Source organism: Cajanus cajan, chromosome 8, assembly GCF_000230855.2.
Source record: "Cajanus cajan strain Asha chromosome 8, NIPB_CcT2T_4, whole genome shotgun sequence".
NCBI classification, from domain to species: Eukaryota; Viridiplantae; Streptophyta; class Magnoliopsida; order Fabales; family Fabaceae; genus Cajanus; species Cajanus cajan.
In genome coordinates this window covers 2,418,970-2,538,892 of record NC_138524.1, presented here as the reverse complement: position 1 = coordinate 2,538,892, position 119,923 = coordinate 2,418,970, and the positions used below count along the sequence as shown (strand labels likewise).

General features: G+C 33.2%; 12 protein-coding genes, 1 non-coding gene and 1 pseudogene across 19 annotated transcripts; 8 read left to right on the top strand and 6 right to left on the bottom strand.

Moving 5' to 3' along the window:
- Positions 1-1,121: 1,121 nt before the first annotated feature.
- Positions 1,122-13,263, bottom strand: LOC109788528 (Urb2/Npa2 family protein). 2 transcript variants are annotated; one of them, XM_020347271.3, is made up of 11 exons: positions 13,001-13,263; positions 11,372-12,914; positions 9,708-11,060; positions 9,105-9,484; positions 6,382-8,078; positions 5,181-5,622; positions 4,801-4,960; positions 4,023-4,126; positions 3,641-3,732; positions 3,470-3,565; positions 1,122-1,262 (listed from the first exon to the last, which is right to left on the bottom strand). In XM_020347271.3, exons 1-10 carry the CDS (start codon positions 13,192-13,194, stop codon positions 3,489-3,491), a joined length of 6,042 nt encoding a protein of 2,013 aa, XP_020202860.2. In that variant the 5' UTR covers positions 13,195-13,263; the 3' UTR covers positions 1,122-1,262; positions 3,470-3,488. The 2 variants fall into 2 exon arrangements, with proteins under 2 accessions (XP_020202860.2, XP_020202862.2); XM_020347273.3 differs by having other exon boundaries at positions 11,372-12,883; positions 13,001-13,139.
- Positions 13,264-24,531: 11,268 nt separating this feature from the next.
- LOC109798766 (putative alkaline/neutral invertase F) lies at positions 24,532-28,373 on the top strand. 5 transcript variants are annotated; one of them, XM_020359156.3, is made up of 5 exons: positions 24,532-24,689; positions 25,378-25,844; positions 26,369-26,800; positions 27,028-27,586; positions 27,838-28,373. In XM_020359156.3, exons 2-5 carry the CDS (start codon positions 25,446-25,448, stop codon positions 28,125-28,127), a joined length of 1,680 nt encoding a protein of 559 aa, XP_020214745.1. In that variant the 5' UTR covers positions 24,532-24,689; positions 25,378-25,445; the 3' UTR covers positions 28,128-28,373. The 5 variants fall into 5 exon arrangements, with proteins under 5 accessions (XP_020214745.1, XP_029127097.1, XP_020214744.1 ...); XM_029271264.2 differs by having other exon boundaries at positions 24,532-24,705; XM_020359155.3 differs by lacking the exon at positions 24,532-24,689 and adding an exon at positions 24,696-24,818.
- Positions 28,374-29,236: 863 nt separating this feature from the next.
- Positions 29,237-32,343, top strand: LOC109798679 (uncharacterized). The gene is made up of 6 exons (XM_020359030.3): positions 29,237-29,683; positions 30,164-30,363; positions 31,078-31,218; positions 31,305-31,385; positions 31,809-31,933; positions 32,070-32,343. Exons 1-6 carry the CDS (start codon positions 29,461-29,463, stop codon positions 32,116-32,118), a joined length of 819 nt encoding a protein of 272 aa, XP_020214619.1. The 5' UTR covers positions 29,237-29,460; the 3' UTR covers positions 32,119-32,343.
- Positions 32,344-33,641: 1,298 nt separating this feature from the next.
- LAP5 (Chalcone and stilbene synthase family protein) lies at positions 33,642-36,194 on the bottom strand. Its single transcript, XM_020358862.3, has 2 exons — positions 35,901-36,194; positions 33,642-34,833 (listed from the first exon to the last, which is right to left on the bottom strand). The coding sequence occupies exons 1-2, from the start codon at positions 36,085-36,087 to the stop codon at positions 33,839-33,841; spliced, it is 1,182 nt and encodes a 393-aa protein (XP_020214451.2). The 5' UTR covers positions 36,088-36,194; the 3' UTR covers positions 33,642-33,838.
- A 754-nt stretch (positions 36,195-36,948) lies between these two features.
- Positions 36,949-37,722, top strand: LOC109798534 (uncharacterized protein At4g19900). Its single transcript, XR_014428609.1, has one exon. It is a non-coding gene; the product is annotated as an uncharacterized protein At4g19900 (transcript).
- Positions 37,723-41,829: 4,107 nt separating this feature from the next.
- On the top strand, positions 41,830-42,773 carry LOC109798532 (aquaporin TIP1-2-like). Its single transcript, XM_083062087.1, has one exon. It carries the CDS (start codon positions 41,830-41,832, stop codon positions 42,670-42,672), a length of 843 nt encoding a protein of 280 aa, XP_082918213.1. The 3' UTR covers positions 42,673-42,773.
- On the top strand, positions 42,743-43,526 carry LOC145949205 (aquaporin PIP-type-like; annotated as a pseudogene).
- A 2,094-nt stretch (positions 43,527-45,620) lies between these two features.
- On the bottom strand, positions 45,621-49,357 carry LOC109798356 (uncharacterized). Of its 2 annotated transcripts, none has more exons than XM_020358586.3 (5): positions 48,836-49,357; positions 47,047-47,343; positions 46,557-46,775; positions 46,311-46,439; positions 45,621-46,038 (listed from the first exon to the last, which is right to left on the bottom strand). In XM_020358586.3, the coding sequence occupies exons 1-5, from the start codon at positions 49,076-49,078 to the stop codon at positions 45,817-45,819; spliced, it is 1,110 nt and encodes a 369-aa protein (XP_020214175.1). In that variant the 5' UTR covers positions 49,079-49,357; the 3' UTR covers positions 45,621-45,816. The 2 variants fall into 2 exon arrangements, with proteins under 2 accessions (XP_020214175.1, XP_029127096.1); XM_029271263.2 differs by having other exon boundaries at positions 47,047-47,387; positions 48,836-48,976.
- A 7,108-nt stretch (positions 49,358-56,465) lies between these two features.
- Positions 56,466-60,380, bottom strand: ROPGEF1 (rho guanyl-nucleotide exchange factor 1). Its single transcript, XM_020359416.3, has 5 exons — positions 59,022-60,380; positions 58,836-58,952; positions 58,054-58,574; positions 57,425-57,781; positions 56,466-57,131 (listed from the first exon to the last, which is right to left on the bottom strand). Exons 1-5 carry the CDS (start codon positions 59,275-59,277, stop codon positions 56,694-56,696), a joined length of 1,689 nt encoding a protein of 562 aa, XP_020215005.1. The 5' UTR covers positions 59,278-60,380; the 3' UTR covers positions 56,466-56,693.
- Positions 60,381-60,516: 136 nt separating this feature from the next.
- On the bottom strand, positions 60,517-65,287 carry LOC109798962 (L-ascorbate oxidase homolog). The gene is made up of 8 exons (XM_020359417.3): positions 64,975-65,287; positions 64,765-64,874; positions 62,656-62,926; positions 62,311-62,410; positions 61,850-62,195; positions 61,292-61,657; positions 61,097-61,175; positions 60,517-60,996 (listed from the first exon to the last, which is right to left on the bottom strand). The coding sequence occupies exons 1-8, from the start codon at positions 65,104-65,106 to the stop codon at positions 60,784-60,786; spliced, it is 1,617 nt and encodes a 538-aa protein (XP_020215006.1). The 5' UTR covers positions 65,107-65,287; the 3' UTR covers positions 60,517-60,783.
- Positions 65,288-70,348: 5,061 nt separating this feature from the next.
- On the top strand, positions 70,349-71,751 carry CAO (chloroplast signal recognition particle component (CAO)). The gene has a single exon (XM_020359199.3). It carries the CDS (start codon positions 70,439-70,441, stop codon positions 71,639-71,641), a length of 1,203 nt encoding a protein of 400 aa, XP_020214788.1. The 5' UTR covers positions 70,349-70,438; the 3' UTR covers positions 71,642-71,751.
- A 10,433-nt stretch (positions 71,752-82,184) lies between these two features.
- On the top strand, positions 82,185-84,918 carry LOC109798739 (uncharacterized). Its single transcript, XM_020359118.3, has 3 exons — positions 82,185-82,835; positions 82,966-83,151; positions 83,841-84,918. Exons 1-3 carry the CDS (start codon positions 82,371-82,373, stop codon positions 84,126-84,128), a joined length of 939 nt encoding a protein of 312 aa, XP_020214707.1. The 5' UTR covers positions 82,185-82,370; the 3' UTR covers positions 84,129-84,918.
- Positions 84,919-87,614: 2,696 nt separating this feature from the next.
- LOC109798354 (lysine histidine transporter-like 8) lies at positions 87,615-90,952 on the bottom strand. The gene is made up of 5 exons (XM_020358585.3): positions 90,489-90,952; positions 89,564-89,697; positions 88,734-89,179; positions 88,421-88,552; positions 87,615-88,328 (listed from the first exon to the last, which is right to left on the bottom strand). Exons 1-5 carry the CDS (start codon positions 90,779-90,781, stop codon positions 87,840-87,842), a joined length of 1,494 nt encoding a protein of 497 aa, XP_020214174.1. The 5' UTR covers positions 90,782-90,952; the 3' UTR covers positions 87,615-87,839.
- Positions 90,953-96,585: 5,633 nt separating this feature from the next.
- Positions 96,586-107,195, top strand: LOC145950747 (uncharacterized). The gene is made up of 5 exons (XM_083062440.1): positions 96,586-99,029; positions 104,429-104,490; positions 104,542-104,927; positions 105,578-106,408; positions 106,476-107,195. The coding sequence occupies exons 1-5, from the start codon at positions 96,586-96,588 to the stop codon at positions 107,193-107,195; spliced, it is 4,443 nt and encodes a 1,480-aa protein (XP_082918566.1).
- Positions 107,196-119,923: the final 12,728 nt, after the last annotated feature.

Sequence of the window (119,923 nt, the reverse complement as noted above, 5' to 3'; positions counted from 1 at the left end):
TCAAATTCCACCAATTCCCACTTAAGTGATTGCGTCTACCATTTTCAACAAAAAATGATTACCTCAAACCACACTATTTCCATTTTTAACGCATTTTAGATGTCTCTGTCCAACTCTTCCAACGCGTCTCATTTCTGCTAGAATTTAACTTTGCCAATTAGGCAAATTTGTATGCTCCATTTAAATATTCATACTTATAACGCGTTAGACTGAATAGGATAGCTATCACAAAATAAATAAATAATGGAGCTAGCTAGTGTGGGACACAAGAGCCACTCTTAGTTAATGGGTGATGTATGGCCCATTACCTACTATAAAATAAAGTCACACTTTTCCTCTTCTTCCAACTCCTCTTGACATTTTTCTCTTTCTCAAATTTTCTAACATGTTCATTGATAGCAGTCTCCAGGAATCAGTGCATACCCAAAACAATATTCATACTTAGTTGAAAAATAAACTTTTATCGTACAAGCTCTCTCTAAAAGATACATAACAACGAATTTTTATTCTCTTTAAATAAGAAACCACAACAAATTATAAACAACCCTTCAATATTCTAAATCAGATGGTACATCATTTCTCCTCACATGGATCGTGCACAAACTTGGTGTTCATCTTGCATTGCAGTTGTGATTCAGCAAATTGCAATCAAAAAGAATTCTTTCCTTCCAAGTTCCAACCCTAATCTATCTACCTAGCTAAGAGCATAACAATTTACATGATTCCCTTTTTCACTTAACTGAACAAAATCATCGCTAGAAAATTCAATCATACAATATAACGTGTAAATTATAATGTGACTTGACCAATCGATAAGAAATAAGGATATAAGAAATAGGACATTATAATTATTGTGATAATACATTAGTAACATAAAATTGTGGTGCACCGACATAAAGAATAAATTGCATGGTCATCATTATATTATAAGGACAACTGTAAATATAAACACAGAACAGAATACCATTATTCATACACATCAGTAACAGTAGCAGGCATAGTTACAGCGACAATAAGGTGGTTTGACACAAACCCTTTTCCTTGAACTTCCCAGGAAGAACAACAAAAGCAGGATGAGCACTACGAGTATTGGTGCCACAAAAGGTGAGAAGTTAGTCGTTTCTTCTAATTCTTCTTCTGGTTCACGTGAGAAGAGCTTTGGTACACACAGAAGAATCAGGGCCACGGCCAAGATCAGAACAACATTGGGAGTTCGAGCGTCATAAGGCCTAGGTTTACAATAATAATAACCCATTGAAGGCCTGAGAAAATAAAAAGAAAGATTTATAAATGAAGAGACTCAGAATGAGTAAGTAAAAGCATAGCAAGGAAGGAAGGGAATTTTATTTTATAAAACAAATAAACAAGAAGGAACGAAGGAACATAATATTTGTTCTCCACACGATATTTGGTAGGCAGTTATTGCGCTTTTTATATTATCTGTTTGGCTATCACATTCCTTGAGAATGACGACATTATCATCACACTCACATACCAAATTGTGGGCTCAACTAGCACGTATTTGGACCTAAGGAAGCCGCCTTAATTTGGAGCTTAATATTGGTATTTTCAATTTGCTACAAAATTATAAACAAACAAATCTTATTCTCCACTTCTTGTCAGAATCCTTTAAGCAGTTTTGGAACTAAAGTAGTTTTTTTTTTCTAAAAAAATTTGTACCGACAAATTGAATTGAACCAAATAGATGAAATCCAATTTTTGTTGGTTCTCTTATCAAGTTCAAAATGATATTCAAAATACATATAAATATTTATTATTAGATAACATCCAAAAGAGTCCAAATCATTCAAAATTTGACATGTTTGATCCTGAGTATATATCATCTAATACAATGATTAGATTAGTTGAATTTGCATTTTATAAAAGCGTTTTTTTAATAAATAAATATTTTTTTTTATGTGTTTGCCTAAACTTTTTTAAAATAAGCATATTTCAATCATAGTAGTCAATAGCGGCTGGAGCGGCCGCTATCGCGGCGCTCCGGAGCGGAGCGGCCGCTATCGCGGCGCTCCGGAGCGGAGCGGCCTCACCCCGCAATCTGGCTGCTGGAGCGGAGCGGATTTGTGTAGCGGCTGGAGCGGCCGCGTCGGAGGCGGAGCGGAGCGGCCCAAATCGTGGAATCGCGGCGCGATTTCAGACTTACCCTTCATTAAGGGTAAGTCAGTCTTTTCAATGGGGTTTTTTTGCCCTAATCTTCCCTTTCCCTCTCGCGATTTCAGACTCATCCAAACCAAACCCCTCCTTTCGTCTCTCCCTTTCTTCTTCTCTGGCTATCGTGCGTGCAGCGTGCAGCTCCGACGCACCTCCATCGTCGACGCGCCTCCAGCTCCGACGCACCTCGGACTCCGACGCGCCTCCAGCTCCGACGCAGCTCCGACTTGGCCGAAAGCTCCGACGCGCGTTTGTCTTCTATTCTCCTTCTATTCTCCTTCGAGGATGCCTTCAACATATTTTTTTTAATTATTTATTAAATTATTTCAACTGATTTTTTTTTAATTTCTGATTTAATTTAATTGAACAAAATTTATTTTTAAATTCTGATTAAATTTAATTCAACAAATTTTATTTTTAAATTCTGATTAAATTTAATTCAGCAAATTTAATTTTTAATTTCTAATTAAATTTATTTCAGAAAAAATTATTTTTAATTTCTGATTAAATTTAATTCAGAAAATTTTATTTTTAATTTCTGATTAAATTTAATTCAGAAAATTTTATTTTTAATTTCAGAAAATTCTATTTCTATTTCAGCAGCATATTTTTTTTAATTTCTGATTCTATATATATATATATTATTAATTATTTTTGTTTTTTTAGCTTTTATATATATATTATTAATTATTTAATATATATAAATTAATATTTAAATAGCGGTTATCCCGCTCCGCGTCATCCCGCTATCCCAGTTTTAGGGTCGGCCGCTCCGCGCCGCTATCCGAGATTGACTACTATGATTTCAATTTTTTTAAAGTGACTCTTTCTTAAAGAATTGCATTTTTTTTTAAAAGCACCAGTTTAGAAATACTTTTTTTTAAGGTTAAACTAAAGGACCCATTGAGAAAATCTTGTATAAAAACATAGATACACAAATGTCATAGGATCTAGAGCTAGGAAATCAGATCCACAACCGGAAAATTGAATCAATAAGCAGGGGAAAAAAAAAAGATACGGAATAAAGAAATGAACCTGAATGAAAAATTCACACTTTGCAAGGATGAAGATGAAGCTATAGACACACAGTAAGGTCAGGGTTATTAAGTGAACGGAGCAAATGAGGAATTTTCAAAGACTAGGTGTAATTTTAAATCCCACGTTTTCAGTTAAACAGAAAGAGCAACCAAACAAGATATTTTAGTATGTATTATTTTAAATCCCTTAAAACGATGATCTCAGTGGAAAGAGTTATATGGGCTATAAGGAGAAATAGAATGAGTGCACAAAAAGTTACCACAAACAGAATTTCAGGATCAAACTTTTCCTTCATATTTGAAATTGAGTTTGTAATCATGCTGAAGACTTGCCAGGGTACTTCTGCAAGGTCCCTCTACATAAAATAAATTGAAATTAGATTCTTGATTTAATTCCTTACATAAAATCAGATTGAGTCAATATTACTTACCTCCAAAAACAGTATGAAGATATTGAAGATCATCAACTGTGCAAGCATCTATTAAAGCATAGACACCTGGTCTTAGAGCTTCATCTACTTCTCTGCAAATAATGATGCAATAATTAATATTTGCTAATGGTAAATATCACCGGCAACACTTTTCTAAACCAGTCTGCTCAGCCTACCAAATTTCATCTATATTAACACTTTCTAATTGTTATTCAGTTCAAAATATGAGCAAGAGAGACTTTATATAGATGACCTGGTCTAGGTATTTTGACATGGACAAAGCTTAATGAAAGTGAAAAACAGAAAAGGGGACTGTTATGTGATGGAAATGTAATCTTTGACAAAAATGAAATGAGTAAATAATGAAACAGACGTATAAAACCTTCTGATGCCACTTTTCTTGGGACCATATCCTGAATAAACCCATATGTAATCGGATAAAAACAGAGAACACTGTCGACCAAAGATATCTTTTTTCTCTTTTATCTGCACCATGATTAAAAAAAAACAAAAAAGGTAAGCAAAAGGATAACCTTTCAAATGTAAGAAATATGAGTGCGTGTGATTTGTTAAATTAAGGCCATGATTTATTTCTTTTCGTTTTTTCTTAAACCAAAAAAAATGTTTAATTTCAATGAAATGATAATGGGATCTTTCATGCAATGTGAAGCTAGGCACTGGCATCCATATCTAAATCCAATTTTATCACAATTAGTCTACTCACTACACCTTTTGCAAAAGGCAGCAAAAGACCTTATCAATAACAGAATCAAATTCAAAATTAGGAAATATCATGTTAAGATCCAATTGCAAGGTATGGCACTTGAGTCCCACATTGGAAGTATGGGATTCTAGTGTGGAGCTTATTTGAGTTCTGCAAATACAATGGCTAACTATTGCAGTGTAGTTCTCTCGAGATTCTTATCATATACTTGGACAAAATGATTTAAAATTTGACCCCCCCTGATATCCTGCTAACTCTATCCTTCGTTAATATTAACAGAAAGCAATTTACACATAAAATAAACTTTGGCTTTGAAAAAGCAGGGCAAATGAAATAATTTAGAGGAAGAAAATTACTAACATGCTGATGCTGTGCAATAGATGCTAATGTCTTTATGTTTAGAATTGGCATACACACTAATATGGATGTCACAAACCTCTTCATAAATCCTTCGAAGAAAACAAGCACATTTCACCCCTTCTTCGGAAGAAAAGCAACCTTTATTCATTAATGATTCATTGTCTAAAACTGTCTCCAAGCAATTAAGAAGAACGGCAACAGAAGCTCCAAGATGGGCAACACACTGTTTGCACTCACTGAAAAGAATATAAAAGAAGCAAAATGCACAAGATGTGATTAAAGATCGGGCATAGTAACTTCCAAATGTCAGGATTACAAAACAACTTAGCAGATTGCACACAGATGCTATCAAAATACATCAAATATATATTCCATAGCAAATTTGCCATTTGTAGCCGTTCAATATGTGAACTTGTACTTTATTCAGTGATATAAAAGATAAAAAATGAAACATACCTTGGACGATTCCTAATAATGGTACACAATAGTTGACAACACACAACAAATAGGTTAACTGAGTAATGATGATCTAGATGACAGAAATTCACTCTCTCTACTGGATCACAAATACACTCTTTTGAAATCTCCAATGCTTCTGATGGACCAGAGGCTTTAGTAACTCTAAGCTGATGGAAATTCTGAAAGAGTGATGCAGGGATATGTAACAAGTGACCCACATGCCAAACATCCGTTTGGAATATAGCCTGTTTTCTTGAAACTGTCACCAGTACTTTAACACACATGAGAATGGCTGCCCCAGGATCAGGTGTACTGGCAACTGTTCCAGATGCCAAGTTATCATAAAAAATAAGCGGGCTTTGTAAATGTAATATAATGTTGAAAACTGCAGCTACTAAACTCTGACAGTGTCTTTTAATCATCTTCAAGCCTTTCCGACCTTAAAAAGGGAAAAAGTTGTCAAAGAATAATGATAATATGTATGCATTTTTTCATTCAACATTTTCCATTGATTTTATCAAAAACATGCAATGTATTAGTAGAATATACTGTAGTAGCTTTCAATCAAATGTAATCAGTGTCGATTTGATATTCCATCTATTTGTGGATTTAGGTTTACTCAAGGATTATCCCATAGGAAATGTGGCCATCATTATAAAGAGGTAACAGGAAATGCTATGATTCCCAAAAAGTAATGCCAAGATAATATATCAGTGAACATGTATGAAGGAACTGACTCACATCAGCTTTCTTTTAGAAAACAACAGGACATGACATAGAACAAACTTACTGATGATAATAATTGTGCATGAGTTTGTATAAATTCACTGCACAGCATACCCTAATGTAAGCAAGCCACATTTCCCAAATCTACATCTCCATCAGATTGAGACCCATAATAATAATTATTCAAAAATATATCACCCAGAATCCACAAATGACTTTCATAAGCAGAAGTGTGAAGAGATGTTTTCTGAATAAAAACTATAATAAAACTGTAACAACTTTTTCAGTTAATATTAATTGCATTTTACAAAATTTCTGAAGTGAATCAAAATATAGTATTGATGTACTAACTTTAAGCATGAATAAAAAAGGATACAATCAAAAGGATATAATTTGCATATTTTTTAATTAAACAATGAAATGAAAACTTTGTACAAAATAGCAATGGTATGTGCTTTCAACAGCTTATTACCTGAAACAAAATCAAGAATCATGTCGAAGCAATCAATGCCAGCTGCTACAAGTGATGATATATCCCCCCCATCTTTACTTGTTTTTACATTATAGATCATAGTACATCCTTCTTGAACACCAACAAGAGATCTTTCAATGGCCTGTATAATTGACAAAAGATGCAGCTCTGATTGCCCCTCTATATATGCCTTGAACAACATCTGCAGTCTAGTTTTAAATACATCCAAGGAAAAGCAGTGCAATTCAGAAGGAGAATAAGCTTCAACTGATCCTTTATAATGAAGTGATTCGGTAGTTGACTGTCTTTCATGATAGGTTAGTGTTGCCCTTTTTCCTTGCAACAAAATGGTCTTGCCTATAGCCCTCATCTGAATCTGTATCAATTTTGTGTAAATTTTTATAGAGGAGGAAGGATCAGTGAAAGGAAAATAACCTGCCAATTCTCTTAGATAGCTGAGAGCACCATTTAACAAAAGAAAAGCAGACTGTTGTGGGACCACAACCATCTCTATATATTCTAATAACAGGACTTGTGAAACTTCAATTAGAGTAGGTACAGAACTTGAAGGATAGAAACAATCACCCTTCTTCAAATTTAGCCTCAAAAGAGATGAGGAAGCAATTAACAGTTGTCTTAGTGAAAAAGCTATTTCAGGATGATCACCTTTTACCAAGCTTTGCAACAACGGTTTATTAAGACCCTGTGGCTCAGTGGAATCCAAGCTAGCCAAAACCCTGGCAACAGAAGTTTCACTTTCTGGATTTAACATTCTTTCGAGATCACTGGCACTTTTGGAGACATTATCAATTGCTGATGAAGTGAAGCAAGTAGCTGCAGCTTTAGATTCTTGTTGTGTGACAGCTGATGCATTAGCCTGAGAAACAAAGCATTTATTGTGTGAACTTTTGGAGAGTTGATTACTCTCAAAAAGCAATTTGTTTACCAACAAATCAGTAAGTTCCACAAGAGAAGAAATACAACTATCTAGTTCAAAGGCATGTTCACTTTTCCACATCAACACTTTTTCTTTCTTATCACATTCTTTTGAATCTATTTGGCCCATGTAAGATGTGAGACCCCACAAAACTCCACCAAAGCAAGAAACGGAAGAGGACAATCTGTCAATGTTTTCATAAGACAGACCAAATCCCACACTGACATCACGAGGGGTATTGTGAACAGAAACAAGCAAGCTTTGTACCTGCTCTTTCAAATTCTCAGAAATAAAGGTTAAACATTTCAATGCCTCAAGCTTGGGGGAGTCCTCAGAAGATGGAAGCAAATGATTCTCTTTATGGCTAGTCTCATGATTAGAGATCTCTTCGTGAGGCATCTCAGCTTCTTGACCAATGTAAAAAACATGAACAATATGATATTTTCCTATGTCAAACAAGACATATGATGTGTGATCCATTAAGGATAACATCAGAGATTTACATAGAATAATACTTTTTGCTGAGAATGCCTCTTTAATACCAACCACCACAGATAATGACTTTGAAATCCACAAAACAGGGAATGAATTTCCAGAAATAATTGAGTTTGGTGAGGATTGGGTAGTGTCAGCCTTCTCACAAAATCCCTTTACTATAAACCTTAATGCCTTCCGGCAAGATACAAACAATCTTAAATACTCACAATAATAATCCTGGTACACTGAACTCTGAAAATATAGCAGGGCACTGACAAGAAGCCTGCAAAATTTAAGCAGACAGAAACTGAGAATTAATTTTTCGTTTCACAAATTATACTTCAGACAAATCCTTGGAGTGGAAAGCTAAAGAATGTTTCTAAGACATCTTTATCACTGGTTCACAGCAATTTGAATTTCTTTCTCTTCAGCAAGGGTCTAGGAGTGTATCATAAACAAATTTGAAAAATTCTGAGTAAAGAGAGATGGTTTTGCATAGGGTGTGCAAAAAACCCAACCCAATCCAAAACCAACCTGGTCCAGCTTATAAAAACCTATTCATGTTTTGTAATTTCATTCGATCACATTCTTGTTTTAAAATATATAGCACAACTATAGCAGCACTGATTTCATGTCCTCTAGGCTCTAATTTCCTAGTAAAATTATTTGAAAACAGTAATAAGTTTAGTTTTGTTGTTTTATTTAAATAGAATCAACTGCTCAAAACGAAAAGACTTATCTCCAAACCTACACATGTATGTTAATAATTAAGGCATGGGATTGTGTTGGGAGTTGGAACAGGAAGGTAAAATTAGTTAGGAATAGTCACAGTAGTTAGTCAGGTAGCTAGTTATAGAGGGTTATTTAGATGATAAAATAGGAGGATGTAAGGAAGAAAAAACACTCTAAATTGTTAGCATTTGCAAATTGAACAAGTACTTAGTTATGAAAGGGGAAAACCTTTTGCAGATATATTTTTTCCCTGCTTCTATCCATTTTCAATCAAGAAATTAAATCTTTCTTTTCTTTTCTCTATTTTCTATTCCATGTTCCTAAAAAATTGGTAACAGATTGTGTTAATGGCCTGGGAGTTTCCATATATAATATTATTAAGAAACAGAAGACATTTCTTTGGCATTTTTACATTTTTGAGCTCTTTGGCACTCTCTTTTACTTTAGCTTCTCTTTCAAAGGATATCTTATCTCAGCATTAGTTGAACATTTTCTCTTCTCTATAATAGAAGTTCTTTTTTTATCCGCATACACAGAGAAGACCATAAGGTAATATCCAACAGAGAGATGAGTGTACCGTTCAAGGTTGAAAATACAAGTTACAAGATGCGAAAATGATCTTGCATTTATATCTGGCATCCAACATAAGTGATCAAGCAAATGGTGGCAATCCCTAAAACTTTGGTTGGTGAGAGGGAAAGTCTTTTCTTTTCTGTCAATATCCACAGGAAATTTGTCACACGAATGAGTGGTTGAACTTTCCACTGTAGAACAATCAACCAGAATCTCTTTATTTTCATCAACAAGCACTGCTGACTTGTCAAGAACACTTAAAAACTCGAGCCAATTAGGCGATGACTTAAGATTGACGTCAGTACACGGAATATTACTAAATAACGGCAGCACAGATTTCTCTAAAGCATGGCAAAACATTGAGGCCAAATTCCTGCGGGCAAACTAAAACGAAAATATGAAATGAATACCTATATATGAAGCTTTTTCTCACCCAAAATATCACACTAGAGCATTAGTTAAGAAACAAATAAAAGATGTTTATAGGAAGCTGAACTAATCTGAAGATAACACAGTCAAATATTAATATGCTATTCTTTATTAGTTTGCTCATGAGCATATTTGTGTGGGGGGTAATAACAAATTGTGTATAATCAAAGGATCTTACTTCTTGTTCATACAAAAGTGAATCATGTAGAAGTTCTGATGATATTTGTGACAAAGTGACCCTCTTGAGCAGCTTACAGTCGTCAATTTCTAGCACACCTGGCTCTTGAAAACTACTTGTTACAGAGTGAAGGGAAGTATGGAGTAACTGTGAGAAGAACTTTTTCAATTGCTTCTTTGAAGCATGGTGTCCCCAAATATCAACATTTTTGCAAAGATTGGACCAAATGACTGTTGGCAATGATTTTTTGTTAGCAATATAAACTCCTAGATCCCGTTGGTCGCTTTGAGAAGCCACAGAAGCTACATCTTCACATGTTACGTAACCAGAAACAAAGATTGGGGATTGATACACACATGATAAATTTTCCATCATAAAATTAGTAAGTCCAGCTGCCTCTTCCTCAAGTGCATCGATTTTTGATCTATAACGCTTCTTTTGCAAATACTTGAACAGTATAACCTGTTTATTCAAGTCAATGAGCCTTTGAATAGCCATAGATTGAAATATATAGATCAAAGGGGAAGAATCATCTGAGCCATGTTTAAGATATATGTCAGAAATAAGTTGCATAACAACAAGGAGGGAAGCAGAAGGTTGAACAATCCAAGAAAAATAACCAATGTCCATCTCATCGATCCTCTCCATTAACTTAAAGGCAGAATACGTTGTGTAATCCTCCACCTCCACAGACATCTTCTTTGACAAACCAGGTGGCATAAGGCTGATTGCTTTCCTATAAAAGCTTCGGCAGGACACAAACAACTGAAAAAAGAACACAAGGACCCATTGGCTGGACCTACCAAATTTCTTTAAAACTTTTCGCTTTCTAACCACCTGATCAACAGATTCTCCTATGACAGAAGAAAAGAACTTGCATATTGTATCTGACTGTTGTCCAACTAGAATACTCAAGTAGGGACGCATTAGTGCCATAAGTTCTTTTACAGCAATTCCAAGAAGACTGCTGTTGCCGCCAGTGATAGTGACTGAATCAAGAACTAAACAATACAGTCTAGACAACCCTCTACCCAAGAGTTCCACTTGCAGATTAAAAATTTGCAATTTATTGCCATCAACCAACAGACAGAAATCTTTCATCCACCTGAGAGATTCTGAAATATCATCTGTTATCTGTCTAACACACCCACGCACTTGCCCTTCTGGAATAGATCCAACACCTTTATAAATGGCATGGATGAACTTTTTTGAAGATAACAGTCTTTCAACTGCTTCAGTATAAAGTTCATTCGACAGAAATGTCAAGAACCTAGAAGAACTATCTTCAGTATCACGCTCGTGAGAAATAGTAAGCCTTATTGCTTTGCACAGTGCTAAAATAGCAATTTCCACCTACATCATTTCAAATACGTAAGAAAAAGCATGATATCCATCTAAGTTTGAAAAACAAAAGGGGATTAGAAGCAGACAAACACAACATAAGCTGAATCAAACCAAGAATATAACAATTTTTTGAAAGACTTCCCCTCACCCAAAGCATCATTCCCCTTCCCTTTGCCAAACAAACATACCTGGAATTACAACATGTAACTAAGACACAAACAGAAACCATGCAAAACTGCTAAAACATAATTTGCTCTATTGGGATCCGGGATAAAAAAATACAATATAAATGAGCAGTAATCAGAAATTTTCATAAGAACCTGGCGAAGTTGACAGTAGAGATTGATTATTTGGCACCCCAGGGCATGTATAGTGGAAGATAATGAGCATCGATCAAAATTGCAATTGATGGTAGAGCATGCCAATATAAGAAGCCATAAATTTACCAAATCTTCTCCAATAACCTCGTATTCAATTTCCAAAAGATATCCCATAGCAACTAGAATCTCATTAGCAGACAAACTCAATATCTCCATCTTGTTGGTTGTATCATAGTTGGACAAGTAGAATACACTAGTGGAACCAGTTATCAGTGTATTAAATATTTTCTTCAGGAAATTTAGACAAGCTCCTCCAGACGTGTCCTCTGTTCTCACATAAACTTTATCTTGCATAAAACTGGCAAGCAAATTACCAATAGACTTGAGTAAACCACGAAGATCCAACAACAGGGATTTGGCATCTACTTCAACTTGAATATAGGCATTAATCTTCAGCAAAAGGGGTTCCATAATCAGTACAAAAAAATTAAAAAGTGAATTTTGAATGTCAGCAGAAGTGTTATTTGAGCTACGTTGTTCTTCTGGCGCTGGTTGCCTTGAAACAACCATTTTCTCCATTGTCTTGCTCCCTTCAAGCACTGGAGCTTCCTTAAATTTTCTTGCTGAATTAACATACAAATGAAATAACAAACCTAAGCTACCCATTGCCATAGCATTCTTTCTAACTATAATTTTGTTCAGTGCATCAAATAAATGTCTAGGATAACTCTTAATAGTTTCTGAACCATGTAAGCTCAAAAACACATCAATATGGCCTAATTGAAAAAGCCCATGAGAAAGAACTGCTTCCACTTCCTTTATTAATCTCTGCGTCCAAATGGGGTTGCTTCCACTAACCCGAAGATGCAACTCACCTGACAATTGCAACAGCGGCTCAAGAAGTTTATCCACAAAATTTTGAAATCCTTTCCTAGCTGAATGGACCATCAAAAACTTAGAGAATGGCTGAAGCACCAAACACAAAAAGCGTAGTGCAAAAGCGCCCACCTTGCTGCCGTCAAGGTCACTGCTATACATGTTCAGCACAAGTTCAAGCACCACCTTGGTTGTTTCAACCCACAAGTCCAAGTTTTCACTTGACAACCCACCATGAGACGAGAATACCAACGAGACACAATCAAGAGCAGTATCATAAAGTTTATACCTTTCATCAGATATATAAAGTTCTCCCGAACTTACAGAGGATTCCTCCAGCAGTGACAGAGCATCCCTGGCAATAAACTGGATAGTTTGTAGGAGGTTCCGCGACATATTCATAGAGACGCGAAACTTCAAAGACTTCTCCAAGCAGAACTTGAATATCTCCCAACAACGAACATCCATATATGCCTCAACTCCCTCGAGTTGAGGTGTCTTCGCATTGCCCCAGTTTTCCTTCCCATTTGGAGGGAACAGCAATGTCAAAATCCAATCATTAAGGTAACATAACAGTCTTGCCAGTTTAACAGCTTCACGGTCCTGATCAGAGCCAACACCATCATCCATCCTTGACTGCACAAAATCGAATGCTTGATTGACCTTACTACTCATTGAAAAGAGAGAGAGAGAAAAATGTCTCAGCATCCATTAATACGAGATAAAAAAGAATGACTAAAAGCAGAAAGTAACCTGGGAATATCATGGTGTTTGTCTTGGATGCAGAGTATGAGTTGAAGGTTGTTCCAGCAAGAGGAAGGGGAAAGGCGTTGAGGTTTGAGAACAGAATCCAAACGGTGCAGTTTGGAAGGATTTTGAGGTCGGGCGTCGATTTCATGCTTACGCTTACGATTTTGCGTCTTTGCATTTGCTTTGGAATCCGCCATAGCCGAGGGTTCCTTGGATTGGAAGGTCTTATCCGGGATGCATAAACCCTATTCTATTGCACAGGGTTTAAGCTCTTGTCTATATAATTCCGAGTTCCTTTGTTTTAATCAAAGTTACTCTCTTAACTCTTATTCACTGTCAGTGTAAAGTTTTTTTATATTAATAATCAATCAGATTTATTAATAATACTTTTTTTTTATTTTAATTTAATTAAATAAACAAATGACATGATACTATTAACAAATCTGATTGGTTATTAGTGTTTTAATCAGAGTTACTCTCTTAACTCTTATTCACTGTCAGTGTAAAGTTTTTTTATATTAATAATCAATCAGATCTATTAATAATACTTTTTTTTATTTTAATTTAATTAAATAAGCAAATGACATGATACTATTAAAAAAATTTACACTAGCAGTGTATAGATAATTAACTCTTTTTAATTTTTAGCATAAGGAAACAAATTTTTTTGAGTTAATCACTTATACACTGCCAGTATAAAGTTTTTTACATTAACAATCAATCATATCTTTTAAATTATTTTATTTTATTAAATAAGCAGATGACATTATACTATTAATAAATATGATTGATTACCAATGTAAAAAAATTTTACACTGATAATATATAGGTGATTACCTCAATTTTTTAAATAGCTAGATTTTAAAATAGGATAAGTCATCTTTCACTTAAAATCTTATTTTTTATTTTTGAAAATTTAAAATCATATTTATAAAATACGATTTTTTTTATCATAAGGGATCCTTATGAAAAAGAAAATTTGTATGTAGTGTTCAATCCTCGATACACATATTTTTATAATTTATTTTTATTTCTATGATTTTAATTTTATATTAGAAAAAATAGGTTATTATACATTAGAACATCTTTAACGGTAGGTTTTTAGTTAGTTCTTAAGTTTAAGCTCTCATTGTTTATAAAAAAAGCTGCATTGGAGTATGCTGACATGGCAGTGTGAGTACTTGAAATTTAAGCATCGTTCATTATATAAGACACAGTTGCTTAGGAATAAAAAAATAATTTAATATCTGCTTCTTTCTAAATTCAGTCTACGCACAAGCTATATAACACACTTTTAAAGGAAAAGTATATGCTACAGGGTCTGTGGTATTTATTTAGTGCATATTTATTATATAATTTCTTTTTATTGTCACATTTCTTTTTATTATGTTATTTTTTCTTTTTAATATTTAATATTTCTTAATGCATTATAATGCTTGTGTATTTTTTTTAATTATTCATATTTATATGTTATCCATAATAATTAAATTTTTTTAATTTATCAAAAAATGAAGTATGAGTTGTCAAAATAGTTGAGGTGTTTATAAACAACTCCCATTAGAACAAAAATTGTAAAAATATAATATGAATTGCTTATGAGTGATGTGACATAGTGGAACCCATTTCATGTAGATGAGAGTTATTTATAAGCAACTCCCATTGTATTATTATTTTATCACAGTTATAAATATGTGATAACTTTATTAATTTTCTAGAAAAAAAATGTTATAATATGATTGCAATTAAATAACAATATATATTAAGAAAGTGATACAATTTTACATGAATAATAAATTCACGAATTATACCAAAAAAATATTATTTAGTCACAATCACATTAAAAAACAATTAACATTCATATAAAATGTTTTTCATAATTAAAATGAATCAAACACGTAATAATTTATTAAATTAATAAGTTTTAATAGTTAATCAAGGTTAATTAATAATTTGATATGTTTAGTGAAGTTATAAAAGGTTAATTAATAATTTAATATGTTTAGTGGAGTTATAAAATAGTTAAAATTAGTTAGTTTTTTTTTAATGTTTTTTTAGTGGTTTTTTAAATATTTTTTATTCATTAAAATTATTCATTTTGGAATATGAATGTTGTAATAGACCTCAAATTTGTTACCATATAATAAATTATACTTGTTTTGTTTTTAGAACATTAATAATAATTTATTATAAACTTTACTCAATAAGTCATTTCAATCACAATATAAATTGATCAAACTTCCATATTATTTCACATAAATCTTATAAGAAATGTCTTTAAAAAATTGATCATCTCATTTATTAAAGGTTTTAAACTTTGGTCTCTTTAAGCGTCACAATTTATATTCACATAATGGGAAATGAAAACTTTTAAAAATATTTTTTTTTTCTACTAGTCTTTTATGCATCTCAATAGAGACATGTATCACAAAATCTCCGTGTCTAGGAAACTTAATCAACACCAAATCAATTATCAACACAAATTTGACTAAAATCATGCATCATAATCTCACATGTTTAAACAACTTAATCAACTCAATTTATTCATCATCTCAACACCTCATTATGCATGGTCCTATATCAATGCATAATGAATCACAAATTGTACAGCATCATATGGTCAGTAAGACAACATCACACTTCATATGGCCTTTAAGATTAAGTCAAATATCACTAAGTTTCATCATATAACTCATGTCTGACACTATTTTTTACGCGTATGATGCTATTGAAATAAGAGACTTTTCTGTCTCACCCACACCTGACAACAATTTACATGTGCTCAACATGGATGAGGTAGGGAGCTTCTAAGTCTCTCATGTATGATGCACCAAAATCCACATCCAGTCCCATCTTAGATAGAGATGGTTCTCTCTCCAAACGCCTAGCGTCACTTTATTGGTGTCTAACATCACTCAGGCAAAGAGCTTTCTTTTGGTCACGTTGGGTGTCACACAACTCAAGAGCCAACATTACCAAGTTATAAACAACTATCTTAACTCACTCATGTCCCCATTTAAACCATGTATGACGTGGTCAAGTTAGAGACTTTTTTCTCTTCTCATGTTTGATATCATCAATCTTGCACCTGTCGTAAGTGAGATAGAGGATCACTGATTTGAGTCACGTCTAACATCGTGAAGACATGTTGGACACAATGATGATTTTTACACATAGCAAAATCACAATTTGACTCAAAACCTGCAATCAAACCAATTTGTACAGGATGCAATCCAACAAACAACATATATACATCATAAGTATCACCAAAACAACCTAAAACAATACATATAAAACAACGAAATACAAGATCATTCAAAGTCACTCAAGAACACCTTTCTGACAAGATTCTCAATTCATAATTTTTCACCAATTCAATCATGTAAATGACGAATTCAGACTACAAACACACAAACATTTCAAAACAATAATTCAATTCTACAAAGCTTCCTTTACCTCTAGTCGATCATTCGAAAAGATCGAAAAGCTCAAATCTCCAACAATAAGAAAGGAAGAATGTAGGTTTTCAATAAAAGAAGATAAAGAGAATTTTTTCGAGCTTTAGAAAACTTCTCTCTATTTTTTTTAACTTAAACCTGCGAAGTTCACATCTTAATAAATATCTTATATACTATTTTTTAAGCTGAATTAATTTAATACAATTATCTTAAAGACAACTCATTCATTTAGAATCTTTTGATCCCCAAAGTTCTAAAACAAGAATTATAACAAACAATTTAATAATTTAATCACATGTCATATATAATTAAATCAAACACATAATGACATACATGTTACATATGTAGATTATAAAAATAATAATTAAATTTATATAAATTTTATTTTGTACAAGCTCTCTTACCGTGTACTTTTTAATATTATGCTCTGCTGAGTTTTTCATAAATGTTATTGAGGTAAATTTTTTTTATTAACAAATATTAGTAATTAATAATTAATAACAAATGATGTTAGTTAAAAGTTTTCAGCTCACCCGTTCTTATTATCACTCTGCAGTCTACAGTTATTATTGAGTTATGTTGATTCATTTTACGGACGTTTGCATGTTATTGTATATTACATTATATTTTCCCTACATATTTGACAATAAAAAACAATTAAACTCCTCACAATCAATTCCACCTCCCTCTTAATTAGATCGTCCTACTTTTTTTCTAACAAATTCACATTCTTACAAATTTAAAAGTTTCAAGTTCGAGTATATTTGTGTGTGAAATATCTGAAAGAATTTTTTTATTATTTATAATAGTTCTATTTAACTATAACAACATACTTTTTGTGAAATATACGTACTAATATAACAATATATATATATATATATATATATATATATGTAATTAAAACAAATTGTTATTTAACTTTATAATACATATTTTAGGAAAAAAAATTAAAAGTAAATTAGTGACATTTCAATTGTTTTGTAAAAATGTGAAATGAATAAGATATTTTTTTCAAATCAAATAACCTAATTTTTTTTAATATGAAAATATTTAATATTAAAGAATTTACAATACTTACCTGAGTTGAACAACAATAAAAAATAAAAGAAAAGTTTATCATAAAATGGATATCTTGATTTACTATTTGTACCTTATAAAATAAATATTATTGTTATTTTCTATTCTACAAAACTAATCGAGTTAAACTTCTTGGGTAATCCATAAGTGCATCTATATTTAGTTTAAGTTGTGAGACCCCTTTCCCTCTTTTTCCTCCTTCACTTTCACTTACTCTTTCTCTTCTCTCTCTCATTCCCTACTCACTCTCCATGTTCTTATTCTTGCTGTCTCAAGGTGGTGGGGTGGAGTAGTTCGGATTTCTAGCTGAGTATTCGGAGCTCTTTTTCCTCCTTTGTTGTCCAAGCTTGTTCTTCTCCTCCGATCAAGCTTCTCTTCTTCTTCTCGTTCTTCTCTTCCCGGAGCTCGAAATCTTCACCCGAGGTAAGGGAAAGCTGGTTATTTCCGTTGCATTTGGCTGTGTATGAGTCCATAACTCATTTGTTGGTTAGTGATTTTTTTTAAAAATTTCAAGTTGGGACTGTTGAAAAATGGGGTTTTCGAGTTTTCGGGGTTTTTGATAAACTTGGGGTTTTTGATGAAGTTGTGGTTGCATGTTGAAAAATATGTTATTTTTGAACTTTTGGATGAAAATGTGTTACTTTGGCCGGATTGCATGTACTGGATAGTGATTTTTGCAGGTACTTTGGGAAAATTTTTGAACTTGGTAAGGTTTCAGATAGGGATGGCAACGGGGCGGGGCGGGTACGGGTTTCATGATACCCGTCCCCGTCCCCGCGACTGAAACCCATACCCGTCCCCGTCCCCATACCCGTCGGGTATGTAAATTTTGTCTCATCCTCGTCCCCGTCGGGTATCGGGTATACCCGTACCCGTACCCGTACCCGTAAAAATTACAGTATTTTTTTTCTTCTTTGAAATAAGGATTTTGTTTTGCAGATTCAACCAAATTGAAACACGCAGAAGTGAAGCAGAAAGAGTACCCGTGGTTAGTGCGGTGGCTCCGTGGCTGACTGGCTGGTGCGGTAGGCGGCGGCGTGGTGGGCCTTGGAGAGGGAGACAGCGACGGCCACGCGGGCGAGGTTAGCGTGACTGCGGTGCACCGCGGCGGCGAAGCGTTAGAGGCAAAGGTCCGGGTATAGCGTGGTGTTGCAGCTTGCTCGGATGAAGTCGATGTCGCCGGAAGCCTCGGGTGCGGCGGTGACGGCGGTGGCAGATGGGGTGAAATGGGAGAAGGTGAATGTGAATGGGAAGAGTAAGAGAGAGAAGCGGAAAGGGGTTGTTGTATCAGATTTGAAAAATTGAAACCCTAACCTAAGTGTTTGATTGCTCACGTTTAGATTTTACAATAATATTTAAAATGTTAATTTTTTTTAAAATAATTAAACGGGGATGGGTATTTAACCGGGGACGGGGATGGGGACGGGGACGGGGACGGGGACGGGGCGGGTAAGTATATACCCGACCCCGTACCCGTACCCGATTTTTTTTATCGGGTTTTACCCATACCCGTACCCGTACCCGTACCCGGTCAAAGCGGGTATTTCCCGTCAAAGTCGGGACGGGTTCGGGTATTACCCACGGGTACGGGTTTATTTGCCATCCCTAGTTTCAGATGAGCTTCGCGCTGAGCGCTGTTCATCGCGCTGGGCGCGTGGCCGCCATGGGACCTCATTTAGCCAAGCTCGCTGAGCGCCTTGAGGAGTGCGCTGGGCGTGCTTGAGAACGTAGGTCTCTGGTTGGCCCTCGCTGGGCGCGACTTGGACTGCGCTAAGCGCGATACCATTGTAACTTGCTGTTAGGCTCTAGAGGCTGCGCTAAGCGCGGCCCTTGTTGTGCTAAGCGCGACCCTTGTTGCGCTAAGCGCGGCCCTTGTTGCGCTGGGTGTGAGACTCTTTGGGAGTCTCTGCCTCGTGGGCGCTGGGCGCGAGACCAAGGGGTGGTCTCTGCCTTTCCCGCGCTGAGCGCTGGGTTAGGTGCGCTGGGCGCGTGAGACTCCTTGGAGTCTCTGTCTGGCCTGCGCTGGGCGCAGTTAGTATTGCGCCAAGCGCGGGAGAGCCTTGTGCTCTCTGGCTGAGTCCCGCTGAGCGCGAGCTTGCTTGCGCTGGGCGCGCTAGCCCCCTGGGGCTCTCTGGTTGTACTGCGCTGGGTGCAACTTCGAGGGCGCCGGGCGCGGGGATGAGACATTTCCTTTTTATGTATTGAATTATGTTGTTCTATGTTGATAAGTTGAGTTGTATGTTGATAAGTTGAGTTGTATGTTGGTAAGTTGAGTTGTATGTTGATAAGTTGAGTTGTATGTTGATAAGTTGAGTTGTATGTTGATAAGTTGAGTTGTATGTTGATAAGTTGTGTTGTATGTTGATAAGTTGAGTTGTGTTGTATGTTGAGTTGAAAAAGTTGAGGTGTGTTGAATATTGATATGAGTTGTTGTAGGCCGTAATGGCTGAGTTGTTGTAAGCCTCAAGGGCTGAGTTGTTGTAGGCCTTAACGGCTGAGTTGTTGTAGGCCTTCACGACTGAGTTGTTGTAGGAGAATCTCCGAGGTGATATGCGTGACGACGCATTTATATCAAATTGCAGGTTGGTTGCATAAATTGAATGGATAGTAGAATGTTGTTGTGTTGACGGTTGAAGTTGTACTGATTATTAGAATTTTTGCTGTATGATGTTCTTTTTATACTAGCTTACCCTTGCTGTTTCCTTGTGGTTGGACTGCTATGATCGTATGATTTACGGGAGCAGAACAAGATTAGGTGTTTGGTTCGTGGTGAGTCGGCAGCTGGTATGCGGAGCTGGCCATGTTTTGTTGATATTTTGTTGTAATAGCTACTAGGTGTAGCAGTTGGCTATGTATTTTGCCAGTAGGATGTTTTTATACACTCTAACTCTAGTCGGATCGAGGCTTTGTATATTTTTATATTCTAGACCCTATAATTATATACTTGCTCTTTTTGTCTGGTGTTTCCGGTGTTTTGAGGTTTGGTGTGTAGTGACCGGTCGAGTCGTTACATAAGTTATATTAATAATTTTTAAAATAAGTTAATTAAAAACATTTAATGTGGTTTATTAAACACTTTTAATTACTAATTATTATTTTTTATATTATAATTTTTTAGTATATACTTTCAGACATTGGCTGATTTTTCTTTAACATTTTTTTGTCACATTTTTTTTATTACCAGATGAATAATACATGTACCATTCATAAATAAATATGTGCCAAAGTTATCTAATGGAACTTATAATATAAAATAGTAACTTTAATCTATTCCAATATTAGTTTTTAAAAATGTAAACTAATACTCATATTAATTTAAAATTATAAAGTAAAATGTGTAATAAAACGATAATATATTAATACATATTCAAGAACTATAATAAAAGTTAGTAATTAAATTTAAGAATTTGTTTAATATTTTAGAAATTAATTTTGCAATCTCTTAATTTCAGACATTAATATAACGACACACCTTTTAAATTCAAGGATCTATCAAAGAAAATATTTACTCTAATATAAAATGACTAAGTAATGTATCCATAGACAACTTTCACTAATAGAGTTAGCAGAAATTAGGTTTAACTATTGAAGTAATATACACGATATTTTAAATTATAGCCTTGTTGTGACCAATGTAATGTATACCAAAATTGGTATATATTAACAATATTAATGTAAACATCGTTTAATCACAAATTATTATAAATACTATTTTTTTTACAACAACTACCGTGTCATTCTTATTAAGAAACACATATAAATTGTAGTCAACATATAAATAGTTCGTTAATAAAAATTACTTTTAATACTTTTTCTTTCAAACAAAGTTATTAAATCTACCCTATATTATTGGATAAACTTTTTTTTTTACAAGTCTACGTACTTTATTTATAATTCAATAAAAAGTATATTAAAATTATGTAAAAGAGTATATTTCCGTTTTTTGGTATTGAATTGATATATATAATAAAAGAAGGGTTGGTGGAACAATGCAAAACGAAAAACATGAGCCCCTTCGTACAAAGCGTACAGCAGCACAACGATGAGTCAATGATAAAAAATTGGAAACGTACAACGCAGTGTATTATTGAAGATGACTAACCTTGGTCCACTTTTGTTTGTGTTGTGTTGCAAATACATCCATCACCCTTTCTTTCTAGTTGCCAAATAGTAGGAAGAAAATATCATTGGGTATTTTTTTAAATATTATTGCTATTGATAAATTAAAATATTAAATCTCAAGATATTCTTTGAGGTTATTTGTTGATGAGAGTAATAATGAAAAAAAATATTTTTGGTTATAAAAACAAGGAAAATTCTAAGGTTGACATGTTACCCATTATCTCAATGTGTGAAGGAGAAAATAATATGTCCAAAGGAATTGTAAGAGTACATAAACGTTGGGTGTATGGATGGATTGTGTTCAACTTGGTGGCTCATGTCCAGTGTTTTTTTTTTTTTTTGGTAATGACTCATGTCCAATGGTTTAATTAAATAGGAATATTTTATATTTAATTCATATTATTTTAAATAAAAACTAGTGCCTTTGTTATTTTTATTTTTATTTATTATTTTTTAAAGTTTTTGTATGATGGCAAACACTCTTTATTATATTATTATCTTTGTAACCATGTTCCTATATTTTCTTAACTAATTCATAAAAAATTTTAAAAATTTGGTTAACTTAAATTTTTAATAATTTATATTATTTTTAAAATTATCTTCAAAATTATTAAGATTCATCTTTTCACTATTTTTACTTGATTGTTTTTCACTCAATTAATTAATATATCAATCATTTTTTTCAATTTTAATAGGAGAAAGATAATGTATCACATTGATTACAATAATTGTAAAATAACTAAATATATCAATATTTATATATTAAACAAGAACCTTTATCTTGTATGAGAATATTTTTTAGGACTTTTTCTCAATAAAAGAATTTGTAAATTTTTTTCAACTTCTTATCTAATTTGATTTTTATTTATCATAATTTTTTTATAAATTAAATATCAATATTTTAAAATAAATTATCAATAAATAAAAATATTTTTTTATTATGATGCAAATTATTTATCAAAAATTTAAAATGTAATTATGAATTTAAAAATATTTATGTGTCATAATTTTAAATATAATTTATATATTTAAATATAATATATATATATATATATAATTTATTATAGTTTTTAATAAAAGAATGTAAGAAATAATTTAAAAGAGTCTTATAAGTTATAATAGAAAGACAAGTAAAATTATCATAATCATAAGAAATAATAATTTACTTTAAAATATATTAATTATTAATTTTCTTTTATATCATTGCAAAAGTGAATATATTTATTGATCTATTAATAATATAAGTTAAATTTGTCGATGAAAAAAAGCTATTAGAGATAGTATTATTTAATGTGATAAATATTTAAATTAATTAGCTTAAAATATATTTTTAAATAAAATTTAGTTATATAACATTATGAATGAAAATGAACTATTTATTTTTTTTTAATAATTTTTTTATTATAAAAAGGATCAGATATAGTAATATAATCAATAAATGATTAGTTTGAATAATACTGAACTTAATTTTTTTAAGTAAGATTTTAAATTTAAGTCTTGTGCATAAAAAAAAACATGGTTAGAAAGATAAATTTTATTAAAAAAGCTTAGTTAAGTTCTTAAATAGTGATTAATTTTCAACAAAGTCAATACTCAATAGATATTTTATATTAATAATATAATTAAAAAAATAGAGTAATATATTGGTAAAAGAATTTCTTCCATGTCATAATAAATGTTGTCTTAAGTTATTTTATACAAACTAATAAAAACTATTAAATAGATAAAAAATAACAATGATTTTATAAAAGTAACCTTATCATTAATATCTTTTGTTTTAATGATGCAACACAATAATTATTTTTTAAAGAATATTATTAAGGGATACAAATGTGAAATTTATTATGGATGATGGAAGTAATTACTATCCCTCTAAACCTATATATAATTTAAAAATATTTAAATTTCTTTGACCGAAATATAAACAAATTTTAATTAAGTCAATTTTATTTAAAGTTCTTAATCTAAAAATACCCATATAATAATAAATGAGAGTACTATCTATCATGAATTTGGTTAAATATATTTTAAAAAATGTAGTATATTTTTTTATATAAAATTATGAAATTAAATATATTTAATAATTTTTTAATATATATAAAATTAGTTATTTTTACTTTTATATAGTTGAACCGAAGTTCCTTTTGAAAGTCACATGTTAAATTGCATTTAAAGCACTTTGTTAATTATCTATGATTACATGTAAATATAAATATATTTTTAAAATTTCAATACAACATTTATATTTTAATAAATACCCATTTAAATCCCCTAAAAAAAAAAAAACCCTTTTAAACAAGTGGATAGCAGTTTTTACAGTTCTTCATTCTTGGATGAATAATATGCGTGTCTCATTACCTAAACCATTGGCCAAAGTTACTATTTAACAATATCTATATAAATTTGATTCAACAATAAAAAATATATTAATAAAGAAGATATTCACAATATTTCTCAAATCTCAAACAATGTTAGTAATTTTTTTTCCCAATTATTTGATAAATTTTACGCGAATTGTATATATATTTTTTTTATCAATAAGATTTAGGTGATTTTTATGTAACAATAAAATTCGTACTAAAAAATAGATTTAAACAACTCTTTACTTGGTAGAGAATGATTTTCGTTGTGATTTTATTATTTGTTTATTTTGGTCTCCTTAACAATTTTTTTTGACAAGGAAAATTACAAATTCACAAGAAACATGAAAAAAATAGAAAAAAAAGCAAAAAGAACTAAAATAAAAATAATTAAATATGATTATAAGAATTAAAATGTTATTTAATGCATTTTCAAATTTTGTACTGATAATTTAAAAAAAAAATATCAATGAAGAAAAGCAGGAGCAAATGCGTAGAAATCATTCATCGTGACTTAACTTTGGCAACAGTACAAAAAATTTGTAACGTACAAAGCATTGCATTATTGAAGCAAGAAGCCACCATGCTCTGCTCTTACATGTGCTTTTCTTTTAAGCCAGCACTCAGCACTCACCACCATACATACATCACACACACACACACTCTCTCTCAATTCGGGTTAGTCCTTTTCCACGTAATTAAAATCATCTTCATTTTCATTTTCAGTTTTTCTTGCCTGCATGAACTGTCTCCAAACTATTTTCTTTCTTGCTTGCTTCAACTTCATCTTTCTAAAGCTAGCTCTGCGTAAATCTTTATCATTATTGTCTCTTTCTTTGTCTTTTTCTTGTATATCAATTCTTTAGCTTGTCAAAATGCCGTTGTCACATTGTATTCTTTTCTTACATGTACATGTACATGTACGTATTTTTATGTATGTATATGCAGAGAGATAGTGTTGTCCCTCTTCTTTTATTATCAAAAGATTATGGAATTTGAATTTCATGATTTTTAACTGCAAGACATCTGTAACGCTGGATGAGTGAATGGGCCATTATGTTGATAACTAAGAACACTTGTTGGTAGGAGGTTTTCAAAATTCATCATTTGTCACCACTAGTTGGTGTTCATTTATCACAATACTTAATTATAGGTATGCGCGAGTGCGTATAACGGTCACTTGGATAAAATGGATGCATGAGTTTCTAAATATCTGCTTTTGGGAATTCATGAAAAGATGCATGTTTAATTGAAATCATACGGCAGGTTTTACTTGGGTTTTAGAGTTTAGAACTATGCAGTTCGTGAGCATGGTTTAAATTTGTGTTAATTTTCTCTCATTTATTGTATTACAACTCAACTGCAGGATTTTAGATAATCACCACTGCAATTACAGTACTCTTTGTCGCCATTAAGGAGATATCTTCCTTTCCCATGGATTGGTGTCATAATGAAAGTTTTAGAAGTGCAGATGCACTTAGTACTGCGGCAGAAACTGACGAGGAAGAACTTGATTTCTCAAAGGTAGATAAGCCAAGGGGTTTAGAAAGATGCAAATCATGTGAAGTACGATCACTAAGTGAACTAGCCAAAGTTTCTGAGAACTCTTCTCACCCGGTAGAGCATCTTGAAAATGCAGTTTCTCTTCTGCCAAAATCAATTACAAATACCCCAGGAGCACTGGTATTGGATCCACATCCACACTTACATTCACATCCAATAGTATCTGAAGGTTGGGAAGCTCTGAGACGTTCCTTGGTATATTTTCGTGGTCAGCCAGTTGGTACAATTGCTGCTTTGGATAGTTCTGATGAGAAAGTTAACTATGATCAGGTGCCAACATGTTGTCATCTCCTTATAGCATCCATTTATTGTTTTTTTGGAGTGTTTGGTTTTGCAAAATTAATTCCACTTTTGTGCAATGTACTAGGCAATGAATAATGATAGTGAAATTCTGAAAATGGGTTGGTTAGATTTAATCTTTTCTTCCTTCTTTAAGTTGTTTCTTACAGTGACCAAGTGTACCTGGTCTTCATAAGTGGCATAACTCAAGGACACTAGGATTTGATTTCCCTATAACAATCAATCCATGGTTTCATGGATTAATAATTCTTCTAGTTTAATTCATTTCAAATCCAGACACACAAGCTAGAATATAGCTAAACAAAAGATTTTTTCCCCCTCTCTATCCCTATCCATCATTTTTGCTTGTATTATCATGCTAGATCTTCAATCAATGGTTTTGATCATTATATATATATATATATATATATATATATATATACATATATTATGCCATTTCTACCCCTTTTGAGATGCTATGGAGAATTAACCCATGATGTTATATTTGTGTGTAGGTGTTTGTAAGAGACTTTGTTCCTAGTGCTTTGGCTTTTCTGATGAACGGGGAACCTGACATAGTAAGAAATTTTATCTTAAAGACCCTTCGCCTTCAATCATGGGAGAAAAAGATTGATAGATTCCACCTAGCAGAAGGAGTGATGCCAGCAAGTTTTAAAGTATTCCATGATCCAGTCAGAAACCGTGAGACCCTGATAGCAGACTTTGGTGAAAGTGCAATAGGCAGGGTTGCTCCTATTGATTCTGGATTTTGGTGGATTATATTACTTCGTGCTTACACAAAGTCTACAGGAGACACTTCCTTGGCTGAACTTCCTGAATGTCAGAAGGGCATGCATTTGATTTTGAATTTATGCCTTTCAGAGGGATTTGACACATTTCCAACTCTACTATGTGCTGATGGATGCTGTATGATTGATCGCAGAATGGTGAGTTTGTTGAAATCTATGAGAACTGCACCATCATATTTTATATTGCCTGAGACTAAAATAAGACATTACCTGCAAGAAAGGATGATTGTTCTAGTTCTAGGTTTCTCCAATTCTGTAGATTAATATTGTGAAGAGTTCATTCCAATTATTTTGTGCCTCCATCAATAAAAATACATCCACGGTTTCAATGTTTCTTACTTTCATTGTTTTGACGTATGATTCAGGGTGTTTATGGTTATCCAATTGAGATTCAAGCACTTTTCTTCATGGCTTTAAGGTGTGCCTTGCAATTGCTGAAGCAAGACACCGAGGGAAAAGAGTTCATGGAACGAATTGCCAGACGCTTGCATGCCTTAAGCTATCATCTGAGAAGCTATTTTTGGTTGGACTCGAAGCAACTTAACGATGTGTATCGCTTCAAAACAGAAGAGTACTCACATACAGCAGTGAACAAGTTTAATGTCATTCCTGATTCTCTACCAGATTGGATATTTGATTTCATGCCTCTTAATGGTGGTTACTTTGTTGGGAATGTGAGTCCTGCTAGGATGGATTTCCGTTGGTTTTGCCTTGGTAATTGCATAGCAATTTTGTCCAGCTTGGCTACTCCTGAGCAATCCATTGCAATCATGGATCTCATTGAATCTCGCTGGCTGGCATTAATTGGGGAGATGCCTCTAAAAGTTTGTTATCCTGCCCTTGAAAAACATGAGTGGCAGATCATAACAGGTTGTGACCCCAAAAACACTAGATGGAGCTACCACAATGGAGGATCTTGGCCAGGTATTCATTATTCTTCTGCATGTACTAATCAACACTAGACTTTTATTTGAAAAGAAAAGATTAATGATTCTACTATATAGATTAGAACAGTGAATGCTACTATAAGCTGCACAACATGTTATTTAATTAGGTGCTGAATTGAGAAACTTAAAAAGAGTCTTTAAAACTATCCTATGAGGTCCTGAGACAAGTTGGCATACAACTTGCTGAAAGAATTCTTAGATACATTTTGGATACTGTGGTGGTTGCAGTTCTTTTATGGCTTCTTGCTGCTGCCTCTATCAAGACCGGACGACCCCACATTGCAAAACGTGCCCTTGAAATTGCTGAAACTAGATTGGTGAAGGACAACTGGCCCGAATATTATGATGGAAAGCTTGGTCGTTACATTGGGAAGCAGGCACGTAAATCCCAAACTTGGTCCATTGCTGGTTACTTGGTGGCTAAGATGATGTTGGAGGATCCTTCACATTTGGGTATGGTGGCAATAGAGGATGACAAACACCAAAAGCCTGTGCTCAGAAGATCAAATTCATTGTAAGTAATCCATAAAAGGAAGAAGGGCAAGGTGCATTATGCCAGGCATCGCTAATTCCTTTGTTCTAGAGCTGAAGTTCTTAGAGAAACACAATATTGTTTTTAGGAATTGCATGAATTTCTTACTTCTTAGTGGATGATATGTACAACTAGATTTCGAGCGCCAAATGCCTTGTTTCAACAATTTAGATTGCGATTATTAAGACACAAAATCACACACAAATTGTGTGAGATACAGTTATATCATTCATTCTGCCATCTAATGCTTATCAATTCTGCATCATCCTTTTATGTTAAGTAGAATAGACTACATACTGCTGAAGTTTTCTGGTGGCTGTGGGGACCAATCAATATAAGTATAAGAGCACAGCTTTATCTACGAATCTATTCATGAGTAAAGTGTTATCAACTACAGCACATCGATTTTTCAAATAAAAAAAAATAAAATTCAAAGGCGGGGAAAACTCTTTTTTACGAAAACTGTTTCGGATTAATGATCATTTGATTCATTTCCCTAACTATGGAAAGTAGACAATTTATCTTCGATCTTGATTTCTGGTTGAGACTTCAATCTTTTGTTCCAAACATTTTCCTTTGAAAAAATAGTTGAAAGTAGAAAAATTAATCTTTCTTAAACATGCTTTTAATATTTTCTTTTGCTTTATAACAAATTGAAAGAAATAAGTAAATTAGAAAAAATTCAGATAAAGATAGTGATTTAATATGATTTAGAAAGACTTTATTCGAAATAACTAATCAATCTAATTGAATTTGAAATCAATTTTTTTTGTACAGTATATGAAATTAAATTTAAGAAATGTATTGAAAAATAAAATTTAAATAGAATAAAATACTCGATACATAAAATCATAAAAAAAATGCAACTCAATGAGAATATTTTGTCTTAAGAATAGTTACTAAAAAAATACTCATATTCATGGATAATGAGTCGTATTTATAATGTAGGATATATTCATGATAAAATAAAAAAATATAATAGATATTTTTTTAAAAAAATGGAGTAAAGAAACACTAACAAACTGTTTATTTATTTATATATAATAGATGTTTTAAAATGTGTTTCTAAAATAATAAGCTTAGCGTTTAGGGCGTTGTTTGTCATAAGATAAAATAGTACTATCCTTCGATGAATCTGTTTGAGTTTGGAGAGAGAAAACAAAAATAAAAAACAATCACATTGTGTTTCCGTTTTGGAGTTCGTCAATCTCTCTCTCTCTCTCTCGCTGAAGTTCCAATCCAACGTTGCTTTGAGTTTAACCGAGTAGCGTGTGTGCGTGTGTTGGAGCATTGGTTTGGGGTGTCGAAAAGTTCTATCAATGAGGCCTCAGAGAGCTTCGATCCACCACCTCACCACATGGGTCAGGCGACAACCCCCAAAGGTCAAGGCTTTTCTCGCCGTCGTTTCCGGCATGGCGGCTCTCGTGCTCCTCCGCTTCATCGTTCACGATCACGACAACCTCTTCGTCGCCGCCGAGGCTGTCCACTCCCTCGGAATTTCCGTCCTCATCTATAAGCTCATGAAGGAGAAGACCTGTGCTGGTATGCTTACACTCTTCACCTTTTCTTTTTCTTTTTATATTATTCATTGATCTTCCAATATTTCTCTTTGTCAAGGGTATGTCAAGGTGGATTAAGAGTTTCTCCCTTTCAACACTAAATTAAATTTCATTAAATACAATGCTCCCGACATGAAATTAGAAAATTCATTTTTTTTTTCCTGATTAGTTTCTTCAGATTTTAATTCAATCCATCTAGGTTTCCTCAACCAAATTTTGATTTTTTTTTAAGATTAATATATTCCTGTGTACACCCCAATTTATTTATTTATTTATTGGCAATCCGGTGGGTATTGTTTGGCTGATGTGGTTTGTGTGTGTGTGTTTGCTCAATCAATTCAATGTCTTGACTTTTGTAATTGGACATAAAAGTGATGTAATATATATATATATATATATATATATATATATATATCAGTTTCCATTTTGCTGGATTTTTCTAATGGTTTTGAATGATGTACAGGGTTATCACTCAAATCCCAGGAATTAACAGCTATCTTTTTAGCTGTTAGGCTGTACTGCAGTTTTGTCATGGAATATGATATCCACACCGTACTTGATTTGTCTACTTTCATAACAACGCTGTGGGTTATATATATGATTCGTTTTAAACTGAAGGCCAGTTACATGGAGGAGAAGGATAACTTTGCAATATACTATGTGGTAAGCTCCACTGCTCCTCCTATTCTTTCATCCTAGGATTATATTTTTTAAGCCTGGCCCCATGTATATTGTTCTTTCATAGGATTGTGACATTTCATTAGTTCTTTTAGCCTTGTCCAATTAGGCGTCTCTCAATTTCAATAAGTCATGAGTTGGGAGATGGGAGTATACATTAACATTGCTGACACCAAAAATTATACTTTCACATACTTTAAATTGTTTTCTAGTTTTCTGTTATATCGATATGTTACCATTGCAAACATCCTTCTGCGTGAATAAGATTAGAAAGCTGGATCTGTATGGTGACATGAGAGCACTTTTTTCTGTGACATGATATCAAGATGTCATGTGAAGTGGATTCCTATTACTAATTTCTAATGGCGGTAACAATTCTGAGAACAAAAACTTGAAACAAATCCTATTTCACAATGCTAGAGTGGGGTTTAGGGTGTTCTATACATATGGTTTGCTATGAAACTCTTATTTTGATAGAGCCAAGTGCCATCATGTCAAATAAAACTGCTAAAGACCATATTTGAATGTGGGTTTCCTTTCACTCCCTCTTTTTGCCTTTCCTTTGCTTGTCTGTTTACTTTGAAGGATTTAACCTGTTCCATTTCATAAATTTGTGATTTTGTCACATATTGCTTGTAACTTGCATTTACCTTTAATCAGAGTCAGCTTGATGTACTTTACTTTTGAAATTGAATGCAGGTGGTACCCTGTGCTGTGTTAGCCTTGCTTATTCATCCATCAACTTCTCATCATATAATAAACAGGATTTTTTGGGCGTTCTGTGTATATCTGGAAGCTGTCTCAGTATTACCCCAATTGCGGGTCATGCAGAACACCAAGGTATAATTTCTTAACTCAAGAATCTCTGTGCAACATTTTGTATATGAGATCTGATTCCTTTTTTCCTTTTCATTTTATACTTTCAGATTGTTGAGCCATTCACAGCTCATTACGTATTTGCACTGGGTGTTGCAAGATTCTTGAGCTGTGCTCATTGGGTTCTTCAGGTCTGTTCATGAGAATTCAAAATTGCATTAGTCAATTCTTTGATTCATTTTCAAATTTGTTGCTCACTTGGTTTTCTGATACATGCTGGTTATCAGTGTCCCTAAGACCATATTTTTTTGGGAATGCCTATCTTGTTCAGTGAAATGTAAACATTATTTTTTAAATGTGTTTCTCTTTCATTTTAAGTAGTACAACCAACACATCTTCCCTCTAGCAGAACTTTTTACAAGGGCGTGTGTTCTGCCTGTATCTGATTTTCCTTTTGAATGTTGATGTGTTTTGAGTTTCTAATTAAGTTAAAACCAACTTGATAGTAAACCAGTTATGAGATTGCTGCTGTTATTAGTTTGTTTCTTTAATGGTGTAGCTTACTGGATTTTCTAACTGCTGGTCTTTTACCAACTTACTGTTTCTTTCAACAGGTGTTAGATAGCCGTGGACATTTGTTGGTAGCCTTGGGGTATGGTTTATGGCCATCGATGGTTCTTATCTCAGAAATTGTGCAGACCTTCATCTTAGCAGATTTCTGTTACTATTATGTCAAAAGGTTGGTTTAGTTTTTAATGTAGTTCTTTCTTTGCCAGGCATTCATTTTACAACTTTTGCTGAGAGTTTCTCAAGATTTTTCCAGCATGACACTTGTCCAGTTGTTCTCATGATATTTTCTTTTTATTTAATTTCAGTGTTTTTGGGGGACAGCTTGTTCTACGTCTTCCTTCTGGAGTGGTGTGATTGAAGATCCGCTTTGGTGTGTACTAGCACATTTGGTTTTAACTTAATCAGGCATAATGGTTGGTTACCCTTGTTAGAGTACTTTTTCTGTTGACACACTTGTTTGGTTCCTTGGTGGAGTGTAAAGTTGGGGATGAAAGTAAACTAAATATATTTATGTTTTTAAGGTACGGTTATTTGTAGTTGGAAGTGCTTTACAGATGAAGCCTCTATTTGCTTGGACCATTGGAATTTTGTTATTGTTATAACTATTCCACGTGCTCAAGTTCTACGGAAAGTCTTACATTGAACCCTCTGTACCCAGAAGTACGTGGAATGTGCGGTATAGATGCATTCCACAGAACCAATCTAAATTATTAAGAACCTAGAGTACAGATGTTACCTTAAATCTGAATGTTGACACACGCCACAATGTGAATTCTGCCCATGACGCCTGATGAATCCTAACTGATCTAAGAAAATGGTTGCATTCAGTTTTCGCATTCTCTCTTTCAGGGTCAATGAAAATATAGTAAAACAAAAAGCAGCCGTCACAATGCCAGATGCAGACATTACCCGTGATTATGCGTGTGTTTGATTTGATGTTAGAAACATCTAAATGTCTGTTTAACTTAAAACAATATTTTCGTTGCTTCTCAATTTTTGATTTGAAAAGTGAAAAATTACGGTTATGTTTAAAAAAAATGCATACCTAAACATGCTGTAAAATTGTATATACAGCGATTTATTTGTTGGATTTTATTAATGTTTACCCGCAAATAAACAAAAAAAGTATATCAGAAGTTCTCAACAGCTTTTCGGTCAAAAATTCATCCTGCAATATTTTAACCATAAGCTTTTCTAGAAAGTAAACTGGCAAACTAAACTAACTTGCAGATAATTGTTTGAAACCTCAAGAGAAAACCATCAATTTATTCCCTCAAGTACTATTCTCTCTGGTGTAAAAAAAAAGAAGTACTATTCTCTCTTAAATAATTTAAAAAATCTTCTAAGTAGTCATTAAAGAATTGAAAACTTATCAATTTAGTCTTTATGTAAGTATATTTTACTAATATTGAAGGATTAATTTGAAGGTTTTTTTTGTTGATATTTTTGAGAACATGTAATATGATTTCTAATACTTTAATGACTATTTTTATAGCTTTATTACTTTAAAGACAATTTAGATGAGAGGGTAATATTTTAAACACAAAATGAATGGTTTATTTATTTTTTCTAACGTTGCCTCGGAGGAAAGTGAAAATTTCATTCTTTTCTTCTGCATCAGTTTAAGTGTTGTCTCCTGCTTCAATCCAAGGGTTCACCGTAACAATAGTCGATTATATTTAGCTTTTTATCAAAAACTGACCCCTTCCATGTTTATTGTGTAGCATCTCATACCTTCATTGATTGAATGTGTCACATGCTTGACATCATATGAATGAAGGAATTTGAATCTTTTGGAGTTATATAGAGGAAAAGTGCTGATAAATTTGAGATTCATAGTATGAACACTGGAGAGAGTCATCATTTATGCAAATAAATAAATAAATAATAAAATGGACGTAGTTATCATTAATCTACTTTGAAAGGATTTTGCAGCTGAAGTTTTTATTAAAAAATTTCTTCCTTTGATTATTGAAATCTTGAATATGCTTTCGATAGAGTCATGTACCACATAAACATATCCTGTGATAATAATACCAACAAGCTCTCCACCGCTCCAGATTTGTGCGAGAGTTCAAGCACACAAGTTTCTTGCCAGTATTCCCTCAAATGTAATACCGGGTCCAAATGCAAGTATCAAGCCCCATTCAGCATCTCCTCTGCCATTCTTTCTAATCTTGAGTCCCTCCTCCATCATATACTCCAGCACATACACAATGGTATTACTGCTAGCATTGCCATAATCCATGAGAGCCCTTCTACTTGCACTCAGCTTCTCTGGCACCAAATCAAGCCTCTTCTCAATGCGGTTCAAGATGGCAGGCCCCCCTGGATGCACAGCCCAAAACATCTTGTTGTACTCCTTATTCTTAACCCCAGCAACACTCATTAGTTTGTCACAAAACCCTTCAACATTGTCCTCAATTATTTGAGGAAGCTCCCTTGCTAGCTGGAAGCTTATCCCCTCTTCTGTCAACCTCCCATCAATTTTCTTCGCAGTGTGTGGCAAAAACTCCTGAACTGCAGTGTGAAGCTCAAAGAGAGGCTTCTCAGACTCCAATACTGGGTCTGAACCAATTATCATGGCACCAGCACCATCCCCAAAGAGTGCCACCCCAACAAGATCATAAGGCCTATCTGCACTTGGTGGCTTGAACCCAATGATTGTAGTTTCTGAGGTAGCAAGAAGCACTCGGCTTCCAGGGTTGTTCTCAGCTATGTCTTTTGCAACACGTAGGCCAGCCACACCTCCAGAGCAGCCAGCGAAATAGAGCATGACTCGTTGAGTATCAGGGCTCATTCCAAGTCCTTTGGCAAGGTAAAGGTCACCACCTGGTAGTCTTGCTTCACTAGATGACACGTAAACCAAGTGTGTTATGTCTGATAAGGATCCACCCCAGTTTTTTATGCAAGCTTGGGAAGCTTCGATGGCCATTTCTGTCACTGCCTCGTTGCATATCTCCAGCCGTTGCTTCACTGTGGGGATGCCTTCAGCCGCAAGTTCTGGATACTTTTTCAGTATCTCCTCTGACATAACCACGTACCTTGTTTTCACCGTGGTTGTTTTGCCTGTTTATGCCACATTAAGTCAAAGTCAGTGGTTAGTGTTGTATCATTTTCATCCTAAGTACAAACATTCGGTTAGTGCTATGCAACTCAATTTCTACAAAGCTTGGGCCTTGGTGAGGGAACTCAATTTTTATGAAGCTTGGAGAACAGAGTTTCATCCACAGACAACGTTGGTTATGTTTTGTTTCCCGTTCAGCTGCTTGCAACCTACATTTGTCTTGTTAAACTCAGTTTGGTGATGTTTAGTTTTTGTTCTGTAATTCTGCGCACAGCTTCAAACCCAGTTTCAAATGAAAGCAAACTTCAACCAAACATGCACAACATATTTGACAAAGAAATCTATTACAATATATAAAGGGAATAAACTCTTTTTGTGTTCACTTTTAGAAAGTCAATTATACCTTTATTTAGAAAAAAATTATGTATAGAAGAAAAAAAAACTGTTAATCTATTTAAAAATAATTGTCCACCTTTTTTTTTCAGGAGGTATGGAGTGTCTTCTTTTTTACTAGTGATATATAATGCATGTACAACAATTTGTACATTGAATAAAGGGAAAGGCAAAAAAATTTGAAATGTAATAAAGGGAGATAGACACAAAAGATAAGGCTATTGCTCCGGTGCCCTCTTATTTGAAGGGGTTTTGGTGCCCCTCAGTACAAAAGTTGGGTTTTTAGGGGCAATAAGGTAAATTGATAAATTGACCGAAGGCTATCAATTTACCTTATTGCCCCTAAAAACCCAACTTTTGTACTGAGGGGCACCAAAACCCCTTCAAATAAGAGGGCCAGAGCAATCCCCAAAAGATAATGTTATACAGATTATTGTACATGCATCATTGCTCTTTGAAAAAAATGTCGTTCAATTGTATTTAAACATGATTTTAAGCCTTAAGTTTCAACGTGGTTTGCAAACTAGATATAATCTAAACATACGCCAAAACCAACAGCTTATTTAAGTGTAAAAGGTGGTATAAGTAAGGAGTGCACAAATGACTGGGCAATGAATCACAATTATCCCTATATATACATAGAAAAAGGGAAATGGGTGAAAGCTTATGTACTTACAAAGTCTAGCGAGCTTCTGCTTGAGTTCAGGGTTGTCACAGTTTGTGTCCCTGAAATATCCGTCAACTAAATACTCTTGCATGACAAGCTGGTGAGGGAAAGCCTTGCCAAGAGCTAATATGGTAGCCTTCCCGGGGTTCACTCGCTGCTTTCTTGTGGCATCTTTCAAAACACCTACGCTTCCCATATTTCTTTCCAATTTGGTAGTGATATCAGATGCACATAATCAATGTCTTCTACCAAGAGAAAGCAAGACCATTCGTATATATAATCCTCCAATCATGTCTATGACGTTCTGGCGTGACAAGTTTGTAATGGGTGAGACATGATGTGATGCACACAACTGTTATTATAGCTATAAAATGTGAGTTAGATAGGAGGCAAGTCGTTCATGGAGATCGTATTATATTAGTCATTGGGAAGAGGTTGGAATTTGACTTAGTTTAAGTTACATTAACCACACACAAATTGCAGCAATCATGATCCTTTTTAAGAGACTCCAACTATCACGATCAAGTTCGTGTACATATTCTTAATACTTTTGTTTGGAACGAATGTCATTTTGATTTTCCAAAATTGTATAAAGACTCCTTTTTATATTTACAATAATTTTTCTGAAAAATATTATACTAACATTATTACTACTCACTTATATATATTATTATAATTTCATCTCTAACACATAATATTTTTTGTACATTACATTAACCTTTCTTAATTATTTAAAAAATATTACATTGTGACATCTTATAAAATAGATTATCAGTGCAATTTCATGAAACTTCAAAGTTGATAGTGTAATTTACTCTATTTTTTTTTATAAGTTTCATATATAATAAAATTGTTGATTAAAATTGATTAATTAAAATATTTATCGAATTGCCCTTAAAATAGAAGGGCAAAACTATGTATGTATAATTTTGGTTAACCCAATGTTTGATGGGCCAAAAGCACATATTGGGCCTGTTCCATCGGGATCAAACAGAGCCCACTTGTGACATTCATTTGCATGCATAATTCCCGTTGAAAATTTTTTCAACGAAAGAAAATGCTGAGAAATCTGCGATCCCGGCGACGCCCCCGTTACGGCGTATTCGTGTGCGTCGTCGTTTCGTGTGTCGTTCTTCTGCTGTGGCTGTCCCTCCTCCACCGCCGCGGCGCCTCCGCCCACTCCTCCTCCCCCGTCAACTACGACTCCCTCGTCTCGGATTCCGGCACCGACGACTTCTTCGCCGGCGAGGACACGGTGGACACGATCGACGCGCTGGACGTGGTGGAGGACCAGCCGCAGGACTTGGTGGACGGCGACGACGAGGAGGATTCGCTGGACCAGGACGCGGCGTCGTCGGGGTACTTCTTCCACCACGCGGAGGGCGTGATCCGGAGGGCTTTCAGCAAGAGCTCCATCGACGACGAGGAGAGGCCGTTCGTGGTGTTCGGCGCGGCGGAGGATCGGAGCAGGACGGCGTTTGGGTCGGACGACGTGGCGGTGGAGGAGAAGGTGCGGTCGAAGGCGATCGAGGTGAAGGGCGTGGAGGACGCTCTTCTGCTTAAGACGGTGATGGGTCGGAGGGTTTCTCCCTTGAGGGAAGGTTGGGGCGATTGGTTCGATAAAAAAGCTGACTTTTTGAGGAAGGATAAGATGCTGAGGTCCAATTTGGAGGGTTTGAATCCTCTTCATAACCCCATTCTTCAAGACCCTGATGCTGTTGGTCTCACTGGCTTCACCAAAGCTGATAAAATTCTCCGGACTTCCCTCTTGCATGACCTCAGGAGGCTTCCCTTTCCCTCTCGGAAGATCACTCAACATCATTCTTTATAACCCTATCTTTCCAAATCCCTTTCAAACCTTGTAAAAACTACAGTCTACAGGATTCAACTTTTACATATACATGATACTACCATTAGTATAGGTTGCTTGCTGTTTTAGGTGCAACTCTCATCAATTTTGCATCACCTTTAGCTGGAATTAATTGTGTATGTTACCTAGCAATGATGATTGAAACTTTTATTAATTGTATGTACTGGAGTAATGCTCATTTGAGCTTTTTCATTTATTTCTGAGACAGTTTGAAACCAGGTTTATGTACCATGCAATGTGGATGGAGTTTTGGAGTGTTACCCTTGCATGTTTGAAAGCATTAACGTGTCAGATTCCAGTTATGATTCATAGCTTCATGTTGTATGTAAAATGTAAACATTATCAGTTTGTTAGACTCAATGAAACCAATTCAAAATGCATATGATTATTAATGTGAACGTTTTTTTAAATTTCAATTTGTTAGCCATTTGTTGGAGAGCATCAGATAGGTTTGAAACAAATGTCAGCTAGGTTCACAAGTAGTTTTAAAATCACCTAATACTTTAAATGTAAATAAAAAAAGCGTGTTTTATTTCCATAGCAGAAAAGTTAAAAAATTAAAATAAAAAGTCTTTGTTTAATCGTATTGTGCTTTAATTTCAAGGTTTGATAAATTAAAGATCAGATTCCTAATAAGAAACACCAAAAACGTAATGTTACTAATTAGCGGCTAAAATTTTGTCCAAGAGATGCCTAGTTGTGAACAAATCTATGCCACGAAAAAAGCTAAAATTATGGATACCGTAATTGCAGAGGATTCTTCAAATCGATCCAGATCCAGTCAAGACCATTTTTTTTCAGTATATACCTTAAATATGCCCTCTAAGTTCAATGCAGTGGGTATGAATATATATATATATTTTTTTATTTATTTATAAAAACATAAATCACAAAGCAGCAACACAACAACAATAATATTGCTAGTTTCTTCACAGGACGATGATGTACTTTTCACATAACGTACTAGTTTGCTTTTGAATACTTTAGTGTTGTTGGAAAAATGCAGGGATTGCATTGCATAGGTCCAAAAATTGCTTTGTTTTGTTCACAGCGAAAAAGTTGGAGAGAACTAGAAAAGTAGAAATAATATCTCCTTGTTACGTATGAGAGATGAATATTAAGTAAGCTAAAACCTATCCATGTCTTAGACATTCACGCATGCAGCTAGCAACACTATCCCATCACTTCATTATGCAGTCGTTGTTGTATACCTACATGACATGCTAACACCGTAAATTATTTTGGCACCTATATCTCATACTCTAGCTATCTTCAGATGCTATAAAAACCATTTTATTACGAGTTTCAATATCATCATCACCTGCATCCACCCTTAAGGGTGCTAAATAATATATATTCTTTGAAGATTATAGTTCTATACAAATAGAATCTAACCATCCCTTTTCTTAAAATCCCTGAACTCATGGATTCAGCTAAGTCTCATGTAGTTGTTAAACAACTTCCAATGTTAGTTGAGACTAGCAAGCCAATCTGTTTAAGGAGGAAGTGTCTTGCTTCCATTGGGGCACATGAGATTTCCACACCAGAGGTAATCACATACAAATTTTTATCATTGTGTTCTTTTCAGATCCTCGTATTGTTAGCTTCTAGCTGCCTATGATTTAGAATTTCCCCAACAATTTATAGTCCTTCCAAGGTTGATTACCAAAGTCCTTCATTAATCATTATACGTGCCTTGTTGACCTTTATGCTAAATAATAAAAGAATTTGCGAATGTGAAGACTGCACTGCTAATAATATATAAGCACTCATATATTAAACATTTCATTAATAACTATTTTTCATAGTATAAACTTTATACGATTAACTAATTAAAAATAGTCGTTGTATAATTTTTAAGATAATTATAGTGAAGTTCAATAAACTAATTATAGAGGACCGAATAATTTATTATATACTGCTCTTTTTTTTCTCGTGATATCAAACTATATTATTTATATACATATATATAATTACATTTTTCAAACTTTCTCTCTTTATACATTAAATTAACGTGTAAGGGTTTATGGATGATTTTCTATGAGGTTTGGCAGATCTATCAACTAGACGAAAGATTTTTCTTTTTCTTCTAAAGAAGGTACTAAATGTTTTTCAAAGATTTGAAAATTATGAACTTGAATCCCATCTCTTCGTGTCTCCAAAGAGGATATTTAAAGAATCAACTAGTTTTAGATAATTTTTTAGAAAAATAAATCAAACTTTTAGGTTGACCCATTCACATGCCACTTTTTCTTTTTATCATTGGAGAGTAATTTTTGTGAGATACAAAGAGAAGATTATTTTCTAGTATTTAATGGATCAAATTAATTTTATATATTAAAATATTAGTGTATACTTATTTGCAAAAATATATTCAATTTAAAATAATTTACATTTATTTATTATTTAAAAATTAAACTATATATATATTTTAATAACTTATCACTTTGTATTTTTCACATGTTTAAAAATATTATTGATTTAAGTTATTAGTACATAGTATTTTTTGTTTCACGCATTATAAAAGAATGTTTAATAATATCACATAAATTGGTGGAAGTCATGAAGTTTGAACAATCTTAACTACGAAAACTGTTAATTAAGTGATAGAAAACAAAATCATCTTTTTGGAGAATTACATAAAAGGTTGTCCCCGCCGTTAAGTGTTATAAGCACAATAGCATATACCTTAATGTGCCATGCATAGTCTAAGACTCTACGTTAAAATTATTAGTACAACCGGCAGAGCTAGATACCCATTATATGAGAAAACTCATAGAAGATAACAAAATATATAGAACGACAAAACTTGATATCATTTTATTCATTTATATATAATGACACATTTATCTGTATGCATGAAATACAATTTTGTTTATGATACACGTTTGTTATCAGTTGAACAAATGGTTATCTGCCAGGTTTTCTTTTAATGATTAATATTTAATTGTGATTAATATTTAATTGTGATTAATATTTAATTGTAGAGTCGCATTAGTCGATCCAAAGTTGCCTTTGTTCTGAGGGATAAATGTCTAGAACTAAAACCATATTACTTTATTTTTGCACAGTGAATATTCTTTCACGTAAAGCATATTACTGTCTTTTTTGTCATGAGCCTCAAACATTTAGCTAGTATGATAAGACAGTGAATTATTTAAAAAATAAAATTTTCCTTGTACCAATAGTCATTGCACTACCTTTTTTATATCACCTTTCCGAGTAATTAAGTATCAAGGTTACCTCATATAATCTACAAATATGTCGATCACCAGGACAGAAAAGTCGACCAATTATTTCTAAGCAAGAGTTAGAATGATATAAAATAATGTAGTTATTTTTTTTTATCAATTATTAAAATTTATTAATATTAGAGTACAGTTTTATTTTAAAATTTAACATCACCAAAAACGTAAATAATTAAATTGACATAGAATTATTTTTTGTCATCCCCAATAGTCTTATTCAACTCAAACGTAATTATTTTTGGTAAAACATACATGTCTTTATAAAAAAAATATTAAAACTCAAAATTATTATGTAAAATGTATAGTACTTTAAATATAAAATAAAAAACAGTAACAACTCGAATCATCGAATCGATACAAATATATACTGATGATACATTACTGATAAAAAAGAAGTAATTAATTAAGAATTTCTCATGCTCTAACTGGCAGGAAAACATGTACCCTTAGGCCTAAACCATAAAGAAAACAATCTATAAATAGAATCCACGCACCCACCCCATTTGTAATTGAGTCACATGGATTCGGGTAAATCCCAAATTGTTGATAATTCTGATGAACAATTTCAAACCCCTATTCAAAGTGATGAAGTAATGTGTTTGGTTCGTAAGAAATCTTTATGGCAAAATCCACTTGCCTCAATCGGTGCCCATGAAATTCTCACAGTAGAGGTAAATATTGAACATGATATCATAATTCACAAGTCTTACCATAATTTATATAGAATTATTATTAGTATATAGGTGACAGATGCAACTTAAATTAAGTTGTTGAATTTGTTGTGAGTTGTGACTAACATAATGATTTGTCCTTGTTTCAGATGTGGAAAGCAGCACTAACAGAATTAACAGCAACTGCTTCACTAATGTTCACCTTGACGACTTCAATTATTGCATGTTTGGACTCACATGAGGTGGATCCTAAGCTTCTTGTTCCCTTTGCAGTGTTCATCATAGCCTTTTTGTTCCTAGTTGTGATGGTTCCTCTCACGGGGGGGCACATGAGTCCCGTTTTCACATTCATTGCTGCCTTAAAAGGTGTTGTGACTCTTACACGTGCTCTCGTTTACGTGCTAGCACAATGCATTGGCTCAATAATCGGTTTCTTTATACTAAAGTGTGTCATAGAGCCAAGATTGGCTTACACATATTCGTTGGGAGGGTGTGCAATCAGTGGCACAGGTGTAAATTATGGTATAAAGTCACAAGATGCTTTGTTAGTGGAATTTACATGCACATTTCTGGTACTATTTGTGGGTGTTACATTGGCATTTGACAAGAAAAGGTCTACACATTTGGGCCTCCCCATGGTATGCTTGGTGGTGGCTGGGGCCATGGCATTGGCAGTTTTTGTGTCCATAACTGTAACTGGGCGGGCTGGTTATGCGGGTGTGGGCCTCAACCCAGCCAGATGTTTGGGCCCAGCGTTGCTTCATGGTGGCTCGCTTTGGGAAGGGCATTGGGTTTTCTGGGTTGGGCCTTTCTTGGCATGCCTAGTTTATTATGCTGTGTCCATCAACCTACCAAAGGAGGGTTTGGTTTGGGTAGATGGAGAATATGATGTGTTAAAGTTGGCTCTTGGTTCTTCTGCCTCTCTGTATAATCCTTCCGTTCCAAATAGTTTACCAGAAGAACGCAATGCAGAGTTTCAAGTACAAGTATGAAAGCAAAGAAGCAGTTTCATAAATTTTGATGAAAGTCAATATATGATTCGAATTGAATATAAAATAAAGTATGTTGAGAAGAGTTTTATGTGTGCATGTATATAAGCTTTATGAATGATAAATAGAAACTAGGAGTTGTTCAGTCTCTCATCAATAATCAAGAGTAAGAAACAATAAGCTTTGTTTTTGTTTTGAGACGTGGAAAGCAGCTTTGGTAGAGTTAATTGCAACATCCGCACTAATGTTCAACCTAACCACTTCCATCATTGCATGTTTGGAATCCCAAGCTTCTCATTCATCATAATCTTCTTGTTTCTAATTGCAAAAGTTCCTTAATCAGGGGCACGTATGAACCCAATTTTCATATTCATTGCGGCTCTAAAGGGTGTTGTGACCCTTTCTCGTGCCCTCCTTTACGTGCTAGCACAATGCATGGTATCAATACTCGGTTTCTTCGTACTCAAGAGTGTCATGGACCCAAAAATGGCACATAAATATTCCTTGCACTTTTTTAATACTCTTTTTGGGTCTAACGTTGGCGTTTGATAAGAGAACGTGCAAGGAATTGGGTGCTTGGTGGTGGCACTGGGCGGGCCGGTTATGCTGGTGTGGGCCTGAGCCCGGGAAGATGCTTCATGGAGGGTCGCTCTGGAATGGGCATTGGATTTTCTGGGTTGGGCCTTTCTTGGGCTGCATAGCCTATTATTAACCTGCCGAAGAAGGGTCTTGCGGGATTCTCTCTAACAATGCCGTTAGGAATGATCTTCCTTGATGAAACGTTAAGTGTCAACTTCATGAAATTAATACCACTCTATTTAGTTATCACTTATGACAAACAGACAAGTAAAGAATAAACCAATCCAAGTATTGCTTTTTTCACGTTAGTGGTTCTAAAGTTATATAATATCTATATTTAACTCATTTCTTAATATTGAACTTATCATTTTAGTTTCAAGTTGAGAAACTTTAGAAACTAATTTGAAGTTTTTTTTAATATATTTAAGAGACTACTTTTAATATTTCTTGGATAACTTAAGTAATTTCTATAAAAGACTGTTTGAGAAAAGGTAAATATATAAAAGATGGAATTCATGGTTTATTCGACAAATAAAAGTAGGTTTGAGAAAAGACAAACACTTTCCCATTAAGTATCATTGGAAAAAAAACAATATTAAGTATCATTGGAAAAAGAAACCTCACTAAAAGTGATCGATCAAATTTCTGAATAGAGATTAATCATTCACAAAGTTAATAAATATTTTATATAAATAACATAGTTTAAAAACAAAAATTAGAAACTACAGCTATGCAACTCAACAGTTTCATGGTTTTTTTTTTGGTTTTTCATTTTGTGTATCCATTAGGTGATATATGTGGGAATGTGTAATAAAAACATGATTAAGCTTCAATACTTCCTTCCATAGATCCTTCTTCCAGATGAATCTTAATTAAAAAATTTCTTTCTACCGTAGAATCTAACAAATTCATAAAAGTGCTACCTTATTGTAGGAAATGATAAACCAAAATTAAATTCAACTAAATAATAAATACATGAATTAGTTTTATGTTTATTCATTCAACTGTACTTATATCATGATTAAATTAGTAATAACTAAATATATATTTTTAATAGACACAATGCGTTAATAATAACTGGACAAAATATTGTAAAAAATAAGTTAAATTACATATTCAATTAATATAAATATAAAGATATCATAATAGCTCACAACAGTTTGATTTAGTTTTTTAAATCCCATAAATCAAAAGTCAAATTTTTTTTAAGTGTATGTGTGTAAAAAGAGATTAAATTATATAGTTATAATTTTTATCAACTATTACATTGTTTAATAATTTTATATAAAAAATGAATTTTATCAATCCAATTAATAAATTATAATTTTATATATCTTGAATGTGTATGTTAATTTTTTTATAAAAAAAGATAACAATAAAAAAGTGATCAAATTATTCATATTTTAAAAATATATATCACAACAATTTTGATTTAAACGAATAAGATATCAAATAAGTTGAAATTAATATAAAATTTTGTATATATAATTTAGGTAAAAAAAACTTTTAATTAAATAATTTGATGGAAAAAGTTCACTTTTATATATATGTTAAGACTATTCATAAATTAAAGGAGTTAAATCATACAAAACTTAAATTTTAACAATTTAATTATTGGATTAAGTTTCTAATTATTTTTTAGTTAGTTCACTCTTATATGTGTGGGTGAAGTCTTCAAATATATTGATAAACAAATTGATGTGGCGGGGTTCCATAGAATAACTTTTTTTTAGTGTTCTTCTTGAGCGGCTCTTCTATTGGGGATTTTATGAGCCTCATTTTCACATTCATTGCTGATTGTTCCCCCTCAGGCCATAATTACCACATATCATCCCATTCTATATATTCTACACCGTTGCCCACTTCATTGCTACCTAGCAGTCTATCACGGTCACTCATTTAACATATTCAAATCTAAAACTTTTATTCATATTACTATTTAGTTAAACTTTTCCACCACTAAACTCATTTTAGTGGGTTCAGATTCTCTTCACCCTCTAACCATAAATTTTTAGGCTAATAACAATATTAAAATATATAAAAACTTATAGATATTAATTGATCAAATCTTTTACCACTAGGCCTATCCTTAATAGAGATGTAATTTGTAATTAGTAATTAACCTATATAAAGACTCACAAATATATAAATTATAAACAGATTTATATTCTTAATACATTGATTTTCGGATTATTTTATTTTTGTCTCCTATGCACTTAATAAAAAGGGTTACCATGGATATCATCGCATAATATCTAAAAATGTCCATAATGGTTTGATAATGTATGCATTATAGTAAAATAATCTTACTCTTTTTTGGTTATATATGATCAAACAGCATGAACGATGAGTGAATGAAGTACAAGGGGAAATAAGCAACAAGCCCAAGTAAGGGAAACCGACGTACTATTGAATTTTCCTTCTCCATGGCATCCTATACTTTGAGATTCACAAATAGCCCCACAGGCCACATCTCAAAACAGAAATATGCTAGTAATAATAATTTACATAAATAAAAATTTTATTATATTTCTCGGTTTGTTTTACCCGTCATGTACTTAAACACAACTATGCTTCAGTTTCACTAGGTGATGGTTGCAGAAGTGTAGAGGACGAGTCTAGAGGCTCGTGCACCACCGAATTTGAAGAAACTGATATTGGATTTCCCTCCAATTGCAACATGATGCTCCCCAGTATTTCAGTTAAAATTTTCTTCAAATCCTCTTCTTTCACCGTCTTCCCATCATCTGCATTCACCATCTTAAACACTTCACCAATAACATTATCCATCTGTAAGATCAAACACGTCTATGGTCAATAAATGGCCAAGTAAGAAGCACAAACACTTGAAAACAATTTGTTACTTAACGGCCACTTCGCTCAGTTAGTCAGTTAAAGTTATAATTGAATCATATGCCACGCCACAGCCACATCATGCCAATGCTGAATTTTTAGTCATCATTGACCTTATTATAACTATAACTGCTACAATATATTTTCTGCAATGTATAGTACTTCACCTCTACCTAGCAACTTGTTGGCAGCATGTGTTCATAACATACCTCTTGAATTGCACCAACTGGAGGTAAACCTGCAGATGGAGCCACGGTGTCCAGCGCCACCCGTAGATACTCCTTTGACATCTTTCCATTACGATCTTTAGGCAAAGTCTCTAAAGCTGAGTTCAAAGTCTGCATCCCATCATCATGATATATTGGTGAATTCCATATATATAAGGAGGTTTAACAAGAGCAATATAAGTTAGAGAAGAAGAAAGATATTTCAAGCATTCCAAGATAAATTAAAACCTTGTCCAATTCAAACTTGTTGGATAATAGTCTCTTAACACCACTTCCATCAAAGGTGTTCTCACTGTGTGCAACTATGACAGGTTGTTCCTTTAGACGCTTAGCCACACCCAATGCCACCATCTTGAATTCCTCCAAAAATGTCTCTTGAGAAACGGGCTTATCCAAATCAGAGCCATCTAGAGATAGCAGTGCCGGTTCCACAATGTTGTTATAAACCTAATCAGAAAAAGAAAAGACAATAGAGAGGAAGGAAATGAAATAAGTTTGAGTTTGTTATTTTCTAGGATAAACTATAAAATGAGATTCTTAGCAACAAATGAAAATTTATTCTCATAAAAAGATTTGACTGAAAAACATTTCTGCTGTTGTAAACTCTCTTGGTATCGAATTTAACTCTCATAGATTAAAAAAAAAATTGTCATAACTTTTTTGAAAACATGTGTTACATCTCTAAAGAAAGTCAACGATGTTTGTATGAAATGGCTACCCAAGAATCTGAGGTAGGAGGAATCCCATGATCAACAGTGAGCTTGCCCAGAGCTTCAAGTATATGGTGATGAAGAGATCTGTGAGGAGATTCAATCTGAGAGAATATGGATGTTATTTCAGCTTCATAAGTTGAACCATTAAGAAATTCGAGAAGATCTTCCCCATCAATGCGAAGTATCACAATTGGGTCACGCTTGAGTCCAGCAGCCATACCCAATAGAATGTCAGAGAGAACCTCTTTGAACTCAGTCTTGCTCACTTTTTCCAGCTTCCCATGTGTGAATTCATTCAACACCTATGGAGTATAACTCATTAATTCTACATGTCAATTCTCGCTTCCTGATTGGTTCAAACATAAATTGCCCAATCAAGGTCTTGTTCACACAAATATAATTAATCTCATAGACAAAATGGAAAGAAAAAAAAAATAATCCATTTGATACTCATTATGTCACGTTATTTTAGAACCAATTGCTACATTTTTTTTTTTTGTGACTAAGGTAGTTTATACTTTATATATTTATTGCTTGCATATCTTTAGTAGTTGGGTGAGAAAGCTTTTCCACAAAGCATGCCGCTAAAGAAAACCTTTGCCTGTCCCCACAAGAACATTACCCTATGATTCTGAGTGCAGCTAGAAGCCAAAGCCTTGTAATTTCCTACCATTGACTATAATAATAGCGTTTGACTTTTTGGCACTTTAAAGTCTAACTGAAAACTTTCTACCAGCATTTACTGACTATTAATTATTTTTAATTTTAACTCCAAGAGCACAAATCATTATTAGTTGAATGTGTATATATTATTAAACCTCAGAGGTCAAAATGCCAGCTTATCTTTAGTTTCTGCCACATTTCTCACCAGATTCCTCCTTACACGGAGATAAGAAAATGGCCACAAAAAGTTAAGTAGCTAAGAGAAATCAATTTTAAGTTAGCAATCAAAAGCCAAGTCCCACAGGACCGACCATTTTATCATATTGAAGGATAAGTCCAAATTATCATAAACAGATTAGGATGCTTCTGGGACCAACTAGAAGTCAAAATTTTGACAAACACTTGCTCTATAATTGCCCGAAAAGGATATATATTCCGAGCAATATGTTAAAATAAAAAATTTATATAAAACCTTGTTGGAAAAATCAATTTAGCTCTCCCTCTCCATCAACATCAGAAACATTAATAAGCACATAAAATATGTTGCAAATGCGCCAAAGACATTGGATTAAAACAAAGCTTAAAGCCCTAAACCACTAACAAAAAATACTTTAATAGATAAAAACAACAGACATTAGAACTGAAACAAATCAGATGAAGATATAATGATATCACAGAGATGATATTATAATAATTTGATCAGAAGCATGAACTCCTAGGAAAATTCGGAATAATACCTAAACTAGAGCCACAGAAAAAGTTTTAAGCATATACGCCACATTATTTTCTTCCGGTCTTTCTAAGCAGTAAGAACGATATCTTCTTAGTTTTGTTTTTCTTTTCTCTATTGGATAATAACCGGATATCTAATATAATTGTGCGGTGAAAATTCTAGTAGAAGTGATAACAACTACTTATGTAAAGAAAATTTTCATTCTCTACCAGATGCAGTAGAATTCATGGAAAGGTGTTATTAGTATAAGGGGTTGGAAATTTATGATCATTAAGTAAAGATTAGATACAGATACAAAGTGATAATTGGAAGAATATTTTAGTCTTAAAAGAAAGCAACCTGGTGAGAGAAAATAAGAGAGATGAAGTGTTAGGATGTTGAAGGCATGAAGGTGAAACCTGGGAATAGATGTGATCAGAATGAGAAGTAGTGCCTTGAGAAGGCAAGCCAAGAGCAGCACCTATGTCAGCAACAGCAGGTTGAAGCTCTTTCACAGAGAGTTTACCATCTCTGTCTCTATCTAACTCGTGAAACTTATGGTCGACGAAGGTGGTGAAAACATGGTCGTTTCCAACCAACTCCATAATATTGGAACCGTCTAGAACCTGTCCGCTTCCACCACTTATCTTCCTCCCCTCCATTCTCTCCCTTCAACCTTTCTTGTGACTCTTGTGACTCCCTTGCCGCTCTCGTGAGTCCCACACCGCCAAAAGTCACCAACCTTAACCTTCGCCTCACTCTTTTCCTTTTCTATCTTCCTCTTACTTCTTACGTACTTATCAACCATTCGCCTCCTCTTCCAGATTCTTCATGCCTTCCACCTTTATACTTATCAACTATAAACTATAAAATCATTTCTCTTTTATTTAATTAACTGCCCTTTACTCCTTTTATTATTCTAATTTTACTTTATTCTAAACTTTCATTCCTAATATTTAATAAAAATACTCTTATCACAATTTTTTTTTTACATTTTCATGTTGGTACTTTGCTCACACATGAACATATATTTTAAATACTAGACGGATGGATAAAATACACGACTAGAATAATAAATAAATAAATAAATAAAATTTATTAAGCGATATTTTGGTGTTGTTATAAGTTTATTTAAAGAGAAAATCTTATAAGTGCATGTTGAAGTTAATTGTGAAAATCCTTTACAGCCACTCAATGAAAATAAAAAATGATTTACGTGTAACAATGGCCTGTTAGAAGGAACTATGCAAACCGATTACCGACTATCCACTAAACTTAAAGATAATACTATTAAATCTTAACTACTTTTAGATCTATTTCTTTTTTGTATTTTCAAAATTGATTTTAACAAAATTCATATTGATAAAATAAAATTTAAATCATCACTATGTACTAAAATTAATTTATATTTTTTATAGAAAAATAACTATTATTAAAACATGTATATGATGTGAAAATTTAATTTTGATGATCGTCATTTTAATTACACGTGGTTTTTACCAATTAGAACAAAATGTTGGTGGGAAGTGGGAAGAATGTAAATTAATTTAAATTGGTTTTAAGAGAAAGTACACTTTAAGAATATGTATATTTATATTAAAATAAAATTAGTTTTGCAAGATGATATTTGAAATGATATTGTTTTTATGAATATGAAAGTCCTTGAACTTGCTCCATTAGGGTATAGGACCACTACCATATACAATTTGTTTATGTTATGATGAAAGGGGAAAAAAAAGAAAAAGAAAAAAAAAAGTCGATAGGATCATAGGAAGAGAAAGAAAAAACATATATTTGTGGGGGGACACGTGGGGCGGTTGGTCCTTCCTTCAAGTGCCAACAGACCACTAAACTCCAAATTTTATCTAATTGGATTTGGGTTACTGCCCCCAATAATTAATGAATTCTTGACTTCCAGAAGATTCCCTTTCAATCTAGGTAATTCTTCTGTTTTTTCAACCTAAAACAATCTTAACTCTATAGCTTTTCCATTTTATTGCTTTCAAACGTGTTACTGTCAATTTATTTGGTTTTTTTTTTCCCACTTTTTTCATATTTTATAAATGGTACAAATTAGGACAGGAATATGAGATGAATTTGGTAACTTTTTCCTTCAATTTCACCTGATAAATACTTTTAAATTCTACTTAGAATCATTAATAATTATAATTGATTTGAAATGGTTAAAAAAACAGTTCTTATGTTTAGAATTCGCTGTATAGAATTTATTTAAACTAACTTGCGAACCAACTTTCATATTTAGAACACGTTAAAATAAATTAAATTGTTTCATATTAATAATTTATTTAATTAATTTTATTGTTAAGTGCATGAATAGAGTAGCTTAGCATTATTTCAACTTAAAATTAATAAATAGTTTTCGTCTCGAATTCTGAATATCTAATTATATTAAATATAATATTGTCATTATAATTAATAAATAATTTTATTTTCGAGTTATATTAAGATGTGTAGAATATAAAATTTAATTTTTAGTGTGGTGATTATAATTTTGATGGATAAAAATATATTAAATATTTAAAAAAAAATTTGTTGTTCACAATATTATATCTAATTAGAGTAAAATTGTCTTTCTTGATCCAACTGTTTCTAAAGGGTGTTCAGGAGAATGATTGTCGATATGTTTTCGTTCAAGTTTAATAATTTTTATTTTATTTGACTTTTATTGTGATGGTTATCATTACTGACTTGTGAATTAACATAAAGACGTCAACACGATTCTAAAATGTTTTGATTTTATTTTTTATTCATATTTTATTTATTATGTTGTCGACTCATTTATTTTTATTAGTAACCGCATCAGAGGAAAAATAATAATCAAACATTGATGCTCACATATTTAGAAATTTTCAAATAAATCCAAGTATTATGAGCCCAATAGATATGAATGGAAGAAAGAAGTTTAGCCCAGATTGTAACAACTTAACCCAAAGTGCCAACCAATTAAAAAGAAAAAAAAAATTGAAATGGGCTTGAGCCACTAAAAAATTCATTCAGAAAATACAGCTACCGTGGCGGCATTTACGAGGATAATTTAGGGGGGAATTAAAATAAATAAAAATTTATAATTTCTAAAATATTTTATCTTTTATTTATTATAGTAATTACGATTATTTTTTTTTAGTAAACGATAATTCAGTAATTTTATTTATTAATTTAAATAAAAATTATTTAAAAAAATAAATAAATTACATCATAATCGTTTTATAATTTTTTTCTCACAATAATAATAAGGTATAAAGTGTCTTTTTTTTCTTAATAATAATCTATATCTATATATAAAATTAATTTCCTATTTTGATGTACGCATTATTTGTGATAATTTTAATTTTTTATAAATATTACATAAATTGTATGATAAAAGATAGAAAAATATTTTTTCAAACAATTTTTATTTTTAAAACTGTCTGCAAACTATCCACTAACGTATATATATATTCATAAAAAATTATCACGGAATCACGAAATACCTTCTTCTCTACATGTATATATAAAAGATAGATAGCAATTCTCTTCCGAAAATATTATTCTCTCCGTTTTTTATTCATAGTCGTTTAAAGTTTTGCACGGAACTTAAGGAAATGATTAATATTTTAGTTTTCAAAAATATTTATTACTTACTTTTCTATTCTACTCTCTATTTTTTTTATAATTTCGTTGGAAACATATGATCCTTTTAAATGTAACATTAACTTTATATAAATAATTAGAGAAAAAATAGATAGACATTAGAAATAAATAGACACATTATTCAATAAACATATATTAATTATCAAGAATAAAAAAAAAAAAGAATAAATCATTAATCTTAATAAAATAACAATGAAAAAAAAATGATAAATTCTGACAAATCGATACTTGTGTTTCGATCAAACCAATTAAAATGAAGACAACAGAACATGAAATATGATTACACTGTAATAGTGCTGTTTTAGTGTGCGTGGGGTTCCTGATTTTTTGATGTTTTATTATTATGTTTTAAATACTATATTGCTATAGTTTGTGATGTTTTTATTAATTTTTTTTTCTTTTTTTGTATAATACTTTTATTTTAGTATTTTTGTTTATATTTCATTGTCTTTCTGATACTCACGTCTTCATAATAATTTTTTACTTCATTATTTTTATAATAATTTGAATTATTGTTTAAATTTTTTTAAATATTTACTTTTGATAATACTATTTCGAGTGTTACAGTACCATTTTACAATACTTTTTATAATCCATTATTTTAATTTTTAATTTTTAGTTTTGTATCACTATAATTAATTGTTTAGTTAGTTTTAATCATCATTTCATTATTACCTATAACTAGTAATAGCATTATTAACAAGTTTCCTGTGTATTGCACCAATGTTTTTAAATTTCAATAAAAATAGATTAAAAATAATAATATCTAGGATGATTTTTAATTAGCTTATTTTGATAATATATCAAATTAAATAAATATGTAGATATTTATAAAGTTTTAAAAATAAATCTAATATATAATTAATTCATAGAAAAGTTATAATTGAGTTGGTTTAATCTAATATATAAGATATGTAACTTTTAAATTAGAAAATAATATGTTTGTATAAACTTTTTCACGAATACTTATAAGAGAAGAAAATAAAAAAGAAAAAAAATTTCATAAATTATAATTAGTTTACACATAAGTTTATTTGTAGAAATTTTCTTATGTTAACTTTTTCAATTTTTTTAATTTGTACATGAACTAATTAATTTTAGTTTTCAAAGAAAATATTTTTTTATTTTATCTTTTATAAATATTTTTAGAGAAATTAAATCAATGTAGAAAGTATAATAGGACTTTATGAGAATTAAAAATAGAAGGCAGAAGATACATTGTATTATTTGGACGGCAAGGCTAGTCAAAGGAAGCACTAAAATTATGAGTAACGTAGTGTCTGAAAGTGTTTACTTATTAGCTGTTTCCTATATATCTATTACATTCAACTCTCTTTTTACCCCTTTTTACAATAACCAAAAGTGGTCCAAGATAGCTAGCTAAGGTTTGAAAGAAACAGAGATATTATATTACACATTCTTCCTACATTATTACTTCTCATAAACAGGACAAACCTATAATTAGTGGCCGTGGGTTCAGAGAGCTACTCAAATTGTCATACAACTTGCTTTCATTGCTTCTCATACAAGCAATAATTCATGTCCAAAACCAGAAACTCTTCAAAGCCTAGGGCTTTGCTCATTCACAGGTCCAATAGTCTTTATGAATCAAATTCATTAATAATATTCATGTGTTTGGACTTTGGTTATACACTTATAGAAAGTTTAGAAGAACTTAATTTTGTAGAATTGAGTTTCAATAAAAATGAATTTCATTTTTAAAGCAATGTGATTGATTTGGATTTGAATAACATCTATAAGAAAAATGTGATTAATGTTATTTAAATATATAGCAGCTACTGGATTCATTTTAAAGTTTTTTACTAAATTGGTGCCATTTTGAAATTATTTATCAATTTTGTGCAGCCAATGCTTAGAAAATACTAGTCAATGTCAGTGTTATTATTATTAAGTTAAAGTATTTTTTTAGTTTTTATAATTTTATTTACTTTAATTTTTAATATCTATAGTTTAAAGTAGATTTTTTTTAATATATTTATCTCTTTAAATCATTTTTAGTCTTTATAATTTATAAAAAAAAATTATTTCATACATTTACAGTTTTTTAATTCATCTTTGTCGTTAATTTTTTTTCTTTCTAGTTTTTTTTGCTTTTTTATTGATGTGGTAGAGGTCTTTAAATAAAAAAATACATATCTTACAATAAATGTTTTAAATAAAAATACAAAAGAGACATAAAATATCCAAACCTAATTACTTTATTTTTTTTTTCTCATGCCCTAATAGAAAGATAGTCTTTCATTTGTGTTCCCACATGATGTAGTCATCACATCATCCTTATTTCATCTCTTGTGTTGTTAAGTCCTTATAATTCAACATATGTCTTTTTAATTTTTATATTTATAATTTTTTATAATATTTATTTTGTATTGACATGATAAAAGTATTTAATTTTGTAAGAATTAAAAAAAAAAGAGCACCTTAATAATAAACGTTACATGTAAAAATATGAAAGAAACACGAAAATTGAAGACCTAATTGCTTTTTTGTTTTTGATGTCCTAGTTTTCATTAGTGTATTTCACATGATGTAGTGACCCATCATCCTCATTCCATCTTATAGTAGCAAGTTAGTCTATAAGTAACGTTTTCTACAAAACTAATATCTAACTAGCGTTTTCACACATAAAGCCAGCCATTGTATTTTTTCACTAGAAGACGGGAAAAAATACATGGCACCCACATCATGTAGAAATCACTGATGGAAAGCTGGTTGTCCATAAGGAAAAAAGAAGAAGAAAAAAAAAACAGCTGGCCTCCACGCAAACATACACGTTAAGACTAGCTGACCTTAACAGAAAAAGAAATTAAAAATGCTGACATAAACCAGACAATTCTAGTTAAACTAGTGTTTTTTAGAGTTGACTGGACCAGATTCATATTTGATAGATAGTTCAAAAACTATACTGTTTAATAAATAAGTTTTAAAGGAGACTTAATTTGGTCTAGTGGTATTTGAATAATATTAAAGTCTACTTTTATTTGGATAACTAAAAATGAAAATGTTATTTGAATACTTTTTTTAAAAATTGCTTTTTGGAGATGTGTAGTTATTAAAGTTGGCTGAAATTTTGGTGTATGAATAAATAAAAAAGCCTATGAATCAAAAAGGCTGTAAGTTTCGCGTGCATGTTAGGTATATGCATAATGTTTTAACTTTTGAAGGAGAATGTGCATGTAGCCCTGTTAAATTCTTAAAAATTAAATGAAATGGATAACAAAAACAAACAAAGGCAACTGCAAAAGTGACAGAAGTTCTTACCATTTCATCGTGGCAAGAAATCTCTGAAATCCAATAATGTAGTGGTAAGATTGAGCGACAGGAAGAAACATCTACCAATATACTTCGAACCAAATTCCGAATCAACGTATGAATGATTAAAATATTAATATTTTAAATAAATTTATTATAAAATAATTATTTAATTTAATATTTCATTGTTTAAATCAGTTTTTTAATAATTCGGAACAAACTTCAAAATATTTTTTTCGGAGGGTGCAGCATTTTTCAACATTTATTTACCTTTCACCACCAAATGTACTAACATCCGTTGCAGGAAATGGGGACGGTGCAATGCATGTCGGAATAAGGAAAGAGCACCATAAGTGTTGTTGGATGAGCTGCACTTTACTCGTTGCAAATCAGTATACATGAAACTCAGATGAAGGCATACAAGCTACTCCCAACTATCTGTCTGTTTGGTTCCATATTACAGTGTAGATGATGTAAGTTATGAGTGAAGCCACCAAGTGTATGTTTGTTTTATTCAATTCCTAAATTTCAAATCACGTTAAACGGAACTTCTCTTTCAATACTTTGAGGTTGAACAGAACGTCATAATAATACAAACACACCCTAAGAGTAGCTTCCACGTTTCCCTTTTGTTATTTTGACGTGAAATTTATGTGTGAACATAAGTCAGATAAAAATCAAGTTTATCTACTACGCTGTATGTTTATTCTTTACCTACTTTAAATTCATATTCATTGGTTCCCAATATGAAACTAAACAAACAAGGAATTATGTAGGAGAAAGTTAGTAGTATTAGTGTTGATTTCGTGGCCAATAAATATACATGCAGAATACTTCTAGTGGAAGACAATTTACAATTTCGTGTGTATCTTCACAAATTGTTTTCTTCACATGCACACTGTTCATATTACTGGAGACACGTTGGTTATTACTAAATAGTAGCTATTTTAAGAATTCATGTCACTGTTCTCAACATGAAATAGTAAATTTTGAGACCGGGGATTCGTTGGCATTGCTGTTTAGCCATGACTAGATTTAGTAGGAGAGCAAGGGCACATCTGCACATGTATAATGCAGAATCTCGAATGGGTTATGTAGTAAAAAACTCTACTTAGAATTTGGCACTTGTTAAAAAAATAATATCACGGCCTACCTCTAGAAATTTATACTTGGGAGGAAACATTTTAACTAATGATCCATTAGCATGATCTTTCAACATAATCCTACTCATACTGCCTAAGAATATACAAAAATTAGACCCTCATATACAGCGGGCGGGGGGGACCAAGGGCTTTAAGCCAGATCCACATTAAGACAACATGATTAATGACCAGTGACCACCCATGGGTGAATTTAGTCTCTTTCTGGAGCATCGCCAGACGCTCTTGTTGCACTGAGGTTTCCCGCACATGACCACACCCTCTCAAACTCAGATGTAGCTAACTTTTCGGCTTTTGAATCTGCACCCTCCTTCCGAGCATTCCTCTTCACATCATGTATCCTTCCTGGACTGCAAGGGCTCCCAGTTACAGGAGAGGAGGAACAGAACGATGGTGTTGCAAATGGGGACGCATATGGGGTGTGTTGAATTGGGAAGGGACTAGGAGAGAATCGCTTCTGGATGGGCATGCCACCAAAACCTCCCCTACTGAACAATGAGAGAGAATCTGCAGCTGCACATCGCTTTATACTATCATCTACATATAGGACATCATCAATCCTCGCCATTATGTTAAAGGCCAGGCTCTCCATCACTCTTGAATAACTTTCAAGAATAGACTGTCCAACATCCTGCAATGAAAAGAAATTTCACAGATGCTTATTTTTCATTCCAAGCCAGCTTCTTTCAACCACAAACAAGCCTACATTGCACATCAATCACAAACCATTTATAACAACGGAATTGTACCCATGATTTCGATTAAATATTAACAAAAAACATACAATGAAAAAAGGCTACAATCAATCGTCAATATGGACAAAGAAATTGAGAAAACACTCGTATGTAGTTTGAATGCTTACTGGCACAAACAATAGGATTTCTCAATCAGATGCATGTAAAATATTCCACATAGTTAATATACCTTATTATATTGAATTTTGGCCATATCTAGTGCAGTCTGCGGGAGCCCAGGAAATCGGTGTTTCAAGTTTTCCAGCAGTGTCTCTGCCCGTTGGGCAAGAAAATGGTTCTTTTCACTGTGTCCGTCCGCAACAAGACCCTTCACCTTTCCACCCCAAGACCGTCTTGATTTTGCTGAACTTTCATGTTTCTTTTGGTCCTTCAACCTCCATACATGTATAGCAGCCTCAATTCTATTAGCTATATCCAGAGTGTGGTGCTCTGACGAAAGATCCAGGCAATCAAAGAGACATTCAGGTGAGAACTGATCTGCCGTTATATATCGATAAATTATATCCCCTAGACAAGCCTTTCCATTCTGCATTTGCAGTTGCACAAAAGAACACAGCCATTTCAGTCTTCATCAAGTTCTAGCATATTTTCAAGAATCAATAATTCCAACTACCTTCAAGGCATGATTTCATTTCAGCACACAAACCAGACATTTTACAAAAGTAGAAGTTTGTACAACTCAAAGATGCACCATTATAATTTATTTATATCAAAGATTCGTAGCATGATACTCAGATTATAACTATACAAAAATAACAGTCAAGCCATTAGTAAGTAGCACAGGGCATGATTACTTACCTTAGGCAAGGACTCTATGTAGGCGCGGGGAATTTCCATTTCAGCAAGCACAGAGCTATTAATTGCAACGGCAGCCTTTAGTATCTGATTGGTGCAATCCCTACACTGTTGCAACCTCTTCCTATTTTCCTCAGACAAGCCATTTGGTGGAAGCTTGGGAGAGGGAAGCCACCATTTCTCCTCTTGCCTAACCGAAGGTCTACCATAGGCATCACAATCCTTGGAATCACCCAATATAATCCCCCGGTCAACATACCAAAACTGCGTGTCATGAAACCCTTCAAGCATACTTAGCAGCATCCCATCAAGCTTCTTCAGCGCCGGAAGATTGATGTACAAATCGGAGCGAGGACGTGTCGCCATCACCTCATAGGTTCCACCCCCAGGAAACTGCTGCACAGACGGCACCAGCTCCACAATGGAATCACTCACGCATAGCAGCCACTCCATTTCCCTTCGCCACATTGCCTTCTTCTGTGGCGCCAGTGGTTCCAACCTCCACATTTCCCCAAACACAGTTGCTGCAATCACAATCCAAACTCAGATAGTCACATTTCACACCTTGACCAATCACATTTGCATAATCTTCTTCACAAGATGAAAAAAAATAAAAGATAAAAAGGGAAAATATCTGAGTTACCCCTAAACTAAAATCAACTATTACACTCACACTTAACTGTTAATAGAAACTAAATTGCATTTATTCTATCTTCATAAAAATGCTTTTGCCAGGACATTATGCAAATCACTTAAATTAATTAACACACTACGGAGTGACTAACCAGAGAGATTGGTTATCGCATTGGAGATTGCAAGCGCGGTGCAGACACCTTTTCCACCGCCAGACATGTCTTCTCCGAGAAGCAGCTTAGCGAACCTCTCCTTCATCATTTCGACTTCTGCAAAATGCAATTAGTCTTGAAATTGGAGAGTGAGAGAAAAGATAGAGATTCGCGAAGAAAAAGTACCGGACAAGTCGAGATGACGCTTGTGATCCCAAACGACGACGTCTTTGCCGCCAATGACGGGAAGCATAACCTGCGGCGGCGGGAAGTTGAAGTGAGCGGCGAGGGGGCGAGGCGAGAGGTTGGCGGAGCTGGAAGCTCCCTCGGCGTCGAAGCGGCGAGCGGAGAAGCTGCTGCAGCTCTCGGACTCGCTGACGTCAGCACTGAGGCTGTAGCTTCCGCATCGGTCGGAAGCGTCTTCGGACGAAACACTCCCCATGGTTACTCAGGCAGATCTCAAGCACATTTCAGCGAAATGCGGTGGAAAAAAGCGTTGGCAACGTTCTTCAGTGGTGATGGTGATGATTTGATGGGAGCAAAAGCAAGAAAAAGAGACGCCGTTTGCAGGGTTAAGCACCCGACACGCTCCTTTTTCCGTGGGCTCCACTCTCTCTGACGTGGCATGCTCTGGTTGGACGCCTGTTGAGCTACAATCCGTTGATCCAAACGGCGGTTATCTCTGCATCGAGATATGTGTTGTGTTCTGTGCCTCATTTCATCTTCACTCTTTCCTTATCAATATTTTTTATTTTAATCTCATCGCTGAGGGTGGGGGTGGGGGTGGGGCCCTCTCCATCCCCATCCCCATGGAGCCATAAAAATTATAAAATGGCATTGCGCATACAAATCTGACATAGTGTGTAGCTCAAGTATTCCCATTTCAATCACGTTAGCTTAGCTTTTGTTTGTTTTATAACATTTGCTTGCTGCGCTATTTGTCTTGTGTTTGGTACAGAACAGGAAACCCAACCACGCTCGTCTCCGAGACACAAATCTTTTGCGTCACGAAAATCGTTTGCCAATCACACGGCTGTGACCGTGAGGCCCTCATTTGATCTTTGGGATCGCTTTGTGACTTCTTTTTGTGGTCACACGTAGTACCAGTACTGTAGTAGTATTTTCATGACCACAAATTTATAAAGGCCTAGTTGCAAGTCCAAGAGTTGAGCGTATATTTTCTCCAAGAATACAGAACTTTCAATGATGCATGTACAGTTATGCTATAACATGGAACACGTGTTTATTAATTGTAATTTAATGTAATCCCTTGTTGAATGATCAAATAATGAAATATGAACAGTGGAAGTGTTCTAAAGTCCAAGAGAAATAAAAAAAAATTAATTCTTATGTACCTCTTGTCACCCAAGTGGGAAGACATTATTATAAAGTGAATATGACAGAGTAAGTTCAATAATATCCGAACATGGCTTTGAAACTAAAATTACTTCAATAATTCATGGATAACGTGTTCGCGTACAGGCGTACAGCCATTCCCTTTTTACATACCAAGCTTTGTTTTTTTTGTTTTTTTTTACTTATCTAGTTTACTTAGAATCTTAAAATATAACTTGAACCTACATAATTAATTATGTACATATTCTTCCTTTGAGGTCCCTTATTTTAGTCTAATCGTGAAATAGAATCATGTCATGCGTAATTAAAAAGCACACTTCGAACGTACTCAGGAAACACATGCAGATGATGGATCTAGTTTGCATCATCTTATCTTATTATGGCATAAAACAGAAATTCTCTAATACATCCGAGAAATTTATTTATTCATTAAAAAAATAAATCAATGGTGGTAATTTAATTATTATCACGACAGGAGGGTGACAGATTAAGTAGAAAAACAAATAAATGGTAGACGAATTTGCAAAGAATGAGACCAAGAGAGTCTCTACTAGGCTGTTGATAGACATGTCTGGTGTTAGAGATACGATTCTCATAGAGATCTGATTGTTCTGCCTGCAGCTTTGCCACATAGAAGAGCATTCTTTGGAATTGGATATTCATCCCTGACGGATCCAACTGGTGAATACACTCGCATATAGAATTGTTGTCCAAGGTATTGTCGTGCCCAAAATTCACTCCTCACGTTCCACATACCCACATTATCTAGAGCCATATATATTGCGGTCCATGATTTAGGATACACCTGTGACACAAAATTCATCATTAGGCTGTTGCTGCTGCATTTGCATTATACTATATATGATCACATGAAATATGCCAACCAAATACAACTAAGTACTAACCTGTGTTGTGCACCTAGATACTGCATCTCTTAGGTTATACTGGTTACGACTATTAGGCGTCCACACACCACCATCCATTCTGCATGATAAATTAATGGCAAGTCAAAATTCAGTGATTGACGTGCACGTATAAAATTAAAGAGTGAAGGAGATAGTGTTGTGTAGTGATTATGAAATGTGAAACTGAAACCATACCCTACAACCCAAAATGAGTATCCGTCAATGTGCCAGCTCTGGACGATACTTTCGTGGTTCTGAAACACGATCTCGACGAAGGCTCGAAAATCAGCACCCATGACCGAGGTGTCAAGATACATGGGTTTACCAGAAGGGGTATCTGGGATGCTTCCAACTTTGAAAACCCCACTAATGTTGAAGTAATCTGCTAGCTTCAGAGGAGTGTCAGCGGGTATGAATGATACACTGTTCACTGCATATCTTTGTTTCTTATTCACTTGTGCTGCTGAGCTCTCCAGGGTAATTGTCCTACTAATGTTAATGAGACCGTAATGGTATGAGCCTTGTGGATTTGGCCTTGGTCCACTTGCAGTCAGGTTTGTCCTGCAAAATGCAAACGTTTATTATAAGTAATAAATGACATGGCTGATAGCATGATGTGTGAATGTGCATATAATATTACTCTAATTACAATTCTACATGTGATGAAAAGGTGTAGATCAAAACAAGTATAGAGATTAGTTAGGACCATGCGGTTCATGATTACTTAATAATTTATCATGGCAGGAGAACTACCTGATTGAACGAGCTTGTTCAATGGACCAATCGATTTGAGTGGTTGGGCCGCCAGGAATTGGGCCAGAAACAGGTTGCTGGGAGTTACTGTAGTGAAGGGTGGCAGTGCTTGTGAGGATCTTGTTGGTGAAACGAGTGGAGACTGCAATGTAGTAGTCCTTGGGTGCTTGATCAGCTGTGACAAGCACAGAATAAGACTGTCCCACGTGAACATCTAACGAGGAATACGTGGTCTGTATGGTGTGAGTTCCCTCAACTTCCACCAACTTCATGCTGTGGCCTTGAATCCTGAAGTTGAGTGTGTTTTGAAGTCCAACATTGGATATTCTAAGCCTGTATGTTTTCCCTGTTGTCCATTAAGAGATGCCAAAATAAACATTACTATCATACAAAATTCAATGACCTTAAACTAATAGAATCCACATTTATAAAGGAAAAAAGAGGACAATTGAAAGGCATACCTTGTTCAACTGTGAATGCTGTGCCGTTTGCACGACCATTGATAAGAACGGCTTGAGGGAATGGAAGTTTATGTCCAAAATCTAGAACGCTCTGCAGCTTCTGAATTCATACAAATCCTATGTCAGCTTATGGAGGCAAAAGTTAAAAACAGGGAGGTAGGACGAAAATTATTAAGTAGTCCACAATCACTAAATATCTATAATTCTCATTCAATTACTACATCACATGTATTTAAGTTTTTTAATTACAAACAAAAATTAATAACACTCATTATATGTTATGTAGAATTCATATATCGGGTGGCTATATCATGTAAATTGAGAGCAATGGGTGTGTTTGATTACCTTGTGATCAATTTGGTACCAATCTCCAATAAGAAGGGTGAAATCATCAGCTGGGTCTGGGAATGGGACAGGAATCCTTGGCCTGCTAAGGATTTTGATGCCACCAAAGCCACCAGCTGCCTTGTGGAAAGCAAGAGATGGGAAATAGAAGAAACTTCCAATTTGATCTTTGACTTGAAGTGTGTAGGTGAAGTTCTTCCCAGGAGGGATGGGGCATGTTGTTCCATAAACTCCATCTTCATAAGAATTTCTCCTTTGCTGAACACCACTCCTGTTCATTAATCAAGCACAAGTCAGCAAGACGAGGATTAGAGTTGCATAATGTAAATTTCTTTTCCTTTCCTAATATTTTAATTCATTCATGTCTCATCATGCATAATACTTTTTGTTGTTGTCATTATTATGCAAATTATTGTTAAATCAAATAAAGGTTGTGTTAAAATAAGAGGTATTTTTGTTTGGGTTTAAGGGAAGTGTAAATGCCCACCGAGTCCAAAACAAGGATGGGCCTCACTCGTGAATAATTTTATTAGGGTACGAGACATGACTTAATGACTTACAGGGCCTCACTCGTGAATAATCAGTTAGGTGGGCTTATACTTGTAGGGAATGGGTTTGGTCCGTGACATGACTTAAAGGGCCGAAGTGATTGGTGAGATCCACATTTATTAAGTCCGTGTTTTTGTTTTTTATACATCTGTCAGTGAACAAAAGGGGCTTCTCCTCTGTCCTCATCAATAACACCAACACAAAAAGAAATATGGAGTTGCTTCCTTGCAACAATTCGAATCAAACGTCATCTAATTATGAAAAGAAGCTTCTATTACACAGATCTAATTAACATATGTCATGTAATTTGGATCTATGTTGATAAGTCACAAGTATCAATGTTCATATTGGGTTGTTTAAACTTTTAAAAAATATTATAAAAATTATGTTTTGATAAACAAGTAGAAGCTTCATAAAAAAAAAAAACAGAAGTTACTTATTTTTAAAATAAACAGTTTAAACAAACGCATTAAAAAATAAAAATAATAATGTTTATATCATTAAAAAAATGCTTTCAAAATTTTAAATAAACCGATTTAATATTATTTACAGGATAATTTTGCTCAAAGTTAAAATTGATAAGATCAACATGAAAGGTGAAGTCGTTACCATAAAAAAAAATATGAATGACAAATTTTTTGCTAACAATTTAATCTAACATTTATAAGATATTAGTAAACAATTTTAAACAAATACAGGGTCATATACAAAATGTACACAGAAATTATTATTACTATATTTTTTTTATGTTGTATAATATATAATATGATCTTTAAATTTTAATTGTAAATAATTTTAAATAAATACTGGGTCATATATAAAATGTATACAGAAACTATTATTACAATATTTTTTTATCTTGTATAATATATAATATGATCTATAAATTTTAACGTAAGGTTTATTTAACTTATTTTGTATAATTTCATATTAATTTATTATTTAATATTATCTTTAATTAGCCATTGTAATACAGAAAATAATAAATTAATCCCCTAAAGAAAAAGACAAAAAAGAAATGTGCTTTTATATTGAATTATTAATTAGTCCTACTATTTTTGTCATAGATTCGTGTATAGTTGAATGAGTGAGCAAGTTTTAGAAAGAAGGCTATTCTAGCGAGGTACGCGCCTTGACATTAAAGAAGAAAAAAAAGGTAAATGAAGTATAACAGAAAGCTTTGCCATAAGTAGTTCCATTGTAATAAAAAAAGAAAAACAGAATAAGACATTTTTGGAAGAAGCAACAAGCAAGCCATGCTTTAGTTAAAAAGTGCCCACTTTGCCAGTTGGATTACGTATTAGAGTAACATTTTAACAAGTCACCGCGCAAGGCACTTCCCATGACTTGCACTGAACAACCTTATTTTTCACATTATTACAAACCTACCTCATCATCAATACTATGATTTATCAGTTAAAGCAATGAAAATGTTACGTACTCAACATGGATAGCTCATCCATGTTTCATTCTTCCTCATAATAGAATGCCTTAACTTTGTTTAATTACTGACATGTATTGGAACAAGACGCAGCATTAAAAGAGAGAAAGGGTTGTTACCATGATAGAAGAAACGGCTCAGGCAAGTTATTGTGTACGTTGATGATCAAGTTGTCATTGGTAACAGAGTAGATTTCAGGACCCGGAAATTGGCCATTGATAAGAATACCCTGCAAATGCAAAAAACCAAGCAATGAGCACATACATGAAAAGAATAGTAACAAATTAAAGAAAAAACAAGGGAACCATAGAACATAGATAGTAATTAACCTGTTGTTTAACTCCTAGAGGATAAATGTCTCCGTAGGTAATGGTCCAGTCGAAGAACCTATAAGGGTCCTCCGCAGCAACCAAAAGCAAATCCAAAAGCAGGAAAATGGAGCAGAAGCTCAGCACCTTCATGTTGTTTGGGGTTAGTTGTTTGAGAAAGAATGGGGCAACAAATTAAATGGAGGAAAGAAAAGTGTGAAGAAGGATAGAGTTGAAGTAGCAAGAGGCACTCTTTGTACACATGTATATATAATATGAGACGAGAATAGTGAAAGGTTGCAAGACTTGCAGGTAAGGTAACTAACTACATAATTATATATATTATTTTTTTTTTAACATTCTTTTGTAATGATATAAAAGAGGTGGGTGGGAAAAGTGAATGGAAAATAGAGGCGGTGACTGCGTGTGGTTATATATTAAGATTGTGGAAGCTGTATGACAGTGTATTTGGGCGCGAATTCTGACGCGACACGCGGTATCTTAATGTGATTAATTTATTTCATTCCCCAAACAATGATATTTGTACGCGGAAACAATTGTAATGCCTCTGTCGCTTCTGGGACATTCTATGTACGTTGTTTGGCTGCCTGTTGGAACTTGGAAGCTACTACATGGGACCGCGCAAATCATAATACTACATCTACTCTCCTAATTTCGATTATTCTTGACTATCGAATGACAACCTGGTGGATTTGACTATTAGATTTACAGAAATTAAATTTAATAGTATTCACACCCTTTATTACACTTCATATATAATTAAATACATGTCATTTATAATAATAATAAATGCACAATTTCTGCTGTTGAATTATTTATACTATACGTAATAGCTTTGGTTAATTTCAAATGAGTCACATGCGAGTATTGCCCGTTTCATATGCTACAGCATTGACAATTCACAATTGACATTTCGGTTAACATGTTTTATTCTTATTTTTATTGTGTATCGCAGGAATTATGGCATTCCAATGATAAATCAATTTAAATGATTTTCCACCTTGATTGAAGCGTATGAGCTGGTGCAAGGCAAGCCAAATGTGAATACACAATAATTGTGCCGTATCAAATCTAATTTCGGCAATTATTTTATCTTTTGACTAATGTTTGGAGCAAACAGCAAAATACGAGACGAAAACACACAGAGATGCAGTGCATTCCGTAGGCATAAAAATATGTAAATACTAAGGTAGTTTTTAGTTAATTATATTAGCATAAAAGAACACTTTGTACCTCAATATTTATAAAAATAATAAAACACATAGTTATTTAAGAAATAAAAGTGGTTTAGAGGAGGAAATATAAATAAATGAGCTAGAGATGGTCATAGTTTATAAGAGTAAAGTAGTTCATTTAATTATGTAAAAAAAACATATGAAATCATTTTTATATGTAAGTATAAATATATTATCATTTATTGTATTTGTTAAATATAATACTTATATAAGAACTTTTTTGTGTGGGGAGTTGTGAGTCAACTCGATAATTTTATCCATATGCGAAAACAAAAAAAAAATTGTTAATGTTTTTAAAGAATATAACTTCTCTTCTTATTTATAGAACTGACATTAAATAATTGTTTCTTATTTTAATATAAAATAAATTCATATTTATATATATATATTAATTGTTTTTAGACTAAAATGTCTCTAATTATAGTGTACTCTTTTGATTTAACAAATTGTATTAATTATAACTTATTTAAAAAATATACATTCTAATTAATTAAAAAAGAATGAATCATAATTAAGAGAGATAAATAGCATAAAACGTATTATAATTGGCTAGAAAATATATGAGTATTGATTAGGAAAGAAAAGTAGTATAATGATATTTTAGAAAAATATATATAAATAAAACAAAATTTATTTTTATCGACTAAATTATTATTTTTTATGCGAAAAAACTCAAGACATTCATTCATAATAGAAGCGGCAATAAGGTGGGAATAAAATCAAAATGATGGGGACTAGCATACAATCTTGATATCATAGCTAGTGTATGGGAAAGATGATTTGTTTGTCTCCTAACAAACATAACCTCAAGGTTATTGTGTAAGGCTAAAAGAGAACGTTATTTATAAATAAGGCAACCATACTCAAGAGAATGGCTTGTGAAATCATATAAATCATCCACAGGTTGTTTACAATCAAGTTCAATCAAAACTTTCTAAATAATGGGATTTTGCTAACCAAGTGATAGCCTCTAAATAAGCTATGGCCTCAACTTCATTTGTTGGTGGGGAGTCGTTATACCAACCAGAAGTATCATATTTGAATCTTCCTAAATCATCATGTATACAAAAAGCGAAAACCACAACAATTTGAGTCATTAAAGATTGTCATATCTACATTGCATTTCATGTATCCTGATCGAGGTTTGATCCAGTAGATTGGATCATTTCTTGGTGCCTTTGGTATTTGTTGCATTTCTCTAGCAGTCATCCACTCTGTTGGATCGAGCGCTTACCACTAGGCCAAAAGCTATAGCTGATAGTCAGGGCGCAACTCTTTTTACTTAAGAGCGCAGCAGCCCAAGCGTCATGATTCGACAGTGACTTGGCCCACCTAGCCTCCGCCACGGGACAATTGATGCAACCCGCAACAATCTCTCCCTCAGCAATTGCCCTGCTGGGTATCGAACTCATGACCTAGCCTCCGCCACGGGACAATTGATGCAACCCCCAACACACTCTATTACCCGTTGTCGCGCAAGGAAGACAACTATATGAGATGGAGTCACCTTGTTATTCCATAATATGTCATTTCTCTTGCACCAAATGCCCCGCATCAAACATGGGAGATCTATTATTTCAAGGGAGTCAAGCGTTGGAGCAATTATTATATTCCATCACTATTAGCAATTATTTGGGAGATATTAGGCCAAAATCCTGATGCATACAATATGTCCTTTGTTGCCTAACACTAAAAAAATGTCATTCATTTTCAATACCTACACTGCATGTAGCACAAAGCATAGTACATGGTACATGCCGGCGTTGAAGGTTCAATCTTGTAGGTAGACATCCGCACAATATACACCAAAGAAATATCTTCATCGTGTTAGGAGCTTTCATACTCCAAATCAACCTTTAGTTAGTTCGGACTTGCAAATCAGCATTCAAAGTGATCAACACTTTTTTTTTTTTTGTAATATTGATGATTTAGGTAAATGAATCTTATATATAGGAACAAATGCAGTATCGATCAATTGTATTGGACCTTGTTAATTACTACCTTCGTGCCTATATATAAGACCTAATCCACTAAGATTAGGAAAATTAATTAATTTAGTTGATAATAATTTTTTTTTTCTTCTAAAACTATTTTTATACTACTTTTTCTTTCATAATAAATATTATATATCTTCTGACCAATTTGAGTGTATATCTTATATTATTTATTTCTTTTGATTAATATTTGTTCTTATCATAAGTCCATTGTCATCGTTAGGGTCACTGCATCCGAGATATTGTCCGCTTTGGCTCGTTGGGTCGTCACGATTTTATCCTTTAAAAGGCGTCTCGGTGGGTTAAGGAGGAAGAGTGTTTATAAATTACTCTTAGGCTCGACTCCTAAGCGATGTGAAACTTTTAGGCAATACCGGAACAAGCCCCCTAGTCGATGCTAAACTATTTTTATACTACTTTTCTTTCATAATAAATACTATATATCTTCTAACCAATTGGAGTGCATATCTTATATTATTTATTTCTTTTGATTAATATCTATTTTTCTCCTAGCCAATTTAAAAAAAATTATAATTAATGCATTTTATAAAATTAGGAGAATAAACTTTAATTGATGTATTTTAATTTAAAAATAATTAATATGTGAGATGATATGAATTAGATAATATATAAAAAGAATAAGTAATTACTTTAAGTTATATCTTATAAATAGAAACATAAGTAATATAATATACTCCCTCATCACAAATAATATTAGTAAAAATGTTTAAAAATTTTAAACTCAAATATAAACAAATTTCAACAAATTTAACAATTTATTTAATATTTTTAATTCAAAAAAATCTCTAAGATAATAAATAAGAATATTATTTATGATAAAAGTGATTAAAAATATTTCAATAAATATAATATATATTTTATATGAAATTGTGTAAATTAAATACACTTAACAACTTTCCTTAATTTGTGTGATTTTGTTTTCTTGTAAATAATTCAGATGGAGTATTATATACATTAAATTACAACTTGTCAAATCAAACTATTTATATTAAAAATGACTATTAAATAAATACGTACTATTAAGTGAAACTAAAATATAAATACATTACATTAATTATTCAATAAATAGGTTAATGAAATTTCCCCTATTTGTTAAACATAAATACTAACTCAATTCTTATGTACAAGACTCGATTATTTAATTTACTAAATTAAGAAATATAATTATTTTAATTGATAAAAAAATTTGTTCTATTTATACCTTATTTCCTCAATGAAGGTTGTCCTATTTCACACTACTGTGTTACATTAGTGAATGCTATTGTGGAAGTTACGGGCATGAACTAGGAACTTGTGTGTAATCATATATTTAGAGGGTAAATCAAGTGGTTGTCATGACCTTAGTTTTAGTTTGGATGACGTGTTACAAGTGTTTGATCATCTTCCTTCTCGGATTTCTTTCTATTGTTTGGTGATATGTCAGTTGTGATTTTTTTTTTTGGAGATTTCTAGGTTGGGCTTGTAAGTCTCGTTCAATTACCAAAAAAAAAAGTTAAACTATTTTTTTTTATAATTAATACTCTTATATCTTTTAATTGTTTAAAATATATGTCTTATATTATTTATTTATCATAATTAATACTCATTTTCTTTTAATCAATTAAAATATATATTCTTTTAAAATAATTTATAATCAGCACATTCTACTAAATTAAGAGAATAGACTTTAATTAAAAATATTTTAATATAAAATAATTAATATATATATTAGACAATATATATTAGATAATATAAATTAGATCTTATATATATATATATAAAAGAATAACTTGAGTTTTATAAATAACCATGGTGATAATATTAAGTATAGTTTAAAGTAGTAGTTAGTGTTTTAGAAAATAAAGTGTTGTTAAAAATTCATTCGTTAAATTTTAAAATTATAATTGTATTTAATTTTTTTTTTGAAATAGATGTTAAGGATGAAATCCTTAACTACGAAGATTTAGTTCAATGAATAGAATTTCTTGGGTTGTGAGGAGACAAAATTTTCTATAAAATGGTGAAGAAATAGAACCACACAAAGTGTGTGGCTAGAGTTTTTTTAAAAAAAAAAAAAAGAAAAAAAAGGAAAAAATAGCTAACAGAAAAAAAAAAAAAAAAAAAAAAGTGCGTGGAGTTAGGAGGTTAGCGTTTGGTTGCATCCAATCGCAGGCAGGAAATGGATATGGTTCCTTATCCTGTAACCCAATTTCAGTCCGCCACTGTCACTGCCACATGTTCGTTAATGAACAAACACAAACACCACTTCAACCACTTCACACAAGCTCAAGCATAACCAGATTATTATTAATGGAAGCTATATTCCTCACCAAACCAGCTTCTCACCTCAAAACCAAACACTCCCCCAACCCCAAACACCTCTTCCCTTCCAAACATAAATCAATTCTCCCCCTCCGCCGCACCCGCACCCGCACCCGCACCAACTTCCCCGCCGCAATCCAAAACCAACAACAGCAAGAGGCGCCAAAACCCACCGAAGATGAGTCCTACGGAGAAGTCAAAGGCCTCATCGCCAGCAGAGCCGTCGACGCCGCCGCCATGGAGTACCTCATCGAGTGGAAAGACGGCCACGCGCCCTCCTGGCTCCCCGCCGAATTCATAGCCAAAGACGTCGTCGCCGAGTACGAGACTCCCTGGTGGACCGCCGCCAAGAAAGCCGACGACTCCGCGTTAAGAAAAATCCTCGACTCCGCCGACGGCCGCGACGTCGACGCCGTAGACGCCGACGGCCGCACGGCGCTCCTATTCGTCGCCGGCCTCGGCTCGGAGCCCTGCGTGAAGCTGCTGGCGGAGGCCGGCGCGAATCTGGACCACCGCGACCGGAGCGGCGGGCTCGCGGCGCTGCACATGGCGGCGGGGTACGTGCGGCCGGGCGTGGCGAAGGTGCTTCTGGATCTCGGCGCGGATCCTGAGGTGGCGGACGAGCGCGGGAGGACGGCGCTGGATCTGGCGCGGGAGATTCTGAAGGCGACGCCGAGGGGAAATCCGATGCAGTTCGGGCGTAGGATAGGGTTGGAGGGCGTGATTAGGGTTTTGGAAGGAGCGGTGTTCGAGTACGCGGAGGTGCAGGAGATTGTGGAGCGCAGAGGGAAGGGTGAGAATTTGGAGTACTTGGTGCGGTGGAAGGACGGTGGTGCCAATGAGTGGGTGAAGGCAAAGTTTGTGGCGGAGGATTTGGTCAGAGACTACGAGGCTGGCCTCGAATACGCCGTCGCTCAGGCGGTTATAGGTCGTAGAGTCGGGGATGAAGGCACGCCCGAGTTTTTGGTTAAATGGGCCGATTTGGATGAGCCCACCTGGGAGCCTCAAGAGAATGTGGACCCTGAGCTTGTCAAAGCTTTCGAGGAGAGTACTAACCAGGCCCAGCCCAGTATTAATGGGCCTGCTGTCGTCGTTTCAAATCAGGATAGCGCCTGATTTTTATCCTTTATTTGGACTTGTAACGGCTTGCTGTTGCAAAGGATTGTTTTGTACCAAAGCAAGACACGGACAAGAAAAATCTAATTAAATCTCATCCAAATTTTCCCCGTGTTTTTGCATCTTATTTTATTACTATTGTTACAGATATTATAAAATCATTAAGGTATAATGACACTGAAGCTGGATAATATTTATAACTGATAAAATGAATAACATTTATAATATAAGTATAATAATGTAATGGCTAACGATTCACCAATGAAAATGGATCACATTGTAATATAGGTAGATGCGTATGATCATAATCCAGCAATAGACTCCTATAAGTGTGAAATAATATTATTGAAAGGTCTCACAAGAAAACAGAGTTACATATCTTTCAACAACTAAAGATGTATGATTTATTTTTTATTTGCTCGTATCTATTTTAATATATAGGTCTAATAATTATGTTTGTAAGTTTTTTTTTGTTTTTGTTTTTTTTTTTTTAATTTTGCATCCGTATTTTAAGGTCTCTATTTATATAAATTTGACTATATCAGGGGATTATTTTTGCCAAAAATCAAACTTATATTATTTGTCCTTGAGTTCAATACATTAATTATTTGTGTTTAATTATTTGATTTTGTACGGATTATTTGGCTTTATTAATGTAATTAAAACAAATATACAAGTCAATTTTGGAAATATAACAGAGAATGGAATGAATTAAAATTTTGAGTGAAAAAACTAATAAAAATAGTTTTATGATGCACGTCTAGTATCTAAAAGAATTTTAATTAAATACACGTATCACTGAATATGTGATGAAAATATTTAGTTGAGAGATAAGTTAAATCACTAATTGAGTGTTACTGTCATATAAAATTAGGTTGATATTAAATTAGCTAGGTTGTGAAATAAAACTTTTGTAATCTAAGGGGGTGTATTGGTTTAGGATTTCGTAAGATTTTAAAAAACTTTTTTTGAGTAAAAAAGTCCATTGGTATTCAATCAAGATTTTATGTCACTTAAATACAATCAAGTGGTATTCAATCTGGATTTTCAAGATTTTTTAAAGAGTCCATTAAAATCCACTGGTATTCATTTGAGATTTTTTACAACTTAAAAACAATCCATTGGTATTCAAAAATATAAGGATTTTAAAGGATTGTTGTGTGACAAGGATTTTGAAGGACTTTCTAGTGTTATCTATAAATACCAGATTCATAAAACAATCCCATCCAAACCCATCGGATTTTGAAGGATTATTTGAAGTGATTTTTCAAGTGTTTCAAGAATTTTCAAGTGAGTTTTTCATTTTTTTTTCTATGCTCATGTCTTCTCCATTTTTTCTCTACTAATAATACTACATTATTGTTCATTGCTCATATATAATATTGTAGTACTGTTCTCATCCCATTCCCTTATTTTGTGAAACTCTGATATGTAAATGATAGTATTATTGACTTGCTCTATTTTTCTGTTCGTTCTCTTTAATTGACTTGCTTTATTTATTCTATGCAGTTGAATTTGTTCTTTTATATAACACAAAAAAATGCTTGAAATTTCAAATTTTAAGTGACAATTTTTTTTATAACACACGTCAATAAAAGAAAAAGGTGAAAGATGAAATTGATGTCATAATCTCTACAATATATATATATATATATATATATATATATATATATATATATAAGATGAATTTGTTAGGGTTTCTGTGAGTAGAATGAGATGAAAATGGATTTGAGTTGGGGAAAGAACCCTCTCAACATAAAAACTGCAAACTCTCTCCTTCCCTTGAATTTGTTACTTTTATCCCTCATCCTTTTATGACTCAACAATTATTTTATTTTTTTTACTATGAATTTTTCTTTTTTATTTTTATATTGTGAAATTAAGATTTTTTTATATTTTAAAAAAAGAAAATTAACATAAGACATTGCAGTATTTAATTTTTACGGTTTAGGATTTATGCCTACATTAGCTTATTTTTTAAAAAGAAAATATTGTTAAAATATTTGTTAGAATAATTTATTTATAAATATCGTTAAAAATTATTATATAATATATAACTAAAATAATATATATATATATATATATATATATTCTCTATATCTAAATACTTTCGTTTATATAAAAAAAAATTATATATCTAAATATTTTCTCAGTATCGAATATACTAATTTCTTTTTTATATAAAAAATTATCTTATGTTTCTATATTTCTGTTTTTACATATTTTTTTTTATAATGACTGAGGTATTTGATCTATTTAGATAGCCAAGATATATTCGATCTTGTATGATTGGTATGCTTCTAAAAACAATAATATAATATAATTTTATTGATTTTGTCTCTTATCCATAATTATTTATATAACTAGTTTTCAACATATATTGTTTTAGTAATTCAAATGGGAGATTCACAAGGAAATAATAAAGAAAAAGGAAAAGAGAAAGAAAACTATGAAGCTTGGACCAAGGAGGATTCCGATGAATTGATAGTGGATGCTATAAAAAGAGGATAGGATATTATGGAGAATTATCATTATTATTTATCTAGACATTATTTTTTTTAATATTATTTTTGTCTTTGACTCTTTTGAAATTTGAATGTATGAATTTTTTTTTAAATCTTATCAAATGTCAAAACTCCACAAAATCCCATAGAATCCATTAAAATCCTGATTTAAAAGTCTTGCATAATCCATTAAAATCCTGATTTTAAATCTTATAGAATCCTGCAAAATCTTAAAAGTCATGAAAATCCTGCAAAGTATTTTAAAATCCGTAGGATTTTTTTTAACTAAAAAAGTCCTTTAAAATCCTAATCCAATACACCCCCCTAAAATTTGAAGTCGAGAATCGCTTAGCCCACTTTATTAATTGTGTATTTGTGTGTATTAGTTTTTTGTTTTCTTTCTTTCTTTTCTAAAATTAATGGTAATTTTTTTATTGAGAAAAATAGAAAACAAATTAAGGTCTAACAAAATGAATCTTGTTTAACCAGTTAATTTGTGCATTGATTTCCCTCTCTTAAGGTGTGCTAAAAGGAAACTTATCAAGATTGTCTATCAATAGATTTGATTATGTTGATGAAAGCTGCATAGGTATACCCAAAAAAAAATAACCTTGTTTGATTAAATTGTATACTATTAAAAAATCAGTTTTACAAATGATCCTTTTAAAGTCAACATCCCAAGTTACTCATAAAGCATGATAGACAGTCAAAGGCTTTGCATGCATATTAGTAATAACACCATAATTACTAGAAAAATTTGAGAGTCAATTACCACATAAATTCTTAATAAGGTCCCAAAATCTTGATATGTCAGGATTTCTTATGTTGCTACCATCCACATAGAAATTAGTGAAAGGTTTCTATGAAATATGCCTTTGATTTGGAATGGTATGTGGCGTATTGGATAAATAAAGTACTTCATCCATTAATATTATTTGATTAGTACTTTACCAAACACATTATACTTGATCACTAAAGATCTCTTCGTTGTGTCCTTTCCAAATACGCCAACATGAACAAGCAAACAAAATAGCATGTTGATCTTGAAATTGAGTCATGAACCAATTTTCCTCATCCATAGAATAGAAATCTAACAAATTATTCAGGCCAATAGAGGCCCAAATTTGCTCAACATGAGCACAATTTCTAAGAAAATTAATGATGTTTTCCTCTTCCATGCCACATGAAACGAAAAAGACAAAAAGAAATGTATTGCTTAAAGCGAAAGAAGTTAGTAGGAAGACTGTTTTGAAGAATAAGCCATATGTAATACTTTATATTTTTAGGGAGATTTAGCTTGTAGACCTAGCTCCACCTCCAGCTCCCTATGATGGTTGAATGAATGGTAGACTCTTAAATTAACAAGTCATAGGCAGATTTTACATTATAAGTATATGAATGGGAATGAATAAGGGTGTGTTTGAGAAAAAGTTACGTTTAATATAACTTATTTTTAATCAAATAAGATATAAGAGTTACTTTTCCGTTTGATGTATTGAAATATGTGAAAGTTCGTTGAATGAATTTCAAACAATAAATCAAACACACACTAAGTAATTTAACAAATTATAGTTAGATTGTTCAAAAAAATTTGTTGCATAATATAAATAGGAATTTTTAAACAAATAGAATCCCACCAACTTCTGTCTTCTGTATGCAATTGCAAGTTACTAATGTGAACATAGTCAAGATATTCACATATTGGTCCCTCATATAGCCAATGAGAGAAAAGAATAAAGAAATGTGACCTTTGCCTACACAATATTTAAAAACATGCTTGAGATAATGAAAAACTTTCATTAAAGATCTCCACGTGAATGAATCTCATTGTTTCATATGGGCATTTAGCAAATTGCGTCTGAGACAATGTTTGTCTACTAAAATTTGAACCCATAGTTTATTTGGTTCATGAAAAATTGACCATATACGCTTTCTCAAAAGTGCCACATTCGAGGCATGTAATGTACGAACATCAAGACCACCCTTTCTCTTCGACTGAGTTATTTTTTTCATTAATCCACCCAATGGATAGATGGACTGTCTCAAATGAAGTCACGTACAATTTTATCAATCTTCCCATAGATGTCATCCGGAATCCACATTAATACTGTGTTGAGTTGGTTGTTTGAATAATTTTCATTTCTAGATATTTCTTATTTGTGGCCTTTCTAAAATTTTACTGTTGTTTTAGTATTATTGACATGGAAAGTTAACATTTATTAGTATGAAGCATGGTTATATATATCGGAGAGTACAGTTTTATCACAAATCACATGGTTTAATTATGTTGGCTTCATTATATATACCATTAATAAAAGAGATTGTTTGATTTAGTGTCTATTTTTCTCCTTTTCATTTTATTCTCAATAACTACAAATAACTTTTAATCATACAAATTATCAGAAAATAATAATAATTATTTTAAATAAAAATACGTACAGTTTTTTTTATTAGTATAAAATAACGAGAAATTGAAATAAATGTAAAACAAATAATACAAGCAAGGAAGATAAAGTGAAAGAATGACCCATATATTATTTGCGACAAAAGGTGGTACCACTGAATGTCAAGGAAATTTTTTAGGGTACCGGAGTAAGACGTGAGATGTTTAATTTCGATATAAAAAAGGCACCAAGAAAATAAATTTAATGCATGAGTGATAAAAACTTTCATGTTATAAAATAAACAGTGTTATTTCACCTGAAATAGTTGCTTGCAAAAGTCACGGATTTTATTTGACCAATTAAGTGTGAATAATTGTCCACAAATGAGATAAAGTAAGAGTTAGTAAACAATGAATTTGTTTTATTTTAAATTTGTACATAGTTGACTAATTAGGTGGGAACAACCGTACAAAGGTGTTATGGAGAAGGAATTAATAACCAATAAAGTTGTTATGTTTTAAATTCGTAAGCTCCTTGCAATTTGCTTGTACTAACTGCTTTAGTCAAAAACTGGTAGAATTTCACCTTACACAGAAAAAAAAGTTGAGCAAACCTTCAATTGAAAGAGTAGCTTAATGAAGGATGACCTTGTCATTAGAGATAACACAAGATGAGAAAAGTGAATATTGATTATTGTGAATGGTTTTAGAAATGAATGATGAATTTGAAGAATAGGCTACCTAGCAACATTATTGAGATTTCCATTATGACATGGGTCCAATATTTACATTCCTAATATCTCAGCCTACTGATAGAAATTTTTTTTCTTGAGCATTCAAGTATACGGTTTTCCATCGCTTGCTCACTGTGCCTGAGTGACAACATCATGTCAACTTCCATTGCTATCTATCCAAGTATATTAATGGACACTAAAAGATACAAATTTTTTTAAGATTATTATAATTTTTCAAAAATGGTTATTACTAGGATTTTGAAAGTAAATACATTTGTATACTACTGTTTTTTTTCCCAAAAAGTTAGTTACAATTAACGTTATATATATTTTGTACCAAGCTAATCATTTAATACCTAAGTTTTTAGCAATGAAAGATCAAACATTTTGAGTACGTGTACTGATAAAATTATATATATATATATATATATTTATTTATTTATAGAGAGAGATATATATATGGGTGGATTTAACTCAAAAGAAAAACAGTTTATTGATGATGTTTATTTCATATTTCTTGGAAATAAACCAATTAAATTCATTAATGTTATTTATATATATATATATATAATTATATTGATAAAAAGATAAAATTAAATTATTCACCTATATATTAAATATGAAGATAACTATTTTACATGAGAATATTTTTAAGGATTAAATTTAAAAAAATTATTTTTAAGTACTTTTTTATAAGAAAAGTTTAAGAATTCTTGTGTCATCTTATCTATTTCACTTTGCACCAATCATATAAACTCATAAAATTTAATAATTTATTAATAATTAAGAAATGTGTCACATTATAAAATGTTTTTTTTTACAAATATTAAATATAATTTATTATTATAAGATATATTTATACAAATATAAAACTAGTATAATTTATGTATTTATTTATATACATAATTTATTATAAGTTTATTTATATAGAATAAATATTTAGTCTATACAAGATAATAGTTTTCATATGTACTATTTATTTTCATAAATTATCATAAAAATCAAAAAATACTATAAAAAAACATTTTCATTCTCATGAGTCATAATTCATCTAACTTGTGTTGTATCTTATGTCAGAAATATTCTCTTGTCTTTATTTGCTCTGTAAATTGTGTCGTGAACCGTGTTAACTAAGATTTTTAGCCTTAATTATTTTTTAATTCACCCTTTTAAGAAAAATATATATTTTAAATATGTTTAATTAGTACTATTTGTAGTTTTTTCAATAAAGCTTTACTCTCACATAAAAGTGTAGAAATAAAGTGATTTTTTTATATATATTTTCAAGATTCTCTTACATTCGAATTTCCCCCCTTCAACATGATATTTTTTGCCTTTCTATGTTACTTTAAAAAAATAGTAAAATATCTTCTTATATTCTTAAAATATAAATGTTACCTAAAGTTCTTGAAATTGATTCCATTGAATAAGAAGTTGTCTATTTAGATCTTAATATCTTTAAAAGATTTAAATATATTATTAGTTTCTTAAATTTAAAATAAATATAACTTTTATTTCTTAAATTTAAATAATTATTTTTAGTTTCTATAATTTTATAAAATATTGTTTTAGTTTTTATACTCAAATTTTATTAAAAAGTTTGATAAATATAGTTCCATAAAATCTATATACTAGTATTTTTATTAGTAAAAAAATCATATCAAACTTATATAACTATTTTAAGTTGTCACTTTTAGATTTATTATTATTAATCTAAGAGAATAAAATAATATTTTAAAAAATTATAAAACTGAAAATAACTTTAAATTTATGGAATAAAAACAAATTTAAAGACTAAAAATATATTTAAATTTTTTTAAATAATAGATAGTCACCGAGTTTAATTGTCAATCAATTTAACTTTTAGAGTTAATATTATTTGTGTCTTAACATTATCAAATTAGTCACTTTAATAGGTAAAACCAATTATCAATATAATCTTTAAGTTTAATGTAGATATAAATCAATTTACATTAAAAAAATTGACTTATAATGATAAATAAAAAAATCACCACTAAAAATTAAAATTTTGTAAATAAATATCTATTTTATATTTATACATTAACTCACATTATTTATTTATTATGTTAGTTATTTATATAACAACAACTTTTTAGATTTTAATTGCAACAAACAATAATAAGAATATGTAGTTGAATTCTACCTACATTAAATGCTTATAAAAGAAAGTAATTTTTTTTTTATCACGATTATGGTGTATGTAAGAAGACAATATCCGTAGAAATGAGTCATTTTTCATATAATGTCATCTTATTAGTATGAGGAACTAATTTGTGAAATGCATATCATAAGGGTCTAAAATAACTTATACTTACCAAAGTTAGCCATTGAGTTCACGAGCCAGAAATAAGTTACCAATCTGGATGTTTACAATTTATATGATGTTTTCACATTTGACATGTTTAGAAAATTGAGAAAGAATAAATCTCGTTGGAAAAGAAAAAAAAAAGTGATTAAAATGGTAAAATAAGGTAATGTGAAAGTAAAAGTGGCATGAATTTGTTTGTTTTGGATGCATACATATTCCGGGAGTGAAGGGATTTGACAGGTCATTGAGAAATTTATGTGGTGTTGCCCACATTGCTATGCTCCTTCTCTTCCCAGCTAACATTCGCTTCAACTAGTTCATGTTTGATAGAAACCTTTGAACCACAAAAAGCGTGCCATTCTGGTAACTTAAGCCCTTGGATTTTTATTTCAACTAAATCTATAGGCCCAACCATCCAAACCATTCAAAATCTACACAACCCAAAACGATCTTGTGGAGCCATTTTAATTATTATATATGTAAAAAAAAGAGAGTTAATTACACGTATGATAATATTTAAAGAATAAAAAGTAGTACTTGTATAAGTATTGTAGTTGTTAACATTCCTCTTCATAGAAAGCGCGTCTCACCAAATGCTCCTCCAATTCCAACACACCATTGCCGGCGCAAAACCGTAAGCCATGACTTAGACTTGTGCTATTTAATCTATGGAAACTTCAAGAGTCCACAACATTCCATTCATGCCCCTCATCAATTCAACCACATTGCAAAAATCACCATAAAAATATGGAAAGGGTAAAAGGAGACATATTAGCGTGTTTGGTGCTTCCATAGCAACGGATCAATGCAAAAGTAGCGTAAACTGTGACATATTAGAACCAACAACCTCCGAAACAGTTTAGATAACCTAAGTTTGGGGGTATGTTTATGAAAAAAGTTACGTTCAAACATTTAATCAAACAGGACAAAACAGTTACTTCCACGGTTCCACCCCTTGACCATGTCTTTGGAGAAAATTGTTAAGAAAAGGCCAAATTTATTTTGACAATTTATACGCATCGACAAATTTGTGCATAAAAAATAAAAAAAACAACTGTAAGCCACCAGGAATAAAACAAAAACTCATGGAGAAGGCAACCATCTGCTTTTAGTACAAAAATTAAGACACACAAATATGGTAACCTTTCTACTTTCTAGCCCGGCGCGTGTTCCCTTTCTCCGATAGTAAAAATTGAGAGTAACTTCTGACTTTAAAATAAAAATAAAAATATGTTGAAAATTTCTCGATTTTCAAAAATATTGTGTACATGAATCATATGTTTGGTCATGATGAGTTTTGCCAAAAGTGCTCTTTCCGAAATGGTTCAATATATTGGTGTAAAGAATTTTATAAAGTTAATCATTCATAATGTCTTTTAGATTAATCTTTACACTACTGTGGAAAAGTTTTATACTGTGAATTAGTAACATAAAATAAAAATCTTAAAATAACCTTCACCATAATTAACGTAAAAGTCAATAAATATAATTAATATATATATATATATATATATGAATATGATAATTTGCTATTGAAATACAATGTAACATATTTATTTATTAACTTAAAAATAATATTATTCATTTAATTCAAATTAGCTAGATTTGTTTTAAGTTATCATACTATTGGTGCAAAATTTTCATAATGATTAATCTTTGTAAAAAATTTAGTTGATTATTTTTAGTGAAGTTTCTTTTTCTAATCATAATCTTTTCCATGCATAGTAATCTCAAATTCAAAATTTTACTTATAGAATTTGAATTTGGATAAACTAATATCAACAAATTATTTATAGCAAGAATTTAATTGGAATGTATTAAAATAAAAATATATTTTTAAATTAATTACTTAATGTTGTATCATTATAAAAAAAAATTGCATGTAATGACACATTATTGTTACTAAAAAATATGCTTATGTAAACTATAGACACATTATATGTTGATATATTGTTAAAAAATGTAGATATAATTTATAATAATACATAATATATATTGTTAAATTTCATTCAAAATCAGCATTGAAATTTTGTATCGGTATATATCAAATAAATTTATGACTATATATATATATATATTGTATTTATAGAAATACTTTTTATATGTTTTACATGTAATATTTTTTAATATTAAGTTACCTTATTTAAAATGAATCATTAATATTAATTTATTTCCTTTAATATTTGTTGAAATTGTTTCATAAATATCAAAGATATTTATTTCATATTTAAATGTTAAATAAAAAGCATTATTGTCTCTCTACAATATTTTGTATCTGATTGATAAAATATTACTTGTTAAATGATAGTTTAAAATTAATTTACATTTTGTTCTAATTATAAATCATTATACCACGCATGATATGTTTAATTTGACAAATTTTTTACGAGTTTAATATGAAGCCAACATAAATCACAACATGTATAATATTTGGAAAAATACATAATGATTTGTAACGAGATGACGGGTGAAGAAGGATGAGAGTGTGAATGCATGGTATTTGAACTCTGATGAAGAGAAACGGTAGGAATTTGTGGTAAAAAAGAAATAGAGTGTAAGCCGGTTTGGGCATAGTCAAAGAGAATAATTAAATTATTTGTAAAAAGAGAATAGAGTTGTATGGAATTGCATTAAATGGAAGATCCGTGCAGTGTATAAAAAGTTATTGGATTGAATATTAGTAATAAATTAATAGCGAAACGGTAAGTGGCATTGGCATAGTTGTATTTTGTTTAATAGCGTGTGTGTGTGTGTGTGAGTGTGTGAGAGAAGAAGGAAAATGGGAGGAAGAATGCACAGGAAATCGGACTCGGAGGTGACGAGCAACAGCATGGAGCAGTCGTCGTCGCCGCCGCGTTCTCCGCCGCCGCGGCCACTGTACTACGTGCAGAGCCCTTCGAACCACGACGTGGAGAAAATGTCGTACGGTTCAAGCCCCATGGGTTCCCCGCACCACCACTTCCACTACTACACCTCTTCCCCCATCCACCACTCTCGCGAGTCCTCCACCTCCCTCAAGAACCCTCGCCACTTCTCCTCCTCCTGGAAGAAGCTCCACCCCCACCCCCACCACGACGCGGCCGCCGCTGCCGACGAGGACGAGGAGGACGACCTCCTCCAGCAGTCCTCCCGCAACCTCCGCCTGTACTTGTGCTTCTTTCTGCTCTTCGTGATGCTCTTCACGCTCTTCTCCGTCATCCTCTGGGGCGCCAGCAAGGGCTACAAGCCACGTGTCACTGTGAAGGTAACCCTAACCCTAACAAGTAGCAACTCCTCCCGAGTCCCAAGTCCCACCCATCGTTTAATTAATTAATTTATGATTTATGATTTATGATTGATATTTGACATTTGACATTTTTGAGTTGAGAGGACAGAGCATTGTGTTGGAGAATTTGAATGTACAGTCAGGGAACGATGGAAGTGGGGTTCCAACGGACATGTTGTCATTGAACTCAACGGTCAGAATTGTGTACAGGAATCCTGCAACTTTCTTCGGCGTTCACGTCACTTGTACCCCTCTTCTTCTCTCCTATTACCAGCTTGCACTAGCTTCTGCTCAGGTACCTCTACCTACTTTTCTATTTCTTAATATCTTAATTTAACCAAGGCATTGGAGTTGGCTACGTCTTGCCCCAAAGCCAAGCCAAAGGGTCGCCTCGCCTCGCCTGCATGAATTCATGAAATATGAATCTGATCACTGGGCACTGGGCACTGGGCACTGCGCCTGCGTGTGGGGACAATCGTCCCTTCACTTTCGTTGGCCTCTGTGTTAAGGCTGCTCTTCCTAGTCGGAGGGAGAGGGACCCACTAAGCTACTTTTTTCATTCATTTTCATTTTTCATCAATGCACACCACACACACTCAGACACCGTCACGTGACTTTCCCACATATTATTGCATTGCTGCCAATTACGATTACACTTCTCCTCGATACTCGATAATCGATACCCACACACGCTTCACTGCTACTTGTTGGGATTTATTTTCCCTCATCAAATGGAATTTTAACTTGTTTCATTTTTAGTCAAGCTAGACCTTTGAATTTATGGGTTCACGCTCACGCTAATTATATATATTTGTTACTTTATTTAATCAGAATAAAATGGAATAGCTACTAGTATGAGAATGATTTATTTTCACTGTATGTCTTCTAAAGTGAATAGCTGCTAGATGTGTTGTTAGATATTTCGGGACAAGGACATTCTCCATTGTGCAACCATTTTATTAATTTTTGCATTGGGTAACACAGGTGCACAAGTTTTATCAGTCGAGGAAAAGTCAGAGGAAGTTGGCGGTAGTGGTGTTAGGACACCAGGTTCCGCTCTATGGTGGGGTGTCTGTTCTGGGGAACACGAAAGAGCACTTGAACAATGTTGCATTGCCACTCAACCTGACGTTTGTAGTGAGATCGAGGGCTTTCATCTTGGGAAGATTGGTTAAGTCTAAATTCTATCGAAGAATCAGATGTTCTGTCACTTTGCATGGCAACAAACTTGGAAAACATCTTAATTTGACAGATTCATGTGTCTACAAATGATGTATATCATAAATGGTTCGGACAAACTTTGGGTTTTCACGCATGAAAATACAGATGGTACATTTTTGGCTCCTTATTTTTATATTTTTGTTGCCCGTCGTCTAGCATAACAAACTTTTCCATTGGATTCTCTTTGGTACTAGGGCCTCATTGCAAGGTCTCCGTAAATACCTGAACCCAAACTTACTTTAATGTAATGTAAACTCTCTTTATCTTTAGCTCCTATGTCCCTATATTTCCAATTTCATCCACCCGAATGTCTCGCACATTTTTTTTTATTTAAATCTCATCACAAAAGTGGGTTGCGATAGGGGATATTCTTTAAAATGATCACAAAAGTATAATAAAATAGTGATATTGCAATTTTCATAGGATAGTTCACGCCAGTAGGTTGTTATTAATAGCATGGTGCATCACAACGACATCTGTATATTTTCTTTCCCTTGTAAATTGTAAGTCGTTCGGAGATAACGTACTAGTATGTTTGAAAAATAATTTGTTTGAGATTCGTGGGCATATTAAAGTTGTTCTTAGTTTACTAATTTGAGGTGAATTGGATGCACCCAATGTGAAAGAACAAAGATTATCCACCCGATGATACTAATTAATAGTTTCGTTCAGGTTAAAGTCCTGATCTTTTTTGTAATGATTAAAGTCCTGTACATTTACTTGTTTTTATTTAGGAGTGTAAGATAACAAACAATACCTTGGTGCACTATAAAAAAATATTAGTGTTAAAATTTACTAATATATTCCCTTTTTTTTTTTTTTTTTTTTTTTTTTTTTTTTTTTTTTTAAGTGAGTGTATGATAACAAATCTCACAAACATTTGGGAGCTTACTCCCCCAGTTGTCTTTTAGTAGTTAGTTTTTTTAGAAGAACATATTTAGCAAGTTACATCTCGGTGGAATTCAAAAAATTTGTATTTATAATTTACTAGCTAACTTCTAAAAAATAAGTGGGTGTTAGTTAACGTGTGTGCAAGTTCTTAAAATATCTTTAAAATAAATGGGTTTTCTTTGGTACAAAATTTAGTTTTAATTTAAAATTGACATTTTATTTTAGAGTTTAATAGTCATACATTGATAGTGTAAAATAGTGTAACAGTGTCAATCAATCAAAAGTTACTATTGAAATGATTATTTATTTATTATAAAAGTTAATAATTTATTATAAATGATGATTTTTATTTACATAATAATATATAATTATTTTACACCGTGAGTTAATCATCTACTTTCTCTTGTATTAACTTATTTAACTTTTTTAAGGGTCGAGATCAATATATTAAACTTCAACTGTCTTTCTAACACTAATGATTTATGTGGGCTTTTGTCGACATTATAATTTGGGCCACCCCTTTGTATTTGAAACATGCGGGCTTTAATATTTTTATAACTAGCCTCATGATATATAAACCTCCTTTATATACACCTTCTTCTTTTCACACATTTTTTTTCTTTTTTAATTTTTATATGCTACCAAAATAGGTAGGGTGAAGGAAAGGTAAAGGGGTGCATGTAAAAATTGAAAAAAAAAAAAAGAAAAAAGAAGAATGATGTGTGAAAAAAAGTACTAAATTATATGTTGTGGATGTAAAATTAAAAAAAATTTACATTTTTTTAAAAATTTAATTATTTTTATAAAAAGAATGTGTACTTATAGAAAAAAGGAGGTGTATATATCATGAACCTTATAACTAACTATGTTATCCAATTTTCAAATACAGAGCAGCCCGTTTATTAAAAAAAAAAAAAAAAGCTAACGAGGAACACAAAGCTTTAGGATGTGTTTGACTACTGTTTTGAAAAAAAGTTCTTAGTTCTTGAAATTTTTAAAAAGTTAATTACCCTATTAGTTCTTATAAATTTATAAAATTTGCTTTTTAGTTATAATAATTAAAAAAATTATATTTTAGTCTCTTTTCGTTTATTTTTAGTTCTCATATTTTTATAATTTTCCATTTTAAGCCCTATAACAATAAAATATAAAGATTAGATGAAAACAAAAATAATATATATAGAGAATAAAATATAACATTTTTAACTTTAGAGACCAAAATGTGAATTTTATAAAATTATAGGGACTAAAAGATTAATTAAACTTTTTAAAAAAATAAAGAAACTTGTTTCTTTAAGTTATTTTATAAAACTCTTCTAAATTGCTACTCTTTTATAGTTCCTAAAACCATAAAAATAGAAAACAGCTTAAACTTGTTCTCGTTTTCAGATTCGCATTTTAATTTTGAAAACTAGGACACAGAGAAGTTGGAATTTTCATTAATGCATATTTTGAATAAACCAAAAAAACTTGACACGAATTCATTAGAAAAAAAAAAGTTAATCATCCATACACTGCCAGTAAATTTTTTTTTACACCAGTAACTAATCATATATTTTAAATTATTTTATTTTACTTTAATTTAATTAAATAAGCAAGTGACATGGTATTGTTAAAAGATATGATTAGTTGTCAGTGTAAAAATTTTACACTGATAATATATGAGTGATTAACTCTTAAAAAAAAACAAACCTAAAAACATGACACTGCAAGTATTTTCTCTACACCTCCACTAGTCGTATTTGACAACTCCTTCTCTATTGCCGATGCAAAACTTTGTATAGTACGTTTGGTTTGGTGAATAGATATAATTAAGAAGGTTAACAACCTATTCTTTAACCTGTTTTTTATTTGTTAAAATGTATTGAAAATTATAAAATTATAGATAAATAAAATCATTATTTAGAATGCAAGTGACAAGTGTTGCAACAGATTCGTAATTTTCAATAAATTTGAATAAAATGAGTGTTTAACTTATTTTGCCACTAGTGTAAAAAAAATTTATTGCCATTTAATAAAATATAATAAAAGCCTTTTATCGTAATTTCATTATTTAAATCGATAAAGTAGTTAATATTAATTTTAAAATTGGTTGGGAAGATCTATAATTGTGTAATATACTTTCATATCTGTGACATACTATGCTTTCCCATTGAAGTGAGATCATAATAATTCTATTTTCATTTTGCGATTGAGCTGGATGTTATAACAGTAATACTGTCATATCATTAGTATTTGATTCTAAAAAAAAAAAAAAAAAAAAAAAAACTCGTTGTCGCATTATTGTATATAAAAAAGTTAGTCAATATTCTTATCTCGCATGTTTTGTATCTCTTTTAATTGTAAGTTCTAGAATTATTCATGTCCCACACCTAAAGGAAAACGCGAAGAAGGAGATATAAAAGCACACCAAAAATTAAAAAAAGAAAAAGTAATAGAATCGAAGAAAATAAATAAATAGCACCAAAAGTAGTGTATGAAAGTTCTCGCAGCCCCCCTTCCGGAATGCATGCGCATAGGCACCAGGGAAAAGTTGAAAGAGGATTGAGACAAGTGCATGAAATTCACCACATCTATAACAAGTTGGGAAGAAAATATTGTGAAAAAAAGACAAATAGAAATTTGCGTTGCAATGGGAAGAAAAAGTTATGTTTGGGTAAAAGTTGGTTCATAGTCGATTTCATTAATAATAGATGAAAACTTGACAATCTAAATAACAGCATTGGCAGAGCAGCTGAAGGCTTGGTACATTTACATTTTCAAAAATGATTTTGTGTATATCTAATCTAATCTAATCTAATATAATCGGAGATTAGTTAAATACAGGGGATAAGGTGAGTCGCATAGGCAGAAATTTGGTGATGAATGGCATTATTTTGGTTTGAAGAAATTAGCATGTAGGCCTTTGACAACTAGAGTCCTTATAGCTGCAGCCACCAAGAGAGCACTGAGAAGCATCCCTAAGGTGCCAAGTGCAACGTTGAAGCACCAAACAAGACTTGTTTTTCGTGGCTTCTTGAGGGCTAACCATATGAAACAAGGGTATGCATATGTGACTGGCACCAGAGTCATCCCTCCTATCAGTGCTGCTAGGCTTGGCAGAAATGGGAACGTGACTGCTATAAAAAATGTCAACCCCCCAAAGAATATGCGTAAGCATGTTCTCACCAATCCTGAACATTTCTCATTCTTTATGCTCGTGTATCTTAGTTCCAGGTTGTCAAATACGGGCATCGCGTAGATTTGGTAGCTGCTCAAACAGTGTATTATTACCAGCACGTATATTGCACCCATTGAGAATTTTGTTATTTGCCTCTTGTGGAGTTGTGGCAACGAAGTTAACAATCCTCCTTCATCAATCTGCAATGAATGAAAGGGAAAAAATCGTCTTTAATTAATAATACTGATCAATTTATAGGTTATTGTTTGAAATAAATAATAATTGTGCTTGCCTGGTTTCCATAGGCCCAGAATCCAGCAATTGCCAGAGGAAACACGCACATGCTAATTAGTGCATAGGACACTGTCACACCTCTGCGCATTGCTACTTTGGAACTTTGTTCCAAATTTGAAGGCAGCGTTCCCTGCAAAATCAACATCCAAAAAACACATGTTTTTATTTTTGGGTACATAATTAAGTTAGTATCATTTAATTTGCGGCATAGTCATACAATACAAGTGTTACCTTTTTTTTTTAAATTTTTAATTTTTGGTGGAAAAAGAATCTGAATTAAATAAACATGATGATGCAACGTGAATACTTGCCTGTATCTCGAGCAAAAGATTATGACCTCTGAAAGCTAGCACAATGATTCCAATGGCATTAAGAACATGAGTGATGTTAGGGAGTGGGGTGGAGTGATGGGACAGTGAGGATCCATAAGATACGTTGTTGGGCCTACCCTTCTTAACAGAGAGGACCCAAAAGAGGGTGCAATAAGTGATGGAGGTAACGGCCCCTACGAGAGAAACCATGGCCATTGAGTTGAGGTTGGGCAATTGTGCAATGAGAATGGCCACACAAGTGAACACCAAGAACCACTCCACCCCCGTGAGAGAGTGGCCATTACACGTGTCCCCGTCATCGTTGTGGCAAAGTGTCTTGAATAAGAGTTTCATGGTCCCACCACCGGTGATGATAAGCACGACGCATGTGCCTCCTGAAAGGTACATCACCGGGAATAATGCTGCCACCTTTCCTAACCTTTTACCTTCATACGTAACAAAACACAATTTAGTCACTCTGAGCCTTTCCTTTTTCACCCACCCACCCCCACGTCACAAAATCAAAATCAAATCAACGTGCCTTTAAATTAACATTATTTCTTATCTTTTCCCAATGTTGAAAAGCTTGTCTCAGGTATTAAATAATACAACCAACCAATCTTGACATTTATATTTAAAAAAATTATTCCCATCTGTATCCATATACAGTAAATCTAACGGGAACCGATGGGATATAGCGCCAATCATAGTAGAGCATATCTCAAGTGTATATGCATATATAATATAGTAAAAGATAATGCAATGCATAAGCTTAATTTTATTGTGGGTGTTTATTGGTGGAGATGAAGTTGGAATTAATTTGTCCTTACCGAAGGCAGCCATGGCAAGGAAGAGGTATCTGCTGTGACGAATTCCAGGGACGCATTCGTGAAGTTGAACAAGAAGAAATGTGGCATATAGCTGCCAAACGAATGCTACTGTCAAACATACTGTACCCCAACCCCTGAAAGTCATTCAAATTATTCAGTAATCAGTATATTATGATTGATTATTGTTTCTACTTGACTTTTCATGATTGCATGTATGCGGATGATTCACGTAATTGTTTATCTGGTAGAGAATGTTAGTTAGCTGAGTTTTGAAAAAGGACTTGACTTTGGGTGCAGGTGAATCATGCATGCATGGGTCGCCTTCCTTAATTATATTAGTGAGACTTTGAATCCAACATGTTACGGGAGTTCAAACTTCAGAGTCGAAACTTCGGACCTGGTTGGTTTGAATTTTCAACAAAATAATATAATGTCTAAAAATCAAGGGAAAGGTAGGTCGAAATATTAATTGTGGAAAACAAATCTGTATAGAAAGTCCTGTTCCTTGACATATGCAGTTGACAAATGCGTGCACAACTAAACATCAATTAATTGAATTAGAAGGAAATTAAGGTTCATTCATTTGGGGCTCCTAATTAAACTGCAATGAATCCGATCCATCTTAAATATAATTTATTATTGGATACGAGTATATTCTTTTTTCCTCTTTGTGGTGGATTACAAATATTTTATATTGGATGCAAATGATGTAATTATTATAAATGATAAAACTCATAGACTTGAACTTGTTATCACTTGTTAAGATTGAATAATATATTTTTAGTTAAGTAAGTTTAAAAAATAATTGATAGGAGGGCATCTATTTGAGTTAAAAGAGAGTGAGTGATTCGATGTAACTAAATATGGTGCCATGTTCCATATTACATATTAAAAGTTGGAACACGTGAATGTGCAAGGTACGTACCAACCAAGAGTGGAGAAGGCAACGGGAAGCATGAGAGCTTGGAATCCAATGTTAGAATTAAGAAGATGGAAAGCTGCAAAAAAGGCATTCCCGTTTCTGGATTCAGTGATAGGAAGCCAGGCATCTTTGGGATGTTGGTTCTGGGGGTGCAGTTCCGAAATGGGTGAACAAGTGTGATCATTGGGATCAATGTGGATCAAAAGAGGAGAAAGTGGGGGTTTGAAGGTGGCATCGGAGTAGTTCAACAGAGCTATTTCTGATCTGAAATAATTTGCTTCTGCCACTTCTCCCATATTTGGAGATGTGAAGGACCAAATTCACCTGCAAATGGGTTCCTTTATATTTTGGCAATTAAAACACACTTTATTGCAACAAATTGAACCTTCCTTTCCAATCTACCAAAAGAGTAGAAACTAAGCCAAGGTGTTTCCACGCTTTACTTTGAAAAGGCACGAAGGAAGAAGAAGAAACCATGAACCCTTTTATACACCACACTCAATGATTTTAGTCCAAACGCGTGGATTCCATCACTAATGACATCACCTTGCTGATCTCACCACCTGATGCATTCAACACGGAGCTTCCATATACGATGGACCAGCAAAAAGAGACTGCACTTTAGTGTTATTTATTTATTTTTATGTAGTGCACTCTAGGATATTTTTTTGTTGTAACAATGGTGAGTGGGTTTTAAAAACATATTATTAGAAAAGATTGTTTAAAATAAATTACGCTTTTAAAGTTGTTTAACAGGTGATGTTTGGTCGGTTAAAGCACCACCTGCAGTTTGTCATTTTTTTTTTTTTTGTATTTATATGAATATGGTGTTAGAGTTCAATGTCACGTTATAATTGAAAGTTATTGGAATCAATAATGATATTATTTAAATCATTATTGGCTCCTGTATTTTTCATATTATTGTTAGATATAAAGTTAGAGTTACACAAAAAAGAAAATGTTATAATAACTTACAACAATTTCATCATTTTTAATTTTTTTTTTATGTTGTAGCAGATTATAGCAACAATGGCTTTAAATATTTAAATATTAGTATCTTTACTCAAACAATATTTATTCACTATAGTAAATTATTTATTATTTTATGATTTTAAAATAAAATTTTATTAAAATAATATTTATTCATTATAATAGTTTATTTATTATTTAATATTTTTAAATAAAATTTAATGAATTTATTGGAGTAATAATATATGGGTTCATTATAGTCGACATTTTTGGAAAATACAAATCTTAGATAGGTGGAATGATTTTTATATGATTTTATCTTGGCATAAAAAGAAAAAAAAAGATGGGTGTAAATATGAAAGGTTTCATTTTCATGGTCCGTTACGTGAGAAGTTACCAAACAAGTTCGATGTTGAATTCCATCATGGCTGCTAGGTTAAACAAATAAAAATTAGGGTTTAGGAAAAACGAAGACTTTTCCTGAATTAATGGATCTTGGTCATGGTCAGCCACGTCAATGTTCTTTTTATTTTTTTTATTTTTTATTCTGTCAAAGTTTCTTCATGACGTTAACAGCGTAAAACTAGACCAAGACTCACTCAAGTATAGATGGTGGTTACAAAAGTGTTGGAAATATTCTTTTTTCTCCTAGACACTATGCCTTTCGAGATTGAAAAAGTTAAAACTCATCTTTTTTATCATATGAGAAAGATTACTTATATTAATCTATATGATACATAACTATTAATAATTATAAAACTAATTTCAAAATATGGGTCACTGCATCTCGATCTAATACTCTTAAATTTTATTTTTTTCAATATTAAAATTACATGTGTATAAAGGACAAATTAGAATAAGTTTAATTTTGTCTTTACTAAATCTAAAAAATTGGTTAAATTATTTATTTAGACTTGATTAAGATCCAAAATACATAGAATAAGATATAGTAAATGTACGGGTAGGGATGTTTAGCCACCTTCTTATCGGTCGCCGAAAGGCCGAATCAGGTGGCCGATTGCCAATCGGTTACCTGGTTCGACTCATCCCTATTAGTTATCGTTAATAAACCATCAAAGGTTAATTAGCTGATTAAGAAGTATTACCTAGCACGGTAAGTTTTTACAGGGCCCATAAGGTCCAGGGCCCACGAATGTCAGTACACTACAAAAAAATCAAGTTTTAGCTACCACCAAAATCGGTCGCTATTTACCTAAATTCAGTCGCTATTACATTCAGCGACCGAAATAGCGACCGAAAAATTCCGTCGCTAAAACCCTGGTCGCTATTTCAAATAGCGACCGAAATTTTTTCCGTCGCAATTTAGCGACCGAAAAATCAGTCGCTAGACAATAAAAATCCGTCGCTAACATTTTGGTCTCCTAACTTCTAGAGACCAATTTTGCGACCGAATTTTTTGGTAGCAATTTCCGTCGCTATTTTTTGTATTTATTTAATAAAAACATTTTATGAATCAGTCGCTAATTCGATCGCTAAAAAATTGATGTAGCTACTGATAAAATCGGTCGCTATTTCGGTCGCTAATAAATGAATAAAATCGGTCGCTATTTCGGTCGCTAAAAACTGATTTAGCTACGGATAAAATCGGTCGCTATTTCGGTCGCTAAAAAACTGATGTAGCTACGGATCAAATCGGTCGCTATTTCGGTCGCTAAAACGGTTCTAAAAATCTGGAAAACTTGGAGTAAACAAAAACTTCAAATTCGTCCAGTTCTTCGAAATCCTCAGATCAGAAAACCTCTCTAACATTTGTTACGATCGACTAAATCTACATTAGAACGGAATAAACTTTAAATCATATGTTAATTTCACTGGATTTTAGTTCTTCTTGTTGTATCTGGTGAAGCGAGAAGATTCCTGCGCAAGCTTCTCGAAGATATCGTTGATGAAGCTGTTCATGATTCCTGCTTCAGCACCTTGAAGATGTAGATCTTGTAGGTCTCCACGCTCTTCTTCGACCGCTTCTTCTTCTTGTCGGCGCCGCCTTCCTTCGGAATCTTCTTCTCCGCTCGCGGCTTCTTCTCCACCGGAGCCTTCTCCGCTGGCTTCTTGTCTGCTCCCTTTGCCATTGCTGGAATTTCGCTTGAAGGTTGTATGAGACAATGGAGAGGTTGTGGATTTTGTGATGAGAGGGATTTGGTGTGTGTTCTTGTATATATAGGTTGTTTCGCTAGGATTTGATTGGTTGGGAGGGGTAGGATGCAGATCGCTGACGTGGACCGTTGGATCTTTTTGGACGGAGGGGATTTGTTTTTGCATTTTTTTTTGTTTTCCCTCGCAGGCGCGGGATTGCGAAATTTAAAAGATCCAAAAGTCGCGAGTGAGAATCCGATTTAGTTGTTTCTTGCGTAATCTTTTTTTTTAATGTTTTCTTTGTAATTTAACCTTTGTAATTCTAAACTCATTTACACTCCATATAATTAAGTCAAGAAATATCTTTTTTATGCTTGCATTCATTATAACTAAATATCTTTTTAGTTTGTGTAATATTTAACCTAAATATTCATTATATATAATGTATAACTAATATAATAAATTATATATACAAATCAATTTCATATTTGAATACATAAATTATATTTAAAATTTGTATAAATAGATATTTTTAGACATATAAATTTTTAAATTTATAATGAATAATTTCTTATTATAGTATAAAATTATTTTCATTTGATGATAATTTATTTTAAAATATTAAAATCTAGTTCATAAATAATTATGACAAGTAGAAATCAAATTAAATAGGAAGTTAAAAGATTTCTTATAAATTTTTCCCTGTTGAAAAAAAAAAATACTCCTAATATACATAATTTTAAGTGTAATAATATCACATAATTTGGTTGAATTATTAAATTTATATTATATAAAAAAAATACAAAAAGTAAGATTTAGTGTAAATTTTTAAATTTATACTTAATATCAAAATATTCTAACTTATTTATTTACAATATATATATAATTGATAATATATTTTCTTTTGAAAACGATTTTATCTATATTTAATTATGATTATATTAATTTGATATTATACTATTTGTTTTTTTATGAATTCAATCATCAAATAAATATTATATTTGATTAAAAAAAGAGAATATTATATTAACATAAGTAAAGATAAGAATTTTCAAGAATATAAAGAGAGAAAAATTAGCTCCCAATATAAATAGAAAAATGATAATTAGCTAAAAATCTTACATCATTTTGATGACACACTGACCAATAAAATTTAGTGTAATAGAGGAACAATATTGACAGCAAACAAAATTTGGTATTTGTTGAACCGGTAATTTTTTTAATTCTATTTCGGTCGCTAAAACACTGATGTAGCTACGAATAAAATCGGTCACTAAAACACTGATGTTTCACGGAACCAGATTTGATCTTTCATTTTTCTTTTATAATCAAATTTGATTATGATATGAATTGATACGTGATTTTTTTGCCTTTAATTTATTTTGTAATCAGATTGGCTAATTTTGACTTGAAGCAACACATTAAAAGAGGCAATATATTTTGATCATTTATTTCAATAAAAATTTAAAAACAAATCAGCTATACTCACTTGCTCTAACTTTGATCTGAGATCCTTGATGGTTTTCAAAAGATGAATTATTCAATATTTATGTTTCTCCTTCTCTACAGCAAGTAACTGAGCTTGCAACTTTAAGGATGAATACTCTAAAAAAAATCACAACATTTAATTTGTGCTTAATTTATTTAAAATAAATAAATAAATAAACATTTATTTTAAAATTTTAAATATTTGTATTTAAGAAATTGTTATAGATTTTAAATACATATTTTTAAGTTTTTTATTTTATTAAATTAATTGAATATAAATTATATTTTATCACTTTTTAATAAAGTGAGTGAATGAAATAAATTAACTAAAATTTTAAAATATATTTTAATTAAAAATATTTTTTTTATCAATATAGCGACTAAAAATATTATAATAAACAATAAAATTAAACAAATTAAATCTTATAATAGTTATTTTTTATTACTGCTAAATTAAATATTCTTATTCTTTTACAATAAATTAAAATGAAAAGGTAATAAAATATTTTAATTGATATTTCAAATAAAATATATTAAAATATTATAATCAAAAGAAATCCAGTATTAAATTAAAAGATTATAAAAATCATAACTAAATTTATAATAAATAATTTCATATTAAATATTTGTATCAAATAAATTATTACAGATTTTAGATTTGATTTATTATATTTTATAATTAAAAGATATTTAATATTAAATTAAAAGATATCTAATATAATGTTGAGGATTTTTCAAAGTTTAGAAAAGATATTATATTATGTATATATATTACTTTTAATATTTTACAAAGAAATTAAAGTGGCACAGCGGTACCATGCGTGGCCCATAAACTCCATGTCCATAGTTCGAATCCTAGCTTTGTCATTTTAATAAAAATTGCCACATCAATTGACATTTGAATGATAAAAAAAAAAAAAAAGTTTTAGCTACCGATTTTAATTCGGTCGCTAAAATATTCAAAAGTTTAGGATTAGCGACCGAAATAAAATCGGTCGCAATTTTTTTTGATATTTATTCAAATTTGGTCGCTAATTCCGTCGCAGATCATGCTTTCATAAAACACAATTAAATAGCGACCGATTTAGCGACCGATTTGCTCGCTACCATCCAAATCCGTCGCTAATTCGGTCGCAAAATAGCGACCGAAAATTTTTGGTTGCTAAATCGGTCGCTATTTTAATCAGTCGCTAATTCGGTCGCAAAATTGCGACCGAAAATATTCGGTCGCTAATTCGGTCGCAAAATAGCGACCGAAAAATTTCGGTCGCTAATTTCGGTCGCTATTTAGTATTTTTCTTGTAGTGGTATAAATAGCTCAGGTCAAAAGGTAACGTCATTGTTCATTAATTACCCTAGATTTCTGTGCCCGTGCTGACTTGAGCGTTGGAGTGCCTTTTACAGGTACAAACCTTTTCACTCATATTGGATTGGAGCGTTCGTTCGGCCTTCAGAACACAGGAAGACTATTGGTGTATCCTTATACAGGTACATTTGGCGCCCACCGTGGGGCCGAACGAAGTTGGTTGGAAGTTTGTTGAGAAGAACGATGCCGATAACTAGGAGAACAAACACGCAAGATCGTCCCATTGAGGAGCATGTGGAAGTGGTGGATGAAACTGATCTCTCTGAAACAGTGCGTTTGCTGAAACAAGAAATGGAATTAATGAAACAACAAAGAGAGAAGGATGCAAGAGAGCTTTCGGCCTTGAGGGCTGAGAATGAAGCGTTGAAAAGTCAGGATACAACATGGAAACCTACTTATGTTACTAACACACAAACTCAGGGATCGTACCAGTCTCATGCGGTACATACGTCGGCTCCTCATGCTTCGGCAGTAGCCCCTGAGAAGTTTCCTTCAGCTTTACCCACTGTGGGTCGTCCGGCAGATATGACCACTGTCGGACCACACCGGCATCCTTTTACCCCTTCCATTATGCAACTCCCTTTAATGGATAATTGGAAGGCTTTGCCCATTGACAAATATGATGGTATTACTGATCCTGATGAGCATTTAGATGTTTTTCTGACACAGGTAACCTTGAGTACAACAGATGATGCTGCGTTGTGTAGGATTTTTCCCACGTCTCTTAAGGGCAGAGCTCTCAGTTGGTTCACTCGTCTCCCACCCAATTCCATTGACTCGTTCAACACATTGTCTTCACAATTTACTATTCAATTTGCGACAAGTCGCCCTCATAGTCTAACATCTTTGTCTCTGGTTGGTATCAGGCAGGATAAGAAGGAGTCTCTTCGGACATTTATGGATCGGTTTAATAAGGATACGTTGGAAATTCGAGATCTTAATCCTGCTGTTGCATTGCATCATCTCACAACCGCATTAAAACCAGGACCGTTCGTTAATAGTATCTGTAAAAAACCTCCTTTGGACATGAATGATTTAAGAAGAAGGGCTGATAAATATATGCAGATGGAGGAATTGGCAGAATATCGTAGTCAGGCCCGAGCTGAATCTTCTGGCAAGGTAGACAAGCAGATAGAACAACCATACAGGGGGCGAGGGAAGGAGATATCTCTTCGGGATCGGCCTAGTCGGGGTCCAAAATACACTCAATACACTCCACTCAACACTAGTCGTTCGGTAGTACTTGAACAAGCTTTGGCTTCCGAAGTGTTAACAATTCCGAAGAGAGCATCCACTCCACCACGGGCTGATACTAGTAAATCTTGCCGATATCATCGTAATCGGGGACACTCAACTGATGAATGTGCGGCCCTTAAAGACAAAATTGAAGATTTGATTAAGCAGGGTAAGTTGCATAACTTTGTGGACAGGTCAGGTTCGTCCCAAACTCGCACATATCAACCCAAATATCAAGATCGGTACAGGCAAGACCGTTCCGATAAAACCTCTGATAGAGCTCGGCGTGAAAGAAGTAGATCACGCGAACAAAAAGATGACTCGGCACCTTCGCATAGGAGAGTCATTAATACTATTGCAGGGGGATTTGCGGGTGGAGGCACAACTTCTTCGGCTCAGAAGAGGCATCTTCGAGCCATCCGATCGGTAAATTCCATTCATGGACAGCCTTCTCGGCGGTTACCAACAATAACATTCACCGATGCTGACTTCAAAGGCATTGATCCAGAGCAGGACGATCCGATGGTTATTAGTGTAGAAATACACAATTGCATCGTCAAGAAAACATTGATCGACCAGGGCAGTTCGGCGGATATATTATATTGGAACACATTCAAGCAGTTGGGTATTTCTGAAAAAGAATTGCTCCCTTATGATGATCCGTTGGTCGGCTTTGCAGGAGAAAGAGTCAGTACCAGGGGATATATAAAACTTTTCACACGATTTTGTTTTGATGAAAAGGAAAGTAGAGAGGTTCAAGTGAAGTATATTGTGGTTGATGCTAACACTTCGTATAATATTCTCCTCGGCAGACCATCTTTAAATGCATTAGGGGCCATTGTCTCAACGCCACATTTGGCAATGAAGTTTCCGTCTGAAAAAGGAAATGTAATTACAATTCATGCCGATCAAAAGGCTGCTAGGGAGTGTTATTATGCTAGTCTACGTGTCGAACCGATGGAAGAAAGGAAATCGAAATCAAAAAGAACACACGACGTGAATGTTTCGGCATTAGTAGAGCAGCAAGTATGGGATCTTGATCCAAGAATGAACAACGAAGAGCGTGTGGAGCCAGTAGAGTCAAAAGTACATTTCCAGATAGGTGCATATCCTGACCAGGTTACGTACATCGGTGCCGATATGAATGAGGAACACTGTTCGGCCCTATGTAGGGTTATAATGGAAAATAAAGATCTTTTCGCATGGACGCCTTTCGACATGCCTGGAGTGGATCCCAAGGTCATGTGTTATAAGTTATCAATTTGTGCCGAGGCTAAACCAATTGCGCAACGTAAAAGGAAGATGGGGACAGAAAGAAAGCTTGTAGTTGAAATGGAGGTTGCTAAGTTACTTGATGCCGGATTTATTCGGGAAGTCCACTACACTACTTGGTTGGCGAATGTGGTGATGGTTGTTAAGTCTCAATTTTACATCTTTTTGGATGAGACTTATTAAACAAATTCCGGTCATCCTCTGAACCATTGCAATATAATTGTTCTCTTTTTGGTTCATTTTGTGTGCAGATATAACTAACCCAAATTTAGCTAACAATACCTTAATACATCTCATTTTTGTGCAGGTATTGAGCTAGAGACTTGAGGATTGAAGACCCATAGGATTGGAAACCAAAGAGGCTAAGGAGCAGAGAAGAGGTGTTGCGCCGGGCGCAATAAGACCTGCGCCGGGCGAGCAAAGCAGAGTATTTCGTCTCTGGAAGCCAATGCGCGGGGCGCAATATGAATTGCGCCGGGCGCGTGTCTTAAGGCAGAAAGTTTGTTGGGAAGGCTTCGCGCCGGGCGCCAAGACTTACGCGCCGGGCGCGGAACCCTAATCTGATCTCCCAGGCCCGTATTTGAAGCCATTTTCGGGGGAGAAACCTCTATTCTCACATTGGGCGCCTCCAGGAGCTGCGGAAGGGATTCCCAGGGCTTGGGATCGTCCGTGTGCGGATCTTTCCTTCGGTTCTTCACTTCCTCTTCCATCTCTATTTTGTATTTGCCCTCTTTGTTGAGTGGTTTCACCCATTTTGTGGGGTTAGATGTAACCAACGTACTCTATTGTAATCTTTACGGTTTTAATGATATATATACATGTTGTTTTATTCTTTGTTGTGTTTGTTTCTATTCTTAATGCTTGCTTTGGATTGATCACCCTTTGCATGATTTAAGGTTCCATGGGTATTGGAAAATAACCTTTGAAACTAGTTCTGAAACATATGCCTAGTGGTGATTGTATCTAGGGATAGAGCTTGACCCATTAGTAGTCTTAAACCCTAGCCCGTAATGCGGGTGTAGATATTGGGTACTCAAGGGATTGATATTCAATATCCGCACCTAGGGTCTTTCTCTAAGGGATTAGGTTTGAGTAAACTTATGGGTTGATTAAGCAATGAATTTAACAAGAGATTAAGGATACATTAGTGTTACGTTTGGTGAAATCTGACCCCCACAACCTCACAATACCACAATACCATTCCTTACCTTTTCCACTCACAAAACAATATTTATTTACAGCTTTCATTCCAATAGTCACAACTTTGAATTCACTGCACAAACTATGAAATTGGAATTATTCTTTAGTCACGAATAGTCAATAAATGCTTATATTACCTTCTAATCCCTGTGGATACGATATTTTTACTACTTGAACGGCCGGTATACTTGCCGTGTTTGAGACCGTTGATAGAATTAAACGAATTTACAAATATTAACAAAAGTGTTTCAACGGAAATCTCAACAAGTTTTTGGCGCCGTTGCCGGGGATTAGAATGGCGATTTAGTATTTGTAGCTATTTGTGACTTATTCTTTGTTTTTATTGTTATTTTTATTTGTGTGTTGGTAATGAATTGTTGAAGCTAACCTGTGCGCTCTAGTCCTCTGCTTTCTCTTGTATGCAAGGAACTGTGAAGTAGATTGACCAATTCCTCTGAGCAGTTGCTGAGCAATCCTCAGATTGAGCACAAAGCAAGGAGGAACAAGAGCAACAGGAGGAGAAGGTGAGTAGAGCACTTCAAGTTGGTCACCGTCAGGCTCGGGACAGTAAACAAGCGCTTCCTGGGAGGCAACCCAGAGATCTGAACTGTGTTTTAGATTTTTGTTGCATGTTGTTCTGTGTTATAAGTGTTGTTTTGTATTATGTGTTGTGTTTTGTGTTATATGTTTTGTGGTATATGTTGTTTGTGTTATGTGTTAGTTGTTAGAATCATGTTTGAATGGGTAAATATAGGGTACATTTTGTTTGGAATGTGAGGAATGAGGCAATTCTGTGTCTAGGTGGAAATAAGGCCTGATCCTAATTTAAAACCTGGGCAAATTGACCTTTTAAAGTGACTACGCGCCGGGCGTGACTCTTTTGCGCCCGGCCTAGTACTCAATTTTTGGTCTCTGGAACCACCACGCCGGGCGCGTTTAATGCATGCCCGGCGCGATATCAGATTTTGGACCTCGTTGAGTTTTACTGATATGAAGCCCGGCGCATCTGTTTTGCGCCCGGCGCAAAAGCATTCCTGATACCTTGTATTTAACTATTTTTCATTCATGTTTCTTTGTATTCTGTTTGTGTTGCATTGTCTTAGTCCATTTCTATGTACATGCATTTTGTGCTTAATTTTGGTCTAAGGATATTCTCCATTGTGTTATAGTCGCTTGGTCATCACTATGTATACATTTTTGTGCTCACCATTCTTTTTCATGCTTATACTCCGCGACCACTCTTGGTTTCTAGGACTTTCAGGCATATACTGGTTGGCCTGGGGACCAGGCTCCTAAGTTTGGGGGAGTGGAGCTGCTGATGCAGACGGAGCCGTTGATGGTGGAGCAGCCCCTAAAGATGATGATGACCAGACCCCATAGATGGAAGCAGATGGAGCTCACCTTAGTTTGCCTTTGTTTCTTGCAATTTATTTTTCTGTCTTTTATTTTCAGTATTTTAACTATTTTTATATCTATCTCTTTTGGTGATTACTCTGTTGGTTCTTTTTGTGAATAGTCTGCCTTAGCATGGTTTTTAATCTTGTTGATACTTGTTTTGCTTGTGGTCGATTCTGGATTATAGTTTGCTTGATGTTTATGGTGTGTGTACCTTAGACATTTTCAAGTCACATTAGATCTTTAGTTCATGACTAGTTGCATACGGGTTTCAATGTTGATCATAGAACTGAGCTGAGTTTGATAGTTTGTGGATGCATAGCCGGGTGAGGTTTGAGCCTAAATACCTATGAGTGAACTACGCTTAGGTTGCATGATAGACTTTGCTTGAGTTTCCCTGGTGGTGTGCTTATGTTGTGCACTTATATGATCAAGGCATTCACATTTCCATCTTTTGTTAACCATCTAAGCCAAAAAGCCATCTCCACTCTTCACTTGACCCATACCTTTCTAAGCCTAAACACCACACCTTCCACTTGTCCTAAACCATGAAAAATTAACCATAACCCTTGCTTTGGTTAAGAGAGCAAACTGATGACATCAAATAAGTTTGGGGGAGTTGAAGAATGGGAAATTTTGGGAAGAAGAAAGTATGTGGTCAGCCATTACAAAACAAAATAAATAAATAAAAAAAAAAAAAAGAGAAAAACAAAGCAAAACAAAAACAAAAATATTAAGATGCAAAAATGTAAATATGCATCTCATAAAGGCTAATGGCTTGGATCCGGTTAGGGGCATGTGCTTAATTGTTGTAATGGGGTATGGAGAGGGACATCATTGAAAAATCTTATTTGCTCTCTTAAGCTATAGCACCTTCAATCCTTGAAAAACCATAAAACTGCTACCGCTTGACCCTGCTTGACCCAGATTGCCCTAATAAAGACCTTGTGATAAGTGTCTGCATTTGTTTTACCACTGGTTTCATTTGGAAATGAAGAGCAAAGTTGAATTATGTGGCGTGAGTAGTAGACTAGAGAGAAACACTCACCCTGATACACTAGTGTGCATAGAGAGAAACATTTTCCTAGTGAGGATGCTTACACAGATAGTCATTACTCTTCTCAGCTCTTTGATCTCTTTTGAAACCTTTGTTTACACCTTGTCATGTTCTTTTGCAATAATTGTGACTGGAGATCCATCTTAGGTTCATGCTTGCGAAAAGAAAATACAAGTGAACTGGGATGTAGAATATGACACACTTGCACTGCTTGTTATCTGCTAGATTAATGACCTTTTGCTTGAGGACAAGCAAGGTTCTAAGTTTGGGGGAGTTGTTAAGTCTCAATTTTACATCTTTTTGGATGAGACTTATTAAACAAATTCCGGTCATCCTCTGAACCATTGCAATATAATTGTTCTCTTTTTGGTTCATTTTGTGTGCAGATATAACTAACCCAAATTTAGCTAACAATACCTTAATACATCTCATTTTTGTGCAGGTATTGAGCTAGAGACTTGAGGATTGAAGACCCATAGGATTGGAAACCAAAGAGGCTAAGGAGCAGAGAAGAGGTGTTGCGCCGGGCGCAATAAGACCTGCGCCGGGCGAGCAAAGCAGAGTATTTCGTCTCTGGAAGCCAATGCGCGGGGCGCAATATGAATTGCGCCGGGCGCGTGTCTTAAGGCAGAAAGTTTGTTGGGAAGGCTTCGCGCCGGGCGCCAAGACTTACGCGCCGGGCGCGGAACCCTAATCTGATCTCCCAGGCCCGTATTTGAAGCCATTTTCGGGGGAGAAACCTCTATTCTCACATTGGGCGCCTCCAGGAGCTGCAGAAGGGATTCCCAGGGCTTGGGATCGTCCGTGTGCGGATCTTTCCTTCGGTTCTTCACTTCCTCTTCCATCTCTATTTTGTATTTGCCCTCTTTGTTGAGTGGTTTCACCCATTTTGTGGGGTTAGATGTAACCAACGTACTCTATTGTAATCTTTACGGTTTTAATGATATATATACATGTTGTTTTATTCTTTGTTGTGTTTGTTTCTATTCTTAATGCTTGCTTTGGATTGATCACCCTTTGCATGATTTAAGGTTCCATGGGTATTGGAAAATAACCTTTGAAACTAGTTCTGAAACATATGCCTAGTGGTGATTGTATCTAGGGATAGAGCTTGACCCATTAGTAGTCTTAAACCCTAGCCCGTAATGCGGGTGTAGATATTGGGTACTCAAGGGATTGATATTCAATATCCGCACCTAGGGTCTTTCTCTAAGGGATTAGGTTTGAGTAAACTTATGGGTTGATTAAGCAATGAATTTAACAAGAGATTAAGGATACATTAGTGTTACGTTTGGTGAAATCTGACCCCCACAACCTCACAATACCACAATACCATTCCTTACCTTTTCCACTCACAAAACAATATTTATTTACAGCTTTCATTCCAATAGTCACAACTTTGAATTCACTGCACAAACTATGAAATTGGAATTATTCTTTAGTCACGAATAGTCAATAAATGCTTATATTACCTTCTAATCCCTGTGGATACGATATTTTTACTACTTGAACGGCCGGTATACTTGCCGTGTTTGAGACCGTTGATAGAATTAAACGAATTTACAAATATTAACAAAAGTGTTTCAACGGAAATCTCAACAATGGTAAAAAAGTCGAATGGGAAGTGGAGAATGTGCACTGATTACACAAGTCTCAATAAGGCATGTCCTAAGGATGCCTATCCGCTCCCAAACAGAGATCGATTAGTTGATGGCGCCTCGGGTCATGGAATTTTAACTTTTCTTGATGCTTATTCGGGGTATAACCAAATCCCCATGCATACCCGAGATGATGAAAAAACAGCTTTCATCACTGATTCGGCCAATTACTGTTATCAAGTAATGCCTTTTGGGTTGAAAAACGCAGGGGCAACATATCAGAGATTGATGAACAAAGTTTTTCAGCACCAGATAGGCAGGAACATGGAGGTGTACGTAGATGATATGGTTGTTAAATCCATAAATGTCGGCATGTGCTAGACTTATCAGAGGCATTCCAGCAGTTACGCAAGTATGATATGAGACTCAACCCGGAGAAGTGCGTGTTTGGAGTGTCTGGGGGAAAGTTCCTCGGCTTTATGCTGTCGGCAAGGGGTATTGAAGCTAATCCCGACAAATGTATGGCAATCATCAACATGATAAGTCCTCAAAGCCTTAAACAGGTTCAGCAGTTAACAGGTCGGCTTACAGCGTTGTCACGATTCCTCCCTTGTTTGGCCGAAATAACCAAACCTATTGTGGCATTGCTGAGAAAATCAAAAAAGTTTGAATGGTCTGACGAATGTGAAGAGGCCTTTCGAACTTTAAAGGAGCGTCTCGGTTCGCCGCCTATACTGTCAAAACCTGACTTGCAGTTACCGATTGTGGTCTACTTGTGTGTCTCTAATGATGCAATAAGTACCGTTCTAGTTCAAGAAAAAGATGGACAACAACCTATTTATTTTATTAGCCGAATGCTACAAGAAGCTGAAACTAGGGATGGCAACGGGGCGGGGCGGGTACGGGTTTCATGATACCCGTCCCCGTCCCCGCAAGTAAAACTCATCCCCATCCCCGTCCCCATACCCGTCGGGTATGGATTTTCATCCCCATCCCCGTCCCCGTCGGGTATCGGGTATACCTGTACCCGTACCCGTACCCGTCAATTTTTTTTTTTTTAAATATTTTTAAAATTTTTTTTTATTATATTATAATTATAATTAGGTTATTTTTTTATCTCGCATTATAATAAATAATCATACGTAAAAAAATATTAAATTTTTTTAATATAATTAAATTAAAAGTGAATATTAAATTAAAAATGAGAACGGGGACGGGTACGGGTACGGGGCGGGTAAGTACATACCCGTACCCGTACCCGTACCCGATTCAATATATCGGGTTTTACCCGTACCCGTACCCGTACCCGGTCAAACCGGGTATTCCCCGTCAAAGTCGGGACGGGTTCAGGTATTACCCACGGGTACGGGTATATTTGCCATCCCTAGTTGAAACGAGGTACCAACTTTTGGAAAAGGTGGCACTAGGCCTTGTCCATACCGCTCGGCGTCTCCGACAGTATTTTCAGAGTCACCACGTTGTTGTTCGAACCAATTGTCCGATATCTAAGGTATTGCGCAAACCAGAATTGGCAGGAAGAATGATGGCTTGGTCGATTGAGTTATCGGAGTTTGACATTGTATTTGAGCCTCGAGGGCCGATCAAGTCTCAATATTTGGCAGATTTTGTCAATGAATTACAGCCAAAGGGCTGTTTTGAGAATGATTTATGGACGATGCATGTGGATGGTTCTTCTAATAACCAAGGCAGTGGAGCTGGTATAATTTTAGAAGGACCTACAGGATTAGTTCTTGAACAGTCGTTACAATTTGCGTTTAAAGCCTCAAATAACCAAGCTGAATATGAAGCACTGCTGGCAGGGTTAAGGTTGGCCCGAGAAATTGGGGTTAGCCGGTTGGAATGCTGGACAGATTCAAAAGTTGTAGCCGAGCAAGTGAATAATAATTTTCAAGTAAAAGATGCGAACTTATTGAAATATTATCACTTGTTTCAAAGAATGCGTGACACATTTGAAGAAGTTCAAGTAAAGCACACGCCCAGAGAGCGTAACGGAAGAGCAAATCAGTTGGCTCGGTTGGCAAGTAGCACTCGAAAACCCGGCCAGCTGAGAACCACGCTACACTTAGACCTTGAAGCTCCAAGTATGGTCACTGCCGAATGTTTGGCAACCGAGAGGTCTAGTCGGACATGGATTACTGATATGGTAGATTATCTTCAACATGGAAGAGTGCCGACTGACTCATTGGCTGCTAGAAAGCTTCGGACTCAGGCTGCTAGGTATACCATGGTGGGTGGAGAGCTATACAGAAGAGGAATCTTCAGTCCCATTGTTGAAGTGTGTTGAGGCCGAACAGGCTGATTATATTCTAAGAGAAATCCATGAAGGCATATGCGGTTTTCACTCGGGAGGAAGAACTTTGGCTGCCAAGGTGCTTCGCGCTGGATACTATTGGCCTACTCTCCAGGATGATTGTTTGAAGTTTGTCAAACATTGCACATCTTGCCAACAACATGGAAACCTCATTCATGCTTCGGCTGAAGAACTTCACGGCATAAGCTCACCGTGGCCATTCGCGATGTGGGGTATGGACATTCTAGGTCCCTTCCCGATCGCCAAAGGACAGTGCAAGTTTCTATTGGTAGCTGGGGATTATTTCACAAAATGGGTCGAGGCCGAGCCACTTGCCAGTATCACAGCTGCCAATGTTCAAAAAATTTTATGGAAAAATATCATTACTCGCTTCGGCATCCCATATGCACTTGTTACTGATAATGGTTTACAGTTCACCGATCAGAAACTTAATCGATTCATCCAGGATCTCGGTATCAAGCACAGGTTTACCTCGGTTGAACACCCGCAAGCTAATGGGCAGGCCGAAGCAGCAAACAAAGTAATACTTGGCGAACTGAAGAAACGGTTGGGGGATGCTAAGGGAGCTTGGGCGGAAGAGTTGTTAGAGGTTCTATGGGCTTACCGGTGCACGCCCCAGTCCACGACTAAAGAAACACCATTTCGGCTAACATACGGTACCGACGCCATGATACCTGTGGAGGTCGGAGAACCATCTTTTTGAAGAATACATTTTGATGAAAATACCAATGATATGTCTCTCCGAGCGGAAGTGGATATGGTGAACGAGGTTCGTCTCAGAGCAGAAATCACAGCTGAAGCTTGCAAACAGAGGATGGCTCGTAGATTTAATTCTAATCTTATCAGAAGAAGTTTTAAAGAAGGCGATCTGGTATGGAGAGCACAAGGATCGGCGAGGCGTAATCCGAAAGAAGGAAAGTTGGCTGCTAATTGGGATGGCCCATTTCGGGTCCGGCATAGCTTGGAAAACGGTGCATATAAATTGGAAGAACTTTCGGGCAAGGTCATTCCGAGAACTTGGAACGCATCTCATTTGAAGACATATTATAGCTAGTATATGTTGTAACAATATCTTGTGTAAATAGATGGTGTACTCTTTTCCTTGATCGGTCTTTTCTCCCCTTATAAAAAAGTGAAAAGGGGTTTTGGCCGATGAGGTTTTTAATGAGGCACCTGTTAATGAAATCTATTCAGTTCTTCCATTCTCATGGCTCAATTTTCGATTCTTCGCTACTCAATCAACGCAACAGGCTTCCCTCCCGAGTTGTTCAACTCGGCCAAGGATGTGCCTTAAAAAGTATCGTAACAGGCTTCCCTCCCGAGTTGTTCAACTCGGCCAAGGATGTGCCTTAAAAACTATCGTAACAGGCTTCCCTCCCAAGTTGTTCAACTCGGCCAAGGATGTGCCTTAAAAAGTCTTGAAACAGGCTTCCCTCCCGAGTTGTTCAACTCGGTCAAGGATGTGCCTTAAAAAGTCTTGTAACAGGCTTCCCTCCCGAGTTGTTCAACTCGGCCAAGGATGTGCCTTGAAAAGTCTTGCAACAGGCTTCCCTCCCGAGTCATTCAACTCGGCCAAGGATGTGCCCTAAAAAATATATGTATATTGTAACACGCTTTCCCCACAAAGTACAAACCGAAGCATATCAGTTCGGTTTTATCAAAAGAACAAGTACAAGCCGAAACAAGTCAATTCGGTTTTATCAAAAAAGACATACAAACCGAAGCATAATAGTTCGGTTTTATCAAAAAAGATGTACAGGCCGAAGCGTATCAGTTCGGTTTTATCAAAAAAGGTGTACAAACCGAAGCATATCAGTTCGGTTTTATTCAAAAAAGTGTTACCAGCCGAAGCTTATCAGTTCTGTTTGACCAAAAATGAGTTCCAAACCGAAGCATATCAGTTCAGTTTTATCAAAAACACACGCCGAATCAAGTCAGTTCAGGTTTTATTTAAAGAACATATTTCCGGTATATATCTCTTTGGTTTTATTAAAGCGAAATTCGAAACAAACTCGTTCATTTTTATGTACGCATACAAATGGTTACCCATTCGGTTCTAGATACGAATGCAAGTGGTTAATCTATTCGGCTTTGTGTAAGAATTCAAGAAGTGTATCTTTTTAGTATTTGTTAATAATTAACGAATAATAATTCAAGGCAAACTGCTTAAGAAAAACGATTTCATTCAAAAGAAGAAGGCTCTATCGACCTTCAAATTACAAATAAAGCATTTCTATTACAAAAGAAAAATAATTACTCTTCCGGCGTTCGGGTGGACTCAACTCCCATAACGGTATCAGGATTTCCCTCGGTATCGTTAGTAGGGACAGGGTTCTCCTCATCCAGTGTATCTTCCTCGGAGGTCTCGACACCATCTTCTACTTGGGGGGCAGTGTTAGGATTATCATCATCCAGTTCGGCTCCTTCAGGCATATCGGCAAAAGACATCAAGGACCCTTGATAGAAATCCTGAGTCATGTCAAACTCAAAACCTTCTTCAAATTGACCGAAATGCTTAGCCTGACGAACGACCTGTTTGAATCCAGCCTCATGTTGAGCAATGATTTTTTCTTTAGCTTGCTCTTTGAGGGTGTCATATGCAGCCTTAGCCTCCTCCAGTCGGCGATGCCCCTCATTAGTTATTTTTTGAAGTTCCAGACGAAGGGTATCATTGTCACGCCGAACAGCATCTAACTCGGCAGCAAGATCCCTATTCTTGGCAATCACCTCTTCATTGACTGAAATTGCTTCAGCTGCAGTTTTTTCGGCCTCCTCAAGATTTTGTTTCAAAGTTTGGACCTCACCGAGAGGTTCCATGGCGAGGTGATGAGCCAGAGCTAAAGAGCGTGTCTGTACCTCGCAAAATAATCTCCACTTTGTTCTCACATCCAAAGATGATAAAAATTCTTGCCCAAATGGAGAGACAAGATCAGACTGAATCACCGATTCGGAGGGAGTATCCTCGCTCAGAAATGACCAAGATATCAATGGAGGAGGCACCACAATAATGGTTCGGTTCGGAGAAGACTCGGGCATTGACTTAGCCTTCTTGGATCGCTCCGGTTGATCGTCAGAGCCCTTCTTTTTCTTGTGTTCTCGAGCGACTTCCTTCCCCTTTTTGCCCTTCTTTTTGCGTTCCGGAGGAGGGGGCAATCGGTTATCAGTGTTGGGACGGGGGGAAGATGCAACAGTCGAAATGCCGATTTCCCCCGACTGCCGAGCCTCCTTCACTCTTGCAGCAAGAAGATGTCGAATATTCAGGTCATCAGCACCACTCTTAACCATGATTCCTACAAGAAAAGTTAAGTAAACATAAATAGGAATTATGATGATAAAGGTGAGAGGACAGACAGCATACCAATTAGGTCGGCCCACCAACGAGGAGACACTATCAAATTGATAAGAGACCTAGTTGGCAAACGCTGAGGAAGGCGCATTAATAATTTTAAGTCTATTCGTTCTTCGGCTGTCAGCATCTTTTTCGGCACTACATCGTAGGGCCGAGGGGTACGGGTCCAGTATAAAGGGAATAGGCTCTTCCCATCATCATCAAAAAAGAAGCGTCGCCCGTTCGGCCGTATGGTCACTCGGAAAAATCCAGCCTTGAAATTCTTATACGATGAAGTAAAACTATCCAACAAAAGCCGATCGCTTACTCGGCTTAGGGAGTGCCATTTCGCCAAAATAGTCGGTCGGGACGAATAGAAGTATAGAAAAAGAAGTGGAGAAGGTTTAATATGGAGACATTTGCACAGGTGTTTGAAGCCCTGTAGTTGCGCCCAGCTGTTAGGATGCAATTGAGTAGGGGCCACGTTCAACACTCTCAGCACTCCTATAGTAAACTCGTCAAATGGCAATTTGACTTTGAGATCCCGAAGAAGACAGTCATATATGTAGAATGATTCCATCTTTCCACCACTTTGATCAAGGCAGACCATGTCAGGGTTTGGAAAGGCATTATTTCGGCATGACCGAATCCCAATCGGGTAGGGATTTTCGTTGGTATCAAAGTTCAGACAGTTTGTGTAATCTAGAAGATTAGTAATCATCTGCGTATCTTGATACCGAGAACAATAAGAAGTGACTTTCCCGTTCACCCATTCGTATCCAGGCACATCGGAGGGGCCGTATCGTTGACGGGTTGCTACTCGAGTTGTTTTTTCTTCGACTTCTTCACTTCCACTAGTAGAAGTTCCTTCTGAAGAACCGTTGCCTTCATCTAGTATTTCGGCATCAATAGGGGACTGAGTCAATTTGGAGTGGCTTGATCTACTGGACGAGGACCCCTCGGAGGACGATGACCGAGAGCTGTCAGCCGAAGAACTTGAAGTATCAACCATGGTAATAAAAACTTACCAATCTCTTCACAAAAGCACGAGGGACAAGCGGATCGGCTCCTAAGCGCTCGGATTAGCACAACTCGGATTAGAATAATGCGTGCGAATGGCCCTATAGTTTAACCTATTTATAGATTTGAAGGAAAGCGGGAAATTTTAAAAGTGTTGAAAACTTATAACCGTTTGATTTCCGAGATCCAACGGTTATAAACGCGCGCCTCTTCATCTTACCCTAACCGCCATCTCCATTTTACCCTTAAAGAAAAATCCATTTTTCCTTCAAGGCTGGGGGGCAGTGTACGGGTAGGGATGTTTAGCCACCTTCTTATCGGTCGCCGAAAGGCCGAATCAGGTGGCCGATTGCCAATCGGTTACCTGGTTCGGCTCATCCCTATTAGTTATCGTTAATAAACCATCAAAGGTTAATTAGCTGATTAAGAAGTATTACCTAGCACGGTAATTTTTTACAGGGCCCATAAGGTCCAGGGCCCACGAATGTCAGTATAAATAGCTCAGGTCAAAAGGTAACGTCACTGTTCATTAATTACCCTAGATTTCTGTGCCCGTGCTGACTTGAGCGTTGGAGTGCCTTTTGCAGGTACAAACCCTTTCACTCATATTGGATTGGAGCGTTCGTTCGGCCTTCAGAACACAGGAAGACTATTGGTGTATCCTTATACAAGTACATTAAATATATTATTTTAACTTAATATATCAATGCTAACATGTGTACAGTTAATTTATTAAATAAAATAGATACAAAACTTAAATTAAAACATATTTAATTTACTGTGTGTATGTTTTAAAATATATAATTTCATTATGAATATATAATCTAATGTATAAGATATTCTTTATTAATTTTTATTATTATTATTAATACATATTTATTCTAAGAATTTATATATTTAAAAGAATGAATAACGAGTTGACGGGATGACTCAAAATATAATTTAAACCTATTTTAAAAATTATTAATTCTAATTTTAAGATTTTAAATTTGTCAAAATCACTAAGGACCAAATTAGATCGTAAATGGATTAAGTTTTGTACTTTTGTTTATTCTAATTAAAATAATATTTGATTAACGAAAGTTACACATATTCACATCCTATAGGTACAGACTAATATTTAATTATTAACTTAAAAATACTTGTAAATTATATTCATAAAAAAAACCGTCAGAAAGTTAATTAACTTTTAATATTTCTTCAAAATATGGGAGGTAAAATGTCCATAATTCATATGGTTTGCGAATACTATGTTGAAACTTAAACTTGATTGTACATAACATCTTTAGAAAAAAAAAATTGATATTTTAAAAGGAGATATCGAAAACACTAAAATATTTTGTTTAACAAATCAAATTGTTTTATACTTTTTAATTTTATTATCTTTATATTTTGAAATCGCTGTTTTTATCTCTCAAAATAACTAAATCATGGCAGTGGTCCCTTTATATTTTTATTCATCTAAAAAATTAAAATTATTATTTTTAGTTCAAATATATTTTAAACACAAATAAATAATATTGATTCAATATTTTATTTATAAAAAAATTATAAATGTCACTTACTAACGTGGAACTACAGACACTAATTGATGTATGTACTGGATCTTGCATCGAATGAGTTGCTAACTAGTATCACGTGATGACTAACATTTAAAAAATAATGATCATATTTTTGAAAGATGAAAACCAACAAAATAGTATTTTTTACAAATACCCAAATAAAAATATTTATTTTATAAGGATTAAAAATACATTTACACTTTTATTTTAAATTTGTACTCTGTCAAAAGATAAAAATCAATTTAATTCAAATTAAAATTAATTAAACTATATTGAATTTATGTTGATTTTAAATAAAATTGATTAAATTCTTATCCGGAAAAAAAATCAAAGTAGTAAGATTTGATGATTTCCCCCTTCAAAATGAAACCAATATAATATAATATGTGAACACCCTTATCCTAAAATGGGGATTATTGTGGTGGTAAATTATTAGGCGATCAAGGAGTAAAAAGTTTCTTACTCTTTGTTTTAAATACACGAATTGTCAATATTTTATGTAGCTTAATTCATATTTTAAATTAATTTAATATTTATTTTTTAATCTCTATTGAAATAATATATATTTTATTTTTATAACTTTTATAATGACCCGTCAGGTCCTTAACGACACAATTACTAACTTAAAATCATATACCTTCAAATACTACAATAGGTATAATATTGTATGTATATCAAGATGAAATAACTACTCCAATATGTGTAATATAAATACAATAATCATGTATATTATATATATAACTAATGATGTTTGTCAGGCAACTATAACTATCTACAAATGTCTACCAACAGCAGGTAGTCATCAAAACCATCCAACTCCTACATCATTGTATGACCTCTACTACAACACTCCAGTCTTATCCATACTCTACTCTCATATCACGCATGATTATCGCAGTCCAAACCACATGAAAATAAATAAGGGTAAATTAGGAAAAAGAAACAAACACACACACCACGCACACATACACACAGATATATATACACACACACACAATCTAGGAACATCACAACATCATCACATATTTAATAACACAACAACTTAGCATCACAACATACAACACAATTCGACATAGTTTAACTTTTAATCAACACAACAACACATTTCATCACAGTTCAATGCAACACATAAACAACGCAATCATCTCAACATATCATATGCTCAACAATAATTATATGTGTCCTCACACATTTCAACTAGAAGATCTCCTACAACACAAGGTGATCTTTTTAGGCTTGTTAGATCAACAACATATTGGATATAATTCTACAACACAACAACTCAATTTCTCGGATGTCGCCACTTAAATAAAGAAAGTATAGTATTAATGTCAGGATACAACAACTGAGTACAGGCCTATCACAACATTAGCTAGCTTAAGTAAGCCTCCTATGCAATTAGTTCACTATCCTCCAAATACTACAACCTTTCGATACTTGGTTAGAAACTAAGTATCCAACTTTGTATTTACTCGATTGGTTACTTGTAATCAGTATAACTTGACCTGACCCCTATACTATGATCGCTTCATACATGTGTGCCTCGAAATTGCCCACACACAGTACTAATAAAGTCCTAGAGAAGAAACAACACAAAATCTACTTCAAGGGTTAACTTTCGAAGAAGGATTTTCAACAAACTGGGCTCTCGAAGCACTATAATACAATTTCCACACAATGAGATATGCAACTTTCAAAAATACCTCTTATAGTCCTAAGTGGTCAACACAACTCATTATATTTTTAACACAATAACTCAATCAATACACAACTTTTTAACTTATATCACAACTTATTTACAATATTATGATCCACATGCATCTCAACATTTCACAACTCAATCATCACTACTCGTATTCAACTTCCTACTCATCATACATCTCAACGACACATCAACATTATTCATATAGTATCCCAACACAGTTGCACAACTTCACAATATACTACTCGACTCAACTTGCAACTAATAACTCACAACACAATTACCAACAAACAACTTATCAATATTTGATGCACAAAGTTCCTTATCATACAACATCTCTACAACTTATTCATCACCATTTAACCATTGTACAACTCATTCATCAAGCAACCAACTAACTTAATTAGAAAAACAATTTATTTGACTAAGTCCCCATGCCTAGCGCAAAAACTCACGCTTAGCCTCAGCCTTCCAAAGGCATAGCTTAGCTCTCACGCTAAGCGTCAACCTTCTAGAGGCACATCCCACCTCTCAAGCTCAGCGTCAGCCTTCCAAAGGCACATCCCAACACTTACGTTCAGCCTCATATTTCCAGTAGCACTTCCAAATCTTCATGCTTTGCATTCCAAACCCATAAACTCATACATGCAAATGAACAACTCAACCTCTAAATCCTCTCAGCCTATGTAATGATCAAGGCATGCAACCTCAACATCTTCCAACTCTAACAACATATAACTCAGAAATCACAATGAAATGCAACATGATGCATCAACCACAAGTCAAAGAATCATCAACATTCAACTTCACTTCAAGAACAACAAATAAAACCCCCAAATTTCAACATGAACCCCCTTGAATCCATCCCACAACTGTAGATTTCATAGTTCTATCAACATTAAACCTTTAACTGTAGATTCCCTTACTTCGGAATGAAGTGAAACCGAAGATTTCTGAACTACTCCGATGTAGAAGAAGAAGAATGATCGGCTCCGCACAAGTTCAACAACTTAATTTGATGTTTTCACTATCTGGATCACAAAACACCACTTAGAAGAGAAATGGAAAAGAAGAAGAGAAGAATATTGAGAGAAAAAAGTTTACGGACCAGAATTTTTCTCTTTAGAATTTCTATCTTAGATCAAGACCTCACAACTTATAATTTAATTTTATAAAACATTAATTATGTAAATGTTTATATATTAAATATATTTTCCACATAACTATTTTATTCTTTTTTAATTTTTTTAATTAATTGCACATAATATTTTATGATTTTAATGTTGCTTTATTTATACCATTGCACACTTTCATTTGATATACTTATTTTCTTATCCTTTTTAGGGGTCCATTTATGCATTGTCATTGACTTATTGTATCCCACTAGCCACAATTGGAATATAGTGAATGGCCACTTAAAGCATGCCCTCCTTTTTGTGTTTGCTAATCAAGAAAGATTGGTAAATTCTTATATAGATAATGTTATGTTCAATGGAGTAATATATATATATATATATATATATATATATATATATATATATAACAGTTATATTAGTAAAATACTCAAAAATGTTATATAATAAGATTTAAAATAAATATTAATCGTTAAATATAAAATAATAAATTATAAAAAGAAGAAATTAAATAATATTGATATAATTTTTACTAATTAATTGGTTAATAAGTTTTAGATAAATAATTATTTTTAAATTATATTATATATACAAAATTTTATATCAATTCAAAATAATTTGATATTTTATTCATATAAATTAAAATTGACACAATATACATATTTTTAAATATATAAAAATATAATTAATTTGATTATTTTTAAATTTTTATTTAATTTAAAAAAATTTAAAATAATCGTACAAAATTAAAATTATATTGAATGGAAAAAATCTATATCTAGTATAAAATAAAAATTGAAACCTGCAAAGAATGGTAGGGGCATGAGCACTGAGTGATTCCCCTAACCGACAAATGTATCTTTATCTTATGCCCATCTTCTCTTAATTAATAAGTGCATTGATAGTATTTCTAGAGGCAAATAGTAATTAATACAAAAGCTAGCTAAGCATTTGCATTCATTAATACAAGTGGCAATTCTTTTTTACCTTTCACATCAAAAAATAAAAAAGTTGTGATTAAACAATTGGTATAAAGCAATACAAGTCATGCACGAGACCACAAACCTCACCAACCAAATACACGAGAAAAATGTACTTTTCTTTATATAGTGGAATAAAAATGTAATCTAGATGTGATGTGAGATTGAAAAAATAAACTCGATCTAATTGTCTCCAATTTGATTATTGTGATTGAAATAAAAAAATAGCAATTAAATTATTTTTATTAAAAATAATGGGTCAAATTGTTTTAATAAAATTAATTATCTATTAAAACAAATGAAATTGAGTTGGTCATTGGGAAATGATCCGCGACATGAGTCCATCCGAATTGATAAATGATGTACACCATTAATTAATATGCGTCCATTTAAAAATAACAAAGAAACAACTTCAGACCCACGAGTTAATTTAAAATTACTTATGCTATTATTTTATTATGTTTTGTCAAATCCAACAAATATAATGATTATATATAATAGGTATTTAAGAAATCAAATCCTTAATGGTGTAAAAACCACACGATTAAATGAATAGTGAAAATACCCAAAACATTTCTAAACTCATGATTTATGTGTCACTAGCTACTTAACCAATTAAACTAAAACAAGGTTAAATTTAAACTCTTAAATAATGTAAAAAAAAAAATACACATGTGAAGAAGGATTTAAACGATATTGATGTAATGTTTACTAAGTATTATACCATTTAATAATTTTATATTAAATGATAATTTTGTAAATTTAATCATTAAATTGAAAGTTTATATCACTTTATATGTTTAAATCAATTTTTTGTTAAAATTAAATATCAACATGAAGATAATCATAGTATTTATATTTTATTATATTTTAAAATTTATATATTACGTTAATCTTGTTTTATAAGAATGAAATATTAAATTATTTTGGATTAATATAAAATTTTGTATATATAATTTAAAATTAAATAATTTTTAATTTAATAATTAAATTTATAAAATTTATATTTAATATAAAATTATTGATCAATATAATACTTAGTAAAAGTTACATCAATGTGATTTGAAACCTCCACCACACACATTATTTTTGTAAGCCTTAATTCTTTTTAATATCTAAATAAATGCATGCGATCAAACTGGATTTTTGTTGACAAAGTTATATTAAATTGTTTATTTTAACGGAAAACACGTGAATTAGTACCAAGATGGTTTATATTGACGACGGATTATACACATGAATCAACCATCATAAATTATTTTATAATCAAATATAACAAACAATGAATATGTTGACAAGTTTAAAAAACAAGGTAAGAGAACCATACTTCTTAATTAAACATGTGGACTGATATAAAGTTTGGTTCTCATATTCAGGGACGGATACAAAACACAATCAAAGGAGGCTATAATTTTTTTAATAATAAATTTGGATGAATATTAAATTATAATTACTAAATACATCATGTTATTTATTTAACTTTTAAATATCATTTTTTATATCATAAAATTATCAACAATATAAAATATAATATCAATTTTTAACTAGTTTTTCAATATAATTATATTTAAAATAATAAATATTTTACTGTAAAAAATAATTCAAAGGGTGAAGGGAGGGAGGAGGACAAAGGTAGCCTCTCCCCTGTAATCCGTCCCTGCTCGTATCCATTTAGTGGAAATGGACTCTTTAAATGAATTTAATGAATGCTTCAAAGAATAATGATCCGTTTAAAAAAAAAAAAAAGCTTAATGAAGATTTTTCTTATAATCAATTTATTTAATATCTTTTTCAATAAGCTTTTATTTATTATTACAAATACACAAAATCTAATAAATTCTTTTTCTTTTAATATATGTAACAATCTATCATGTTACTATATTTAATATAATACAACTATTTATAATTAAAAAAAAAACAATTACTTCAAGGTAACATGCAAACAATTCTTAGAAAAAACATGTAATAATATATAATCAATTGAAAGAGTAAATGTTTTTTTAATGGAGTTACAACATGTCCTGTACATACATATGTACATACAATAATCACAAATTTAATATGTAACATAGGTTGTCAATCAAGTAATATTACAAAACATCTACAGAGTAGCAGCAAGTTACATCACCAATCTAGCATGACTCTCAAAAAATTATCCTGTCTCTAGCCTATGCCCACCCTATTTTCATACTAAATATAATCATCATAGTCAAATCACAAAGAAACATACAACGATAAACTAATATTTAAAAGAATAATTCATATAACAAATATAGGGATAAAAATAACTATACTACTAACAACAATATGCAAACTACTCAACAACATACCTCACGATTTACTACTTTAACAACATCAACATCAACATCTTATCATAATATTCAACAACCTTTGAAAGGTAAACAACCCAACCACCTAGCAACAATTTCAACACCATCACCTCAACATTTTCAAAAAAAACTAAACTTACAACTATTTAACAAGTAAATCATCTATGTGCATTGTCCCATATCAATATATATAGAACTAACCATATAAATCATCATACAAACATGCACTAGATTCAATTAACATATACATGTTGAACACTTAACCAAGAAAATAACATATTTCCATTAGGCAATTCACGTCGATGCTATCGTCCCCTCACTTGAGAACTCTTGGGCTTGCCCACGTTCGATGCTACTTAACCTGAACTCGACGTGAATGAAGTAAAGAAACACGGTAGCAATAATGCCTAACGTGGCTAATTTCATGCTCGGCCTAATTTCAACTAGAGAGCCTTTGTTTAACTCACTCTTGGTGTCAAGGACGGATCCACGTTTTGAAGAGTGGGGGCACTTGCCCCACTACTATTTGACACATACATAATTTTTTATCTAAAAACTAATATATTTTAAAAAATAAAAATTATATTATAATAAAATAAATACATATATGTTTAAATTATCATATGTATAAAATATAAATTCAGCGAATATATTTATTTATTTAATGTTTTCCAGACTTTTGAAAGAGACTAATTTTCTTATGTGATAAAGAATACTCTTTAATAACGAATTAATTTTTTAAAATTTTTTAATATATGTATATATATATATATATCTTAATACTCACATATAATGTAATATATATCACAAAAATATCAAAATAAAAATCAGTACTCACATTTTTTTTAGTTTTTAATATATCTGTGTATTGAGAGTGAGAAAAAGTGACCACACAAATTCAACACGCACTATCAATAATTTTAAAATTTTAAATATTTAATAATTAAAATATGAATCGAAGTGGTAAAATGAAAATCATATACATATAATATCATGATATAAACTTAAAATATTTACCATTCGTATGTATTAAAAAAATCTATGTATCTATAAACAAAAAGTAAATGATTATAAAATGGAAATCAACCACGAGCAAGTAGCAAGACATAAAATTATCAAGTTATTTAATTAAAATGTATTGTTTTAGTGAAAAGGGAAATATTAAAATTAAAAAAAAAAAAGAGTAGTAATGAAAAATTAAAATACTTTTACTGTGCAAGTTAATACGTATGTTATTTGATGAATATATAGTTTTGGCATGAAACTCAAATCGTTTTCTTTTGGGTATGAAATCTTATTTGATATTAATTATGTTAAAGGTAGATCGAATGAATTTGCTATTTTGTGTATTGATAGTAAACTGTTACAAATATTTA

Coding starts and splice junctions, on each gene's coding strand:
- LOC109798354 (XM_020358585.3), bottom strand. CDS start 90,781: ATGGGAGAAGTGGCAGAAGCAAATTATTTCAGATCAGAAATAGCTCTG. Junction 89,698..90,488: donor GCCTTCTCCACTCTTGGTTG/GTACGTACCTTG, acceptor AATGACTTTCAG/GGGTTGGGGTACAGTATGTT. Junction 89,180..89,563: donor CCTTGCCATGGCTGCCTTCG/GTAAGGACAAAT, acceptor TTACGTATGAAG/GTAAAAGGTTAGGAAAGGTG.
- LOC109798356 (XM_020358586.3), bottom strand. CDS start 49,078: ATGGAGGGGAGGAAGATAAGTGGTGGAAGCGGACAGGTTCTAGACGGT. Junction 46,440..46,556: donor ACAAGTTTGAATTGGACAAG/GTTTTAATTTAT, acceptor GATGGGATGCAG/ACTTTGAACTCAGCTTTAGA. Junction 46,039..46,310: donor CAGTTGGTGCAATTCAAGAG/GTATGTTATGAA, acceptor TTGATCTTACAG/ATGGATAATGTTATTGGTGA.
- ROPGEF1 (XM_020359416.3), bottom strand. CDS start 59,277: ATGGGGAGTGTTTCGTCCGAAGACGCTTCCGACCGATGCGGAAGCTAC. Junction 58,575..58,835: donor TGCGATAACCAATCTCTCTG/GTTAGTCACTCC, acceptor TTGTGATTGCAG/CAACTGTGTTTGGGGAAATG. Junction 57,132..57,424: donor CCAAAATTCAATATAATAAG/GTATATTAACTA, acceptor TTTTCATTGCAG/GATGTTGGACAGTCTATTCT.
- LOC109798962 (XM_020359417.3), bottom strand. CDS start 65,106: ATGAAGGTGCTGAGCTTCTGCTCCATTTTCCTGCTTTTGGATTTGCTT. Junction 64,875..64,974: donor CTCTAGGAGTTAAACAACAG/GTTAATTACTAT, acceptor TTGCATTTGCAG/GGTATTCTTATCAATGGCCA. Junction 62,411..62,655: donor GGTACCAAATTGATCACAAG/GTAATCAAACAC, acceptor GTATGAATTCAG/AAGCTGCAGAGCGTTCTAGA.
- LOC109788528 (XM_020347271.3), bottom strand. CDS start 13,194: ATGGCGGATTCCAAAGCAAATGCAAAGACGCAAAATCGTAAGCGTAAG. Junction 8,079..9,104: donor TGTATTTTCAACCTTGAACG/GTACACTCATCT, acceptor TAAATTTTGCAG/GCTTCTTGTCAGTGCCCTGC. Junction 5,623..6,381: donor GATTCTTGATTTTGTTTCAG/GTAATAAGCTGT, acceptor TCCCTTTTTAAG/GTCGGAAAGGCTTGAAGATG.
- CAO (XM_020359199.3), top strand. CDS start 70,439: ATGTTCGTTAATGAACAAACACAAACACCACTTCAACCACTTCACACA.
- LOC109798532 (XM_083062087.1), top strand. CDS start 41,830: ATGTGGAAAGCAGCACTAACAGAATTAACAGCAACTGCTTCACTAATG.
- LOC145950747 (XM_083062440.1), top strand. CDS start 96,586: ATGCCGATAACTAGGAGAACAAACACGCAAGATCGTCCCATTGAGGAG. Junction 104,928..105,577: donor ACTTGCAGTTACCGATTGTG/GTCTACTTGTGT, acceptor CTTTTGGAAAAG/GTGGCACTAGGCCTTGTCCA. Junction 106,409..106,475: donor AGGCTGCTAGGTATACCATG/GTGGGTGGAGAG, acceptor GAGGCCGAACAG/GCTGATTATATTCTAAGAGA.
- LOC109798679 (XM_020359030.3), top strand. CDS start 29,461: ATGAGGCCTCAGAGAGCTTCGATCCACCACCTCACCACATGGGTCAGG. Junction 30,364..31,077: donor ACTTTGCAATATACTATGTG/GTAAGCTCCACT, acceptor AATTGAATGCAG/GTGGTACCCTGTGCTGTGTT. Junction 31,934..32,069: donor TGTTACTATTATGTCAAAAG/GTTGGTTTAGTT, acceptor ATTTAATTTCAG/TGTTTTTGGGGGACAGCTTG.
- LOC109798766 (XM_020359156.3), top strand. CDS start 25,446: ATGGATTGGTGTCATAATGAAAGTTTTAGAAGTGCAGATGCACTTAGT. Junction 25,845..26,368: donor AGAAAGTTAACTATGATCAG/GTGCCAACATGT, acceptor ATTTGTGTGTAG/GTGTTTGTAAGAGACTTTGT. Junction 27,587..27,837: donor CAATGGAGGATCTTGGCCAG/GTATTCATTATT, acceptor TGGTGGTTGCAG/TTCTTTTATGGCTTCTTGCT.
- LAP5 (XM_020358862.3), bottom strand. CDS start 36,087: ATGGGAAGCGTAGGTGTTTTGAAAGATGCCACAAGAAAGCAGCGAGTG. Junction 34,834..35,900: donor GCAGAAGCTCGCTAGACTTT/GTAAGTACATAA, acceptor TGGCATAAACAG/GCAAAACAACCACGGTGAAA.
- LOC109798739 (XM_020359118.3), top strand. CDS start 82,371: ATGGGAGGAAGAATGCACAGGAAATCGGACTCGGAGGTGACGAGCAAC. Junction 82,836..82,965: donor AGCCACGTGTCACTGTGAAG/GTAACCCTAACC, acceptor TTGAGAGGACAG/AGCATTGTGTTGGAGAATTT. Junction 83,152..83,840: donor TTGCACTAGCTTCTGCTCAG/GTACCTCTACCT, acceptor TGGGTAACACAG/GTGCACAAGTTTTATCAGTC.